The sequence below is a fragment of the Pteronotus mesoamericanus genome, unplaced genomic scaffold (assembly GCF_021234165.1).
Source record: "Pteronotus mesoamericanus isolate MK-2021 breed Mesoamerican mustached bat unplaced genomic scaffold, CSHL_Meso_final scaffold_533, whole genome shotgun sequence".
NCBI lineage: Eukaryota > Metazoa > Chordata > Mammalia > Chiroptera > Mormoopidae > Pteronotus > Pteronotus mesoamericanus.
Window position 1 is genome coordinate 8,817,552 of NW_026555320.1, and position 138,692 is coordinate 8,956,243.

The following is a 138,692-nucleotide window of genomic DNA, read 5'->3' on the forward strand; positions in this document are numbered from 1 at the left end:
CACCCTGACCTTGGCGCGGTGACCCCGCCGCAGCGGTGGCGTGGGTTAGGGCGCAGCGTCGCCCAGCTGCTCAGTCGCTGCCTTTCATGCCCGTCCGCGGGGGGCTGGGGACGCACACGTGGGTTGGGGCGCACGGGTGCTGGTGAACATTGGTAGAATGGACGAGCGTCTGATCGCTTATTCACATGAAATTCAGCTGCAGTCCTGTTAGCGCTTAGCAATGTTCTGTGGGGCTTAAAATTATTTCAGTGCGTACACTTAGAGATTATATTTTGCACGTTTCTGGGTGACAAACCGTTGATTGAAAACAGGCGACTACCTTGATAGCGTCTGAGAGGAGGCAGTTCCGTGACCGACCGGCGCGTTGCAGGGCCCCCAGCACGGAGGGCCTTGGTCTGGCCGCCTGCCTTCAGTGCGAGGGCGTGGCTCGGAATTCTCAAAATCCGTCACCGTGTTAGAGTGAAACCGCGGCCGGTGGGAAGTGCAACCAAAGGACTGAAAAACACAAATCAGAGCCCTTTCCTCAACTACAAAGAAAGACGGGCCGGGGGCCTCGCACAGTTGCCCGCTCACCCCGTGGGGCTTGTCCGAGGGCGCCGGGGACGCTCCTCCCCCCCCCCCGCCCCCGCTGCCCCCGCTTACGGTCTTTCTGGAAACGTCGGGCGGCCTGTTGAAATGACAGGCCTTCCTTCGCCCTTACAGGATTCGCTGAGTTATCTTGGGGGTCAGAGTTGGTAAGCTTACGTTTCACACTTTTTATTTTATTGGGTTGGCCAAAAAGCCTGTATTTTTTTCTGTAAAATAAAAGACACATTTTCATTTTCACCAATAACTTGACTGGCTTGGGTGTTTTGAGTGTGTTGGCTCTCTCCCGGGTGGTAGAACGCTGACGTTTCTCAGTTAATGTCTCGATTTGCTCGCTATCAGCCTCACCTGCTCTACCCGACCGTGGAGCATCGTCCAGCACGAAACTTCGCAAACCACTTCTGACACGTTCGGTCAGTCACGGCACCTTCTCCATACATGGCACAAATCCTTTTTTGAGTTTTGGTTGCATTTTTACTTCTCTTGAAATAAAGCATAATATGGTGAAAATGTGTATTTTATTCCCTCTTCAGTATTAAAATGGCTACACAAAGACTCACCTATTTTGATTTTTTTTATGCACGCTGATATGACAGCTGTCGCAATGCAATCTAACAAAATTGTTTTGAATGAAGTTGAAGACAACTAAGTGCTCCTAAGAGGCATCTTATGGAAAAAAAACGAACAAACCTTTTGGCCAACCCAATGATGTAGCAATAGAGAAAGTCACAAGACAGTACAGAGAGCCCTGGGTGCCCAGCACGCGCCCGACCCCAACCCGCGGCCACTCTGCCTGTGGTCACAGCGTCACTCGGACAGCAGACGTCATCTGTGGCCCTTTTTAACCTGACGTGTGTGTGGAGGTGGAGGCAGCTCATTGTCCCACGCAGAGCTCCATGGATCCTGGGTTTTACTTTGAAGAACAAACACCCAGAAAGCCCGGTGTCCCTGTCGGCACGCGCGGGCGCTGCGTTTAGGCAGGCGTCTTCGAGGTTTCAAAATCCCACCTCCGTAGACCTTTCTGCAAGCAAATATTTGTCTGGTGGTTCTTAAACAGCATGATCTGGCTCTCCTTGGAGATGCCTGCCCGTGGACGTTGCTATGGAAATGGGAGTGTTGGCATTTTATGAGCCAGGATGTGACATTTGGTGGCTCTCGGTGGCCATCGACTGGGGAGTTAGCGTGGGCTTCCTGTGCCGCCCTTTCCAGGGTCGGCAGGGGGTGTGTTTGTCTCCGACTCAGACTGAACAGGGTGTCTGAGCCGTTCGGGCACAGGCTCGGCCCAGCGCTTCCTCACGCTGTCCCGCTGACCTGCTCTCCGTTTCTGTTTCGTACACAGAAACAGACCTTTATAGTCACTGCACACATTGCCAGGGGGTGGTAGTGACGCTTTTCAGGTGGTTCAGAAACCACTGGAACAACTGACCTGCGACCTGGTCGGTGCTGCTTCTTGTGGGGCACGTGAAGCAGTGAAGCTGCTGTTGGCTGTCGCTGTGGCGAGTCTGTGAGCATCCGGCGGCTCTGGGACGCATGTGGGCACGTTCGCACCAAGGTGGGCGCGAACCACGGGGACGATGGTGCCTGACACCCACCCGTTTACTCTGCCAACAGAAGCGTTCACATCGGTGTTTATTAGACCACTTGCCGTTCTCCTGCTTTCTGTTTTGCTAAGTGAAGCCAACCAGGACCTATGGGTGTGGGCTGGACGGTTTTGAAACCTGAGTCTGTAGGTCGGAGGTTTCCTCTCCGTCGCTTTCCGTACAGTAAGTAAAAGTCTTTCTCCCACGCAATGGAGAACACGCTTACCTTTGGTGCCGCGGCTTCGGCCACTTCACGACTGCTGGACAGCAGCCAACCCCGTGGAGCGGGTCCTCGGGCGCCGGGTGGCATATTTGTTTCTCAGAGGGAGGGGTCTCCGTGTGCGGCTTTGCTACGTCGTGAGACCCACCGCACGTCTGGGAAGGTGCGGAAAGACGGCGGCGCGCTGCCACGTCACGAGCAGCCCGGACGCGACCTCCGCCCCCCCATCTGTGAGCGCCGTGACCGGCTGTGAAGGTTTTTGTGAGATGACTTGGAAACAAGACGATGTGTTTCAAAGTAGCTTTTGTCATTTTTATAAAGATTACTTCTGGGGTTTTTCTCCTGAGTCTTGATTTTTTAACGTTTTCTCTGTGATTGTTAATCCTCTCTTTGTCATTTAACCGCACCGTTCCCTCCTCCCCCACACACAAAATACCCGCAATGTAGGTCAGACTAGGGCACAGACTTAACCCGAATCTCAGAATTCCCAGGGGCAGGCACGCAGACGTGTTCCCGGCACAGGAACAGGAAGGGAGAGCGCAGGCGGGGGCGGGGGCGGGTTTCGGGTTGTCCTCAGGGCCCTGTGCGCGTGGCCTGTTTCTGTCCCTCATGCTCGCGGCCTCCTTTCCTTTTCCGAGGGGCCTTTTGAGCGGAGCTCCAGGGCCCTATTTTTGCACAGACTCTTCCATGCTGACCCCTAGTGGGCAAACGTTTTCAGCCGCCTCTGGTGGGAAAGACGGCCTGTCTTTGTTTGCAGGGTCATTTGGGGGCTCAAGAAGGGGACTGTAAAATGTGTCACATTTGGTCTCCAGAGAAGAACCTTGGAAGAAGCTACAGCACAGGCCAGCCCGGCGGGAGACAGTTTGCGAGGGAGGCTGGGACGTCCGTCTTCGGCTCTCTGCCCGGCGACCTGCCCTGCCCTTTAAAAAGCAGGGGCCGCGTCCGCTCGCCCTGGGTCCGGGCCGGTGGAGGGCTTGCGCCGGACCGTGGGGGGCCCGGGGACAGAGGGGTGTGACCTCGCTCCCTCCCTTCCTGGGGAGCTTCATGAGGAGGCCCCCAAGACAGAGCCGACCCGGCAGCTGGTCCCGGCGAGGCCACCAGAGCAGGGCTGTGATGTGAGCGACCGCCGGCCGCGCCCGCACGCACACCGCCCGGCGGAGCTCCGGGCGGATTCAGCACCAGCCGGATTCAGCACCAGCCGCAGACAAGCTCTGCTCATCAGTGAGTTTGGAGTTGTTCACGCAGCAATAACACATACAGACACATGTAATTTAAAAAACACTTAGAAGTGGAAATAAATACTTTAACACCGGGAGGTCCTCTCTCGTCTTGTTATTACACTCGTGTCAGCCTGCCTGTCCTTGGTAACGAGCAACCCCGAAATCTCGGGCCGCTGCGGACCCACGTGACCCCCGCACACCCGGGAGCTGAGGGTGGGCGGGGCCGCAGGCACCCCGTGCTCTGGATGGGACGCCTGCCTGGTCCCAGGCTTTCGTCCTGGCCCCGGGGGAGGTGTGGCCCGTGGCGACCCAGCCAGGCGCACCCTTCTGGCCGCACGCCTCACGTCTGCTGGGAGCGGCAGCTGGGAAGCCTCACGGGTCCGCGCGGGATCTTGCCCTGGGAGGAGAGAAGTCAGAGCTGAGGTTGCACCTGCTCAGGAGGTGGCCCAAGCGCGGGAGGGGCAGACCTGGTCCCTTGTCTCCATTTAGGACGACTCAGACGGGCCATCTGAGCCCCCGGAACCCTCGGGACCGACCGAGCCCGCGGGGCAGCTGCCGTGCGGGGGGCCTCTGCCTGCTGCGTCTTGCGCTCCCTGCAGCCTTCCCTCCCCGGAGCCTTCCTCCCCGACCGTCCCCGCCTCCGCTCTGGTTCCGGGGGAGCCCAGGGAAGAGGGGCCTGGCGAGGACACAGTCCCAGGACGGAGGGCGCATTCTGAGCTCTGGCCAGGACAGTGATGGCCTCGCATTTCACTGGCCAGAAGCCACGGCAGGGCCGCCGACGGCGGGCGAGAGGCAGGGGTCCTGGTGGCACTGCAGACACGCACCATCAGCAGACAGGCCCGTGGAGAGCGTGTCAGTCTCGCGCAGGCGGCTCACACGCCCGTCCGTGCCCCAGAGCCCCGCCCCAGCCGCCCCAGGAGCCCGGCCTGTCCTCCGTCGTAAGGCCCAGTTCTAGTCTCCACGTCTCAGGGAAGCAGCGAGTGCGGACGTCTGCCCAGCCCCCTCCCAGCCCGTCTTGGCTTCTGCTCGGCCCGGCCGGTGTCTCCGGCGCCGATCTGACCAGCTGGCGTGTCCCGAGACTGGGTGCCCCCTCACGTCACAGGAAGGTGCTGGGGTGCGAAGGAGCATTTGGGAGCAAGACTACGGTTGTCCTATCGGAATTCCCATGACGATTCTCGTTAGCGACCGGAAGGCCTAGAACAAGAGGCCTCCTTGCCGCTTGCCCTCACGGGGCTGCCAGCAGCCGTGCTGGCCTTGCTCACGCAGTCACGTGTCAGTGGGGCTCGGGGTGGCCGGCTGCCGCCGCAGGGCTGACCAGCAGGTGTCCTGCTGGTCTGGTGTCTGGACAGCCTCCTTGAGGGGTGCAGCTGGAGCAGGGAGCTCCTGACAGGAACTCCATGAACATCGTCGGGTGCAAAACAGGTGGAAACCACAGCACCCTGGCACGAAACTGGAATATCACTGCTTCTGCGGCGTCCTGTTGGCCGAAATGAGACACGCCCGAATTCAACGTGACGGGTGGGGACCAGCTGCCGCCCCTTGACGGAGAGACGGGAAGTCGCGTGGCTGAGGGCACAGATGCCGGAGGGTGACGCCTCGGGGCCATCCCGCAGTCTGCCTGCTACTAAACCGCACCCCCGTTAAGCATTAGAAACGCCTCCTACGCGCTAGTCGCCTTTCAAATTAGAAATGGGAAACGTGAGGCGTGACTTTGTTGCCCGTGGGTGAATTAGGACTCTCGTAGCTGCCGCAGTGACGGGGTCCAGGCTCAGGCCCCCGGGCTCAGAGAAGACTCAGGGCGCTGCCGGGACCAGGGCGTGTCCCGCAGCTGGTGCCGGTGCCGGGGACGCCGTCGCGAGGATGCTGTGTCATCCGGGCAAACACGGCAGCTCGGTGATTGGCGGCCTTGGCTCGCTCATCGACTCTCCCAAGGCCCAGTCTACTTTCATCTGTCAAGTTGGAACATTGGCTCCTCCTGGAGAGGTTTGTGGCAATAAATACACGAGAAAGGCCAGGCCTACAGGAACACCCAAGGAGAAGTCAGACTGCCGCTGTGTGCGGATGCTTGTGGCTGTGCTTGCTGCTCATAGGTAATGAGTGCGGTGCATTACAACACACACACGCACACACACACACCCACCCCACCCCCGTCGCCCGTAGTGCATCCTGACAGACGGGACTTGGGTGCAGTTAAAGCCACGGAGGAGGCCCTCGTGGACCTGGGGTCGCGCCGCGCCCTCCGGGTCCCAGGCTGCAAGGGGGCGCGGGATGTCTGGTTGATGGCGGCTGGCCTGGAAGGTGCTGGCTGTAGCGGAGTCCGTGGAGGGGGGTCCGTGGCATGTGGTGAGCTGCGATCGTGAAGACCTTGCTTTGGGCTGAGTTGGCCCCCGGGCAGGTCCCCGAGCGTGGACCTGGCTGAGCCACGGCCTGTGGTTCGTCGAGGGTTTGGCGTGGGGGTGGGTCTAGGCCCAAGGTCTGTGAGCTGCTTTTGACTTTCACTCCCAAGTTATCACAAAGCAGAGCATCCTCGAGTGTTTTCTACAGGGAGGCCAACAGCGTCCGTAGAGTCCTCAGCTTGGGCTGCAGGTGGAGGACCACGTTCCCGTGTCTGGAAACAAGCAGCTCTCGCTCCAGAGCAGCCTCCACGCCGGAGAACGGCTCACGTGCCTGCGGACCGAGCTCCGTGCAGGCCGCCGCAGGGCCTGTGGGGGCGCTGGGCTCAGACCCCAGCGGCCGCTCCATCTGCCCCGGGGCCTTGTCTCTGGGCTGCAGGCGAGTTCGCCTCAGTCCCTCCCTCCCCCGCGGGCGCTGCCTCCTCGGGCTTTTGGTCCTTCTCCCGTGCGTGGTTGTTCCACTTCCCCACCCCCTCCACATCGTTAGGAAGGGAACAGAGGCCAAAGCGCCTCCGCCTGACGGAGCTGCCCGCTGCCCCGCCCACGTCCGTGCCCGGGACCCCCGGGAGGCTCTCTTCGCTGCTGTTAGAACCAGGCCCGCCTTTTCTGAGGTCCAGCGAACGGCCTCTCCCCATCTCTCTGGCTGTGGTTGCTGAACCCAGAACGCCCACCTGGTTTCTGTAATTGTTCGCACTCTCACTGTTCAGGAACTGCTGAGTCAGTCGCCCTCCCCTGTGACTGCCGCTTGGCCAGGTGACTGGCTTTAGCACCTTCAGTCACACCTGCAGGGTTGCGGGGAGCCAGCGCCAGGTCCCGCGGGCCCTCCTCTGAGGCTGCAGTCGTGGGAGCCCGCGCTGGGGCCAGGCCGGGGGCCGGGCTCGAGCGACTGCATGAGCAGGGCCTGCGTGGGCCGGAGGTGGACGTCGGACGTGTGCGCGAGCCAGGCCTCACCGTCGCGGCCTGGAGGCCTGGGGCCTGCGGGCCGCTGTGTCGCGTGTGTGGGTGTGCCCCACGTCCTGGCTGGCGGCTTCTCTCTGTCCCTGCAGGCCGCCAGCCTGGTGTTTTCCCTTGACTCTTGCCTCTTTTTAAAGCCCCCGTGAAATCAGCCGGCGAGTCCTGCCTTTGCTGCGCCCGGAGTCACTGCCCTCAGCCCCACCTCCTGCCAAACCACGCCACCCTTCTGCGCAGTCCGCCCAGGAGCATCGGCCGGGCTGCTTCTGGCTCCGCCATCCGTTCCTGTCGGTTTTCAGTCCCTTGCAGCCTGGGCGTTTAGCTGAAACCCGTTTAAGTCCTGACCAAACCTGAGGGGACCTCACTTGACCTTAGGACGAGTCCAGGTGGCTCGCTGGGCTCGGGCCTCTGTGGTCTCGCCCCCCCACCCCGCCCCCCGGGCCTTCTCGTGGGGCTCCTCCCGGGTCTCTGCCTGCTGGCTGTCGCCGGCGTCTGGGGCCGACCTCTGCCGCACCGCGGCCCTGCTCCAGGCTGTGGGATGAGCGCCCACGTGCACCCGGCGCCCGCGGCAGCGCGTGTGCTGGCTCATCTCACCAGGCCCAGGTTAAACGGAGCTGCCTGAGCGAAGGACGCTTGTTGCTCTACCTCCCTGTCTCTCCTGGCCCTCCCTTACTGTCTGTCCCCCACATCGAGGAGCAGGATGGGAAACTTGCCTCCCAGCCCCGCCCGCAGCCCGGTGCCTGGCTGACGGTCGCCTCTCAAAACCACAGGCAACCGGCAAACCCCTCACGGCCCCTCCTCGCTTGAATTCTTGCACCTGCACGATCTAAGCTTTCAGCGGAATCCCCTGTGGATTAATTATGAGCTGCGAGCCCTGCCAACCGCTCCGTCTCACCCCCAACACAGCAGCCTCGGGCGGCCTTTCCGGCACACTGGCCGCGCACGTGGCTGCCGCTCGATTCAGGAAGCCTCCGCGTGCAGAGTCCCACGCTGAGCCATGGCCGTCCCCGCGGCTTGTCGGCGTCGCCTGGTACGAGCCTTTCACTCCTCCAGCTGTGGAGTCTCCGAGTGGCAGCCACTGCGTGGGGACAGCGCCCCCCCCGCCGCCCCCGTTGGAATATTGGCTCCCCCGTCGAGGTTTGTGGTGAAGGACCCACGAGGGAAGGCCAGGCTGTGAGGGGCCCAGGGGAGGGTCCGCCGCCGCCCTGTGTGGACGCCTGTGGCTGGGCCCGGGCCGGTGTGCTGGCTGCTGCTGTCTGGCGAATGTGATGTATCGTGATGCCGTGTGACGTCTTGTGACGTCACGAGATAGTGTTCTCTCCGCGCCCCACGAGTTGTGGACCCTCAGGAAGTACTTGCTCGCAGGTTCTTTCACAGAATGAGTGTGAGTTGTTTACTGTATGAGGGGAGGGAGGGTTGTGAGACCGTGGAGATCACAGTGGACCGAGTGATCTCCGCTCGTTCTGGGAGACAGGCCCGGAGGTCAGCCGTGCAAAACGCCCGCCTCCATGCCCACGGCTCTGTGTGGGCTGGGCGCAGGCCCGGGGCCGGCGGGGACCACAGGCCGCTGGGCTGGGCGGGGGGCGCGGGGGCACCGCGGTGCTTTCCCGCAGGCTCCGAGCCTCCTTGGGGCCTGCAGGGCGGACGGGCGCGGGGGGCAGCCTTGCTCACCGGCCGTCACGCAGTGGCCCCGGCCGCCCCCATTGCGTATCAGGGTGAACGTGGCAGCTCTCGGGCCTCGGCCAGGCCGGGCCTGCCGTGCCTCTTGGCGGGAGGGGCCGTACTGGGGACTGTGGTTGCCCACAGGGCTCTGCTGTAAGGGCACCCCCTACAGGCCTCTAACTCTTCTTCTAGAAGTTTCCAAGGTACCCAAAGTTGGTATGGGGCTCTGAAAGTCTAATCTGCGACATCCAATGTTTTGTGATTTGCTAACGGGTCATGGGATCGGTGAACCCGAAGTCTCTTCCGAAACGCCTCCGAGGTCCCACATCCTGTTCTCCTCAGCCCCGCCCGGCGATGGTTCGCGTTGCCACTCCTCTGCGTCCCACGATTAGAACACTATGCAGAATCAGCCCTGATGAGTGAATTAGGATCCGCAGTGTCACCTGACAAGATGACTTTGAACACTGTGGGCTCGTTTTGAATTTGGTGTGATGATACTCAGTTGCTTTTAAAATTTGACGTGCAATGTGCAAAGCCTGGCCCAGCACACGGCAGCGCTGGGTGGGTGGGGCCCCGCGCCCTGCTCACCATCTGCCCTTAAAAATGAATATGCTGATGGATGTCATGAATAATTGAGTGAAAACCGTTGTTGGGTTTGGGCTGTATTCTCCCTCGTAATTGTGCGTTCCATTTCATAAAGCCGCAGCTCACTGCCCGGGAGGAGCCAAGTCTGGGTTACTCTTTATTCATTAAAAAAAACCCTTCCCAATGACATACAGTGCTAGCAAGGCTTTTGCTTAGCATGTAGAGAGTGTTCATGTACGTATTAAATCATGTGGAGAGGTCTATCTAATGAAATCATTATTCCAAGAGCGGTGATAAACGCCTCCTGAACTGGTTCCAGGGGGCGGATTTCTGGTTCGGGACCAAGCCTGGAACCCATGTGGCTTAGGGGACCTTGTGCACAGTCAGCCCGCAGGCACAGAACACGGGTGTCACCTCTGACCTGGAGGGACATCCTCGGAGGCCTGAGAATCCCATGCAGATGGCATGGCGGATGCATGTAAACGGCCGCTGCCCCCGGGCAGTCAGGACAGTGGGGGGGGGGGGGATGTGAGCTCCAGGGGTCGGTCACGCTGCACTGAAGGGGTGGGACTAAGGCCAGGCCACGAGCCTGCGGGGGCCACTGCAGCAGCAGTGTCCTCTGATGACATGCCACCCCTGCCCAGCAGGAAGCACACAGCATCCCACACAGCGATGTGCTCAGAAAACGGCTCCCTGAGTTCAGCGTGGGCGCCCTGTGTGGGCTTCTGTTTCCGTGCACGTTGTTTCTTCCTTTCTGAAGTAGGAACTGCTGTTTGGACCTCTAACTGCTGGCCTGGGCGTTTTGTGTAGGTGGAGGACAGATGGAATTAGCCCTGACCGGCCGCCCCGGGGCCTGGCCTGCCCACGTGCCGTGCGTCAGGGCGGTTGGGACGCGCGCAGCCCACGGAGGGTCGCCCACACGCTCCCCAGCCCGCTCTGCGTCGCGGCGGGCGCGGGGCCAGGCGAGGAGGACCCACCCTCGGAGTGCTCTTCGTCCGTGCCCTGGAGTCTTCTCCCTGGTCTGCAGGGTTCCGGTCAAGGTGCCATCGCTGCTCCTCTGCCTCTGGAGAGGGGACGGTCCTCACTCCTGCGGCTGGCGGGTGGGAGGGGGCAGAGGGGCGGCACTTCCTTTCCCCGACTTCCTCTCCTCAGGTCAAACATGTTGCTGGGAAAAGTTACGTTGTTGCTGGTGCGCTGTTCACTCAGAGGTGCCTTGGCAGTCCGGACTCTTTTCTTGTGGTCATTCCCGAAACAGTGCAGGGTGACCGCCATGCACGTGGGCCCCCTTCCTCTAAGGTGCTGCAGGTGACCTAGAGACCGTGGGAGGTAGACGGTGGGGGCGGGGGGGGGTGGTATACGCAGGTGATATGCTAACACAAAGGACAGCGCCTCCGCGGGGGCCTGGTGCCAGTCCCCTGTGGGACTGGGGATGGCGTGCGCTTGTTACTTCTCTCCCATGGGGATTGTCACATGCGTGAGGTCTGTCTCCCTGTCATGCCAGGCTCCCTCTAAACAACGGTCAGGCGTTAGAAGCAGCGTCTCAGGCTCCGTTCTCAGAACAGCGCCAGCCCACAGACAGGCCGGGGCAGGCTCGGGCCAGCCTGACACACTCGCGAGTGTGCACGCGCGTTACCAGAGCTTCCGCGTCCTCCCCTGTGAAGCCCACGGATCTGCCGTGGGTCCTGTGAAACTGAACCGCATGCCGTTTCGGGCAGAGGCTCGGCCAGTGCCGGTCACACGTACGTTCTGCTCAATCAGGAGTTGTGTTTTCATGGCATCGACGAACGCCACCTCCCTTCCTGGCAGCACGTAGACTTGGCGACACCTTCAGGGCTGCCAGAGCGGCTGCCACATTGTTGGAAGGTCAAGTCGGGTGTAGCGGCTGCCTGAACTCCGCGCGTTCGTCCGGGTCCCTGTACGTTCGGCGGCTGCTCACCTCAGCTGCGCGGGTTGTGGTGGCGGCAGCAGCGGACACAGAGCGTCTGCCCTTTCGGCTGCTCGCCGGTGTTAAAATCATGGAGACGTTTGAGGTAAAACTCAAAGCCGATGCTGCCTGTGTGTCAGACCGCAGAAATCATTAGTTTGCCACGTGCATTCTAGAAATCCTGCCGTAATCGTGACAAAGTGAAACATGTGCCAAGCTCTAACCCTCAGCTGCTTTGTCGTCACATTTCCTGTGATGCCATCTTAAAAGAAGAGAAATGAAGACTCTGCCCCCAACGACGTGTGCGTGAACACGGACTCCGCCGCGACTCCGCCCGCACCTCTCACGCCTCTCGGGAAGCCCCCGGTTTTACTCTGAAGCTGTATCTGTGCCTCAAGTGGACGAGCCAGTCGACAGGCTGCTCGCTTTATGAAGTAACTAAAGGAAGCGATTGTCGACTTAGTAAATTGCACTCTTTATAGTTCTGAAATGTTGCAAAAAAAGAGATTTTCTGGAGAGAATCTTTAAGGAACAGTGAGACGCAGAAACCCAGAGTTTTGTCTAAGCTCTTTAAAAAATAAGCGCATTAAGGGCACAAGAGGCTTCGGCAGCCCGGGGGACCGGCAGCCATCGGCTGTGACGGACCATCTTACTGAGATGCGGCACCTCACGCTCCTTCAGGAAAAGTGCCCCGGAGCGTCAGCCACGTGGCTGAGCCGCATCGGATGGCCGCGTCCTGCAGGCTGAGGGCCCGGTATGGCTTTCTTCGGTTTCTTCCAGTGAGGGTGCCTGGGTGCAGTATTTCTATGTAATCAGTCTCTTTTTCATTGTTGCCAAGTGATGTTTTGGGGTGCATTTCCCACAGCCCCCAATTCCCCTGTGAGCTCCCCCCGTGCGCATCCTCTCATCTTTCCTGTTCTGCCTGTCAACGGGGACACGCGACCTGACACGCGACCTGCGCTCTCTCCGTTTCCCCCGTTTCCCTCTCGCCCACAGAGCCTCTGGAAGGTGCCGCATCACCCCCCGATTTCCTTCCCCTCTCCGTGTGGGTGTTTCTCCACCCTTTTGCTGATCCCCCCACAGCGCTGGCCTTCCGGACCCCAGACTGCTGTGCGGTGGCATCCCGGCCGGTCCCCCTTTCCAACGCTCGGTGCCGCCTGGCCTGCGCTGGCCTCACTGTCACTGTCCCCTGGGGACCCCCCCCCCCCCCCCCAGCTTCCTTCGCCAGTGTGATGGCCCCGCTCGCAGGCCGGCGCCGTCAGCTCTGAGCCTGCAGAAAAGAAGCCGCGACGTCTGCGGACAGACAGCCCTGCCCCGAACCCGGTTGCATTTCTGCTGTGTCACCGTCATCAGCCTGCGCTGCCACCACCCCAGTTCCCAACATGCCACGCTCATGTTTAATGCCTTTTCATTCCTCTCTGGAGCCGGCGGTCGATCTGCTACTCAGGTTCAGCCGTGGACCCTCTGAGGCCAGGTCCGGGCGGTGTCTGTGCGGGGATGGGGCAGAGACCGCGGCCGAGCAGCCCCCGGGGCAGCGCGGGGCTCAGTCCGAGTCGGTTCCTCATCTCCGTCGTTGAGGCGAGAAAGCCGAGGCTTGGAGGGTGTAGGGAACTCGGTGGAAAGTCACACAGATTTTGGGTCGAGAACCCGGGACAGGAGCCGGGACTGCTGGCGGGGACGGCAGTTGACAGCGTCTCGGACTCGCGTGAAGGGCGGACGTGGAAAGTGTACAGAACAGGTGGTTCTCCCCACACTCGGACCCCCGTCCCAGACACCTGGGTCCAGAGCCCCCGATCACTCAGACTAGCCCGTCCTCCCGGTGACAGCCGCACCTGGCCCTCTGCCGCCGGCCACGGCGCTGCTCCCGCGTGGCCCCCGCGCGGCGGCACGCACCCCCCGCCGCTCCGCCCCCACCCCAGGCTGGGGAGGCCAAGTGGAACCTTCCAGTGGCATCAACCCCTCCGTGGCGTCAACCCCTCCGTGGCGTCCCTCAGTCACCGCCGCCAGTTAAAGTCCAGGGGTACCCACGAGACTGTTGTCGATGCGGGGCGCGCGACCGCGCCTCGAGGCCCCGACGCACGCACGCGCACGCACCCCACCCCCGACGCACCCCCCGCCCGTCCACTCAGCGCCCCTCGCGGGAGGCCCGCCCCCCGCACCACCGCCACCAGCGCGCGCGGGCCCGCGGTGGAGGCCCCAGCCCCCCCCCCACCCCCCAGCGCAGGCGCTGGGCCTCTGCGGTGGAGGCCGCGGTGCCAGTGTCTCAGGGTCGCGCCTGCCGGGCTGCCCACGGCTGCACGTCCCGCAGAGTCTCGGGTCCCTGTCCCCACCTTCCCACCCAGGTTCCTCAGTCTTTTTTTGAAGTGGTTGTAGTGAATGGGAAAGGGTATCCGACTGCGGGCTTAATTTGCGTGACTAATGCTGTTAAGCATCTTTTCATACGCTAATTCATCACTTTTATGTCTCCTTCTGGGAAGTGTTTGTTCAAGTCTATTGCCCATTTTTATAGGGCTTTTTATCTTTTCATCGTTTTCTTATATATTCAGCCCACAAGTGTGTCCCGCTGATTTCGCCCTAGACTTAATTAATTTTCTTAATAATTTTCTTAATGATATCAATTTTTTTAATGATACTCCTTATGACAAGATAGTGTTCGTGGTGAAGAACCCCTGTTTATCGCCGCTTGAGCGCGCAGCCGCAGTCTCCCAGCTTCCTTCCGGACGCTCCCTGGGGCGCACGGTGGCCGGTGCGCTCCGTGCGTGGGGGCGGGGGCGGGGGCGACCTGGCGGGCGGCGCTTCCGGTCGGCGGCGGCCGCGGGCGTCCTGCCCGCCCTCCTCGCGGCCGGGGCGGCTGCCTTGCATCGTCGCTGCCTCGCTGAGGTGTCCTCATTGATGACTCTGCCCTGTGCCTTTCCTTCCTCCACTGAGAACGATGTTCTTCCTCTTCTCCTTTGTTAATGTGGCATATAACACGGGTTGGTATTTCAAATGCTCAGCCAAGCTTCTATTCTGGGACAAATCCCATTTCTCTCACGGCACTTTACCCTTTTTAAAAATATCAGTGTGCTTGACTTGCTAATATTTTTAGGGATTGTTGCATTTTGAGGACTTGGACGGATTTTTTTCCACGAGAGGGCAGTTGGTCTGTGATTTTACCGGAACAGTCATCAGGCGTTCGGTCTCCTGCTCCGCCGGCCCCGGAGGATGAGTGTGTCGTGCCCTCCTCCGCCCGTGTCCGAAACGCTCCGTGTGGCCGGGAGTCCCCGCCAGGAAGTCGGGATTCACCCCCCCCCCCACGCCGTCCGGCCCGAGGCCCCCGCGAAGGGGAGGGTTTTGAGTGCAGGCTCCGCTCACCCTTCGCGATGGGGCTGCTCTGATTGTCTTTGTCACCTTGAATCCCCTGCCCTACGTGGTGTTTCTGCGGGAGTTTGTCCTGTTTGTTAAATTTAGTGAACCTGTCGGCCTGCAGTTGTTGGCAGTGTCTCCCCGCCCGACGGCGCCGCCCCCCGCGGGACCGGTGGCCATGCCGCTCTGCCCCCGAGTTGCAGTCTGTCCTGATGTTCCCCGGGCAGCGCGGCTCGTGAGCGACCAGTCTCGTTACCGTTTTGGAAGGAACACTGGTTCCCTTGGGTTTCCTTGTTGTTTGCCATTTACGTTTTTAACGGATGCTCTGCGTTTTTATATTTTCTTTGTTACCATTTATTTTGCGCTTCATTGGCTTCTCAAAGTGAGATCGCGGACTGTTAATTTTTAAACCTTTCTTCTTTGCTATCAAGAGTTAAAACTAAATTTGTCAGAATTGCCTGTTCTGCAATGAGAATTTGATGTTGTTTTCATCGTTGCTCATTTAAAAGTGTTTTCTGTTTTATACTTCATTTCGCCTTTAATCCATGGGTTGTTTAGAAGTATGTAACTTTTAATCTCCATGGATGTATGAGTTTGTCCTTAGCTGTCAACGTCTCATCTGCTGTTTTATTTTTGGAGAACACGCCCTTTACTTCAGCTATTTGACGACTGTAAAACTTACTTTCGGGGTGCCCCCGGCAGGGTCTCCGCGGGCGGCGCCCGTTCGCTGAGCGGGGCGCGTCCCTGGAGGCGCTGGGTCAACGTTACCAAGCGCCGGTGGGTCCGGTCGCGGCGTCCGCTTTTCAGGTTTTCCGCGTCTCGCTGGTTTGGGGGCCAGGCTGCCCGCCTTGCTCCGTCCGTGGCTGCACGAGTGCTTTCGGAATCTCCCCCTTCCCCGTGGGGGTTCCCGTGCCTTCGCAGGTACCCGCGTGGGCTTCCTGTGGCCGAAGCTCTCACACTAACCAGGTGTCTGTGCGTGTAGGATTGTCACCTCTGTCTAATGACGCGGCCCTGGCATCGCCACGAAATGCCCTGTTGCTTTGCGTAGCATTCGTTGTCTTAAATTCCCCTGTGGCGTTGGTACCTGCACTGGCTTGCTGACACGGAGAGCTTGCGTAGTCAGTTTTTATAACTGTTCTCTTTGAACTGCCTGTCTGCCTGTGTTTAAAGTGTTTTCTGGGAGGCGGCGCCCGGCTGCTTCCCCTCTGCCCGCCCCGGAGCCTCTGCCCCTGCGGGGGGTGCGGGGTCTGCGTGCCCCTGGCGGGGCTCTCGTTCCCGGTGGGCGCGGGTGTCACGTACCCGGATACACGTGCTCTCTCTCGACCCCTGTTGAAGAAGCGGACGGATTCATGGGGTTTTAAATTTCCGTTTGTTTAGTTTTTCAGCTATACTGGGCTATGATCGACAAGGCATTTTTAATTGACAAAAATCAAAGAGCGCTAAAGCTTTTCATTCACGGGGTTTTAATTTTCATTTACTTAGATTTTTAGCTGTATTGCAATATGGTTGACAAAGCATGTTTAATTGACAAAAATTAAAGATTGTTAAAGCTTGTGATTCTTTTGCCACGAGGACAAAGGCGCTGTGGTTGGGCCGCATCCCTCCATCTCCTCCAGAGCTCGTGGGAAACGCCGCTGGAGCCGAGAGGCCCCGTGGTGGCTCCCGGGTTCCTCACGGGCGTCACCGAGGGCGCCGGGCCCGCAGAGCTGGGAAGCGTGGCCTGACCGTGGCCTTGGGTGAGCCCAGTCTGCCTGCTGTGTGCAGCTTTGTACAGCAACTTCTGACCGGGGGACCCTCGGGCGGGGTGCCTGGCCGGCCGTTGCTGGACTTTTTATTTGTTTCCTCGTTCCTGTGGGGATCTCACCGTTTTTACCTTTTCTCTTGCCGTCTGTAACCAGGGCTTGATGAAGGGGTTGCTTACTATCCCCCCTGCATTGATAACTTGCTGAACAAAAATGTGAGCTGTGAAGTATACACTCATTTAGGCTTTCTTTCATAGGGAGTTGGTAAACAGCATTAACTTTAGCTTTTGAGGAAGTTGATATTTTCAGTGTTTACCTTGCAGATGGTTAAGGATTTCTCATGAATTTACTGTCATGGAAATATGGAACATTTAGACTAAGTGTCTTTTCTTTACATTTAAAGTGAAATTTCCATAAATTAGACGCTTACTTGTTCAGTCAAAACCCGTGCCCGTGTGCCTGCGCTGTGCCAGCCTACACATGGCGCCTGCCAGCTGCATGCGTGTCGGGAACAGGACTAACATTACAACAGCTTGTCAGGGGTTTCTCTCAGTGACATCCTTCACCGGTGTCGGTGAAAATTAATGCTGGGGTGTGACCGAGTCTTTGGCTTTTGGCAGGAGTATAATGATTACTGTATTTCGCCATATATAATGCACACTCTTTTAGCCCAAATTTTTGAGGGAAAAATAAGGATGCATGTTACACATGGGTATAATGATTACATACCACGGGTATAATGATGGGCATAATAACCCCGTGTATAATGCGCACCAAACTTGGGTGCGCACTATACACAGCCAAGTGCGGTGCGTTTGGAGGCCACCTGCCCTCTTCCATTTAAAGAAACCTGGCTGGGCACCGTGAACGTGGGGGAGGGGCATCGTGAGCGCGGGGGAGGGACCCCGGGCCTGGCGTGGCCGTGAAGACGAAGCGCGTGCGGGTGGGAGGGGAGAGGGCGCGGCCCAGGGTCCAAGGTCACCTCAGGAACACACACGTCCTGTCATTCTTTCTCCCGTGCCCTTGGAAGCGGATGACAACGTCAGTCACGCTGCGACCGCTTGGGAAGGTGGGCCAGGTAGAAGTCACCGCTGCTGACAGAGGAACCGCTGACGTCGCTTGGCTCAACGAGCCCTTCTAGCGAAGCCTCTTTGGTTTTTGTGCGCGGAAGCGCTGATGCTCGGTGGCCATGGTTCACCTGGAACCTCCCTGGCTTTGGGTGTCAAAGCCATGACTTTGTCCCGGGGCGGTACATGGGCCCCATGGTAGGGGACAAAGGAGACCCGGGCGGTGTTTGTTCAGGGGACCGTCAGAAGCCTCCGCCCACTACTCCGTGGAGTCTTCCTCGCCTTAGCTGGTCAGGTGGTCACGGGACTCTACAGGAATCAGTCATTCATCTGAGAAAGAAAGTAAGCTTAAAACTGCATTTGAGCCCAGAAGAGAGACACTGTATGCTTCTAGTAGGGACGTAAGGTTTCAGGCTTCATTTGAATGTGGTTTTTTTTTTTTAAACCATATACTTAAAAAAAGCAGTGTATAGTCATAGTTTTTCTTTTCTAAATAGAAAAAAATAAGCATCAGGATATGTGCTCTCCTTTTTAGTATAAACTACATCACCACCAAAAGAAGAGCCTTCCAATTAACAAAGGGTACGGGGGACCCGAAAGATACTTCTCCAAAGAGGACATACAGGTAGCCCGTAGATACATGGAAAGATGCTCAACATCACAGATCCCCAGAGAAATGCAAGGTAAAACATCAATGAGATAGCACCTCACACCTGTCAGGATGGCCATCAATAAACCAACGAACAGCAAGCGCTGGCGGGGACGCGGAGAAAGGGGGCCCTCGTGCCCAGTCGGCGGGACTGCAGGTGGGGCAGCCGCTGTGGAAGGCAGTGCGGAGGGTCCTCAAAACCTTAAAAATGGAACTGCCCATGATCCAGAGGTTGCACCTCTGGGGATGTGCCTGAAGAAATCCAGACATTAATTCCAAGTGACAGTTGCGCCCCTGTTTTCATTGCAGCATTATTTAGCATCGAGATCTGGAAGCGGCCCCCGTGCCCCTCAGCAGATGAGTGAATAAAACAACTACAGGACGTCCACACAGTGGAACACTACTCAGCCGTCAAAAAGGGGGCGCCCTCCCTTTGCGGCAGCACGGACGGACCTGGAGCACCTTACGCTGAGTGCGATAGGCCAGGCAGGGAAAGACAAACACCCTGTGAGTCTCTCACATGTGGAGCCTCATGAAGAAGCCGAACAAACGAACAAAACAGAAGCAGGCTCATAGACACCGAGAACAGACTGACGCCTGCGGAGGGCAGGGTTTGGGGGGCCGCATGGAAGAGGGGACGGGGTTAAGCAAAAACGCACATGGAGCCGGACAGCAGCGCGGTGAGGGGCGCGGGAGGGGCGCCGTGGCGATGGGGACAGCGCCTTGGGGAGGCGCGCGCACGGCACCACACGCAGGCGGTGCGTCATGGGGCTGCACACCTGAAACCTGTATGATTTCATTGACCAAGGTCACCCCAGCAGATTCAGGAAAAGTTACAACGTGAGAAACACCAAATGCCATTTAAGGGCATTTTAAATAGAACAATATATGATGACTGATTTTTTTTTTTTTCATCTCAGCCATAAAAAGAACTTCTTTTCTGGCTTACGTATAAATGATTAATGTAATTTCCATTTTTATCGATTTATGAAATTGTTTCCCTTCTGCTTGTGGCTGGGTTCGGAATTATTTTTTCTACACTCAAGAAATGGCGTGGAGCCTGGCTTGGGGAACGAGTTTCTCTGGTCCTATTTTAAGTAGACGTCACGTGTTCTATCGATTTCTTCAATTTTTTAAATGGAAAGGAAGGGGCTCTGCAGACCAGCCGTCCGACTCGTGCTGGCTGCTGTGTCTCACAGAACGTGGCGGGGTCGCTGGAAACACTCGGACGAGAGACGCCCTGTGTCCTTGCGCATGTCGGGCTGGCGAGTCCCGAAGACGCAGGCCTGTGGGACCCCCGCTCTTCTCCTCTGCGCCTTCTCCCAAGAGACCTCGGACTCGGGCAGTGGGGGCGGGGGTGCGGAGCTGGGCGGGAGGAGGCCTCCGGGGCAGGGATTGGGGGGCAGGCTCGCTGGGGGCCCCACAATGCCCTGACCGAGGAGGAGGTCGCCCAGCCCGGCTTGGCTCCAAGAGCCGAGGCGCTGGACCCCCAGGAGTGGGAGGGGGTGTGGGCCTGTCCCCCGTCAGCGTGGGCAGAGAACCCCCGGGAAGCTCCCAGGGCGTCAGACAGCGCCCACAGCAAAGGAGACTGAGGGGCGGGCAGCTGTGGACGTGCCCGAATCAGCGCAGCATCGAGGGACAACGGACTCTCACAGTGGCCTGAGCTCTGCGTCTAAGGGGCAGGGGGTGCTGCCGGGGGCAGCAAGCGCGCGGCCCGTCCCTGCGAGCGCAGCGCCCGGGCTGCTGAGTGGCCGCTGGGAGGCCGCTGGCCTGCTCTCACCAGCCGCGTCCGTGGGGGGACGTGCGCCTCGGGCATCGGCCACGAGGGAGCTGGAGGCCGACCCACTTAGGGACCCAGCTGCCCGCGCGGCTGCTGCCGCTGGAAGGGTCCCCGCCTGTCCCTGTCCGTCCCTGTCCCGGCTGCTGGGCAGGTCCTGAGCTCAGCGGCAGACGCGGGACAGCCGGTCAGTGACGGGGCACCGTCACCCTCGGCCCGAGCACTTTGAGGGGCATGTTCCCCAGCGCCCCCGTGACTCAGTAGTTGTAATACACTAAGTCCCGAAATTTCCAAGTGACGCTTCTGCCCAGGAGGGCTCACTGGACAGTCGGAGCCTGTCGTCACCGTCTGCCTGTGCTCGATGCGCCCTTTCCCATCCGATCCCCGTCCCGGGGCCACGCGTGCAAGGAAACGGCTCACGAGACGCGCACGCGGGGCTTCGCTCTCCCGAGGAGGCCCCAGCCCCGTGCGCACTGACTCTGCGGCGTCCGCAGAGCCACTGCTCATGCACCGGGGCGGCCGCCCACGCCTGGCCTGCGGGGCAGCGACCGCTGGGCGGGGGCTGCGGACCCCGCGGTTGCCTGGCCTGAGGTGCTTTCGAGCCACAGCCGGTGGTCCCCGTGCCTCTCCCGTTCCGGCTGCAGGGACGCGCGTTCCGCAGAGCAGCCCGCCCCCCCCCCCCAGGACACCGGGGCCGCACACTCTTTGGGGCCGTCCTGTGTGTGAGTCTCCAGGGCCCCTGAGCGGGAAGGGGCCTTGCACTGTCCCTTCGCGCGCCGGCGCCGGCACCACGGGGCCCCCCCCCACCGAACAGCGCGGCGGTTGTCCCCGTGCCCACGTAGGGCCCATCCTTTGTCCTTGCTTGAAAGGGCACCTCGAAGCGCCAGCTTTGCTAAAGGAAACGGTTGCCCTCTGACCCTGCACACAACTGGGCTGGGGGAGGGGAGTGCGGGGAGACGGCGTGAACTGGCCTTTGGCGCGCGCGCTCCCGTTTCTTAGCGGTGAAACAGCCGCAGTCACTGGGCTTTCAAACGGGAGAATCGGTGATTATGTAACCGAAGGAAAAAGCGTTTTTCCCCACCCACCCAAATGCTTCACAAACGGCTGCTAATTACCCTGCACAAAGTCCGTTCAAGTCAGGATCGTACTGTGTTTACATCGGAGCCCTCCTGCACACGCGTGGGCGTTCAGGCTGGAGCCCCCCCCCAGCACCGACGGCACGTGGGACACACGTCCTGCGTGTGGGGCTCCGTTCAGGTGGTTTTCCGGTGGCGGACCCTCCCCCGCCCCCAGCTGGCTTGCCCTGGTCCCCAGAGTCTCCCTGGGGCTGAGGAGGAGCCGCGTCGGGAGGATGGTGTTGGGTCCTTGCCCTCCCAGGCCGTGTGGGGCCGCATGTCCCTTCGGGCCGGGCCGCCCCTCCTGCCTCCAGCGTCTTTGTGTCTTGGGGTCTTTCTGGGGACTCCAGGTGACCGGTGTCTCCCGTCCACCCATGGCTTTCGCAGCCGGGGATCCAGGCAGATGCCTCTTGCCTGTTGACGTGTCTCCCACTGAAAGGCATGCCGGCTCTTCTCAGTGGAAGCACCGTGTGCTTGTGGTAGCGGCTCTTTCAGGGACGATGCGAACTCTCCCTGTCCCCGCCACCTCCATATGAGGAGGAGCCGCCACGCTCGCAGATCCACCCTGTCCCAGGGGATGAAACAGCCCCGGAGCGAAGGCTGCGGCCCTGACCGCCCGGGGTTGCGCTGGAAGCTCCGCTGGTCCTGGGGGCATCGGTGTCCCTGCAGCGGCGCCGCTTCGGGAGGGTTACAGAACCTACGGCGGCGGTTCTGGGCCCCGTGCCCAGGAACGATGCCGTGGGGAGGCGGGGGGATCGGGGTTCCTGCTGGGCACCCCCGACAGTCAGCTGTGGGGCCCATTGCGCAGCCGTGGCCCTGAACCCGATGTTCACTCCTTGAGCAGGCGTTGCCTGGCCCGGCTCCGGGCTGGGCGGCGGGCGGTTGCGGGGTGCAGGGCGTGGGGCGGGCAGTGAGCGCAGCGGGCTCGTCGGTGTGTGCACAGGCCCCCAAAGACAGCGTCTGCCGTTGCTGCTGCTCTTTGTCTCTCTCCTGTCGCTGGGTGCGGAGAGACCCCGCCCTGCCGGCCCGCAGGCCACAGCTGGTCTCGTGGTGTTGGGCCAGCCCTGTGCGTAACAAAATCAGAAGGTGCTGCCGACGTGAAGAGCAGAAGCTGCGTGAGCACCTGTGGTCTCAGACCCGGAAGCAGCTGTCCCTGTTCTGGGGGTGCCGGCCGCCCAGTCCTCCCCGCCCGGCCCTGGTCAGGGTCCCTCGGTGTCTGCGGGTTCTCTGCCGTCCTCACGTCCTGGATGTGGTTAGGAAACTGGACATGTGCGCGGGGACGTCTGGCCACTGGTCACTGTGAAGCTGAAATGCGGAGGCCCCACAAAGGGCCTTGCATGCGTTCTCCAGCGAGAGGTGTGGTCGGAGCCCCCAGGCAGTGCTTTCCCCGGAGGGTCTGGTCTGGGGAGGAGGGGGAGGGGGGGGGGGGGGGGGCCGGACCCCAGGCCCACTGCATCGCAGAGTCCTTTCTGGAAGCACGATTATCATAAAACCACTCTCTCGGGCCAAGCCGGGGGCTCCGAGAAACAGCCCTGCGTCCGGGCGGCCCGACCCGGGCCCACAGGGGCTGGTGGGTGAGGCAGGCCGTCCCCCGAACCGGCCGACCTGCAGGAAGGGGAGGCCCGGCGGCCCCCCAGCTCTTTGCTGAGGGCTTAGCTTTTCCTGCCAGCGCTGAGGCCACGGCCCTGGTGCTTCCCCCGGCAGGCGTAGGGGGTGTAGTTGCCTCTGTGGCACTCGGGGCGGAGGGTGGGCGCCCTGTCTGGGGCCGCCCGTGGGCGGGGCCCAGTGAGTCCCCCGTCAGGGCTCGGCCTTTGGGACCCGCTGGGCGGGGGCGGCCCGCTGGGTTCTGGGACAGGAGCACGTCAGAGGGTGGGGGGCGCCGTCTCGAGGCTGAGCCTCCTCCAGTGTCGCAGGCTCCCTCCTTGCGAGGGTCGGGGTCCCGTTCCCCATCATCCGCCCCCTGCAGCCTCGCCCCCGGAGAAGACGGGGAACAGCCTCGAGGTGCTCCCAGTGCGGCATTGTGTGCCTGCTCCAGGGCCGCCGCGTGGCCCACGGTGTCCGGTTTTTGATGCAGGGAGGACCTGGTCGGTCAGCAGTTTCAGGACGGGCCGCATCTCGGTTGCCCACACATGGCGTCTGGGCCACAGGCTCACGTTTGAAAATGGGGTGCGCGCTCATAAAACTGCATGTCGGGGCTCTTCTGAAAAGTCCGAGTGTCTGGCGGTCCGGGGCTCCCGGCTCCGTGGGTCGACCCCCGGCCGAGTGAGACGGCGTAGCCTCTGGTCCTCACGCCTCCCTGTGGTTTGGGTTGTGCGCTTGTTCCAGATCATTCCACACAGGCAGGCAGTTTGAGCCCCCATCCCGTGGGGTTTAGAGGCTTCACCTGAAGCATTGCTTTTACCTGCATGGAAACGCAGGTGGGGGGCGTGGGGGCGCTGGGACTTTTCCTCTCTCTGCCTCCGCAGCTGAAATCCGTACCGTGGGTGTGAGTTCACAGTTTGCCTCAATTTAGATTCACGCTTCTGAGCTGATAAAGTGGATGTTTTGCACATGGAGGTGCAGCTCTGAATAGGTGTGAATTCCAGGCAGGTATCTATTCATAGCTACGATTAGCGGTTCCAAAAGTGTCAAAATCACTCCACTCATTGTGATAAAAAGCAACTTTTAAACACGCACTTATGCAGAATAAGTGTTAGGAGCAGCTGATGTCTCTTCAGAATGAGTTAGAGGCCGATGCTGAAGTCAGTACTCCTTGAAGTCTGACTGATCGCTGGTCAGGGCGCCGATCACGCTGAATTTCTGGCGGCCACGGTGGGAACTGCCGCGTCCTGCACACCAGGGGTGGCTCCGCGCGGAGTCACGGGCTCCTGCATCGAGCCAGCTTTGGGCACACGCACCCGCCCCGCGTTGCAGCTGGCGCGCTGAGGGCCGACAAGGTGTAAGTACCAAGGCCCTTCTCCAACGCCGGACAACCGTGTGTGTGTACACATCTGGGTTTATCCATTCCCCCCACACACACCATGTTTAGCGGCAACTGATGCTGCCTCTTGTGGTTTTCACACTGTTGGGACCACCACTCACAGAAAGAAACTCCGGCTACTTCAGCTCAGTACTTGTCCACGGCGGCTTCCCGTGGACAGCCAGGCCACCGTTGGCTTCAGCGGCCGTGGTCCTGGGCGCGGCCTGGGCGCCGCACGACATGCAGACACGGAAGGCTTCCGCCTCCCTGCGGCCCGTCCCCTGGGGGGATTCCTGTGCCATCTGTGTCTCTGCCTCTTTATCCACAACACGGGGGCGGGAGCAGAAGCCCCCGTGGGCTGGCGAGAGGGCGGGGGTCAGGCCGACGCGCGTAACCCGCCCCCCGTGCGAGCCGGCCGTCGGCCGTCCCTGTGCGGTTGGCCACCTCGTCGTTGGACACTGTCTCTGCAGGGAACTTTTAGGTCCTACGAGGCGATGAAGCTGTTTTAAAACTCCAGCGGGTCTGGCGCGCAGGGCCTGCCCTGGGGGAGGAGGGAGAAAGCCCCTCAGCCGTGCAGGGGCGGAAACCTGCCTTCCTCCTCATTGTTCCCTGTTTCCTCGGGGAAGTGCCAGGGAGAAGGACACGTCACCAAGCTGCATGTCACCGAGCTTGTTAGCTCGCGTCGCTCTGCGTGTTGTGGGAGTGGGGCTGGCTCTCCGGAGGGACTGAACCCGCGAGGCCCTGGGTCCCACAGGTTGCCGTCCAGAGGAGGGTGCCCGGTCTCCCGCCGAGGGAAGGTGCGGGGAGCGTGGCGGGTCACAGGCAGGGAGGTGACGTGCGGGCTGTGCTCAGCAGCGGCAGGTGAGGGACGGCACGGTCCCTCCATGCCTGTGCCATCGAGGACACAGAGCGGCGGGGAGGATGGTGGCCTCGCATGGGCTCCCCGCCCAGTCCCCGCTCCCTCCCTGCCCCTCACTTGTCACCTGTGGGGGACGCGTGTGGCATCATTTGGACTCTGGGAGCCCAGCGTTCAGTGACCCTCGTCCTGAGCCGGCTCGGTCCCAGCAGGGAGACACGGGGGTCGTGGGCAGGGTGGACGGGCAGCGTCTCCGGGAGAGGCGCCGCGGGACGAACGAGAGGGTCGTGAACGAAGACGGTGGGTGTGTCGTGCTCGGTTCGTGCTCCGCGGGGACGGCAGCTCACCGTCATCTGCGTGCTTCACGCCGGGGAGCTGGATACGCGCTAGAAGACGCGGGGGCACGCGGCGCCGGGCGTGAAGCTTCCACCCGTTCGCGCCCGACTCTTCCCCTGCGCCGGCAAGGGCCTCGGTGATGTGCCCGAGGGTGCGGGCTGCGGCTGTGCGGGGTGCGGGCGGGCTGTGGGTGGGGGCGACAATGTCTCTGCAGGGGTGGGGTCTGGGGCGGAGCCGTGTGGTAGGTCATCCTTCCGAGCAGAGCTGCCGCAGCCTTTGCCTCGCAGGGCAGAGGAGGACCCCCAGCAGACGCCCTGCCGCGGGCCCGGCGGCGGCCGAGCCGCACGGGCGGCGCTTCTCCGTCGGACTCGCCACAGGTGCCGGAGCTTCGCGCCCGAGCGCGGCCAGGGCTGCGTTCCGAGCTGTCCGCGCACGTGCAGGGTGAATGCGCAGCGGTATTTCACGACCTGGCATCTTTGGAGCAGTTTTGTAATGTACGTGACACAGGCCGCAAACCTGGACGTGTTTAGAGCCGCGGTGGTTTTGGGTCCAAGGTCTCGCGTTTCGTTTGTCGCTGCCGACGTTAAGAACAGGTGGCTCGGCCGCCAATCCGCACTCGACTTGCGAGCTGTTTGAAGGCGGCCAGGAGGAACGTGCCGGGAATGCACGAAGCTCTGGCCCCGATGCAGATGTGTGAGCAGAGAAGATTCCAAAGGGTATCCGCTTTTTCTTTGACTTAAAACGTTCCCCTGAAGAGTGAATGTCCGTTCTGAGCTGATGACATTTTGATCTGTATTTGTCTTGCTTCGGTGGCTTTGCCTGTAATTATCTCAGCCTGGCGGTTTCAGGAGTGGGACGAGCCTTCACCGGCCCCCGCTCTGTGGCAGTGCTCGGCGGCGCCGAGGAGCCAGGTCGCGACGGCATGGACTGCCTTCGTGACTTAGGGAGTCCGCGCCTCCTCAGCGCTGGTGAAACGTGAGCAGCGCGACTGGTAAACACTATATTCCTGAACGAGTTTTTTTAATCTGCAAACTTTACGCAGCTTCTCTGCCCGTCTGCGCATGTACGAGAACGTTAGAACGTGTGTGTTTTTCTCCTCTACCGGACAGGCTGCCTGTCGTTTCTCAGACTGTGATTCTGCGAGTGTCTGCTCGACTCTGAGTGCAGCAGCTGGGCCGGAAGCGCCTCCTCCCCTCACAGGAGCACTCGGTCATCGGGCCTCTGTGCCGGCGACACCGTTGCAAACAGCTTTCCAGCCTGTTTCACGGGCCTCGTGTGACGGACGCCACCAGCGCCCGCTCACAGGGCCGCGTGTGCGTCTCTTCACCGAAGGCAGCGCTGGGCCGTGACCGGCCCTGAGGGCAGCCTCCAGCCTGACGGTGACTAGAGGGCCGGCGTGTGGACACCCCAGCCCTTGCCCCGTGACAAGGAGACCTGTGGGCAGCTGAGGACAGGCCTGGGTGGCCCTGAGGCTGCAGGTGCAGAGTTGGGGGGGGAGCTCGAGTCCCCGCCGTTGGTGGCTGTGCGTCTTCCCTTAGCCACCGCCCGCCTTTCCCTCCCACCCCCCGGGCCCTGGCGGTCTTGTTGTGCTCCTGCCGGGTGCCGCGCTGGCACGGGAGGCTGTGGCGCGGCGTTGGCCGTAATGGGAGCCGAGTCACCCGCCGCCTGTCCTGGCGGCTCGGTGGTGAGGGGACTCGCAGGCCTGGTCCCAGGCTCCGGGGGGCGGGGGTCAGAGCTGCCAACCCCACGTCCGACCGCAGGGCCCCCCCGCGTGTGTGTGATCGCAGGTGAGCAAACAGCGTCACTATGGGAACAACTGGTGTGGGAGGGTACTTGAAGGACATCACGGGGGCCTTGCTCTATCTTCACTTCTGACGGGGTTATTTGGGACGCGCGGTTCCGACTGAATGCGCCCCATCGCAGGTCAGGCCTGTGTGTAGAATCCGCCGTCCTCGGGCAGCTGCTCGCTCTCCTTGCCTCTCCGCAGCCTGGTCGGCCCGTCCGCGGCGGCCGCCGAGCCCGCACGGGCCCTGCTGTTGTCGCCGTCGGAGCGGCCCGGGCGGGGTGCAGCGAGCCGGTCCGCGTGACCGCCAGCCACGCAGGGCGGCGGGGTGGCTGGCGGCTGGAAAGGACACAGCCTGCCCCCAGGATGCCCTCCCCTAGGCCGGCGCACGGAGACTGTGAAAACGGAAGGTAAAGCAAAGCAGTTTCCTTTGCGAGACCGTCGGACCGAACAGTTTCCGCCGCGAGCGCTCGGGTGGTTTCCGCGGCGCGTGGAGTCCGTGTGTTGGCCGTGAGCGTCGGACGTGACGTTTATAGCTCGCGGTCCCGGTCAGGGATGCGGCCGCAGGGAGCGGCGCTTCTGGACGTCCGCTCGTGGGACTCTCTGGGTTCTACCAAGGTGTCGTCATTAGAGAAGATGAGGTACGTTAGGGCTTCAGGGTTATAGTTCGTTTTCTGTAATTGTTGTCTAGCCTAAGTTTTAATATTTACTGTATTAATATTTACTATCTTAGCATTGTCGGACATTTCTGATGTTGTGAAGCCACTTCCATCTGCCTGCCAGCGACATAAAGTGTGTTCTGTGTATCTTCTCTTTTGCGTTAAAAAAAAAAGATTCATTTCATTGGAGGATTTTGAGTGGCTTACAGTTTTATGAAAAGAAGAAAATCTGTTTTTTAAGGCAACTCATTTTCAAGTCTGACTTCTGTGTACATATATTTTACAGATTAAGGGATTTTCCCGAAGACAAAGCATCCTGTTCATCGGAGACTGGACAAGAGTGGTCCTTGCTTTGGGCAGTTAAAGATGATGTTGTCATGGAAACAGCTGGTCCTACTCTCACTCATTGGCTGCCTAGGAGGTAAGAGTGAACTGTGTTCTAAGTCGAGGTTAGAACTGCATTCGAGTCATACAGTCAATAATTTTAATTGTTGAAGTAATACTCTACCAGTAGCAAAGAAAAACACATTTTTATTTTTTCAGAAAAAAAAAATTTCACCTTCTCTGCTCGGCCCATCAGATTCCTGTTTCAGCTTCTGATTTTGGCTGATCGTCTTGTTTCCACAGCGAATGTAATGGCCCCTCATACTCACGTCCTCTGCAGCGTTTAACACTTACTCGGAATTCGAGGGTGTTAACTGATAACTTTTTTTCCTAAGGGAGGTAAAACTTATCTCTAGCGTAAAGGGAGCTTGTAAGTTTTAATGAATGTCGATATTTTCATATCTAACCCAGAAAGCAGCACAGTTTTTCCTTTAAGCAAATAACTTATTTAAGGGAACAAAAATAAGCAGAGGCTTTTTACTTGTTAATTTGGTAATTTTGAAGTTTAGGATAAAATAGAAAGGAAAGGAATAATTTTCCAGGCGTCTCCCATAGAAAAGCGGCTCTTACTATTAAATCATTTGACGCGTTTCCTTTTTGTTCATTTTGTTTTGTGGAGGAGTGTATGAGAGAATTTTTTAAAAAGATAGTGGTTTTTGGTTTATTTTATGGTTTTTCTTTTTTAAATGTAAAAATCCTCCAGCATCTAAAAATCTGAAAGACTAGCGTAAGCAACACCTGAACACCCAGACAGCCACCGTTCAGACTGACCTACTGGGCCGTTCTACCGTATTTGTTCTGTTTGCATCGTTACGTGGGTGTATTGTTCCCATTGATTCACTGATTGGTGGATGAGTGAAATCTGTTTGAAAGTAAGACATAGAAGCCATCGCCTCTCCCCCTTACACATTTCAGCGCCCGCCGCGGCTGGCGGGGCTCAGTGGACCGGCGCCGGCCCGAGAACCGAAGGGTGGCCGGTGCGGTCCCCACTCAGGGCACAGGCCTGGGTGGCCGGCCGGGTCCCCCGTAGGGGGCGCCCAAGAGGCCACCGCACATGGATGTTTCTCTCCCTCCTTTCTCCTCTCTGAAAGCAAATAAGTATGATCTTTAAAAAAACTGGAAAGGCCAACTTGATTCTCTGGAGATGTTGGTAAAAAAGCCGTAAGGGTCGATCAGGGCGAGTTGGCTCGGCTGATGCCTGGCGGGCTGCCTGTGGGGGATCACTTGGTAAGCGGTGAACTCTGTGATTATGACGAGGAGGAGGATGTGGCTCTTACCAATTTTCTAGAGTATTGATTACATTCCGCTCTTCACATCCTGGACCTACTCGTCCTGCTGGGTCGGCAGCAGTTTCTGATTAAAAGGCTGGCTTGTTATTCCGAGGACCCCATGGGGCCCTTTTTTTATGTACTAAAGTTAAAACTCTGTTCACGATGTAGGGATGTTCTCATCATACATGGCAAGTGAAAGCACAGGGCCTGGCACAAACAGCACCCCCATTTTTATTACAAAGTCTTTTGACGGAACCGTAAGCGTGGGACTCTGTGACGTAACAGTGCCACGCTCGAGCCCAGCACTGGGCATGGCGGGTGAAATGCCCGCATCCCACCTGCGAATGTTTCCGCACCCGTCCCTGCCCTCCCAGCCGCGCCCCGGCGGCCCCGCATCTGCCGGGCCCGGACACGGCGTCTGTTCGCGCGTCTGTGAAGCAGTGTGTAGCCAGGGACGTGCACTCGGCCAGTGAAGCACGTGTTGGTCATTTGTGTTTCCTGCCTTCCTTGGGGGACGAAACCACCAGCGGTGGCAGTAAAGCCAGGAACAGGGACGGGGTGAAACCGGACGCCCCTCCGCTTGCCCCCGGGGCCGGGGGGCTCCGCTCGTCCCATCTGCCTTCCTCACGCCCGGCGAGGGAGGTATTTCTGTGCTGGAGACGAAACAGTCTATGAGTTTCCGGAGCTTTCTCGGTCTGTCGTCCCTCGGGACGTCTTTCTGTCTGGGAAATCCACGTGCAGCTCCCTGGCCACCGGTGTTGACTGCCCCAGCAGGTCCTTTCCCAGGCGTGACGTCGGGATAGGCCTGGGCTGGCGGCCATCACGGACCCGAGGCGGCCGTTGACCTCCTGCTCAGCAGCCTGCTGGTTACTGCTCAGCCGTGTCCGAGACTCGGCGCTCACGGCCCTGTGGGCAGCCGCCGGCCCCGGGCGGCCGCAGCGCCGGTCAGGCCTGAGCGGAGAGGTGCTGCCTGTGTGAAATGGATGCAGAACTTCAGGCTTCTTTCCAGAAATGTTAATAATAACTAAAGTATCTCAATTTGACATTGACTAAATGATAGTATCGTAGATATTCTTTGGTCAAATAAAAATAGTCAAGTAAATTTCACCTGTTCCTTGCAACCATTTCGAACGTGGCCCCTCGAACGTGTAGAGGGACCTGGGTGGGGCTTGGGCTGCGTTCCTCTCGGGCAGCTCTGACGTTCAGAGAACAGGGATTGGCCGCTTCGTGCAGGCTTTGCCGCGTCTGTGGGCCGCGCGCCCCCGAGGGCCGCGAGGCCACGGTGACCCTGGGTCCCGCCTGGGAAGCGGTGAGCGCGCCTGAGGCCGCGCCGCGGCAGGGCCCGGACGCTGGCGGGTGGGCTCGGGTTTGGGCAGGTGCGGCAGGTCCCCCGGCCGCCTACGCGGGGGTTCTGCGGGGTGCAGCGCGCGTGCGGTTCTGTTTTCAGCTCTAATTTTCTAATGGGCCTAGCCAGGTAAATGAAACTCTTTTCTAAAAGATGTATTTTATGGACCATGCTGTTACAGTGGTCTCAGTTTTTCCCGCCTCGTCCCCCTCCGCCTGGCACCCCCTGCCCTCCAGCAGAGCCCCCTCCTTAATCAGTTCGTGTCCGTGGGTCATGCATGTGTATTTTGGCTTCTCCGTTCCCTATGCTCTTCTTCACCTCCCCCGTCTGTTCTGCACCGACCAGTTACGCTGCTTCACCCCTGCGCCGCCCCCTCCCTGCTGATCACCCTCCGTGGGATCTCCATGTCTGCGATTCTGGTCCTGTTCTAGTTGTTCGCTTAGTTTATTCTTCAGATTCAGTTATTGATAGTTGTAAATTTATTGCCGCTTTAATGTTCACAGTTTTTGAATCTTTTTCTTTTTCTTAACTAAGTTCCTTTAACATTTCCTATAATAAGGCCTTGGTGATGATGGACTCCTTTAGCTTGACCTTGTCTGGGAAGCGCTTTCCTGCCCTTTGATTCTAAACGACGGCTTCGCTGGGTAGTGTGATCTTGGAGGTAGGTCCTTGCCTTTCATCACTTTGAACATTTCTTTCCAGCCCCTTCTAGTCTGCAAAGTTTCTTTTGAGAAATTAGCTGAAAGTCTTCTGGGAACTCCTTTGTAGGTTGCTCTCTGCTTTTCTCTTGCTGCTTTTAAAATTCTCTCTTTATCTTTAACCTTTGCATTTTTATTATGACGTGTCTTTCTATGGTCCTCTTTGGGTCCCACTTGTTTGGACCTCTTTATGCTTCCTGGACTTGTATGTCTCTTTCTTTCGCCAAATTAGGGAAATTTTCTTTCATTATTTTTTCGAATAAATTTTCAATTTCTTGCGCCTCCTCCTCTCCTTCCAGCACCCCTGTGATTCAGGGGTTGGCCCGTTTGGAGGTGTCCCTGAGGCGCCTTATAATTTCCTCGTTTTCTTGAATTCCTCTTTCCTCCTGCTGTCCTGATTGAATGCTTATTTCTTCCTTGTGTTCCAAATGGTTGACTTGATTCTCAGCTTCATCCACACACAGCAGTGTGTGCCCGGCTGGTGTTGCCTGGTTGGCTGGAGCATCGTCCTGTGACCAAAAGGTCACTGGCTCGATTCCGGGTCCGGGCACAGGCCTGGGCTGCAGGTTCGTCCCCGACGGGGGCAAATGTGGGAGGCAACCAGTCGATGATTCTCTCACACCGATGTCTCTCCTTCTCTCCCTTTCTCTCTCTCTCTGGAATCAATAAATATATATTTTTTAAAAAAAAAGCAAAAAAAAAAAAAAACACACACATCGACGTGCGAGAGAAACATCGATTGGTTGCTTCCACAACCCAGGCACGTGCTCCGGCCGAGAACTGCGCCGGCGGCCTTGCCCTTTTGGGACAGTGCCCACCCCACGGAGCTGCCCGGCCAGGGCTGACCACGGGAAGCTTCGGAGGATAACAGGCTTCCCACGCTCCCCCTGAACTAACTGCAGAGCACCTGCCCTTGGTCTCAGCACCGGCGTGACCCTTGCGTGGCGTCACCGAGGAAGTGCTGGCGGGGTTGGGTGTGGCCGAGCCTGTCAGCTGCCGACAGGCACTCCGGTGACCGCCGCCTCTCCTCTGCTGTCCGCATCCGCGTGGCCCCGTGGGACGGCGCGGACCTCTGCTCCCGAGTCCGGCACCCCCGTGCGCGTGCGAGAGCCGTCTCCTGCCGCGCCCGACACCGCGCGGGCGTCTCGCTCACCCCACGCGGACCTTCACGGCTGCTCCGAGCGTGCGCACGGAAACCTGGGGAAAACGGCGAGCGCGGTTGGAGTGTGTTGTCCCCGTGACTTGGATCGGTGATAACGCCACACGTTGGATTATTTTATGCTTGGTGGTGTCTAAAAAGGCATTTGGGGCACTTAAAAATAGTATGTATTGGAAATGCTATTAGAGCTCAACAAATACAGAAGGTTAAGTAAAACCCACAATTTTATTTAGCTTTTAAAATACTTATTGTCTCCAAAGTGCCTTTTGATTACTTCGCCGGCTCCTGCAAAGAAGGTGCTTATTCAAAGCGCTTTATTTGACGGCTGCCTGAGTACTGAGCCGCCTCAAAACGCTCACGTGGGAGGGTGTTACGTGCCCTCTGCGTGTGTGCGTGCGTGTCTCCGTGAATCGTAGGCGCCGGGCTGAACGGCTGGGCCCCGCTGTGCACGGGCGCTGACCACGGAGGATGGCGGGCGCAGCGTGTGAGACACGCACACGCGTGTGCACACACGCGTACAAGCCACAACAGCGGAACCTCCGTGGGTCGGTAGCACGTGCCCTACAGACGTGCCCGTGCAGGAAGCGCCCCCGAGCCTCGGATCCGCACCGTCGGCCCTGCCCCCCGCCCGGCCGCCTCTCCGGAGCGGCCGGCACCTCAGCCCCTCACCGGCCGCCCCGCCCCCGCGCCCGCCTCTCCTCTTCTCCCCGGCGCGTCCGCGCGGGGGGCAGGGCCGGGTTCCCGCGTCCCACCTGCGGGCCCGCCCTGACGTCCGCTCCGCGTGGCGCATCGGGGTGCGCGGCGCGGAGGGGACCGGGACGCATCGGGGCACTGTCGTCAGGAAGGAGAGAAGGCCCCTGGGAACAGTGAAGGGAGGAGAACCCTGAAACAGTGGCGTGGGGGTGCGGGGGCGGGGAGGCGTGACCCCCGGCGGGGCCTTAACGGAGGGCAGCTCCCCAGGGAGCCTGCGCCGCCTGCCGCCTGGGCACCCGGCTCCGCGCCCGGGGCCTGGCCGGGCCGTGTGTGCAGAACCTCAGGCCGCCTCTGAGCCCCGTAGGTCGTTGCCCCCGTTAGTTACTGCCTCTGACAGGAAATTCCCTGCAATTCATGTAGCTCGTAAGAGATTGAGCTGGAATTTAAAAAAATGTAATTACTCCACAGCTCGTGGACGGAAGCGTCATGCCAAAACTGGACGCGCCCTAGGAGCACGCGGCCGTGAGGTCCTTGGGTGGGGTGACTTACCTTCACGTACCGCTTTCCTAACTCCGGAGTCTGGGACCCCCCCCCCCACCGCCGGGTGCCGGCGGACCCCGTGCCTGGGGAGGCCCCTCGGCCCGGCGGCGTGGCCGTCTTCTCGCCGAGGCCCCCACCGCCGTGGTTTTACTGAAGCCTGAGCACAACCAAGGCCACGCCTCCTAAGAGTGTTACACCGTGGGCCAGGGCTTCACATAGGGGCTGCTGTGGGGGCCACCGGCACGCAGTCCGTGACAGGCAGGAGACTCATGTCATCGCAGAGAGAAGGGCAGCGTGGGGTTGACTCCCAGGTACGCGTGGGTGTGACCGGCCGGAGGCGGCTTCGATGGCACTGGCGCCCGGCCCACGTGGACACTGTCCCGTGCCAGCCCGGGCATAAGCCACCTGCGTGCTCGCTTAACGAAGGCTCCTGGCGAGTGTGTGGGGTGGGTCTCGTCAAGATCACTGCACAGGAGGCTGAGGCACAGCGAGATTGTCTCTGGACTCCCGGTCCCTTCGGAAGGGAGCACGTGTCTGCGGCGCCGCTGCCCCCCCGCCCGGCCCTCTCCCTGCCCCCCGCTGTTTGCAGGACCCGCGCGGCAGGCTGGGCAGCCGGGCGCCCCGGGGCGTTTGCCTGGGGTGCTCTGCGTGTGGCGTATGGGCGTTAGTGTTTGAAGCGGAGCTCCCGACATTTTTAGTCTCCGAGCAAGTGTTCCTTTATTCGCTGTTCCTTCCCAGGGTGTTGAGTTGTGTGCGTGCGTGTGAGCTCGCCGAGCGGAGTGGCAAACAGACACGCAGGGAGGCGGTCACGCAGGGCATCGTCGGGGCAGTTCCGAGGTCTCGGCCGGTGAGCGGGGCCGCTTGCGTTTCCCAGCGACCGCCCGCCTCGCGGTTGAGGGCCGCTCTTCTTCAGCGCGGACAGTCCAGAGCCCCGCGGCTCCCCTCGCCTGATGCGGGCGCGGTTCCGGCTGCCGGAGAACACGTCACGTGGATCGACTGCGGCTCTTTGTGTCTCGTGGGGTTTTGAAAGCTCCCGGCTGCTCGTTTCGCCAGGGTTTCCGTTGCTCCCGCCTTGGTGGTGAGTGGTCATCTGAGGGCAAAGTGGGCGGTGAGTGCTGGTTGGAGACCGGTCTCTCCGTGGGGACTGACCGGTGGCCTCGCCAGAGCCCCTGGTTTCCCCTTTGCAGGTGCACTCTGCACAGATTAACAAAGGCCTTTTGTCTTAGACGTTGTACGTAAAATCGCAGTTTCTTGCTCAAACGAGGGGACTGAACAGAGGTGCGCCGCCCTCCGCCACCACGACGGTCAGGACGGTTCTGTCCTGTGTTTCACGCCACGGAGACACGGGGCCCTGTGTCCCAAGTCACGGTTCCTCGGGGAGAGGTCATCGAAAGCTTGATGCAGGGGCTGAAAACCAGGCAACAACGAGGTCAAATACCGCTCACCACAGCGCCCTGCGCTGGAAGCACCGCTCACACTTCGACCGCACGCCCACGACGCAGACGCCGGGGCCGCGTGACGGGGGCGAGCGCAGAGTCCGCCGCCCCCCCCGCCCCGGCAAGGAGGGGGCGTGTTGTCAGCGGGGAGCCCCTCTGCCGCACCTGCGGGCGGACGGCTCCTTCCGGAAGCAGGGCCAGCCCACGTGTTCGGGACCCGCTCGTGTTGTGACGCTGGGGCTCTGCAGGCCCGTGGGCTCTGTGTGTGTTTCCGCCCCTGTTCTTACGGCGAATGTTTGCTTTCAATGGTGTCGCTCCTTGAAGTAGCCAAGACACAAGTCCCCAGACCCTGGGCCGTTTTGGTTGCCCCGTTCTCTGCCTCGCTGTGGACGGACCCGCTCTGCCTCTTGGTCTGCCTGTTCCTTCTCTGCCTCCGTGGGGCCCTCTCCAGGGTTCGGAACCTCTAAGACAGGAGAGTCCGGCACCTTCTCTTTTCTTCCCTGTGAACTTGTTTGTTCTCAGAAAAGCTCAGCCTGTGGCCACACAACCCCAGGGCCCACGCACACAGTGGGCGTGTTGCCTCGCTCCCATTCACATCCGTAGCACGGGGAGGGGGGCGTGCACACACGTGTGTGTGGGGGGGGGGGGTGAGAATTCTCCGGGGAGGGTGTTCAGCGGTCTCCCAGCCAAAGTAGAAACACTTTTAAAGGACGTGAGTTCAGTGCCGTGTCCGTCCATTCAGTTTTCTACTTATAAAATGGAAGGCCCATCAAGTAGTGAGAGTTTTAAGGTCCACACGGCAAACAACATAGTCAGCTTTCGGCCTTGCGTGCCAGGCAGATGGGGTGAGAAAGGCGTTCGGCTGGCCTGAGGCTGGCGTGCGGCTGGCGTGAGGCTGGCTTTGGATTTGCCGAGGGGCCCTGGCAGGCCCTTCTGTAGCAGGTCGCGCGCCGGGGACAATGCAGGGGGCCTCGCCCACGCCTTTGAGCAGCCTTATTGCTGTGGACGCAGTTCGGTGCCGCGTTTGCCGTCCTGCCTGTGGCCGGGTGGCTCACAGTCGGGGCCGCCCACACGCAGTGCGGCCCCCGGGAGGCGTCGGCCTCGGGGCAGCGGGCGTCTCTGTTTGCAGAGGACACAGTGGCCGCCGTCCCTCTCCAGCTGTGGCGCGCGGCCTTTCGCCGTCCTGGCCCTGACCGGCTGTGTCTGGCTGTTCCCCGCCTGCAGGTGCGGCGCCCTTCCAAGGCCCCGTGTTCGTCCGAGAGCCCAGCAGCCGCGTGGTCCCCGTGGGCTCCGAGGACAGAGGGGTCCTTCTGAGCTGCGAAGCCAGAGGCAGCCCCGCCCCGCGTTACAGGTATGTGCGGGCAGGGCGGGGGGCGGGTGGGCGTCGGCACCCCAGCGCGCCGGCCCTGCGGGAGGGGGCTGCGGGGGCTCTGGCCGCGCCCGGTGTCCGCAGGCCTGGTGCGTGAACGCCGGTCCTGGCCCCGCGGCGCCTTCACTCTGCGGAAGGTTCTGGGCGAAGAGAAGCCTGCACGGCGACCGGTGCTGAGTTGCACTGCGATGAGCGGAGACCCGGGGTTCCATGCGGGGGGCGGGGGGGGGTGGGGGGGGAACTAAATGTGTCTGGAGGGGTTTGGAAACCACAGTTGCAGAAAAACGGCCCGCAGCGCCTGACGTCCGTGTTCCAGGGGTGCGTTCGAAGGTTCGTTACGTACAGACTCAGCGACCCTCTCACTGAGGTCATTTTATTTATTCTTGAAGAGAAAAATGTTTATTAGCTTTTTTTCACGTGAAGGTCTGTATTTCGCAGATTACAGGGATACCGCTTGTTCCCTGAAAAGCTTCAGACATCACAGAAAGGCATAAGAAGAATGAAAACACCCGATCACCTTAAGATAAAAACACGGGAACATTTGGGGACAGGGCTGGCGTTTCTGATTAAACAAGACAGACCGACATCGGCTCCCCCCGGAGACCCTGGGGCCCCGCCGCCGCGAAGAAGCGAACTGCGCATGAGCGGCGCGCGCCGCTTCCTCGGAAGGGGCGCGCGGAGCCGCCGGGGGCTCTGTGGAAACGCGCTCTTTGAAGGCTGACAGCGCGTGTCTCCAAGAGGCTGTTGACAGAAGCCGTCTGCCTGGCAAACCTCATCCGAAGCCCGCGGTGCGGGCAGCCTGCAGCCCCCAACTGGTGGTCCTCCAGCCGTGCAGCGCAGCGCCGGTCACGGGCCACGGCTGTGGTGGGCGGCCGGCCTTCGTGTGTCGGCAGCGGGGGCTTGCCGGCTGGGGATGCCCACCAGCCTGCTCGGCGGGCACCTCTGTTGTCTGCACTGCCAGCCACACAGTCCCGGGTGACCGCCCAGAGGCACCGAGGTGACTGGCGTCCGTCCCTGTGCGTCTTCCTCTCCCCACAGAAACAGGAAGAGTGCGACAGACGGTTAAAGTGCAAGGTGCCGCCTCTTACGAGCTGGGGTAGGTACTCAGAGCCCAGAAAGAGTTCCCTCTCTGGGGGAAGATGGACACACCAACCTGTGAGCACTTCGTCCGGGAGCGGCGTTGCCAGCGTCCGTATGGGACGCCCTGACTGGTTTGCACGCGCCTCCACGGGTCTCCCCCGAGAGCGAAGGCCCTCCCAGGCCTGCGGGCGCCCCGACTCGGGCAGCGAGCGGCAGACTCGCGGGCACGCCCCTGTTGTCAGCCACGTTGTCAGCTTCGCAGCATCGATGCGTCTTCTCGGTGATCGGGTGGTGAACGTGTGCCGCTGAAAAATTGTCGAGGTACAAGATTTGGTCATACGGGGTGTCGCTAAATGAATAGGTTAGTTAGGTGTGCGAAGTGTGATCAAACAGCCAGAGGAATCGAGCTTAACGGTCCAGGCGTGGCCTCTTGTCAACGTTACTACTTTATTTCTCCACGTACCCAGTGTTTATGGGGCTGCCAGAACGCAAGTCTTTAAGTATATTGATGACATGCACACGTGTTATGAAGTGGTCCTGTCATTTGCAAAGCACTTCTTATATTTAATGTGCAGCCCAGGGTGTTATGTTGAAATTTAAACAAAACCTGTAACTGAGACCTGGAGATGCGTGACCTAAATCGGTTTATCAGTTTTGCGTCTTATAGCAAAGGAGTTTAACGTGCAGGTATTAAGTCCTTGCTCAGGAGCTGGAGAGAGCCAGCACTTTCATTAGAGCTGGAAAGGTTTTCTAAAGTTAAGACTTGTAACCAATATAAGATTTCACTTCAACCGAAGGTTTATAGTCACTCAGGCCTTAAGAAAAGCATGGGGAACCTCCTTATTTTGAGAGCATCAGCCTGTTTTATAACAGGCGACGCGGCCCATCACGTGTTCTCTGCACGGTCCCGCCGGCGGCGTGGGCAGGCGTGTGGAAGCACGCGGGCCGCCATCCTAATGACTCCCGCAACACCATCGCGGGCGGCCCGGCTGCTGCCCCACGGCTCTGACTTGAACAGCCTGCTGGGTGATATTTTACATTAGTCTTTAAATGTTCCAAAAGAAACATGCTTGCTTGTTCTTTTGTTTTCCCTAGCCTTATAAAACTGCAGAAAAATGCGAAAAATAGCTGGTAACATCGAGGGCATCAAAAAGGATATGGGGAATTTTCTCTAGGAAAATTCCTAGAGAAAGAGAAAGAATGTTTTTGTAAATATGTACAAATCTAAGCAGACAGGTAGGTAGGAGGTAGATCATAGATACGCACATACATACACGCACAGGTAGGTGCACAGGAAGGTGGGTGGAGAGATAGACAGATACACGGTAGCCGCGAGGAGGAACATTGGGGTCACATGAAACCCCCAGTAAATGGAATACAAACGCCTTCCCCAAGATCCAGAGGAAACTCGGACCGTCGCATAGCAGGCTGCCCGCCGCGCGCCCAGGCCGGCCCCTGGACCGCAGCCAACGTGTCTCAGGAGAGCTCTCCCTGTTGTTACGCCGTTTGGTGAAAAGAACTCTCGACTGGCCATGTTAGAAATCCGCAGGCTCGGACAGTCTCAGGAGACTTGCTTGTCTTAGGGTTTATCTGAGGGTTTTACTCTCCCTGTGGCCCGTCCCCCCGAGCCCGCACCCCCACAGTCAGAGGTCAGCGAGTGTTCGGTCCCATCGTACGTGGTGACCCTGCGCAGCCTCGATGGCTGTGTCAAATATGGAGGGTTTCCTCCGACTTTTCGGAGGGTGACAGATGCTCGTTGGAGGACCACGAAGAGCAGGACCTCTGGTCACTCGGGCGCGTGTCGGCCCCGACGGCGCCGCCAGCCTGGGCCGGCGTGCACAATGGGCGCCCGGGCCCCGAGGGACCGGGCAGGTGACAGCCTCGAGGCGCCGGCCCGCAGAGCACCCGCGGCACCTGCGCCGGGACCGGCCGTCCAGCAGCGGCCCCGGCGTCACGGGGTCACGGCAGCTCACGCGGCTTTTCAAGAGGTGTTTTAAGATGTTTTCTTGGGGACGTCCTCACTTCTGATGGTGACTCTGCTTTTCTTTTCCCACGTGACTCAGGCCAAAATAAACCACGTCTGGAGGCGGAGGCTGAGCACCCACGTGGGCGCCCACAGCGCGGCTTTCGCGGGGACCCGGGGACTGTGCCATCCGGCTCGCAGCGCGGGGGACCGGGGCGGGAGCAGGCCAGGCGTTTGGGGTCCCATCGGGCGTCAGGGTCGCGGGCCCGAAGCAGCCTGTGGCTTGCCCTCTGGGACGCCCCTGAGGTTGGGCCGCGCCCTCTGTCTGGCTGCCCGAAGCTCCGCACCGGCCGTGGCTGGAAGAGAGGACGTCACCCCGTTTGTGTCCTGGAGGGTCGGCTCCCCTCAGGAGAAGGCGAAATGCACACACAGCCGCAAGGTGCGCAGGCAGAGCCCGGGGGAGGGGCGGGTCCAGTCTCAGCTGTGACAGGTGGCAGATCGGACGCGATTCTTCCGATTCTTCGTGGCGGCTCCTCTCTTGATGCTTTCAAGTGAGGGGAGGGGCTGACACACTCGTCCCAGGCGTCCTTGGGCCGGAGGGGTGTCCTGAGGGCCCAGCCTGGGTCACGGGAGGTGTGTCCTCGTGGAAGGAGACCTGCTGCCCGGGAATCTAAGCTGGCGGCGGCAGGACCCCCGGGGGACGGCAAACCCCCGTCCCGCCCCCTCCTCCCCAGGACCGCGGAGGCAGCGTCGACCCGTTGGGCCGGGGCTGCAGCTACGGGAACTGAACTCTTGTTTTCAGTCCCCTTTTTTAAAAAAACTTTTTAATATATATGTTAAAATTTACCAGTGAATGACAAATGGGAATCCATGTCATAAAACACGCTCCAAAAACTCCATTTTAAAAAACACAGCATCGCGATGTAGCTCATTTATATCTTCAGCAAGTATTGCTGGAGTCTCACTAGCTATTTTTGGATAAAGTATTGAATATGCAAATTCAGGGGCTCGTTCTTTCAAGGGTTGCAATTATTCTCATCACTTGAGTAAGCATATTAACAAACATTGCATTTGAGCACAAATGCATTTGCTTATTAACTTGAAGCCACATTGAAAACCACAAATTGCTTCTGTGATTAAACTCCTGATTTTCCTGTCAAGAACCAAGCCGCTCCTCGCCTGTTGATGTACCACAGGCCTAGGTCTGGCCGCTTCCCTGTGCCCTGCCCAGCCCCCTAAAGATGCGAGCACACGCTCTCGTCCTCTGGGCCCATCCGATGTCGACGTCCAGGGCGGCTTTGTTTTCCTCTAGACGGCTGCTCTTGCTTCCGTTCCCCTGCGGGTGTGGTGCGATAGAGTGGACACCCTGCAGGGCACTGACTCCGCGCCCCCTGCTGCAGGTGGGCTCTGTCCTGGGACTGTTTTCAAACGCCCTGAAGTCCCTGGGTTTATTTTTAATTTTTCTAGCTTCCACCTCCCACGGCGACGTTCTCTGGGCTTGTCATTGAGTCCTAGGGGAGGACCAGGCTAGGGATGGGGTGCCTTAAGGGGCGCTGGCAGCGAGCTCTGTCGCTAGTGGTGACTGTGCCTTTGTTGGGGGGGGGGGTTGGGTAAGAGCTTGCTCTCCAGGATAACACCTAACGGGGCAAGCGAACAGTGACTAGTAAAGTGAACGAAAATAATGATGCATTGACCCCCTGCCTCGGAGACATTCCTTGACTCTGTGCATGGCCGCCGTTCAGGACCACGACCTGCGGGGCCGGTTCCCCCGGCTGGAAGCGTGGGGTCAAGTTGCTTCGTCAGTACACACCTGTGAGTGTGTGGCTCCGTCACCGCCTGCCCGGCGTCGGGCCGGAATCAGCAGTGATCCGGACAGTGGCCATGTCAGGCGGGGAACTCGTGACGACGCATATTCGAGTCTACACGCACGCTCACACCGGCGCGGTCGCCGTGTTGGAAGGCAGGGAGTGGCTTGCGTTCTCTGCCAGCGATGCTACGGGGTGGGGGGGCAAAAAGTCTTTGTTTTTTTCAGTACAATGGCTCTACGAGCGCTTAGTTGTCTTTAACTTAATTTGAAACAATTTTGTTAAATTGTATTGTGACAGCTGTCATATCCGTGTTCATGTAAAAAAACTGATCAAAATGGGAGGATTTTTTGTGTACTATCTAATATTGAAGATGGAAGAAAATGCGCAACATTTTTCAGTATGTTATGCTTTATTCAAGAGTGGTGGTAACGCAGCTGAAACCCAGACAAAGACGTGTGCAGTGTGTGGAGAAGGTGCTGGGACTGACGGAACGTGTCAGACGTGGTTTGCAAAGTTCTGCGCTGGAGGGTTCTTGCTGGACGATGCTCCACGGTCACGTAGATCGGTTGAAGTTGATAGCGATCACAGGGAGACGTTAACTGAGAACAGTCTCTGTCCTACCATGCGGGAGACAGCCGACATCCTCAAAATTCACTAATCAATGAAGTTATTGGTGAAAGTGAAAAAAGTGTCTTTTATTTCATGGAAAAAACCGTACGGACTCTCGGGCCTGCCCAGCTCGCTGTCTGCTGGACACGGCACGTGGTTTTGCTCTTCCAGGGGAGACGCCTGCCTGTCGAAATGTCTCCTGTGTCAGGCTCCTCACACTTGACACTCAGGATTGAAAACCTGTTGGTTCAAGAGCATGCTCCATGTTTTATGTGAACTGATCTCAGGTTGTGGGCGGCGGGGGGTTCCCCACGGACTGCGCCCTCCTGTGGGTGGGCTCCCTGTCCCCACTACTGCGCCTGCCCAGCCCCGGGCCAGTGAGCTCAGTACTTGAACATCTGGTTGTGCAGATGAGTAACTGATACTTAGAAGTGGGTCCATCAGACCCCTGCCGCCTCGCACGGGAGCGGCCGTCTCAGTCCGGCAGCCCAGCCGCCCCCCGGGCCGGCAGCCCAGAAACAAATCCATGCATCACCTCCACTCAGCGGCTCCAGGGCCTGGGGCTCGTTGACTGAGACGCAGTGGTTTGTGGATTGGGACTCACAAGCCAGTTCTCACCTGAGGGCCCTGCAAGTACATCTGCAAGTAGATCGTGCAGAACGAGCATCAGATGCCGAAGGCTGCGTGGGCGTCCGAGGTCGCGGCGGGACGGCCCGGCAGGGGCAGCCCCTTTGAAGGCTTCCGTCGCCGTGTGAAGCCTTTTGGAACGGAATGCTACTGGCGTGACGTTTTCTACAATTTCCGTATTTCTAAAAGATTGCATTCTAAGACAGCCGAGTTTCTTAGGAACTGCAAGACCGCTCTCTGCACGCAGGCTCCGGGAGCTCTGACCAAGGCCTGTGGAGGCGCAAAACTGAAAGAGTGTTTTCCCATGAAAGCTCCCCGGCCCACGTGCCGGACGTGCCCCTCGGTCACACATCACGGCTGTGTGCCGCGCTCAGTGGCCCTGAACGGCCGGTCGCGCCTCCCGCCACAGCTGAGCCCGATGAGCAGATTGATGGGGCAGAGACCTCGTGAAAGGAGAAGGGTGTGCCCATGCCTTCAGTTTCCAGAATATTCCTGATGCAGGTAAGAATGTCCGAACCATTTACAGATCAGGCTGAAATAGGAATATTTTGCATCAGTATTTTCTCAGGATAAAATCCAAGCCCAGAGATTTCTTATGTATTTCAGAGTTTGAACACTGATGACTGTTTTGAATTCGTATACTTCCAGCAAGAGGAGAAGAATCAATATTTAATAAGATACTGGGAAGTTTTATGTCACCCGGGGATGCGTTCCGTCGGTGAGGAGGCGTGTCAGGAAGGTGAGGAATCATTGTGAGCTGCATTAAAGGAAAAGGGACGTTCTTCAAGGAGCCTCAGGTGCACACGGTCCCCGAGGAGTTTGCCTCAAGAGACGCCCTCGTGCTTGGGTGTGGCGGGGACGGATTTAGGAGCGTGTCCCTCCTCCCTTTTCGTGGCGAGACGCCACGGGGCCATGTCCCCATGGTAACGACAGCCTGAAAGGAGTGAGAGAGCTTGATGCGGATGGAACCCATCTCGTCCTTTTTCTCTCAGTCAAAACTTCGGGGTGACAGCTTTTAGATCTGCGGCGACAGCACCTGAGAGGCGGCCTTCGCCCACACCCCTCCCCGCCTCCGCGTCTTCCCGGCGGCGGGAGAGGAAGGGGGCCGTGCTGCTCCCAGTGTGTCTTCCATTTCCCACACGGCCGCTGGGCCTCTCTCCTCCGGCGGCTAAACACACAAGCCCGGTTTTCCAGCGAAGCGGCCGGGCTCGCTGAGCCAGGCTGCAGACCTTCCGACTCCAGAGCTGACACGTTGTCCCCCAGCCACCTGAGCTTTGTAGGTGACAGAGACACAGGTGGCCACTGTCATGAGAATACTCCATCAAAACTGAAAGCGACTCCATCTTCCCTGACTTGGGGTGAGAGTGTTTTTCCAGCCGCAGGCATGAAGCTCCCCAGCGCCTGACAGCCGCCAGCAGGTTACGTTGCGGCCCGTCTGCCCGCGGTGGCCTGCGGGGTAGCTCTTGGAAGGTCAAGCCCAGCAGGAGTCTCGTCCCACGTCCGCTGGCTTCTCCAGCAGGTGCACGCGCAGGCAGACCATCCGTGGAGACGCGTACGCTCCACATGAGGGGGCCGGGGCTCCAGGGGCTGGGCTCGCGTAGAACCCACAGGCGCTCGGGGGGCAGAAGAGAGCTTGGCGCCTGTTGTCTGCACATGTTCACAGAGCACTTGGCTCTGCGTTCCCTGGTGGTGCACTGGGCTGTCCCCTGGCAGGACTGGGGCCCAGATGGAGGTCGGGGCAGGAACCAGGAAACGGGAAAAAATCCACCAGCGCGACGCTTCCTGAAGGCAGGGAGCCGTTCACCACGTCCTCAGAAACTAGAAACCGGGCATGCGGGTGCTGAGTGTTTTTCTTGAGAAAGGGAGGGCGGTTAAATTACAGTTGCTGAACGTGACTAGGTCAAGAGCGGGAGCTCTCGCTGCGCAATGTCCCCTGGAGGTTCCTGTGCTTGCTCCTTGGCGGGGAGGTTGACCAGGTCGTCTCCAGCTTAGCACAACATGAAGCCCTTGGTGCTCTTCTCAGGACGCCGGTTCCTCCCAGTGGACCTAGGACAGACCCCGAGGTCCTGTGTGTCCCGCGGACTCCCAGATGCTGGCGGTGGCGGTGGCGCTGCGCCGAGAACCCACTGCGCGGCGAGCAAACAGCATATTTGGGCAGAGTACGGACCGACAGTTCTCCTGTGTTTCATTTCCTTTTCACAGTCTCTAGTTCTAGGATTTAGGGAATAATAAGACGAGAGAGGTTTAACTCATGCTTATTATGGTTTGACACCAAAACTCTAAGGGCAGAATTAAAGTTAAAATGCAGAAAACCACCCAAAGTATTCATGCAAATACAGACTTGCCTTGGGAAGGATCCTGAGAGAGCTACTCTACACACGGAGCGAAACGAGACCAACGGCAGATTCTGCCACGGCCGAGAACGAGGTTACAGCTCTTCCGATGCTTTTTTTTTGTCATTTTCTTTTTAAATACAAAAGAAAAGAGTTGGGGCCTCCAGTTTTTTCACTTAATTTTAACCTGGTTTCTTGGGAGAAGTGTTGGTTTAGACCTGGGAGACTTGTATATGAATGAAGACAAATCAAGAAATTCTTGATTCTGAAAAGGAGCAAATGATAAAATACTTGTTGAGCACCAGAGACTAAACTTATGAATTTATTCATTTCCTATAGTCTCCATCATTAAAATTTCATTGCGCACAATTTCAGATGTAGAATAGGACACAGACGTACAGTCAAGTATAGCGGTGAACCCGCTTACAACCCAGAAGCTGAACCCCGCCAGCGTTTGCCCCCGGACACGCTGCCTTCTCTCCGTGAGAGCTTTACAGTACCTCAAATTGAGGTATATCATTTCTGCACATTAAAATGTATGTCTAGAATAGCCCTGATGGGACTTTATGTGTTTTTAAAGCTTTACATAAATGGTATTGAACTGCACATTTTATTTTGCAGTTTTATTAACCATAGTTGTCGAGACTTTTTCATGTTTATACATGTTCCCACGTTCCCACAGCTGTTTAATGTCACTTAACGTCTGCCTGTCCCCACGGGACACTGCTTACGTCCCGCCTGTGTGTCTTCATGACACATCGTATGTCCTCGGTACGTGAGAGTCCTGTGCCAACGAGCCACCTCCTGACGGCCCGCGCCGGGACTCGGGCTGGAGCTCAGGGGGCGCTGCTCCCGTCCGGCCAGCCACCCGCTGTGGGACGGCCGCCAGCCTGCCCGGCTGCTGTGCCGAGCGCCTCGTCCAGGAAATGGGCCTCGCGTCTCCCGTTTCCTCGAAATTACTACAAGGGGCAACGAAGATGGCCATCGTAATGTGCTAAATGGGCGGGCCAGGCAGCAGGGTGGCTTTACGATCAGCATTAGGTCTTCCTAGTTAGAACAGCGGAGCTGTTGGCCTAGGAGGTGGCGGGGTAGAGCGTGGGGCGCGGGGCGGAGCGTGGGGCGCGGGGCGGGCGCGGTGGGGCCCCGTGGGGAGTGGCGAGCTTCCGTGGTGAACGCGGCCCCGCGTGCCGTGCCGAGGAGCCTTGCTGTGGACAACTGCCGCTGGTCCTGTCGGAAAACCCTTGTTTGACACCAGCTGTTTTCTTTTCCCTTCCTTTTCGCTTTCCGCTGATGAAGGTGCCTCTGGGGTTCGTTCCTTGTCCGTTTCCGACGCTGCAGGTGGCATCGGGTCTTGGACTCGGTGTCCTGTTCAGCAGACTGCATGAGGCGAGGCTGCCCAGAAGCACGGAGCGGGCCTCTGGCCGGCGTTTGCCCAGACAAGTGGGCGGGGCTGGCTGAGCACCAACCCAGTTAGTGTACTAAACGAGCCCGTCCGCCTGGGCAAGGGGCTTCCCTGTTCCCGGCCAGCGCGACCCGCCTGCGGACAGGGAGGTGACCCCTCAGCTTTCTGCTTCTCTTTGCTGTGTGGCCGGGCCTGCCCCTCCCCGGCCAGCGGACTCAATCGCCCCCACCTCCTCAGCAAACCTGCGGAGTCCTTACCGCCAGCTGCCACACCGCGGTGGTTCCCAGTCCACGTCCGCCTTTGGCGGCTGATGACAGGGCGGGGGGGGGGTTGGGGGGGGGGGGTCGCGGCGGATCTTCAGTTAGGACACACTGGGATGACGCGCTCGTCACCGGAGGCTCCCGAGAGAGGCGATGGGGTGCAGGGTTTATATGCTGATTCAAAGAAACATATCCCAAGGGGACGTCCTCGGCTTCTTCCAGGTGGCAGCTGAACGGGAGTGACATCGACCCGCGCGGGGACCCCCGGTACAGGCTGAGCGGAGGGAGCCTGCTGCTCCTGCGCCCGCGCAGGGGCCGGGACGCTGGCAGCTACCAGTGCTTCGCGACCAACGCCCGGGGCACCATCGTCAGCAGGGAAGCCAGGCTGCAGTTCGCCTGTAAGTGCTGCCTCGCCCGCGCGAGCCCAGGGAGGGGCGGTGGGGACAGGGAGGGGCGCGTCTGCCGCGCAGCGTGGGGCTGGGCACCGACGCCTGTCGTCCGCCTGAGGGGGCCGCCTCCGCGGGTGCGGCAGCGGCGCGCGGCCCACGCCCGCCGGGGCCTCTGTCCGGGGGCAGCTGCCCAGCTGGGTCGGCAGGGAGAGGGGGTGGCGCGCGAAGTGTCTCGCGCAGAGAAGGCGGTTTTGGTAAGTTTTCCCGTGGCCCCCGGGGGCCCGCGTGGCCCCGCCGGAGCAGGGGCGCGGTGAGTCCAGACCGAGGGCAGGGTCCCGGGTTAGGTTTTTGCGGGAGCGTGGTTGACTCAGTCACGGGCCAGGTGGCTCCCGCAGATGGTTTGACCGAGGGGGTTGCGTGTGCGCAGACGTGCGAATGTGTGAGCGTGGACGCCCTCAGCTCCGTGTTTGGTTCAGTGTAGAAGTTCACCTTCACCACAGTTTCAGAACATTTTTATCGGCTCCAAAAGAAAGCCTCCCCATGAGCCCCCACTGCCACTCCCCAGGGCCCCCTGCCCGTCCAGGGGAACGAGGGGTCTGCTCGTGGGGGGACTTGCCGAAGCTCGACGCCGCGTAAGTGGGGGCCGCCGTGTGGGGTCTTCCGGTGGGCGGGTCAGGAGCTTCCTTTGTGTTTTTTAAGGCTCCCTTAGCATAGTGCAGACTCCCTTGTGCTCTAACACATGCCGGCGCCTCAGCCGTTGTTCTGGGTACAGAGCGCCCCCGTCTGCGCACGGGCCGCGTCGCTGCACGTGCGCGTCTCCGCCCGCGGTGGCCGAGGGTCCCCGCGGCGCCCGCCTCGGAGGATGCGCCCGGATTCTCTCTCTGATCGTAACCGCAGGCTCCTCGCCCCACGGACGGCGCTGCGTTCGGAACCGCATTGCTGATGAGACATGAGGGGGGTGTGGTACCCAGCAGCCTGGTGCGGGGCCGGACCTCGCCCGTCACTGCCGCCCCCGCCCGCCCTCCTCTCCCCGGGTTCCCTTTATGGCCCCCACGCGTCGGGGGGCGGGGGGTGTTTACTTTCGCCTGTCGTCCGAGTCCGAATCGCCGTGAGGTGGGTGCTGAGTTAACGGGCCGACCCAGAGAAAGCTCAGCACCTCGCCCGGGGGCGGGGGCGGCGCTCAGGCCCGCGGAGCCCTCGCGTGGGGCTGGAGGAGTCCGCTGCGGGGGCTCGGTCTCCATGGTTGCGTTCCGCCTGCAGAATCTAAAAAACATATTCTGGACGTTGCAGATTACTTATCTGACCAAATGTGAGCGTCCTTCAAAATTGTTAGACAAGTTGTAGTGAAATCTGTGGTCTGCATGTAAGTAAGTAGGACTTTCTAACAGTTCCTGGCTGTGTTAATACAGTTTCCCTCCTTTAAAGTTTTTAATTGCTTAGATTTTTCTCACTTGTGTGTTGTCATGTATTATCTGCCTTCTGAGCCACGCAAAGTATTTTCTTAAACCAGCCTTGGCATTAAAAGTACAATGGAGTTTGGGTACACTCAGGCTTTTGTAAATGCTAAATGCAAAAGATCTCTTATTTTTAATAGCAAGTGTGCATGTAGCGCACACACAAGGAAGCAACGTGAATATTTCTTCTTGGGCTTAATTATTTGAAAAGGGTAAAGGGATGGCCCGTGGCACTTCCCCGACGCTACAGTTGACATTTAAATCCAAGTGGCGGGCTTTTGGGGGGGGCGTTTCTCGGAGGGGCCCCCGGTTTGACTCGGGAGAGGCAGGGAGGGGCCGAGTTGGGGGCGGGGCAGGTGCCCGCGAAGTGTGAGCACAGGCCCTGCCGGTCCACCCGTGAATCCTGGGCTGTGACTCACAGGCATCTCTGACTTCAAGAATTGTGTCTCCTGGGAGGTTACTTTCTGAAAACCGTTAGCCGTGGGAGGGCACTGAGCTTGGCTGAGCAACCAAGACACGTCGACCTTCTTCCCTCCACACCGACGGCGGCTTCGGGTTTCCCCACCCGGGTCGCCTGTGTGATCCGATGTATCGTAGGTTTCTATAGAATGTCAGCTTTCAATAATAAAATAAGCCATCAACTCCGGCAATATTGACCACCTCTTAGAACTTTATTAAATGTGCTATTTTAATAGTAAAATAATATTAAAATAAACTCCACTAACAGAGTGTAGCATACCTGTGGAAAAAATTTTATAAGATTGGCATTTATTGGTCTTCAGAATTACTTTATTTGCTTTGTATTTGTCGTTTGTGGAAGTAGATTTCGTTTTCCTTTGAGGATCCCCTTAGAAATTTGCTATTTCAATGCAAAAGGAGCCTTTTAAAGTCTCAGCTCCATGAAATGGACATGCCACGTTCATCCACCAAAAAGGCTGTGGCCTAACTCACAGGGGGGAGGGGGAAAGTTTGTGTTTTTCATGGAAAATGCCCGTTGGCCGCCACGAAGCCTCCGGCCCGCCGCTGTCGCGCTCACGGGAGAAGTGCCGCGCGGCCGCACAGCCCCAGACCCGACGCCGCCCAGGGCAGGTGCTGTCGTGCGGGCAGGGCCCCCGGCGTGCGCGGCCCCCACGCTGCGCGCCCCGTGTCCGTGAGGCGACGCGAGGGCACGGGGTCAGCCCCGCGCGCGCTGCTCTGAGAGACACACCCCGTGTGCGTGTGTGTCTGCTGCCCCCCCAGCAGCCAGGGCCCTGGCTTTGCCGCCGCAGGGCCTTTGAAGGGGACGCTCCCCGGCGGGAAGGCGACGCCGGTTTGTGAATCAGGTTGAATGGTCTTTAATTGCTTTTTTGCAGCAGCAGCAGCAGCAGCAACAGCAGCTGGAACCTCATGTGGCACATGCTCTGTGCGCGTGGAGAGCGGGCCCCCTCCGCAGCCCAGGCCCGGAGTCCGGGCGCGAGGCCCCTGGGCCCCCGCAGTGGGGCCGGCGTGGTCCTGCCTGGCCCCGGGCGGCCCCCGCCCTGCTCGTGCAGCAAGCTGCTCCGCGTCGGGACGGGCGGCTCTGGCTTCCCCACGGCTGTGAAGCAGCCCACGGCACACAGGAGGCATCCGGAGCCTGTTCCTCAGACCAGGGCTGGCGGCCTCCGCTGGAACTTACCACACATGCGCGTTCCTGGCCCCACACCCACCTAGTGTGCCGGCCACCGGGCGGGGGTTCCCGGGAGCCAGCGTTTCCGTAGGACCCCCGGTGTCCCTTGCCTGGGGCGCCAGGGGCCCACGGTCTTCCCATCGGCTTCTGAAGGATCGTGCAGGCCTCGTTCTAGCCGTTCTGTGTCAGCAGTGCTCAGGGAAGACATTTGTCTCCAGATCTTTCGCAGGGATGGACAGAAACCTGTCACGTTGCTTTCCGAGGCTGTCCCACCCGTACCCGCCAGTAGCATGTGGGGTTTTCTCGGTATTTCTGAGCACGCTTTCTTCAGATTTCTTCCAAGGTCTGGTAACTAGGACATTCAGATATTTTTGTTAAACTGAATATCAAAACCTACACATGTTTAAAACATATTTCCAGTAGCTACAGAGTGGTGACAGGCAATGCGTGCCCTGCGCCACCACTTCCCGAAGGCCCACTGCGCGCAGATGCTGGCGCCATGCGGCTTTCGGGAGGCGAAAGGGTGGGCGCGGCACAGTCGGCCCCCTTGGTGTTACATCCTTCCGTGACGGCACGTGATGATACCACGTTCCTGTAAAAGTGAGAGGCGGCCTCGGACGTGCGCTTCAGAGACACAGGTGATTCACTCGCCTTATGAGGCCAGAGTTTCAGCCGCTGCTCCCGCTTGATGACTGTGTCCCAAGACCGCTCCCCAAAGGCCGGGGTCCCGGCAGTCATCCCCGGGGACTGGCTGGGTCAGGCCGCGGCCGGCTGTGCCCCTGGGAGTCGGGGGGAAGACAGCTGATGCCGAAGAGCTTTTGGTAAATGTCAGAACGGAAACGCATTTAGTCCCGTGTCAGCGAAGGACAAAGTGTGTTGGGGTGTTTCCTGCAAATGAGGCTGCCTGGGGGCAGAGATGCAGAGCGGCCGCGGCCTCAGCCCCCCCCCGCCGCCCCCCGCCCCCTGCCCAGTCAGGCTCCCAGGGTGGGGCTGGGGTAGAGTCTTCCCCGAAACGCTCCCTAGTGATCAGCACACACCAAGCGGTTTTATTCTTTTATTAAAAATGATGGCTGGTTTTCTTCTTAATTGAGCAAAGGTGATTAAAGAGATTAGTGCTCTCGAGAAGTACATCAATAATTCAGATGTGAAGTCTTCACTGCAACAGCGTGAATTACCGAAGCCTCGGAGCCTCGTCTAGACGTAATGAATGTGATTTTCGGTCCCCGTCGCCCACTTTGTGGCCGTGGAGGGGCCCAGGGCAGGCCCGGCCGGAAACCACGGAGCCTCTATTAGCGTCCTCGAGTGACGCGCGGATATTTACGGCCCATGCTCACGGCCGCCCCGGCGACCTGCCGCGGCGCGGGGAGGGGAGTCGGGATGGGGCAGGGCGGGCGCGGGTCGCGCAGGCGGGCCTGGAAGGAGGCCGCCCAGCAAGGCCAGGGCAGCTGGGAGGCTTGCAGGCCTCCCGTCTCGGACAGAGGGGGCTTGTCCAGCTGTCAGGCGGGGCTGGCTCCCCCGGGACCCCGGCAGCGGGGCGTGGGGTGGAGAGTGCGGGGCATCGTGTGCCCAGCCTTTGGGCGCCTCTGGGCCACTCTGGAAGAAGGAGCGTCGTCTTGGGCCACCCGTGAAATACACAAACACTGATGAAAACTGATGAGGAAGAAAGGGTTTTGAGTGAATTTAAAACCTTTTAAATTCCCATTGGCCGGACTCTCCTCCAGGCCCCCGGCCCCGCGGGCCTCCCCCGCCCCCGACGCCCCGTGCATGGCCGGGGCCTGGTGACCGTGTCCCGGGCGCGGGCGCAGGCCCCCGCGTCAGGCTCACGCGGGAGGGGGCCCGGCGTGCGCGCGCGTCACCGCCCCACGAGTGTCCGTTGCCTGCCGGCCCCTCGGGGTTTTCCCAGACCCCCGTCCCCCTCCCCGCTGTTGCCACCACGCCGTGGGGACCCGCCTCTGCTCTGCTCTGCTCTGCTCTGCTCTGCTGGAGACACCTGTCCCCTGGTGACGGGGCATCGAGCAGAGGACGACGTTAGTAGAACAGGAGCAGAGGGACCTGGGTGGTCATGGAACGGAGCCGCCCGCGTGCCCGCGGACGCCGAGCCCGCGTTGCCGGAGAGCAGAGGCGGGTGCCTAGCGCCCCACGCGGACTCGGGGCCTCCCCGCCCCCGCTGCGCGGTCGCCGGCACCGTCCGCGAGCAGCAGAGGCGCGGGGGGCAAGGACCCGCTGGGGGAGGGACCGCGCTTACTCTGCCGGCAGCGCCGACGCTGGTCCCCGCTTCGCTGTGCGTTCCTCGCGGCGTCGGCACCGGGGCCCTGGTTGCATCCTCATTGGTGCACGTTCTTGTGCCTTAGAATTTAAACCGAGAAACCTTTGTCGGGGGCTCGGGAAGCGCCGGCAGGCGGGGACGTCCTGGGCCTGCGGATCCACCTGTCCCCTGGCGTCACGTGGGCGGCACGTCTGGGGCAGGAAATCGCACCCTTCCTCCTTGCTCATTCTGGGTCCCAGGTGTGACTTACGGAGGAGGCGGTGGCGTGGGCTTGCGTGTGGGCTTAGCCAGAGGAACACGGGTGCATGCACATTCGGGGGGTTACTGACAGCGATGTCTCCATGGCAACAAGCAGGCGGTCGTAATATTTATAGCCACCTGTTACGGCGCTCCCGTTTATTTTAGGATATGGTGTTAACATGACACAGTAACGTTCACCTTTTTCTCCTTTAGTCACTTTATACGAGGCTCAATTCTTTCCCCTCAGCTCAATGTTTTTAAAGACATTATAAAAATTTACAAGAAGTCATTATTACAAGTGTGATTTTTTGTTATTCCCCATTAGTTGTAAATTGGGTGCTTTTGTTTATGAAACTTTTAAAATAAGTCTGCACGACACAGCTCAGGGGACCCAGCGCTCAAGTCAGGGCAGGACGCAGACGTTCCCGTAAACCGGTCGCGCTTTGTGGAGGGTTTTCCTCCTCCGCTGGCGTGGTGGGCGTCAGGTTGGTGACTGAAAGGCCCTCCAGCGGGACAGCGACCCCGGCTGGGCCAGGCCGTGGCCCTCCGGCCCGCGGGCGGGAGGTCCTTGTTTTGCATGGGGTCATGGGGGTGGCGGCGTGAGCTCTCCTAGCGAAAACATACGCCAACATCTGCTCGCACTCCGAACACGTGACTTACGTGCGCAGCGGTTAGGAAGGAAGCGGAGCTGGGTCTCCGTCTCGCGAACCTCCCTTTCTCGCCAGGATGCAGGCGCCGGGCACATTAACAGGTGACGCGGCGCGCGGTGCCGAGTGACGACTCTGAAGAGACCGAGATCCGTGTGCGTGAGGTTGTGGGGTGCAACGGCCCAGCGGGGTGGCCACGGCCGAATACGGCGGCGTCGGCTACGATCTGAAAGCGGCTAGACCAGCGGTCGCCTGTGACGCCGTGTCAAACCCGGGTTCCTGGGCGGGCCCGGCGCTCTGGGGAAGCGGCGGCCCCAGGGCCCCCGGCGAAGGGCGGGCGGGGGCGACCCTCAGAGGCTCAGACGCGCCCGCGGGCCCAGCCTTGAGCGACTGGCAGCGTGAACGCCAGCACCTTAAGTAGGAGCCGCAAACGCTGCCCGTTCCAGTTTTCTAAGGCAGAGCCTCCGAAGCCTGAAGAGGAGGCGCGAAGCTTCGAGGTCCGTTTGGATGTGGTGTCCCCTTTCCCTCTGAGGCAGAAATCGGGGGTGGGGCGGACTGCGCTCGGCTGCGACCCTGGATTGGCCGTGTGACTTGGGGTGCAGCTCCAGTGCCTGTGGCCTGGGCGTCCTCCTGCAAAACTTGGGGATAGTGAGAGTGTGCGTCACTTCCCAGATCTATGTGAAAACCATTAAAAGCTCTGTGTCTGCAGAGGCCCGTGCATGTGAAGTGTGTCCAACCCTTTAAAAAAAGTCCCCCGCACAGACTCACGGACGCGGAGAGCAGACTGACTGCTGTCGGCGGGGCGGGGTGAAGGGGTTAAACGGGAAGACGGGGGCTCGCGGCGCAGAGAGCGGGCCGCAGCGTGGCGTGTCCCGGAGGCGAGCGGGCAGGTGGGGGCAGACCAGGGCGGGGGTGAGCGGCGCCGGAGGGAGACGCGGCGGGGGTGGCGACGCGCCGCACGGTCGTCCCCCTGGAGCCTGTGTGACTTTATTCACCAAGGTCACCCCAATAAACTCAATAAAAAATGAAGCAATTCAAACATCTTCAGTGAACTGGAATCAGGTTTTTTCTTTCTTTTTTTTAAGCTAATTTGTAAGTAATCATGATGTCTTTCTCATTTTGATAAAAATTTTCGGTGTGAAGTGATCCCATAATTAATGAAAAAATAAAGCCAGTCGGCTCTTCCAGGCAACGAGGGTGCCCTTCGCATGCCAGCCCCGGGGTCCCCTCCCCAGCGGCCGTGCGGCCCGTTGGCAGATGGTGGGGTGGGGGGGACAGGCTGCAACCTAAACCGCCCCTTTGCAAGTCCGGGCGGGGCCCCCTGTTTGGTGGTGGTCCTGTCGCGCTGGGGCAGCCGTCGCTTGGCTCACGTGTTCTTACGCCGCGTGTCCCTGTGACGGGGGAGCGCGCGGCGCGGAAATCACCCGCACGCGGAAAGTGCCCGCGGCCCCCGCGACAGCTCCCGAGTGAGAGCCGGGGGGCGCCGAGCGGGGCCTTGAAACGCCTGCCGTGGGCCCCGGTCGGCCGATGCCCTGAGCACCCCCTCTGCCAACGGCAGGGTTGCCGACAGTGTGACCTGCCTGCCGAAGGCCTGGGCGAAACGTAGACCAACGGAGGCCCGCGGGGGGCGGGGGGCGGGGGGCAGCTCGAGGCCCGCGGGCAGCGGGGACCGAGGAGGGCGGGCTGCGGGCTCCCGCACGTGGCACTCCCTCCGCCTCCCGCGACCCTCTGCTCAGGCTGCGGGCACGGGCCGCAGAGCCTGCATCTTTGAGAATCCCGCGCAAACCCTGCCGCCCGCAGGAGCCGCGGACACCGCCGCTGCAGGCTGCCCGCTCCCACTTTGCGGACGACGCCACGGCGACGTTTTTCCATCGGGGCTGTGGAACGCTTGTCAGACGTGTCGGAGGGTGTGATGAGGGCCACTGCACCGCGCCTGGCTCCCGTGTGCAGAGCCCGGTCGCTTGGTGAGGCCGCTTCACTCCCGGGCCGGCGGGCCAGTCGGTCGGCGTGGGACACGCTCAAGTGCCTGTGGCGGAGCTGACCCTCGGGGGCCCCCCCCACCGCCCCGCGGTGAGCCTGGCACGTGGGCAGCTTCTGAAACGCAGCCCACCGTGTGGCACTGTTCTGGGGGGGAACACGGGCTTCTCCCGTGGCTCCGTTAAAATCAAATCGGCTTTGGAAATACGGTTTTCACGCAGGTGCGTGGAGTTATCCCAAACCGCTGGTCTACCTGGGGGTCTTTATTTCAGAGGGAAGGAAAGGGATTTGTAGTGTTGCCACACAGGTTTTTAAAAATGTCATTTTGATGATAAAACTGAAAAATGAAAAAATCCTCCGAGTGTAGAGGTTTAGTTTACTCCTCAGAAGGGGGGACCTGCCCGTGCTCTGGGCCCCAGCGTTACCGGCGGAACTCACATTCACAAGCGCGCGGGAGGAGGTGTTTTGGTTTTCTCTCCCCGCCCCAGACTGAACAGACTAACAGCAAAACTGTCTGTCATGGAAACAAGGAAGTATCCTTCGTTTTTGTTGTTGGATTTTTGAAATCCACCATTTACTTTTTTCCTAAATACGTAAGGGGCTTTCTTAGTTGACACAGGCAGGACCAGTGGTTGGACTGGTCATTGAAGAATTCCTTTAAAATAGGTGTGTATTTTAAAAAGCAGAAGTGTGTACTGACATTCCAGCTTCGCCTCAGCATGGAGCTGTGGGCCCTTCGCGCTGGCTCTTCCGCGCGGAGCCGCTGCCGCCCTCGGGGTCTGCGCCGGGGCCTCCTCCCTGGTGCCCGACAACGGTTCCCCTTCGGCCGTGAGTGGTGCTTCGATTCTGGGCAGCCTGGCTGCAGACGGCTGGCGGGTCCGGTGCTGCACGTCCAGGCTCCCGTGCGGACTCGCTCCCCCTCTTCCATCCCACTTGGGCATCGGTGTTGGGGACGGGGGTGAATTTCCTTCACTGAGTTTTTCAAAAGCCTCTACTTTTATTTTTACATAAACAGTAGCTCCCTTTCCTATTCGTATCTCATGAACTTTTTTTTTTCCCTGTTCCTTTAATTTTAACAAAAGAAACTGGCGTGACCCCTTGGGGGGACAAACCGCGCTGGCGGCTCGGGGTGGAGGGGGCTCTGTGGGGCCCGGGTGCCGGCCTGGCGGGCGCTGGGCGCTGAGGCGGGCGGGCTCCCTGCGGCGTCGCCTTTACGGGGCGGGATCCTCGGTCCCTGCGAGATGCAGGCGGCATTCGCTCGAAAAAGACGGGCGTGGCCAAGTTTCAGAAAGGCGTGTCTGCGTTTTGTCGGGGCCTGCGGATGCCAAAGGCGGGGGAGAGCCCACCGTGTCCTATGTCCAGATGCGGGAGACCTTCCAGGAGCTTCTGCAGGTGTCAGGAAACGCAAGAGGAGTCACGGGCATGCCCGCACCGGCGCCCGCGCTCTGGCGCGGGGCACGGCGCAGTGGCAGGTCCGCGCGCCGGGGGCTGCGGGGCGTGCACGTTGGGGCCGAGCCTTTGCCGGGCGTCTTCGCCCGTAAGGTCTGGACCGTGGAGCTGAGGCGGGGCCCTCGCCCACCTGCAGGCGTGACTCCCACGGCTCTTCAGGGGCGTGCGCTGAGTTTCGCCGTAGCTTTGGTAGGGAGGCCCACGACCTGCGTCCACCGGACGCTGTTGGGACCGTCGGAGGCAGCCTCCCCGTTCAAACGGGTCTGGTCACGACCTCAGTCGGGCGCTGCCGACCCCGGAGCGTTTCCTCGTCAGACATTAGAGACGCGTGTGGCGTCCCGCGGGTGGGGGCGGGGGGGGGGGGCGTGTGGCCTCGCCAACACCTGCGTTCCTTTCGCGGTTCGTTTAACTGTCCCCACGGGAGGTGTTCTGCGTTTCCCTGGAGCAGGCGGCACGCGCCCTGGTGGCCGTGGACGGGACCGTGGCCCCCAAGTGTGACAGTCACGGCCGTTCCCCGTGACGCCACTGTGTCGGCTCCCGCTCGGCCGGCGGTGCTGTGGTCAGCAGGTGCTCTGCGGCAGGGCTCTGAATCTTGACTGGAGGGCCAGTCAAGATTCCGTGTACGTTGCCGCTTTTATGTTCCACTTGAATCCTGTTCGGTGGAAAACGGCCTGTGTCCCCCTGCGTGCTCTACCTGCCGCCCGCTCTCTGTTTCTGCCGAGCCCAGCGGCACCCGTGCGGATGGGGCTTGATGGACGGCCTTGGCCAGCGTCTCCTGTGGAGGGTTCTCCACGGAATTCTCTGCTCGGGTGTCCTCGGGGTTGACACTGTGGCCTCCATACCCCTGTGCAGACTTTTTAAGCTTTTATTTATTTACGTTTAGAGAGAGTGGAAGGGAGAGAGAAAGAGGGGGAGGGACACATCCATGCGTGGAAGCCTCTTGCGCGCCCCCTGCTGGGGACCTGGCCCTCAACCCAGGCCTGTGCCCTGAGTGGGGATCGAACCGGCGACCCTTCGGTTCGCAGGCCGGCGCTCCGTCCACTGGGCCGCACCCGCCGGGGCTCCCCCGTGCAGGTCTTACGCCGAGTCCTCTGGCTCATTCTGCACCAAGGAGCTCGCTCCCTGCCATCCCGGAGCGTGGCCCTCGCGGACGCCTGGCCGCCCTGCTGCGGGGGGGCCGCCCGCCCCAGGCCCGTGTCTCCAGCTCTGACCAAATCCGGTTCATCCATCTTCCCTGCAGTGGTCCAGGCGCACGTGGACGTGTGATTTGGTCATCGGTTGCTTGTCGTTTTCAGCATTTAGACCCTTTGCCTGTTTTATTATTTTTAAACCTAAGGACTTCATTTTTTTAATGATTGCAAGGGATTTTGAGTTTTAAATTTCATCTCTTGCTAGTATTTGGAAATGGTGTCTTACGGCCTATGTAGCTCATTTGTCATCGGGGTTTTGAGGGGGTTCTGGTACAGCCCTTCTGACGTCCTGAAGGCCCTTCTAGTCCTTCCTTTTCCGACTGGGAGCCTTTTCTCCTTGCGCTGCTGCAGCCGTTAGAAGCGCTCGTGTGACGCTGAGGGTGAGAGCACACGCCGGCCGTGTCCCCGGCGTTGCCGGACGGCGCAGCCTCTCGCCCCGACGGCGGCCGCGGTTTGCGCAGACGGTGCCGGCCGCAGTGCAGGTGGCGTGGGAGTCCCTTGCCGTTTTTGGAATCTGGCTCTGCAGGCTCCAGGGTGACTTCGCAGTTTGTGAGAGTTGCCGAGGGGAACAAGACTCCGGAATTCCTTTGTATTTATTTTGACTCCCACACACAGCGCGTCCTCATGCAAGCCCAGCCCTGACCCGGACGTGGGCTACGCGCGCAGCCCTGGAGGAAACGTGTCCGTGATCGGAGGTTTGTTCGGCTTCCACCTCCTCTAGTCTAGTCCCCAGGGTCTCCCCAGTGGGGGGGGGGGGCGGTGTGTTCTTTTTCTTTGTTACTCCATCTGCGTGGGGAGAACGTGCCCCCGCCCCACCCGCTGTCCCCCGGCAGCCCTGCCCCTCTGAAGCACCTCGAGGATGCGTGTTCCCCCTCGAGCACCTGGCGCCCGGAGAGTGGGGGTCCCCGTCCCTCTCCAGTGTGTCTGGGACCCCGGGCTCCCCGTGAGCACGTGCAGCAAGTGACTGCCCCTCCACCTCACCCGCTGTGTAGGCGTTGACCAGACTCCTCCCGTCACAGGCCTGCCATGTGTTCCAGAAAGTTCTGAGGTCCTTCATCGGGGGCGGACTTCGCACGACCAAATGGGGAACCACGGAGCCCTGGGTGCACAGGAGCCTCGCCCAGCGAGCGCGTTAGAAACGCGGCTGCGGCTCCGGCTGTGGCTCCAGCTCCAGCTCGCTGGCCCCTGGTTCCTGCATCCGTGACGAGGACCCCCGCTGACGGTGCAGCGGGTGGCCTGGGTGGCGGCAGCGAGCATTCGGGGGAGTCTGCCTCACAGAGAGAAGCCGTCCCTCGCCCGGCGCCCGGCGGGGGGCACGCGGGGCTGCTGCAGGGTGCGCCCCCTGAGCGGGCCTCGCCCGCGGGCGACTGACTTCCCGCCCTCGCGGGCCGTGGGGGCGGCCCAGCGCGCGGGGTCCTCGTTTGGGGGAGGAGGCGGGATTCCGTGTTTAGACCGCTTGCCCTCCTGCCGGCCCTCGCTCCGCTCAGCGATGGCCCCTCCAGGGCGCGGAGTGAGGGAACAGCGGAGGCGGGGCGGGGCGGGGCAGCCGTGGGGGCGCCTGGTCGTTGGGGAGCGGCCGTCCGGCCGGCAGCCCCGGCTCTATGCGCTCTGGCTGCTCACACTCCGGGAGCCTTGATGTTTTGATAATACTGCCTTGTAGGCGCACGTTTAAGGTGGCACAATGCTATGTTATATCATTTTTGTAGGGTCCCCTCTGGTTAAAATAAGTCCATAAACGCAATTATTCTTCTTTTATGGGCACCTGTGTGCGGGCTTTACGGAACTGCTTCGCTCGCGCTGTGGCCAGCGAGGGGACACTGCTCGGCAGCGGTGAAATGAAGCGACGCTCCCCTTCCCCTCAGGTGCTGATTGAAGGTGCTCTGAACACCCCCCTGCCTACCGTTTGTAGGCCTATCAACTTGAAGGTATTATTTTGCCTTTTATATTTTTCAAGGCCAAGTTGAAATTTTCTGTGTGACTCTGAGACGCGGGCACTGCCGCCTCCGTCCGGCGGCCATACCGGCAGGTCCAGTCAACCCCTGGAGCCACAAAACGGGCGTCTTTCCCCGCGAACTGACAGCGTGGTTGTCTTGAACTGGTTAAAAACGCAGATCTAGCCCGGCTGGTGGGCTCAGTGGACTGAGCGCCGGCCTGTGAACCAGGGCTCCCGGGTTCGAGTCCCCGTCAGGGCACAGGCCTGGGTTGAGGGCCAGGTCCCCAGCAGGGGGCACGTGAGAGGCAACCACACGCTGATGTTTCTCTCCCTCCCTTCCCGTCTCCAAAAATAAATAAATACAATCTTAAAATAAAAAACCACACATATCTCATTCTAAGATCTTAAGTCGCTTTTTTAAAAATCAGACTTTAGAGAAACAGTAGGTTTTTTCTTCTTTTATCCCCATCAGCTTAAGCTTTGTTCAAAATAAAACCAGTAGACTTTTCTCCGCGCCTTCCTTTAAGCTGGAGAGTGTAAGTCGGATTTGCTCTCCTGGATTGGTTTTGCAGGAAATTAAATGTTTAAAACATAAGCTCTGGCGATCGACACAGTGTTTGCCCCGACGGCTTCGTGAACCACGTGAAGTTCTTCAGACGACCCCGGAGGCCGTGCCGCCTTTCAGTTTGGAGAAGGCTGTGCGGACGCCGTTGCCGTTGTCTTCTGAACCCTCCCGGCCCGGTTACTGCCAGCGGCTGCCTTGCGCGGGTCCCTCCAAGACGCGGGACCGGCGGGACCGGCGACCGGGTGCGGGGTGTCCCCAGCTCTGTTTGTGCAGAGCCGCACTCCTTGCGGGAGGAGGGGCGCGTCCGCGGGCCGCGGCGGGCCCGGCTGCAGCGGAGGGGGGCACGCGGAGCTGCTTTCCCCGCCAGGCGCAGCCGAGCGTCCTCGAGGTCGAGTGGTCACGGCCACAGCCGCGGGCTGCAGTTCGTGTGGCCGTCCTGTTGAAGACGCTTCGCCCCCCCTTTGGCTCGTACTTCCCAGCGGTTTAACTCCCATCAGACGTTGCTCCGCGGGGAGCCCGTGCCCTTCCTGACACTGTTACAGGGATGCAGGGTCAGCGGCCGTGGACCCTCAGTGCGTCGCCGAGTCCCTAGGAGACTTAATGAAGAAGTCGAAATCCTGCCTCTCGCTCTCTGAGCAGCACCCTCCTGAGAGCCCGCGGGAGGGGTTTCACACGTCCCCCTGCAGGAGAGAGCGGCGTCTCTGTGCAGGCGTTGTCCTCTCTGTTCTTTCTGAAATCCTGTTCTGTTGTGTCTCCCGATCAGATCTGGAGAGTTTTAAAACCCGGATGAGGAGCGCGGTGTTGGTGCGTGAAGGCCAGGGCGTCGTCCTGCTCTGCGGGCCCCCCCCGCACTCCGGAGGTAAGACGGCCCGTTCCCGCCCTCCTCTTCGTCGGCCGCGTTTCCGGGCACGACGCGCGGCCCGTGCGCTGCTGCCGCGTCGGCCGGGGGCCCCGGGCTGCCGGCCCCTGGCGGAGGCCCCCGCAGGCGGACGGGCCCCGGTCGGTTTCCGTGGCCGAGAGGCGCCGCGCAAAGCTCCGTCCTCACTGCTGCCGCCAGTTCCGGGGTCTCGGGCCCCGGCGTGTGTGGCGGTCTTTCTGCATGTGCACGCATGTGCACGCATGTGCACGCTCGCTCTCCCCCCGTGTGTGTGTGTCTCACACAGTCACACAAACTAACAGACGCCTTGCACATCTTCGTTGTTGTAGACTGTATATGAAAGTGGTACATGCGTGTACTCACAGCATTTGTATGGGGCATTGGAACTGCAGGTTTCGATCCTGCATTGGCACGAACTGAAACACTGCGAGAAATTCTAGTGCCGTAACCGGCCCATGCGGAACCTGTGTTGAAACCTCTGCTCTTGGTGAGGGCAATGTTCAACTTCGTTTATTTGGAATAACAATCGGGAATGTCCCCCCAGTGTCAGCGGCGGGGGGGCGGGTGTGCGGGGTGCTCCTGGGAGGGGCCGCAGGAGGCCCCAGGTGCGGGGACCACGAGCCGGTGGCCCTTGAGCCCCTCCCCTCGGTCGGCTGACCCTTCGCGGCGCCGACAGCGACCAGACTCCCTGGCCCAGAGCGGCCGCTGTGTGGTCGATGCCAAGGAAGGAAAACCGGCTCGCGGTTGGTGGCAGCTGGGGGTTTTCCCCGCATCCCCATCCCTGCTGAGCCCCAGGCGTTGCTGTCACGGGCGGTGCCTCCCGCCTCTCGCTCTTTCTGTGACGTTTCCTCCTGCCTCCGACCTTCCACGGCCGCTGCCCAGCGGCCAGCACGGCCCCAGGGCCGCAGGGATGCACTGCTCGCGGCCGTCGGTTGGAAACGAGGAGCCGACGAGACAGGAGCAGGGGCTGGGACGAGGGTGCCCTGTGGCTTCGTTATCGGTCTAGTTCCCGAGAGCGTGCGGAGCCGGGACCCATCAGCACCCGTAGAAATGCACGCGCAGGAGAAAAATTGTCCTTTGTAAACAAGGGCAGGCAGCCAGCGCTCGGGCCCCCCGATAAACGCCCGTTCGGCGCGAAGGAGTCGGTGATGCGTCAGACGGTGAGTATCAGGGAGGCGGGCTCACCGAGCCGCCCCGTGTGCGTGGTAGAAGGGGTCGTCTTGGTCGGCCGGTGGCCGGCAGAACCCGTCCCTCCCGGTGTCCACAAGCAGACCCCGCGGGCCTCCCTCCTGCGGGCTCGCCGTGCGCGTCCGGGAAACGCAGCCCTGCGCCATGGCACCGCCTCGGGGTGCCGGTCCCCCAGACTCGCACGTCACCCAGCGGACCACAGGCCCCCAGGCCCGCGGGTTACAGCCACCGAGAAAGCAGACCTTTGGGCTTTTTCAAGAAAGCTAGAAACTGCCTGTTGCCAAAATTTCCGGAAGCGGTGTAACAGCTGGGCCAGACGGCCCGCGGCGGGGGTCCCGCAGGCATCCTCCCTCAGGGCCCGTTGGCGCGAGCCGTGGAAGCCTCGTGTGCGCGGCAGTCGGAGGGCGCAAGCGAGAGACCGTTCAAGGTGGCGGTGCAGCCTCTAGACACGCACGGTGATTAGACTCAGAAGGGCATAAAATAATTCCAAACTAGACTAATTAAACCACTAATTAAGGGCTCCAGAGGCGGCAGCGTCAGGGGGCAGCTCTCGGCCCCTCTGGAAGTAGTTTTCCAGATCCAATTTATATGCTTTTCTGAAGCAATTAGGCATTCCCCTCATCGAGCCTAGTTCACGTCTTTACACTGTTCAACAAATTTCTCATGACCCCAAAGTCGGGATGAATCTGCCAGTTACACAGAGCAAAGTCACGGGGCTCTGCTGGGAGATCTCATAACAGGCGGGTGCAGACTCGGGCACCTTTCTTCAGGCCGAATTTGATTTTTGCTGGAAGTTGGTTTGGACGGCCAGCGATGTTCCCCGGACCCGGCTCCAGGAAGGCGGTCGTGTCTCGGGCGGGGGGCGGGGGGCGGGCGCTGACTCCCCCGTGTCCACCGGGGTCCTGGGTCCAGAAATCCAAGGACTTTTTTCCTGGTTTTCTCAGACAATCTTAAGCTTTTCATGACATAACTTATTTGGAAGGGTTGTGCATTTTGCAGCCCAGTCTTGTTTTTTTCTTTGAATCCTCACCTGAGAATGTTTATTGATTTTTTAGGGAAGGGGGGAGGGGAGAGAGAGAGAGACGTGGATGTGAGAGAGAAACATCGATCGGCCCCGTCCGGCGCGTGCCCCGGCTGGGGTCGAGCCCGCGGCCTTCTGGAGCTCGGGGCGACGCTCCGACGGCGGGGCTGCCGCCCAGAGCGGTCTCGTTCCCTTTCTGGGGTCCCGCCGGACGTCGGCCAACCTTCCCGCGCCCGTCCCAGGCGGGGCCGTCCTGCCGTGCCTGCCCCCGGGGCCCCGCCGTGGGGCGAGCCGAAGGGAGACTCCTGGGTCCCCACGTGGCTTTACGCTTCCGTCAGCGTGTGCCGTCCCCAGAGACCCCGTGTGGCACAGGGTGGCGTTCGTCGCTGCGGGCCCTTGTGCAGCCAAAACAGGCACCGTGCACAATGCGAGACGCTGAGCGGGAAACAGTGTTCAGCCTGTAGGGAAAGCGCAAGAGCGTCACTCGGTGACTTCCCGGGGCTCTGACCAGGTCGATGTGGGTCTCACGTTTTCCCCGAGAGGAGGGCTCCCGGCGACGTCGCCCACACCCACTCCCCACCCGCCGCCCGAGGGAGGGGCGCACCCGCGCGACGCCCCCGCCGCTCCCCCGGGAAGTTCTCGGTGTCCCCTGCCTGGCGCTGGGGGCGGGGGGTGGGGAAGTCCTCGGGGAAGTCCTCGGGGCGCCGGGTCCGCCTTTCCCTCCGTTGGACGGTGTTGCTCAGGGCAGCGTCCTTCGCAGACGGACTCTGTGCTGACAGAGGATGAAGGCGGCGGCCGCCGAGGGGCAACGCGTCTCGTTTCACTGGCGAGCGATGGGGCCGTGGCCAGAACGTGGCTCCTCCGTCGTGGCCGTGGGAGCCCTGACGGGGGGCGGTGTCCTCGTGGCGTCGTCAGGAGACGTCGGGGAGGAAGCGCAGGGCTTGGGGAAGCTCATAGGCTCCGAGCCTCTGGCGATGCCCGACGTCGGGCGCGGTCCCTTCGCGTCCGTCGCCGTGGCTGCAGCCGGCCGGGGCGTCCTCGTGGGGAACCGGCCCGTCGGTCACCCGTAGTCGCCGACCGCCAGGCCAGGGGCCCCCTCCGCGGGCTCTCGGCGACCCGGCACATTGCAGCCCGAACACGCCACGCTGCACACCTGGTCCGCAGGCCCTCATGCCAGGGAACGGCACCCGAGGTGGGACGTGTGTTGCCCACGCGGCTTTTGCGTTCTTGTCGCCTTGAAGTGCCGCCCGCGTCCCCCGGGACGGCTCGGCGTTTCTTCCTGCGTTACACATTTTGACAGCTCAGAGCGAGAAGCTGCGAACCTGACATCTGGTATAAACACAAGGTGCTAATTCTTGGCACCAAAACGTTACATTGCCAACCACGTGTAGACACGCGTGTGATGCCTTGTGTTTTTTCCGGGGCTGTAACACTGAGGCTGTGAGCTCTCGTGGCCCAGGGCTCGTAAACCTGAGGGTGTGCCCAGGTTTCCTTTGCTGTGGTTCTGGGTCTTGGTCCCGTTGCCGCGGCAGAGTGCGGTTCGGCGGCCTTGCACGCGCAGCGAGAGGTGCGTCCCCTCAGCCACAGGTGAGGTGCGCGGGGGTGTGGCATCCTCAGGCCCGGTCACACCCAGAGGGCAGGAGGAAGCGCCGCCTCGCCATCACCGGGTCCTTGTGATCCGAGTCAGAATGCCGTGTAGGCGGGGGAAGACCCCGACGCGGCAGCTGGACCGGCTGCCACTTTGCAGACGCGCCAGCAGGCCGAGCGCGGGCTCCTGGGCAGAGGAAGCAGGCGCCACACGGCCCGCGGGATGCGGCCGGAAGTGTTCTGGGCGGAAAGTTAGGGTCCAGGCTGTGAGGGTTCCGTCCCAGGACACAGCAGTCATCCCCAGGCACGGGGAGGGGTTTCCACGCCCCCCATGGGCACCCAAATCCATGGACACGCAGGTCCTTACAGGAGGTGGTGTGCCAGCTGCGTGTGAGCGCACACTCCCTCCCGCCTGCCCGGCCTCTGAGGCGGTTGCTGTGGTCGGCGCGTCACCTCGGGGCCTGGAAACGCTTGGCAGCGTTTCCATGCGGGTGAGTGGTTCTCACCCTTTGTGCCGTTTCGGCTCACGAGAGGCTTTGTGGGCACCTGTTCCTGGATAGCAGGGGAAGCCTGTGTATTTCTATGAACTTAGTCCACTTCCAGGTCTTACGCACGTGATCGGGGACAGATTCCTTGAACCTGCGTGACGGGAGTTCGGGCAGCTTGCGGCAGTGCTCCGAGGGCTGCGAGAAGACAGAGTGTGCGGCGCGCGCGGCCTCCCTGTGTGTACAGAGACTCGGACCATGTGCACCTTGGGAGGCACCTCCTCGGCCCCGCGCAGCCTCGTGGCAGAAGGACGCGAGAACCTTTGCCCGTGAAAATGGGAAAACAATGGAGCGGACCGTGTGGAGATGGTCACGCCCTGTCTCTGTCCTGTGGGGTCCCGGTCAGGCCCTGGGGACACCCTGCCAGCCGTCTCCTGGACCCCAGGGGAGCGTCACGCAGAGGCATGGGGGACGCGTTGGCGAACAGTCCTCTGGAATCAGGGGAGTGCGGACCCCCGGTGCTGGGAACTTGTCCCGAAGACAGAAATTCTGGCAGAGCTGCACCCAGGATCCCACGAGGACCTGCAGGGCAAGGGCGTCCCAGAGACCCCACCCGCCCCCGTCCCGAGTCGCTTGCAGCGGCTCAGCCCAAGCTCTGCGCAGCGCTGGGCAGGGGCTGCGTGTGCGAGAGCCTCCCTGGCATCTGCTCCGCGGGGACAGGCGTCGAGAGAGGTTCAGACCGCTTGCCAGCCTCCGGCCTCAGCCACGTGCACTCCAAGGACGGGCCTGCGTCCCAGCGCACGGGCGGCTGTGGGACCACACGCCGCACTTCCTCCTGGACGTGCCCTGTGCCCTGTGCCCTGTGCCTTCCTTTTGGGTCCCTGTGATGGCGCTCGGGACCGACGCTGTGTCTGTACGGGGGAGATAATCCCGGGACCAGATGTACACAGTGAGAACCTCTTGTTGAAGGCCCGCGCCGTGTGTTCTGGAAAGATTTGTTTTCCTTTTCTTAAATGCTACTTAGACCAGATTTTCAAAACCATGTCAGAAATATGCCTAGTTTTAAATCAGGGGAATTTATGTAACACAGTTGTGAGACCGGTGGGAAATTAATTTCCTCCGAAGCGCGTTGGCTGGCGGTTTGCCGCCTCCCACCGAGGAGCGAACGTGCCCAGCCTTGCCCGTGACCGCGGGGCCTCGTCCCCTGCTGTACGGCGGCAGCAGGGAGCCGGCAGTTCTCCGGGCCACTCGCTGAGGGGGAAATGCCGGGTCACAGGAAGGGTAACTGGAGATGCGTCTGCAGCTCCCAGGCACCAGCCGCCAAGGGGGAGCCCACTGTGCGCACCTGTGGTCTCAGGCGCGTCCCTGTGCAAACGGGGGGACGTGGCTCCTTCACGTGCCAACGAGGCGTTAACACCTGAGCACCCTGAGGTCCCTATGATTGGGCACAACGTCGCGTTATATCCTACCGTTAACATTTATGTCCCAGGATATTCCGAACTTCCTATTTTAAAAGATTTGGGGGCAGGGAACGCAAGAAATGTCCGGGTCTTCTGCAGCCAGGCCGGTCTGCTTTCTTATCGCTGTGCGTGCCCTGCAGCGGCGCTTTTAACGTCCTGGGCGGACATCTCTCTCTCGTTCACGACTCGTCTGCCCACCTCGGCTTCCATTCAGGGCCCCTTCCTCGCTGAGCCTGACAGCTGCTAGCTTTTGACTTAACGCGCGAGGTGTGTGCGTCTCCCTTTGATCCTGCAGTCAGAGCCGCTGTTGCCTGATGCCACTGCTGTCGAGTCCGAGGGAACAGGGAGGCCCCAGGACGAGCAGGGGGTGGGAGGGGCTGGCGGAGGAGCCGTCGGAACACGGCGCATCTGGCAGCGAAGGTCACCATCGCACGGGTATGTGTGGCGCCCCCAGCAGGGGCGCCGTCGAGCATCGCTGGTCACGGCGCCTGAACGGACATGAGGACAGGACGATGGAATGCTGAGCGAGGCACCGATGTGGCCCAGAGACAGGACGGGGCCAGAGCCAGTGGAGGAGCGCGCGGGACGGCGCCCGGGCGCGGGGCTGCCGCACACCTTCAGCCGAGAGAGCCCGGCGTCCGCGAGGCCCCGTCAGGCGGCGGCGCCCGCTCACGGTCTGCCCCGCCCCACCTGCTCCGCGCCGCGCACCCCAGGTCAGCGCTGAATCACACGTTCCGCTGGCCTCGACCGCGCTGCCCGCTGCCCGGCTCCGGGATGGCCGCGCCGCACGGAGCCCCTGCGCTCCTTTCATTTCCTGCTGTGCGCGATCCAGGGCGACAGACGAAATGGCATCGTTTGGGGCCGGGAGGGAACTAATGAATACGTGCTCCGCGCGGAGACTCACCTCCGTCTCTTCCCCCGTTGCTTTCTCTCTCCGGCCGGGACAAAATACTTACTGGCAAAGTGACGTCCTGTGGCCATTCTGCTTGAGCTGCTTGTTTTCTCGGCGCAGGCACCGGACACATGGGGTTTCTTCGCCTTTCGGCAAAACCATGGATTTGCCGCGGAAAGAGGCCGCCCACAGGAAGGAGATGGCGCGTGGACGGAGGGGCGTGTGCCCCACAGCTCACTATCCTGGAAAGGCGGCACCTATTCTAATGCCGCAGCCGTTAGTGACCTGTGGGGCAAGGTCCCCCCTCGTGCACCTTGTTTTGCCAAAAAAGAAAACAATATTGTCTTTCAAATACTTTCTCCCTAAAACACGTCAGAGTCGTCCCATTAAAAAGATAAGATTGTGACCGGAATCTCATTGTGATCTTATGATGTGATCTTATGATGTGACATCTGCATATTGTTTTGGGAAAACCGGCCGCTACGGTATTGAGACGTCACACTCACACATACGGCATGTTCTTCGGCGTTAAAGCCACAGTGTCCTTCAGTGAATTGCACGGCGTCTTCTGCGTAAATGGCTCCACACGTTGAGCCGATTATCACATCTGTTTTTCTGCAGAGCGTGGCCTGTAGGCAAGACGACGCCCAGCAGCCGTGTGAAGTGCTCTCTTGGGGCCGGCGAATTCCTGGGGGAGGCTCGTGTGTCCCCAGAGGACGCAGTAAGAGCCGTTTCAAGGCCCTCTGGATCCGTAAGGCCACCACTTCCGCGTATTCGGTAGAAACCCCATCAAGTAGAAGGAGGGGCCCTGTCCCTCCCCGTCTGGGGTCACCGTGTGCGCTCGCGCTGTGACGTGCACCGGAGAGTCCCCTCCCGTCTGCCGTCCGGGCCCCCGAGGAGGTTTCCCTGTTTCGTGTGTGTCTCCTTCAAGGGCACAGGGAGCGAGGGCAGAAACGCAGTTTCTCCCGCCGGACCGTGACCCGCTGCTGTCGGATCCGCCCTGTGCCATTCTCTCCTGCTCTGGACACGTCTCTGAGGACCAGCACCGCCCGTGGCTCAGGCGCAAGCCAGGCCGCTTTCCGCCTGCGTCGGGGCTTCGCCGTCACGGGCCGGGCACAGGACACGTTAGAAAAACCTAATGCACTTCCCTTATTCCTCAGACGAGGAAACTGAGACCTGGCAGGTCAGCCGATCGGAGCGAAACCGCACGACCGGTGACTAGGCCGCCTGCGCTCGGGCTTCCGTCCAGTCTGGCTTTGCATCACGGCCAGCAGCCGCCTGGATTATGTTTAGGGCACTCTGTCCTATAAGGAACAAAGAACAAAACACTTTTCTTAAAGTAACACAAACTCCAGTCTGCGTTGGGAGGAAAAGGGGGAGCTGCCCTGGGAGAGACAGGCGCGGAGATGGCTGGCCCTGCTCAGGGTCCCCGGCAGGTCGCCCCGGGCCGCGGGCGCCCGGAAGGCATAGCCACCCCCTTGCGTTTGTCCTGTGGGTGCAGCGCCCCCGGGTCAGCAAACGTGTGCCGTTCCCTCCGCCCGTACGGGTCCGCGAGCTCCTGGCCGCCGGCGTTGCCCGTGGGCTGGGACGGCCGTGCCGCAGACTCGCCGTCGGAACAGGCGTCGCGGAGGCTGTGTGTGAGTTCCCTCCACACCTGCTGTTCGTGAGGGCGGGGTCCGTTGAAATGACACGCAGTTGGAGATGGGCAAGAGGGAGGGTGAGACGTGGGTCCAAATGGGAGAAGAAGTGGCGAAGCCCGAAGGAGCCAGTGGATGAAAGCGGCGTGGGCGTGGCTGAGGGGAGACCCCAGGGAGGGTGGGGGTCCGCGGGGGCCTGGGGGCCAAGCACAGGGCTCCTTCAACTGCGACGGGACAGCAGAGGGGGCTGGGGGCCCCACCTGTGAGTGACTGGTGACAAGAGCGTCAGGGGCCGGGCGTTTCCGAGCGCCCAGGGCAGCGTCCGCTCCGGTTCCTCAGCGCCTCGCCCAGGAGCCCGCTTCCTGCCGCACGTGTGAGAGTCTCTGCTCCTGGAAACGGGGGGCTGGAGCTTTGGAGGCGGGTGCGGTGGCTGCGCCACGTGGAGATGCCGGTGCCGCGGGGTCGGACCTTCACCCTCTCCCGCGTCCTTCCCGCTGAAGAGCGTCAGCCCCGAGCCGACCGTGTCACAGCCTGAGGCCCGCGGGGGGCTCTCCAGATCCTGGCTTCTGTCCTGACGGGGGCCACCCAGGGCCCCGAGGCCTTGCCCAGGGGACCACGGTTGTCCTCCCAGCCCCGCCGGGGTGCCCCCAAGGGAGCGCCCTGTCTGATGCCCCATGGCCCCCGCGGCTGCCCCGCGTCCCTGTCCGCATGCACGTTGCTCACACCGCGGAGTGTGTGTCAGTCACCTGACGGCCCAGCTGAAACACTTTCCCTGCTGCTGCTTCCCACTGAGGAGGTTGGGTCCAAAGCCCTCGCCCCCCCCGCCCCTGGAGCCTGAGCTCCCGCCCAGGGCCCTCCCCCAGGCCCGCCCCTCGCCATCCGTCCACGGTTGCCCAGCACCCGGCTCTGATTCGGACACAGTGAGGACAGGCTGAGTCTTTTCCTGTGGTACGAACAGTTAGAAAATGGCGCCTGGAGAAGAACTCACCTTGCACCGCGATCGAGCGCCAGCAGTGAACTGAGTGCGTCCTCTGCTGCCAGCGGACCACATGCGAGGAGCCTTCACTGGATGTTTCCAGTAAAAATGGAGTTGGCTTCGCAGAAACCAGGACTGGCGCTTGCACTTTGGTGGTGCAAGGTCACAGGTTTGTCCCCACTGAGACTTTCTCCGCGCCCCTCCCCCTGCAAGCACACGTGGGCCTCTCGTGGGAGCTGTGAGCACGGTGCGCTGTCTTCCTTGGAAGTCCAAGGCACGGGGCATCCTTGCCGGCTTTGAGCTCCCAGCTGATGTTAAACGGATCCACACACTTAGGCCATACAGGTTCCTCGTAGCAGTCGCCCTTGGTGTGCAGAGCAGTCCTTAAAATGCCATGGTCACAGCGGGGACCTTGTCAGTGCTTCCCGAGAGCTGAAGCGCCCGCATGCACCTGTGTGACCGGGTTGCCACTGTGCAGCTTCATAACACTGAGGACACGGCGCCTCTGTTTCACCCTTCGCAGAGCTCGCCGGGCCAGGCAGGATGGTGACCTTGAACTTTAAGTAGCCTCTGATTCCTCAGGAGTAAACACAGGGGGCGGAGGGCACGCTGTGTTGCCATGGTTACAGGGAATTACCGAGCGCAGTTATACTTTGGAACTGAAAACGGTGCCATGATCACCGCAACGGCCTGCAGCTGCAGTTCCTTATCAAACTTTCCAAAATAAGTCTTTCTCACGTGGACATTCTCTGCCCTGGAGCTCGGCAGAGGACGGCCGTCTTGCTGTCCGCAGAAGCGTGCTAATGGCAAGTCAGCACGTTCTACCTGAGAGAAGAGCTTGTGGAGACGCCTCACTGCCCTCGCGCCCGCGGCTCGGCCCCGGCCGCTGGGAGCCTCCGCCCCTGTCTGCGCGGCCCGTGGGACCCGGCCTTCTGTGTGATGGTAAACACACGGGAACATTGGGCCTTTGAAGGAGGAAAGAAGAGGCTTGTGTTAATTTGGAGAATCTCTGCTTCACGTAAAATGTGCTGACAGTTTTCAATTAGAAATGTATTGTTCACGCAGGTGTGCGGCCCTCACACAGTGCGGCCCCTCGGTTTCTCCCCAACGGCCGAGCACAGCCGGCGAGTCACGGCCGCCTCAGGTCTGTCAGCGCCCCTCGTTCACGTGGCTCCCGGGCATCGCCCCTGTACCCACTCTGCGCCGGGGCTCCGAGGACGCGAAGGCGGGCTGGGTGCCGTCCTGCAGCTCGGAGTCCGGTGGGGGCCGTGCGGGAGGGAAGCTCGGGGGAGGAGCCCCCCAGGCCCCGGCTGCGGCCGACCCTGGCCTGTCCCTCTCATCGCGGCGTCGCAGCCCCAGTGCGGGCTCCGACTTGTCCTCTCCTTCCTTCTTCGCATCCCCCTTTCTCCTCCTCCTCACTTCTCCATTTCTCTTTCTGGCGCCTTCTTTGTCGTTCCAGGGCCGGCCTCTACTCCTCACAAGAGTAAAGTCGTTTCACGGTTCTCACTGAAGTTAAAATGCAGTGTCTCACTTAAGAATCTAAGCAGGAGAATGCGAGATAATAATGTAAATAAACCATCATAACCACTAACGGCCATCGAGCATCAGTTTACGGAGCAGCTCCACGAGCGGGAGGTGGTGGGGGACGGTCTGCAGGGCCGCGGCCCCCCGGCAGGCGCTCTCGGGCTCTGACAGGCGTGTGGTCGGCGTGGCGGCTGCTCGGTGCGCACAGCGCCCAGCGAGCCATCTGTGTCCCACACGGTCGGTTCACCACCCCCCGGGCAGCACGGGCCCAGAGTCAGCGCGAGTGAGGACCCAGGAAGAAAACGTCACTTTCCCTGTTCAGGCTTCAGGCCCCTCAGTATCGAGGTCATAGGGGATGAGCCAGGGATCGAGGCTGATCCAGGAGACCTGCTGTGTGTGGGGACATTGCCCCCAACACCCACCTAGAGAGCAGCTTCCGGAACACAACGCGCAGGTGGGTGTGTCAGGCGTCTCCCGCGCTGAGGTGTGATCTTCGAAATCCCAACCGTCAACCCTTCGCTCTTCACAGCCGAGCTCATCTTCAGTTCACTACGTTGCTTTAGGTCTTTTCACGCGTCCTGTGTCCTGCGTCCCCGACCGTTCCCCCCACCCCAGCCCGCGCGGCACCGCCTGCTGGCTTCACGGCAAAGTGCCCTCCCCGATTGTGTGTGAACCTGCAAGCGACCCGCAGGAGGGGCCCCCAAGAGCATTGGGCCCTTTAAGCACATCTTTCTCTGGGCTTGGTCTGTCTTCCCTGCGGACACCCCAGCAAAGGGCCCAAATTTATTTTATGATTTTGCCCAACTGCAGTTTCTTCTAGAAATTCTTCTAGAAAATGCCCGTACAGAGAATTACCCTCCCTCACAATAGGACTTTGTGATGACAGGGGACATGTCAGCGGTGCGCGTGTCTGTGCATCTCCAGGAGAGCAGCCGGGCGACGTATTTGCGGCGCGGTGGCCGGCCGTGGCGTGCGTGGCCGGGAGGAAGGGGGTGCGGGGAGCAGGGTGTTCATCGCTCGTGACTCTAGCAGCAGGGTTTTAGGAATTCGTTTTGTGAATTTATAGCTTTGATTGTTCAACCTCTTTGTTCTCTAGTAAAAAATGTTTCCGTCCCTAATAGTCATGCAGCGCCATTAACGGAAAGCCCAGTGACCAAGACTTTTGCCGTAACATAGGTATAATTTATGCAGGGAGTGGGGGGGCTTTGGAAAGCCAGCTTGATTGAGTACATGAAATTATCATTTTTATGGTGACTTCGTATTTATTATCATACATAACATTATGTTGAAAAATCCCCAAAAGGTACTGATGGGACGTGTGTTCTGTTCGGTGGTGCAACATGAGCGTTTATTGCACATGCAGGTTTCCGCAGGCCTGATAGGATGACTGCGGTCTGCTCTCCTTGGCCCAGAGTGCAGTAAATTGTGTAACTGTCTGTAACAGTTCCGGTCGGGCGCTGCCCCACGTGCCTGACCACCGTCCCACGGGCCCCAACGCCGCAGGGCGGGGCTTCTCTCCATGACCCACGTGCGTGTTGTCTGCCTCAGTGACGGGTCTGCGCAGAGAAGGGGCGGGGCCCCGTGACTGCGCCGGGTGCGTGAGGCAGGCTTGGCTTCCTCCTCTACGTCTGTAAGGGTCTGAATCTTCATACAAAACAATGACTAACTCATGTGCTTTCAGATCCTGACAGGAAAGATTGGGAAATAAACTTTCTTTTCTTTAAAGATTTTTTTTATTTTGAGACACGGAGGGAGAGAAGAAGAGAGGGAGAGGAACGTCCATGTGGTTGCCTCTTGTGCGCCCTCCACTGGGGACCTGGCCTGCAACCCAGGCCTGTGCCCTGACTGGGAATTGAACCGGTGACCCTTCAGTTTGCAGGCCGGTGCTCAGTCCGCAAAGCCACACCAGCCGGGGCCTTAAGTATAGTTTTGAACCTCGTGTTTGTGAGATGTGTTTTTGGCAACTGGATTTTGTCAGAGTTTCCTTAGGAAAAGCATTAGAATGATGATCCCTTGCCATGAGGGGAATGCGTGCATAGAGGGAAACGGGGCCCGACAAGCCAGCCACCGTCCTGCACCAAACCACCGCCGCGGTGCTGGAGCCATGCGCCCGGGGCTGGCAGAGGGACGTGGGCACCGCTCCTCATCACGGGGAGTGAGTTGGCCCTTCGGATCCCGAAGTCCAAGAAAATGCTCAGACTTGACTTGAGGGAGTTAGCAGCATAAATTTATTCTTAACTGACTCCGTGCGTGTTGACTGAGGGCTGTTCCGTGTTGGGCAATTCGTGTTGCTAATCGGCTGGAGTGGGGTGGGCAGGGTTCGGAAGGCATCGCCTGTTGTGGGCGGGGGAGGGCCGGCCAGCAAACAGAAGACATGCCGAGCGCGGTGGCTGATGGTGCAGGGCTGCCCAGCGGCCGTGCGAAGGCAGGCGCCCCCAACAGGCCCCGCCTCCAGTTGGAACCAAGCTTTGAAAGCCGTGTGTGTGTGTGTGTGTGTGTGTGTGTGTGTGTGAGAGAGAGAGAGAGAGAGAGAGAGAGAGAGAACAGGGGCTGTGTGCCAGGAGGGAGGGAGCAAAAGGGTGGGCAGAGGCAACAGGCGCTGGCGGCTCCAAGTGGCAGGCGCCCCCTCAGTGCAGGGGTTGGGGCTCCACAGGGGTAGGCCCTGAGCGGGGCTGTGTCACACCTGAGACCCCAGACCCCGTCCCTCTCTGTGACTCCTGAGACCCGTGTGGTCAGCGTTGTTCCCAAGGCTGCTGCAGAATGTGGGACGTGCCAGGTCAGGAAACAGTTACGGTGGGAGGTCATGAACGAGCAGCAGAGACGCGCCTAGTGCAGGGGGTCCATGCCGAAGGGGACGGCCCCACTGTGTGTGGGGTGGGGTCCAGGAGGGCAGGTAAGGTGATGGCGACAGTCCCCTCCTGTGGGAATGCTGCCAGTGGGCCTCCTTTACAGCACAAAACGGACACACCCATCCCATATGGCTCCCCTCGTGACCTGTGACAGTTGCTCAGCCTCACTTTGCCATAAAGGCGGGTTGGTGCGTTTTGAACATTCTGCGGGCAACTTTCCTTAATGGAATTTCCTTCTCTCCCAAAACTTTGTCAGAGCTGTCATATGCGTGGATCTTCAATGAGTATCCGACGTTCGTGCAAGAAGATGGCCGGAGGTTTGTCTCGCAGGAGACAGGCCACCTCTACATTGCCAAGGTGGAGCCGTCTGACGTAGGCAACTACACGTGTGTGGTGACCAGCACGGTGGCTGCCGGCAGAGTGCTGGGCGCGCCCACGCCACTGATGCTGCGAGCCGACGGTAAGGGGGCCCCAGGGGAAAGGGGCGAATGCAGGCAAAGACGTGGCAGGGGAGAGCAAACAGCATATCTTGAAGAGTTACCATTTCATTTGTTTCAGAACAGAGAATAATTACACGTGCAGGGTCTAAAATGACTCCCTGGGCCACAGGTCATGGTCACAGGCCTCCTGCAGGCACGGCGTCACCATGCACAGGGACCGGTGCAGCGTGGAAACCAGAGGCCCGTTACCCCGTTATTAAGCATTACCAGGCCGTGACCCATCACCCCAAGCCCAGGGCCCTGTGAGCCTGGCCCAAGGGGCTTCCCATGAAGTCGCCTGTCCTGACCTTCGCCAGCGTGAGGGACTTGGCCACAGGCTAAAAGGTCTTTTTGTAAAAAAAGAAAAAAGAAAAAACGTGAGCATTAGAGCCCCAGAACTTAATTCATCTTGTAACTGAAAGTGTGCGCCCTTTGATGAATGTGCCTCCATTTTCTCCACCACCAGAAGCACGGCGATCATAGTGCACAACGCTCTATCGTGTACTTGAAATTTGCTCAGGGAGCAGATATTCCGTGTTCTCACCACAAAAAAAAAAAAAAAAAAAAAAAAAGTTAAAAATTAATTTAAAATGTCCTGGCCAGTATGGTTGGTGTCATCCCACAAACCAAGACGTCGCTGGTTTGGTTCCCAGTCAGGGCACAGGCCTGGGTTGCAGGATCAATCCCCCGCTGGGGGCATGCAAGAGGCAGCGTTTCTCTCTCACATCACTGTTTCCCTCTCTCTGAAATAAAAATAAAATTTCAAAAAATTAAAAATTAGAAACGGTGTCTATGTGAGGGGCTCCCTGTGCCAACCAGGTTGAGAGAATCATTTCACACCAGGGACGTGTATCAAGTGACCACACTGGACAAGCTGAACACAGACAGTATCAGTCTGTCAGTCACCCCCCCACCTCGGGCGGCTCCCTCGGGTGGCTCCCTCGGCGACCCCGCGGGCCTCGGAGGAAGCAGGTCTGTGAGCCCGAGAACTGCCCGTTCACAGAGCCGCATCAGGCACGATGCAGGGCCAGGGCTGGTGCCCCGGGAGCACCTCCCGGTCGGCGGTAACTGGGTGGGACCTTCCCAGGCTCTGCGCTGCGGCTTCCTGTCTGCAGGGAGCCGTCTGCCAAGTCTGAGGTCAGTGTCCGCAGCACCAGGGTGCCACCCAGTAGATCCCAGCCATCCCTCCTCCTGAGGGCATTCTAAGAAGTCCGGGCGCATCGCGTGCTTCTGTGGGACAAACGTCCAAACTGGGTACCAGAGGCCAGAGGCACCCGTTTTATGTGGCATGCAGACTGTGCCGATTTTCTCAGATTTGCTCTGTAATCGGTGACGTAGGAATCTCAGGATCCGAGGACGGTTGTTAACGTGACGCTTTTGTCCCGAGGCCGCATGGCTTCTAAACGCACCCAGCGGGCGGGGGCGGGGAGACTGAGTACACCATCGGGGAGGCCCGTTCAAACCACTGCAAGAGTGGCATCGGTGGGGAAAAGGGGACGGTTCCGAAGGAAACGGTGCAGCTGTTCGCTTTGTGGGTTTGCAGGCGTCATGGGTGAATATGAACCGAAAATAGAAGTACAGTTTCCAGAAACTCTTCCATCTGCCAAAGGCTCCACCGTGAGACTGGAATGCTTCGCCCTGGGAAAGTGAGTTCCTCTGCGCCTGCCCGGCCTGCCAAGACGGGAGACCGGGGTCGTAGTTGGCAGACTCTTCTTTTCTGTGTTTCCTACTTTTTTTCCCCATTTAGAAGCAAAGGAAAAAGAAAATGTGGGGAAAATGTACATGTGTCATTGACTTCGAAACTTTAGATGCCCGCTTGCCTAGTTTTGTGAACTAAATCGGTGTTTTCCTTGTACATACAGTGAGCTGTGTTAGCGCTTTTACACTGAATCGGGGATGGAGGGGCGCAGCCTTGATCTTACTAGACCACCCACGAAGGGGCCCGCCCCGGGGCCGGGCTGTGCGGTGGGCCGCTGACGAGGCCCAGGGCCGCTTTCTCGACCCGAACCCGGGCTTCGCGTTGCTGAGCCGACCCGCGCCCGGCTCTCAGCAGCAGCACATGAGGCGACGCTTCTCTCCGCAGCCCGGTGCCCCGGATCTCCTGGCGGAGGGGCGACGGGCTGCCCTTTCCCGGGAAGGTCGCGCTGCGGAAGTCCAGCGGCCTGCTCGAGATCCCCAGCTTCCAGCAGGAGGACGCCGGCGCCTACGAGTGCATCGCCCAGAACGCCCGGGGCAGCAACGTGGCCAGGGGGCGCCTCACGTACTACGGTGGGTGTCCCCGGGGGCGTGGCGGCGCCACCGGCACGGCAGGCCCGATGTCCGGCCCGCCCCGCTTACGGTTAGGGTGAGCCTCCTGAGAGGGGTCGACAAGAACGAGAATTCTGTGGTGGGAGGCGTTGTTGTTCTTCTCTCATTTTAAAAGGGTTCCCATGGTAATGAAAGATTTCGCTGTTTCTCCCGACAGCAACCTTTTAGGCACTTAACCACATCAAAGGGAGGTGCCTTTTCTAGGAAGCGTGGTTCCATACTTTTATTGCCTGTGCTCAGCGGGCGGGAACTGCGGGGGGCAACCCCCACCGCTCCCCATGCCTGGGCCGGCTCCGCGGCGGCCCCGGCCCGTCCCTGCGACGCGGCTGCCCACGCCGCTGCCCGCGATCTGTCACCATGTTTATTTGACGAGCTATTCCTTCTGGAAGAGGAAAGGATAATGACGTTACCTCGGTTTAAAGTTCATTTGTAGGAAAATTAGATTTTCTTTCTATTCCAAACGTGTTTGCAAATACCTTTTATTAAAAATACCCTGGGTTTTTGATGGGAGCACACTGTAGAAAATACAAGTGGATGATTTTATAAAACATGCTGTGAAATCACGGGCCTGGAAGCCAGAGAATCTGTGGGCAGCGTGATCATTAGAAACATTATAAACGCATGGGAATTGGCCGCTTTGCAAAAGGAAAATTGCATCACAGTCTATTTATCCCTGAAGCTGGGAATTGAAGCAGGTTGCGGCGCCGTGTAGCACAGGTGGACCCTGCGGGGGGGAAGTTCGCAGAGGCGCACGTCACAGCGACACGGTTTATTCTGATCCCCCCGAGGAAGACGAGCCGTGTGCACGTGCCTCGGCGGCCACCCGGTCGACACTGCCGTGCCCTGTAAGACGCCCGGACCGTCAGGAACAGCGCGGAGGCTGCTGAGGGTGACCTTGCCTCTTCGCGCACGTGGGTTGGCAGGCGCAGGTGCCGGGTCCCCGTGCGGGCGGGACAGACGGAGTCGGCCGGGGGCGCCTCCCCGTGTAGCTCCAGCTCTCAGGCCACCCCAAAGCGAGCGCGCGCTCCTCCTAGGTTAGCTCTTCCTCCCAAGCAGCGGCGGCCGCTCCACGAGCTCCCAGGGTGGCCCCGCCGGCTCACTGTGTCCCGGGGAGGGCGTAGCTGCGCAGAACAACCCCCCACAAGTCAGCAGGAAACGTGACAGGACGAGAAACCCGAAGCCAAGCGGGCACCCGGCTGCCTTAGTTCAGCCCTGGCTCCTCATCTCTGTGACGTCTGCTGCTGTTTTCGTCTGTCTCTCCCCTTTCTCTGCATGTCAGTTCCCGGAGAGGCACGATGTGGCTGCCACCGGTGGCCGGCACAGCTGCCCTCGTGCACCCTTCCTTTCTCTAAGACGCCTCCAATGCCCCTCTCCCGCCCCGCTGGCCCCGGGCTGACCGCTGAAACCGTCACCTCCACGGGGACTGGCCTTAGACGGAGCAGGAATAAGGTCAGGCTTTCCTGGATTTTAGGGACGAAGAGAGGTGGTGGAAGAGAGGACGCGTCATGAAAAATCGGGTTATTTTGGGAGTAAACAAGGGGGAGGGGAGGCACCGCAGGTGACCCCGTATCCGCTATGCTGAGTCCGGGCGGCCCGCGCGCCCTGAGCCCGTTGTGTGACGGCCGCGCCCCGGGCGTCAGTGAGATACAGTTTCGCGGAAGTAACTGCAGTTACCTGCTCTCTGCCCTCGTATTCCATGTAGAAAAGATGGCCTGACAGAACGTTGGGGTCTCATCGGACGGAGTAAGGGGGCATCGCAGTTAACAGGCAGCTGGCGGCCGGGCAGGCTTGTCCGGCAAACAGCCCATCACGCGGGGAAGGAGGGGAGCGAGGCCACCTGCGGGGATCCTCCTGCAAGCCGGGGGTCGGTTGGGCGCGCGAGGCCTGGCTGCTGTCTCGGTCCCTCTAGGCCGGGGGGTTCTGAAAGAAGAAAACGTGTTTTAATGGAAAGAAGGGATTGGGGACTGCGTTATCCTTCAGAGTGGGCAGGTAGTTTATGTATTAAAAAAAGAAAAAATGAAATAAGCCAAAACTTAGGTTCAATTTCTCTAAAAAGCTGAACAGCTGTATTTCCATTTCAATCTCATTTTTTGAGAAAGCAATTTTATGAGCTAGAAATGGAAAGGCAGGTTTTCCCATGGTTGCAGTTAAGTGGAGTTGGATAAACTGCGTCTCCCCATGGGGTGCTGACGTGAGCCCCCCGGCCACCCGCACATGCACACGCGTGACCCGTGAGACATCCCACCCCCGGCGTGGGCCCTGAGACCCACTGGGCCTGCGACTGGGCCGAGCACGCTGCGTGCTGAGTGGCTTCCATTGGAGGTGGCGTGTGCTTTTATCTGTAAAGTAATTTTCCGAATAGCATCTTCTAAGTGAGAGTGATAAATCCACTTGCAGCCGATTTGCATACATAATTGGAGGTGCGTGGGTTCCACCTTTTTCATAAAACCTCGTGTGATTCAGAGACAAGCAGCGTATCCGCCGTCCCTGCTTGTGTTTTAATTAGCGCTGAGGACCGTGCGAGGCTCGCTGGTCTGTATTTAATGAAGAGTTATTTCTAACGGGAAGGAAATGCCTTTTCCTCAGCTACAGAAGTTCCTCTTCTGTGGACGAGAAATTCTAGTGTGTAAGTCGGACCAGCGTCTGCCGCCATTCAGGAGGGAGTTGTCCCCCGTGGCAACCTCGTGACTCAAACGGCGCGTGGAGGTGAAAATCTGTCCTGTGCACCTGTGTCGCCGTCTACGAACAGACACCAGAACGGCACAGGGACACAGAACCCGAAGGCAGACAGAGCAGGAAGGGCTGGGCTTGGGAAGTGCCAGGTCGCCACCTCCCTCCTCAGACCCAGAGACGCCTCTGAGGCCGCACCGGGAGCGACGTGCTCTCATCACCCCCGCCCGCGGCGGGAGGGCTGAGGCGTGTTCTCATTGCAGCGAAGCCACACTGGGCGCAGCTCATCCGGGACGTGGAGGCCTCCGTGCAGGACACACTGCGCTGGGAGTGCCGGGCCAGCGGGAAGCCCAGACCCTCCTACCGCTGGCTGAAGAACGGGGAGGCCCTGGCCCTGGAGGTGAGGCGCCGGCCGGCCCGCCCTTGGCCCCGTGCGGGGGGCGCCCCGAGCCTCCCTCCTGGGGGTGGACGCCCGGCCGCCGGGGTGGGGGCCCTAACCTCGCGTCCCCCGGAGGGGCAGCGTTGTGACTTCAGCCTGTGAAGCGGCAGACACACTTCCGGTTTGAAGGTTTGAAGTTCGAGGACGGCTTCCTTCAGGGAAGCGGAGGACGCGGCTCCCTTTTTCCGTGCGGCGCCGGGCGCGGCTTCTGGAGGTGAACGCGTGTCTCACCTCCTCGCCCGGAAGCTCGAGCGCGGGTTCTCCCAGTCACTCCCTTCTCGGGCCGTGCGGTCCTTGCAAAGGCACTACGGTCCCTTCACGTGTCCCTACGCAACGTTTCATACGACCTAGAAGCCCTTCATAAATGGGTGTTTCCCAGAACCTGTGTCGTGCGCAGAATTCCTAGCGTCTTCAATGGGCCTGATTGTAGAAGTGGGGAAAGCCTCCCCGGTCACCCAGCTGGAAGTGACGCGGCGTCAGCCCCGAGGGGGCGCGGGGGCTGCCTGGCTCCCCGACACGCCTCTGCGATGCAGGACGTTCGCAGCGTTTCCGCTGCGTGGCTGTTGGGCTGGCATCGGCCACGCCCGTTCGGGCGCGGAAGGGTTTGCATTCCGAGCTGGCCGTCGGACGGCGCGCGGAAACGGGGGGGGGGCGGGTGTCGTCGCCCACCGGTGGCTCTCGCTGTCCTGCCGAGGCGGCGCCGCCGTGTGTGTGCAGACGTTCTCCTCCCCGTCTAGGAGAGGATTCAGCTGGAAAACGGCGCCCTCACCATCACGAACCTCACCGTGGCGGATTCCGGAATGTTCCAGTGCATAGCGGAGAACAAGCACGGGCTCATCTACTCCAGCGCCGAGCTCAAGGTCGTGGGTAAGACTCGGCCTCTCCTGTCTTGTTATTTTCCTTAAGTGCTCCCTTTGGCTGGCAGCAGACACGTTCACTTTCACATGCCTGCATCCGATAAGGTTCCAGCAGGGTTGGTCGGGGTTCCTGGTCAAGCTGCCGTCGGTGACCTCTCAGGAGAGCGGGGGTCACGGCCGAGTGAGGCTGCAGCTGGGAGCCAGCGCGGACGGTGGCCTCCTGTCCCCAGGCCACCGTCACACGGAGCAGCCCCTGTCTGGGGGAGCGTGCAGCTCTGGGGCTCTCAGCTGGGGCCGCGGGAGGACAGCCCCAGTTCCAGGCGGCCGCTTACGGCCTGAAAGGAGCGGCCTCGCCTGCTGTCGCGCTGCCGGACGTGTCCAGCTAGGCCTGATGCGCTCAGTGGGCGAGGCGCCGACTGGGGAGCCTGGGCCCCGCTCCTTCCTGCCCTCGGGGTCTCGGGGAAGTGGGCTGTCGTCTTCGTGGAACTAATTTGCACAGGAGTCCTGTGATCGGTGTCGTTAACTTGAGTGCACTCAGGATGGAGCGAGTTTAAACTGTCGTTAAAATTTCCACGTAGGACAATTGTCTCAAGGGCTAGAACTGGGCAGAAAAGGCCGCAGTGGGAGTTGATGGGACGTGGACACAGGGCGTGTGGCGCTCCTGGAGCAGGTGAACCAGCCCGGCAGGTTCCGTGTGGCCAGACACGCCACAAGTGGCCACGCAGAGCCTGCCTGTGGAGGGCGCGGACGCTGAGCCCTCCTCCTCCCTCCCCGCCCTCCACCCTCCGCAGCTGCCGCCCCCGACTTCTCCAGCGCGCCCCTGAGGAAGCTGGCACGCGTGCAGGTGGGCAGCGAGGTGGCCCTGGACTGCCGGCCCCGCGCCTCGCCCCGGGCCCGGGCCTCCTGGAAGAGAGGCGAGGCAGCCGTGCGCGAGGACGGAAGGTACCCCCCCAGCCCCTGCCCCCCGGCCCCCACACAGGGACCCGTCGGCCGAGAACAGCCGGGGAGCCCGGCGCCGTACGTCGCTGTGTACAATGCACACCCACATTTTCGGCCCAAACTTCCAGGAAAAAAGTCTTTCATTTTAATTTTCTAATTCAGTTATTTATTTATCTATATTTAGAAAACTTGTTTTTTGTGATACAAAGAAATTTTAGTATTTATTTTTAAACACACAGATATTGTTATTACTTTCCAGAATTACAGTTTTAACACATGAGCATAAAGAGTTAAAAAAACATTTATACAGATACATAATTAGAACTACCCATTTATAACGTGCATCCTTATTTTTCCCTCAAAGCTTTGGACAAAAGCGTGCGCATTGTACGTGACAAAATACAGGATTTCAGTTACTTGGCCAGCAGCCGCGTTGGCTGGGAACAGCACCGGGGCGCACGCCCGGCACGTCGGGGGTGGGGCGCGGGGACCGAGGGCCCGGCCCCAGAGAAGCGGGAGCTGGGGGCGCTCGGGGGGAGTCGGGGGCCGGGGCCACCGCAGCATCGGCCGTTGTCACTTTGCTGCGCGAGGAGCTGCGCCCGGCCAGGTGCGGCCCGGGGACGGGCCACGGGCAGGACGAGGGCCGCGGTCTCACCGGGAAACCTGCGACTGCGCGGCAGCGCCCGACAGCAGGTCACGCGGGGGAAGGGCAGTGCCGGCGGCTGAGGGTTGCGCCTCGGTGGGGCGTTGTCCCGGCTGCCTGGGGGGCCCCAGCAGGCGCCTGAGCACCGAGAAGGGAACAGGAGAGCAGGCGGCGCTCGGAAGGTGTCCGGGCACCAGTGCGGGGCGGGGGGCTGGCGGAGCGAGGGTTAGTGGAGTCGGCGTGGGCTCGGCGTCTCGGGGTGCTGGGCCCTGTGACTGGGCGCCCGTGACTTGGTCTGCGGCCGAAACCACGCTGGGCACCCCTCCGCCTGGCAGGTCCGTTGGGGCTGCTCAGAAGCCCATTCTGGGGGCAAATGGACTCATTGACGGACTTGAAAATATAAGAGAAGGCAGAAGTTTTTGCCGGGGTGTTGATGGCAAGATTGAAAACCCATCAGTTTTGTAGGGTTTCTTTGTCCTGGTTGTTTTGGGGCATGAACGGGGCTTTTCCAGCGACTACAAAGCTCCTGGGGAACATAAACGCCTTCTCTGGCCGCGCAGGGGCTGCTGGTAGCAAATACGCTTTGGGTTAAGCCAATATGTGGATGTATGATACAGGCACATAGATAAATGTATCATATCTAGGTCACTCCATCTGTCTGTCAGTATCCGTCTGTCTACGGGCCTGTGGTTTTTTCTGTCTGTAGCATCATTCGAACCTTAGAGCAGAAAAAGACACCTGAGAACTGAACGTCCCCGTGAGGGCTGACGCCTGCGTCCCCCGTGTGAGTCAGACGGCACGTCGGCGTCACTGGTGTCCTCCTGGGGCGTGAGCCTTCATTCAGCACGGGGTCAGCTTGTAACGGGGCCCCAAGTCGCTGAGGCTCCTGAATGGCAGGACAGCGCTGGAGAAGCCAGCGCAGTTGCTTTCAAGGCGCGCGCGCCTTCCCAGCCGAGGGGACGAGGGATTAGCTCCGGACCAGGCCTCCGAAGTGCTGCTCTGGGCCAAGGAGGGCTCCGCGTGCACGGAGCGCCGCCTGCCCTCTCCGCACCAGCGCCCCCTGCCCTGTGGAAACACTGGGCGTGCCAGCCCCTCGCAGAGGTGCCCGTGCCGCTGCTCTCGGCTCCCCAGGGTCTGGGAAGGCGGCGCAGGCCGTCGTGTGAGGCTCAGCTGGGGATGTGCAGGGCCCTCAGCGGCTCCCCCCCACGGCCGCCTCCGGGCCAGGCGTGGCCAGCCCTCGGGCGAGACAGCCTCTCAGTGCGACAGAGGTGCCCAGGCTCCCAGAAAGGCAGGCCCGGCAGCGGGTGCTCCCTGCCCCACGTGGATGGGCTGTGGGAGGGGAGGGGCCGGCGCGGAGCTGGGTCACAGTGCAGGACCCGGCTGCCGAGTCCCCGGGCCTAGGCTTTGGCCCACAGCCACCGGCAGCGACAGAGTCGGTCGCAGTGGCAAAGTCAGATCAAACTTCTGTTCAAAAAACCCACAGTGGTGGCGGTGGGGTGCGGAGCCCCCGGCAAAGTGCGGCCTGGCCCACTCCAAAGGCGGTGGGAACAGAGGTGGGGGCAGGGGTTGAGTCAGCTGCTCGTTGGCGCCAATCAGCTGAAGATTTAAGCGACGCGAAGACAGATGGAGTCGGGGTGAGTCCTCAGTCTCTGGCGTGGGCTCCCGTAGGGTGCGCAGAGGGGCGACCTGCTCAGGAAGACGGGACTGGAGGGAGGGGGCGGGACACGGCGCCCGGTCACCTTCGGTCTGCAGGCGGCCGAGCTGGGGGCGCCCCTTGAAGACCCAGCCGGACGTGCCCGTGCACTGGGAGGCTGCGTGAATCGGGGACCGGGGAGCGAGGCCCAAGCGCAGGTGGACGGCGGCGGCCGCGGGCGGCGCGCGGGGTCGTCCTGGCTGGTGCCCGTCAGTGCGCGGTGCCCGGGCGGGGCCGCCGGGCCCTGGGCTGACGGCTCTGAGACGCGGGCGGGAGGGCCGTCCTCACAGCCCCGTCTGCGCGTCCAGTGGTTACGATTTATAAGCAGTGAGTTCCCTGTCGCCGTCCGTCGAAGGCCAGCATGACCCCCAGGTGGACAGGCAGACTGAACCCGACTCTGCCGGCGTCGGCGGGGGGCGGAGCGGTTTGGTTTGGCTTGGGGGTTGGCTGGTTTTGCTTTGTATTTTCTCTGCGTATTTTTCATGATCGAGAAGAAGTAGTTACGCCTCTGTCCCTGCTGGAAGCACACTTTCCAAACAACGGCAGGCCCTTTCCTGTGCATTTATGCGTTTCCTCAAATCCACGTTTTCAAGACTGGAATTAAAATGGGAGGTTTTTTCCTCCTTTCAGCAAAGTGAAATTGAAAAGGCCCCAGAGAATGTACACAGGCCTGGTTCGCAAGAAGGAATCAGCCATTGGCATGTGTTAAAGGCTGTTTAGCTTTCCTGTGTCACTTAGTGGTATTTAAAATGCATTCACCAATTACTTCTGAAAGTGGGGCTTTCACGTGGATGCGGTTGCCTGTGCTGGTAGGTGTTTCATCGCAGTGGCCTCAAGTTGTTTATGTTCCGTGCAGCATTTAACACTACGGAAATTTAAGTGCTTTTAAAAGGGGAAAATAGGAAAGATTTTTCCCCAAATATGAACAGCCATGATGCAGACCATGATTTAAAAGTGTAACCAATTCTCAACGCATTTTTTTGCATATAGTTAGAAGCTGGCTTTTAAAGTGCAACACATGTTGCAGGCTGTAGGATTCTGTTTCGGCGGTGTTCCTGAAAAAGGCGCCGCTTCGGGGACAGAAAAGAGCCCTCGCTGCTTGCCCGGGCGGGGGTGGGTGGGGTGACCGCCGGGGTCCTGGGGGTTTGGGGCAGGGGCTTGCCCTGGTTCTCGGCTGCGACCGGGTTTGCACGGCCTCGTTTGTTTGTTAAACTCGCAGAGCCGTGCGCCGGAAGGGGCCTTCGACTCCACGGAGACACCTTGATCTCCTTCCACAGAAGCGTCCTCGCAGCCCCGGCCCCTCCTTCCGACGTCCCATGTGGCCTCACGCGGTTTGGAAGCTCCCAGCGCCTCCCCTTGCCTTTCAGGAGGCGCTGAGCTGTCTGCTTGGGAGACCACTTGGGGGCAGAATCTGAACTTGCGCCTGGCAGCGGGTGACTGGGCCGGGGCGAGGCCCCCTGGCGAGGTGCCTGCCGCCGCTCCCGTGGGTGGAGCCCCCCGCCCCCCGCCCCCCTCGGGCTCTGGGACGGAGAGGGAGGGCCTGTGTGCGGAGCAGTTTCCCTGTGGCCCCCTCCCATTGACTCTCAGTTCTCGGCTCTCCTCTCTCCCTCTCTCTCCCCCCATCAGAATCTGCGGGTCCCCACACATTCAGGCGGCCTCTCCCTGTCTGCCCGCCGCCCCATCATCCCCTTAACCTCCTTGGGCCCAGGTGCGCCCCCCGCCATGGCGAGTCTGGGCGCGTCCAGCCTCAGGCACGGCCCGCGGCCCGGCGAGCCCTCCGCCCCTGCCCCCGGACCCGCGAGGGCGTCTCTCACCGCTGGCCTTTGCGGAGCAGAGGCATTGTGTGCAGTGCTGGTTGGGCAGAGATCCGTGTCCCACGTCCTGCCTGCAGGGAGGGCACCCACGCTGCCCGCTTGCCCACCCCGTGGGGACAGCGCCCAGTTCGGGCCATGCGCCCGTGAGTGAGAAACGGCGCGAGCCCCCGCAGCCCCGCCGCCTGCGTGGGACGTGGGAAGCCTGGCATCGGCTGCACGGGGGGACCCCGGGACTCTCCAGCCCGGGGCATCTGGGAAGAGAAAGGGGTGCCGTTAGCGGCAGCCTCCAGGACGGCTGGGACGGGCCCAGGAGACGGAACGCGGCCGCGTCTGCAGCGCAGGCGGCTGCCATGGAGGGGTCCACAGGCGCCGTGGGAGACGGAGGTCGGCTGCGTCTGGGCCCTGGGTGGTGGGGGAGCGGCTCCCCGGGGAAGAAGCGGCCTCGGAGCTGTGTCTCCACGTCCGTGCAGGCGAGCAAAGCGGGAGCGTAGAGAACACCGTGGAGCGAGCGACTGCGTGGCCCTGCGGGGAAGGCGGGCGTCTCTCCCAGACGTCAGGCTCACACACGGCCAGGAAGCCGCAAAAGCACCACCTGAGTCCTTCCCCAGACGGCAAGCTGGGAGTGGACGCCAGGCCTGGCAGACCCAGGCCCTCGTTCTGTGGGTCCCTCGCGTCACTCTGGGCCCCGCGGCGACCTCGCAGAGCAAGGCCGGCACGGCCCCTCCTGGAGTGCTCGCCGAAGGCACACACAGTTTGCAGCGAGGGCAGGAAGATACCTCGGTGCAGTTTCCCAGGACAGGCTTTCTCCAGGAAGTGACTTCGGGCGGAGAAGGGAGAGCCAAGAAGCCCAGGGCCAGGCCGAGAGCTGGAAGAGCCTCCTTCCAGGGAGGGATGTGGCAGGAACCAAGGCCGGGGCAGCGGCGGGGGGTGGACCTCCAGAACCAGGAGGGAGCCTGGAGTGTCCTCGACGCCCACGCAGAGCGGCAGGGAGAGGAGGAGAGGGCAAGCGGGGCCGAGTCCAGGCCGGGGACCCCGGGGTCCGTGGTAAAAATGTTGGCGCTGTTGGAAACAGGATAAGCAGGCGGCGGAAGGGCGAACGCCAGCTGTGCCAGGGCCTGGCGGGGCGGGTTCCGGCGGGGGTGTAGCTGAGAGCCAGTGAGGGGCAGCTTGGAGTCAGCGGCTTGCGGGGGCCAGGCGACGTGGAGGAATGAATGGGGGTGACGCGGCGGGTCTCGCGGTCCGCGCGGGGTGCATGTGCCCCTCGGGGACAGCTCCACGCCGGAGGCCGTGTCGGACGTTGGACAGTGGGCGTGGACCACGTGCGTCCCCGCTGGCCCCTCAACTGAAGTCCCCACAGGACCGGCTCCTTCTCACACATCCCACGTTTTCCAAAACACTCGACCTTGAAAGAGCTCACCAAATTGAGTTCATTTCATTCGTTCTTGGATATTTTCCCACGTACCTATCGTTTTCTTAATTTATTGCAACTATTTCTTAGAATTGCATAAAATTGATTTTTTTACTAGATTTCTACTTGAGACTTCGTATCAAAAATAGGGAAAGCGCTGTTCCCGGATGTCCTCCCCCGCCCCCCACAGCTCCTGGCCAGCCTGGGGGTGGCCGCGCAGACGACGGGTGGGTGGAGGAGGGGCTGGATGATGCCCGCGTCCTCCGCAGTTCACGCCCGTTCCGTCCGCTGGACTGAGCTGTGCGCCGAGTTGAACTCGCCCAGAATTTCCTCACAAGAGCACAACCAGGATGCCGGTGGGAGAGAGGAGCGGGCTGTTGAGGGAACACGCGTGTATATACCCGTGTATAAAAACACAGAAGACATAGCTGGTATAGTTTTGATACATAGACTCGGACGAATCACATTTCTGACGCCCATAAAAATCTGGCCACGAGTGGACAACGCTCAGAGGCTGAGTTGCGAGCCTCCGCGCTGGTCCCGCGTGCTCAGCGTCCTCGCCCATCCCATGCCACGCGGCCCACAGGCGGGAGGCGGCCCTGGGCCCTGCTCGGCATCGTCCAGACGCTGGGCTGCAACGTCCTGTGGAAGATCACCGCCAGCCCTCCGGGGAAAAATGACATTCGTGTATCACACCTGTGAACCGTGAGAGGAAAAGGGCCTGCCAGGCACCAAGTGCGTGGCATCAGTGGTCCTGACGTCAGGAACTAAAAGACGGGGAAATAACGAGGATCGCAAAGAGGCGCAGCAAAGATTCTGGGTGGGGCTGCGGGCGGGCGGGCAGGCCCTCCTCGTTCGTTCTCGGCTCCCGTGACGCCTGCTCGGCGAGGCTCCCCGCGGCTCCCCGCGGCCCCCACTCCCCGTCGTTCCCCCTCGCCGTGTCCTGAGAGCATGTTACGCAGGCAGGAACTCACCTGTTCCCCGTGGCCCCGGGCAAGTGGCCTCCTGCCTGGCTCACAGCGCCCAGCGTGTAGAAGGTGCCGGCTGGCGTTTCCCACCAACCACTCAGGGGCCCGAGCTGGGAGGGTCCGGAGCTCACGGTGACAATGCTGATTCTCTTCCGTGAAATCTGGGTTCTCCCGGCTCACACGGCCTCTCCCAGGTTCCTAATAAAAGGCCAGTGGGTTTGCTGTTTCTCATACACTGTTTCAGATTGAGGAGAAATAGCCTCCTATCTACTTGTAATTTCCCCCAAACTGTCACACCGTGTGTTTTTGGAAAGTATTTCACACTCATTTGATGAAGAAATCTCCCAGATGAGGTGTGGTGCCCAGTAGCGCTGAGCGAGGTCGGGGGGCGGGGGGGCGGGTGTCGGTTGTAGCATCTTCCCCCTCAGCAGGTGTGTGTGCTGAAACTTTGTTTCATTTTCTTAATTTCCTTTCCAAAGAAGGGAACAGCTGGTTTACTGGCCTTAAAAGTACCCGCTTAAGGCAACACTTCTGTTTAAAGACTTGATATTTATTTGGGGGGAAATGTGACTGCCATATGTTTATTAACTAACCTGTATGTCCTTTAGAATTTCTCTCTTAAAAGACGGAGGCCTCAAAATAGCCAATGTGACAAAAGCCGATGCCGGGACGTACACCTGCTTCGCAGAGAACCAGTTCGGCAGAGCCAACGCGTCCACACGCCTGGTTGTCACAGGTGGGCGAATGTCACACAGGTGCGCCGCGTGCGCGTCGCGGTCCGGGAGGAGAAGGACTGCACGGCAGGCCGTGCCCTCCCAGGTGGGGGGGCGGCAGAGGCCGGCGCGTGGCGGGGAGAGAAGGGGAGGCCGAGGGCAGAAGCCGCCGAGCTGTAGACACGCAGCATGGACAGAGTCAGGGCCAGCGGAGGTCGGGCCGCGGGCAGGGGGTGTGGGGGAGGGGACGGGCACAGGGCGCCAACGCTGCCTCCAGGTCCATGCGGGGGACTCTGGGGGCCTTGACGGGGGCAGGTGGGCCGTCGCAGGGCTGCTAGAACGGAGTAAGGGGGAATCGAGTAGAGGAGGCGCAGTCAGCGTACTTGAGTGACTGTCAAAGGCCTTTGCTGCAACACAGGACCAACGAAATGGGGAAGGTGCGGCCAAAGGGTTCGACCCACACAGGCCACGGTGGGGGCGCCGTGTCCACGAGGACGTCGGCGAGGGGGCAGGTTGACGCGCCGGCCTCGTCTCCCACTCTGTGCCTGCTCGGAGCGCCCTGTGCCGCTCTCCGCCGGGTGGGTTTGACAGAGCCCTCCCCCTCCAGGCCGAGCAGGGGACGCGGCGGCTCGCTTTGCCGCTGCGCCTCGCGGGGCCATGAGTCTCCCTCGAGCCCGACTGGGTGGGAGCTTCGTGCCTGTTGTTTACAGGGGGCTCCCATTTTTAAACACGTGTGTCCTGTGAATTCAGATATTCCTCTAATGAGAATTTGCGGATCCAAGGAAAGGCCCTGTAGATACACATAAGAGTGTCCGCTGAACCTTGAAAGTGTCAATTATGAAGACAGGTGCGCCCCCCTCCGTGCGCACCCGGGCGTTGCCGCCCGCGTTAGATGGGCCCCCCGCCTGGGCGCGCCGCTGCCGTCACGTGACAGCCGGGGGCGGGGCTTGCCTGAAACCGCACCGTTGCCCCCAGAGCCCACGCGGATGACGGTGGCGCCGTCCGGCCTGGACGTGGTCGTGGGTGAGAGTGTCCTGCTGCCCTGCCAGGTGCGGCACGACCCCCTGCTGCGCGTGGCCTTCACCTGGTACGTCAACGGCGCCCTCGCCGACTTCGCGAAGGACGCGTCCCACCTGGAGAAGGTCGGCGGGGTAAGTCCTTCCGCCGCCCCCGTGGACGCGCGCGTGGGCGGCTCCGGGAATGCCTGTCCCCTGCGTGATGGGCGCCCGGGTCGGCTGACGCCGAACGGAGCTCCTGGGGTCACTGGAAAGGGAGCCCCCCTGCTCCAACTAGGAAAGGCCGTTCTCGTTAAAACCGGGCCCAGACCTCGCCGTCTCTGACAGTTCCGCGTTAGCGGCGCACGGAAGGGACAGGGCCGCGCAGTTTGTTGCGAACGTGACGAGCTGATAAGGAAGCTGAACGCGTCCCCTCCGCCAGCGGCTCCTTGCTGTCCAGCCAGCGGCCGCATCGCGGCCAGTCCCCCGCGGGCGCCGAGCGTGAATGGCAACATTGCCGTTTGCAGGGACACAGGGGTTCGAGGAGCGTGTCAACCCGCCAGCGTCACGGGGCGTGGAAGCGCTGCCGCCCAGACTCAGGCGGAACACAGATACCACCCGGCATTCCGCTGTCTCCTCCTCCGTGACGGTCCCACCCGCCCGGGCACCGATCGGGACGTCTAACGCGTCAGGGTGTCAGCCACACGCGCCAGGGCCGAGGGTTCGATCCCCGGTCAGGGCACGTGGAAGAACCAACCGCAAATGCGTCAGGGAGCGGAACAACACATCAGTGTTTCTCTCTCTCTCGCCCTCTCTCTCAATCAATCAATCAGTAAGTTTAAGCTAAGAGACTTCAGATTTCGAGGAGGCATGGAGACCTCGTGCGGACCGTGAGGCTGCGCCTGGCACCGGAGACGCCCTGCTTGCTGGTGGCTTCGTCCTTCTTGCTGAGACTCAGCGTTGCACAGGGGGTCTGGGTGTTGTCCTTTGGCCAGGACAGCGTGGCGGCCGGCTCAGCAGGACGCATTTGACCGGGATCTCTTAGGAAGCGCGAGTCTCTCTATCCACGGGCACACACTGCCTGTTAGGGTCACAGGCAGCTGAAAGGGATGCTGTTTTCCCTGGTCCCCTGAGCCACTCCAGCAAACCACGGAACCCAGGGCTGAGCGCCATTGATCCCCGACTGACAGCCGTCAGTCAGAAGCACCGGTGACATGGTGACTCGCGGTCGGTGTCTCGGCGGGGCCGCCATGTGGCGCTGAGCCGCTCACTGACCTGTGGGCATGACGCCCACTCCACACAGGTGGTGTCAGAACCGAAGTGAAGCACAGACGCTCCGCTGGGCCGGGAGGGAGGGGCGCTCACGCCTGGCTGGCAGCGTGCTGTTGTGTGTTCTCGGCGTGGGCACGCTGTGCCCCGCAGCTGGGACCCGCGCGCGGACGCACACACGAGCTCTGGGTTCCGCTGCTTCCGAGGCGGCACCGATGGGTCCTCACGGGACCGCCTGTTCCGCCTTTTCTTGGGTCTTTCACACAGTTTCTAGAATTTTCTGTGTTCCTCCCACCATGCAGTTTTGCAGACCTGGTCTCTTTCCAGAGAACTCTCTGCTCCTGGAGAGGGCGTTTGTCAAAAGTGCGGGGTGGCTCCAGCAACTCCAGGGAGGGGCCGAGTGCGTGAGGCCGCGGGGGGAGGAACGTGGCCCTGCCGTTCCCGTGCCATTTGCCCCTCGCCCCAGCGCCGGGGTCGGGACGGTTGCCTCGAGCAGTCGTTGGCGGGACACACAGTGCAGCCACTTGAAGTGTGCGGTCGAGGGGTCTGGGGTCTATTCACTGGATTTTTCACCGTTCGCCAGCATCAGTGGTAGAATATCTTCCTTCGTTCAAGAAGAGGCCTCACGCCCTTGCCAGGCTCCGCCCCGCCCCCGCCCCAGCGGCCTGCGCCCCCGGTCCTGTCTCCGTGTTCGCCTTCCGGGCGCTTCCTGTCGACAGGGTCCTCTGTGCGTGCAGGGTGGGGAGGCAGCGGGTGCGCCGGGGACCGCACCGCTGTGACGGAAGGCGCCTGTGCTCACCGAGCTCAGTGACGGGGTCGGGGAGCCCACCGTCCTGAGGCCGGAGGTCCGCTCGGCCGCCGCCTCCCCAGGTTTGCGGGCCGGGGCTCGTCCGTGGTGCCGCTTCTCTGCCGCGTCCAAGGAGAGCTGCGGGTTTCCCTCTGTCGGCTCCCGCGTCCCGGGGGGATGGATCCCTGAGGCTCGGCTGCCTCTGTGCTGGCCGGGTGGGCCGGGCTGCGCCACGCTGCTCCCTCGCCGTTGTGGAGCCGAAGCTGTTACGCTGGCTGAGATCTTTACGCTCCGGTTTCAGAAAGAAATTCATTCACTTTTGAAGACGCAACGTTTTCTTATGCCATTGAATGGCTGTGAACATGAGTCAGAAAGTGAAGAATAAACAGTTCATTTGGGGCAATTTAAAACAGGACAAAGTCAGGACATTTTTTATTACAGTAAATACCGTGCTCTTTAAACTGTTTTTTATACTGTCTTTAAAATTCTAGATCATGCTTTTCACCAGAAAAAATCGTCTAATGAGTGTCATCGTTAACAGGAAACCTAGTTCTTCTTCCCTTGGCTAAAACCAGGAATGAGACGCGCGCCCCGGGAGGCCCCGGGGGCTGGGCCACATGGCCGACGGGCGTGCGAGGGGCCGGGGGCCGTGCAGGCCCGGCCTGGGGTTTTTCAGCTCTTGATCCAGTTGCTCAAGACAGCCCCGCAGGCAAGAGCGTAGGTGAGCGAACACCCCACGTGCATGGCTGGCCTGCAGGGAGCAGCCGAGGGAAAGCCGGGGTGAGGGGTCTCCTCACCTCCTCACGCATGGCCTGACCCCCGACGGGGCAGGAGGGTCGCGGGGGGCACCGGGGTGGGGGTGCACGCCGAGGTTTGCAGCAGGGACGTCAGCGACTTCCCTCCCACACGTTTGCCCAAGGACAGGCGTGTGCCTGTGCAGGGGACACTCTCAGGAAGGGATTTGCGGGGTCGGAATCATGCAAATGTCCCGCCTTCTAAGGTACCTAAACGGCTTCCTGGGGCGGCTGCCCCACCCACAAGTGCACGCCTGCCGCCTCCCCCTGCCCCGCGAGTAACAGGCCCAGTCGCCCCACATTCACAACAAGACTTCCGTTGCGCCTGTCGCTCTGGGGTCACCTGCACAGGGCAGGTGCTGTGTGACCTTATGTATTCTTACGCTAAACTTTCTGGATTTGTGAAAATAACTTGTCAGCACGTACATATCTGTCCCCTGAAGCGGGTTCACGTCCGGAAGCAGCGATCGTGCGCTGGAAGCTGCTTGAGTGGCCCGAGCGCGGCTGCGCTGCTCTGAGTCGTGTGCGGCACCCGCCGAGGACAGCGCGAGGCAGGGAGGCCGCGGGGAAGAGGACAGCACAGCACGGGAAGACTTGCCTGAGAGGCCGAAGCTGCGGCGCGTGTCTGGCCTAGATTTTGCTAAGTTTTTCGTTTATGGATTCATCCATCCAACGTCACGTCGGTGCTTGAAAAAGAACCAGGGTTCCCGCAGTCCCCACGTCTCAGTTCAGTGCTCCCCTGCCCCGCTGCACAGCGTGAAGAGGTGATCGCGGCCCCCAGCCCGGACGCCGCCCCGCACCGCAGGGCCTCGGGACGGTGGTCGGCTGGAGCGCAGGCCGGCGACCGCGCTTCTCCTGCCGCCGGGCAGGCCACCAAAGTGATGAAGTGGCACCGCGTGCCCGGGCGGCGCCCACCTGGGTCCAGGGACGCACAGAAAGCCCTGTCCATCCTCCGGTTCCCAGATGCCGGCGGAGAGCTGAGTAAACCTAGAGAAGAAGAGGAGCACTTGGCAACGCCGCCTCGGCAGAATCAGACACGGGAGGGGGGTTTCTGTGGAAACCGCGCGAGCGCGCAAGCTCCTGCGGCGCGAAGGTGCCCTCAGCGGCAGCCGGGAGGTCTGGCTGGAGGGGAGTTTCTGAATGACGCTGAGGAGGAGACAGAGAGGGGGAGAGAGACACGGTTCAACCTGGTGAGAAGGAAATGTGCAAAGGGAACAGTCCCTGGATTATCATTTAATTGCTACCATCAATCACCCCGCACCTGCCTTCCGCGGGGACGCGGGGGACCCGGCCTGCAGACGGGGCGCGGCTGCCGAGGGCGGAGGCGGTGGTAACTGAGCGCCCGCCGGGAGCGCAGGGAATTGCCGAAAGCAGGGCGGGGGAGCCCGTCTGTCGACCAGCCCCAGAAAAACTGAGCGTCAACTCACCTGTTAATAAACCAGATAAACGCTGTCGCCCCATCTTCCGCGCCGCCGGCTTAGAGATTTCCAGAAAGCGGGCACTTTCAAAGGGCTCTGCTTTCTGAGCTGTTTTATATCAATCCGGGTTTTTACTAACGCATGAACCTGGCCTGCAGTTAGTCATTTTATGAATGTGAATTTACCTTCTTTTAAAACGAGGACCATTTGACGCTGAGCTTTGTAACGACATGGGCTCTATTAGTCGGTGCTGAGGGGCCAGCAGACTTGTGATGGACGCTGATTGCTTTAGGGTTTAACCCGATCTAATTTCTCCTGATCGAGGGGCTCGTAGTGACGGCGCCCACATTCTGCAGGGAGGGTGGATCCAGTGGCCCTCGGCGAGTAGCCCCGCGTGGTCTCCCTGCAGCTGACTCTCCTCCCCCCCCCGCCCCCCCGAGACCAACAGCCTGTTCTCGGGGCGTGCGCAGAGCTGGGATGTGAAGAAGAGGGCGCGGGCGCTGAGCGAGGATACGCAGGGAAGTGTCGCCTGGCGGAAGGAAGGAAGTAGGACCCGAGGCCGCAAGCCCTGCCCTCGTTTATCCTTGGAGAGGGTGACACCCGGGGGCGTTGCTGGCCGTTTGGCCTGGACAGTCCGGCCCGGGCGCCACCAGTTCCTGCTCCCCCACGCTCTGCCGGTCCGTCTGCGCCCGCCTCCCCCACGCAGCCTCCTTGTGGGGCACAGGCGCCCCCTGCCAGGGGGGCGCTGCCCGCAGCTGCCACGACCTCTCCGCTGGCGGAGCGCACGCTCAGTACGTGTTGTCCCGGCAGAGCTCGTCGGGCGACCTGCTGATCAGGAACATCCAGCTGAAGCACAGCGGGCGGTACGTCTGCGTGGCGCAGAGCGGCGTGGACAGCGTCTCCTCGGCCGCCGACCTCGTCGTGAGAGGTAGCCCCCTGCGTGCCCCGCGCCCAGCGCCGCGCCTCACCTGAGCCCCTGCTGGTGCGGGGAGCACCGGGGCTCGCGGGCTCTGGTACCGCCCTGCCCCTGCCCCCCAAGAACGTGGCGGGAGCGATGGGGGAGGATTCAGGGAAAGCAGCACCTCGCCTGGCCTTGCACAGCCTCGCGGCAGCAGGTGCCCCACGGCGGCCGCCTGGCCGGCGGGAGCGTCCTTCACCCAGCGATCGTGTTTACCAGGGAAGGGAACCATGACTGTGCGTGTGGGTGCGTGTGGGTGTGTGTGCATGCACGCGTGTCGGTGTGAGAGAGAAACTCCAGGAGAGCCAGGGTCGCCTGGAATGTGCCGGGCGATCTCGGCTGCTGTCCAAGGTACCGGTTTGCCCCTGGGCCGGAAAGGGACCCCCAAGCCCCAGAGGGTAAAGCAGCCCAGGCGGGCGGGCAGAGGGGACGGCGTCACAGCCACATTGAAGGACACGGCCCGTGGAGAGGCAGGGGACCCCGAGCCGAGGCCGCAGAGAGCTGGCGCCGGTGCCGTGTGGGGTGCTCAGATTTCGGAAGCACCGCCTCACGTTCTCACTGAAGCTCTAACCCCAGAGATTGGGGGGGCGGGAGGGCGGCTTCGTTGCAGGTGGGTGGCCTTTTCCCGGTGCTTCGGAGGCTGGGAGCCATGGGGGGTACGGCCTGGCCCGGCGACGCATCCTCCCCTGGGCGGAGGGGGCGGCGTGAGCGGAGCTGCTCCCCACCGTGGGCTTCCCGCCCTGCGCAGGGTCCCCCGGGCCACCCGAGAACGTGAAGGTGGAGGAGATCACAGACACCACCGCCCAGCTCTCGTGGGAGGAAGGCGCCGACAACCACAGCCCCGTCACGTCCTACTCCGTCCAGGCGAGGACCCCCTTCTCCGTGGGCTGGCAGGCCGCCACGACCGGTACGGGGGCGGGGAGCCGCGGGCCTGCAGCCCACCCCACTCAGCGCCTAGCCCGCCAGCGCCCCAGCCCCCCGGCCCTCAGCCGCCCAGCCTCCGGCCCCCAGCCTCCCGGCCCCCGGCCCCCAGCCGCCGGCCCTCAGCGCCCGGCCCCCAGCCTCCCAGCCCCCCGGCCCTCAGCCCCCCGGCCTCCGGCCCTCAGCGCCCCAGCGCCCCGGCCCCCCGCCCTCAGCGCCCCGCCCGCCCCCTGCAGTGCCCGAGCTCATCGACGGGAAGACCCTCACAGCGACAGTGGTCGGGCTGAACCCGTGGGTGGAGTACGAATTCCGGGTGGTAGCCAGCAACAAAATCGGAGGTGGAGAGCCCAGTTTACCCTCAGAAAAAGTAAGGACTGAAGAGGCAGGTCAGTGTTTCGTTTCCTGAGTAACGGGTTGCCAGGTCCCAGGGTGGGTCCCCAGGCGGCAGGCGCCGCCTCACAGTCCATGGCGGCAGTGACCGCCCCCGGCAGGACTGCGGACGGGCCACGTGGCGGCGGCCCAAAGGCCCGCGGGGACGCGGTTCGGGCACAGCGTGACGAGTCCCAAGCCCGGGGGTCGCGGCGCCCGCGGGCGCTCACGGAGCGAACGCGGCTTTGTCACTGTGGTGGCAGTTGCTCGGCCCCCCCGCTGCTGGGGAGGGGAAGCGCTGGCGTCCTGTGCAAGGAGCGCTGAGGGGTGCGGCGCCAGCAGGGGGGGCCACGGAGGGGCGTGTCGGGGCCCCTCGGGTGTGAAGTTGGGGGAGAACCGTCGCTCGGGGTCCCCAGTGGGGAAGCCGCTGGGGGTAAATGAAAGACAGTCTTCATTCTGAAGGTGCCTGAACGTCACCGCTGTGCCCGATGTCACGTCACGGGGGCATCTGGGAGGACGGGGAGGCTTCCCCCTCAGCGTCGGAGATAGTGCGCGATATTCGGTAAAGTGACGTTTCAAATATGCCGTCACGTCAGTGCGGGGACCGAGCCCCGTGGGAACCGTGGCCTGGGTCTCATTGATTGGAACGTTGCCGTTTTACTCAGAATGACACAGGTCACACTGATGTGTTGGGGACGTAGGGGACCGTGTCTGCGAGGTGCTGTGGCCGCGGACCCACGTGACCCATGGAGGGCGTGTCTGCCGGGGGCCCTGCACTTTCTCGACACGGTGCCCGCAGCTGGGAGCTGACAGCCGGCGCGTCTGGTGCCTTCACAGTGCTGGGCTCCCCAGCACAAGGCCTGCGAACCGTGAGCGAGCGGGTGTCAGTGTGAGGCCCGGGGACAGCCACTCGTCACAGGACGTGCTGGCACTTGCATGTAAAGCCGCTGTTGATGGAGAATTACAGCAGCCTCATATGTCACCCCCAGTGAAATCGCTGTCCGGGTGTTATGGGCCTTCAGGCTGAGCCATTTTTCTTACTGTTTGAATGTTTGGTACCATCAGGCAAATGGAAACGATGTAACGATTTCCCTCCAGACACATACAGCGACCCTTGAGCAAGTGGGGCCCCGTCCCCGCCCGGCGCACGGTCCCCGTGTAACTTCCAAGTCTCCAAAACCTTAAGTTGCAGCTCAGGACCCCCCGGGGACAGTTCAGGGCCTGGTGGCCACCGAGCTCGGGGGACGCGCCAGGCTCTGGGGAAATGTGGCAGATCGATGCGCCCGTGGACTCCAGCCGTGGGCGGGGACCGCGCAGGCGCTCGCGAGGGAAAGCCCGTGTCCGCGCGCCACTGCCCGAGTTGCTCCAGGGTCGCTGTGTGCACACGCAGGCGCGCGTGTCGCCTGCAGACGCACACGTGCGTGTAAGACGTGCCGACGATCGAGTGGCTTCAGAGACCGGAACAGAGCCAGCATCCCGCGGGGCCTCACCTCCTCTCTCACCTCTCAGCTCCTGAAGCGCCCCCTGCCGAGGTCAGCGGAGGAGGCGGAAGCCGGTCCGAGCTGGTGATCACGTGGGACGTGAGTGCCTGGGCGGCCTCGGCCCCCCCGCCCCCCCTTTCCCCGCAGCCTCCGGGCCTCCCGCCCCCCCGCCCACCCCCGCCCACCCCCGAGGCCGGGGCGGGACCGGGGCCCCGCTGGCAGCTGGGCTCTGGCGGAGCCCCCTGTGCTGCTGAGCACTGTTCTGACCAGTTTGCATGGTTTGAAGTCGCACCCTTGCAGCGTTTTACAGACAAAACGCTGAGGCGCAGAGCCGTTGAGTGACTCGCCCGCGGCCACTGGGCTGGCAGACCAAGGGGGAGAGTCAGGTCGTGGTCGTTGACCGTCCAGCTGGTCTTGCGGGTGCCTGCAGCCACGGCGCCGGCCTCCCTGCCGTTCTCTCGGCCGCTGTGTGGCCTCACAATGGGCAGTGATTTTAATGAACACGTTTCAAGCCGGAAGGCACCAGCCTTGTCTGTTACTGGGAGATGCTGTGGAAAAAAGTAGGGGTCTCTGTCCAAAGTTTTCATGTGACCCAAATGCAGCGAGGAGTTTCATACGCTGTTCTCACTTCCTTTTTCTCTAGTTTTACTTTTTGGGGCTTAATTATCACATCAGCGTGGGGACCGGATGGTTCTTACTTGGCGTAAGAGACGAGGCTCCCGGCTCGTTGTTGCCGCCCTCGTTCAGAACTCGGGCTGGGACTTCGGGAGGTCGCACAGTCCGCGCCCCGAGAGCCGGGCTGGGACGGCCGTGCCGTGCGTCCGCACCCAGGCGGTTTCCCCGCGGCTCGCAGGCCGCCTCGCGCTGCAGCCCCTCCCCAGCCCCCCGCCCCCCCGCCCCCGAGGAGCGCGGCGGCCGGCCGGCCCGCTGACGGGCCCTGTCTCCCCTCCAGCCGGTCCCCGAGGAGCTGCAGAACGGGGACGGCTTCGGGTACGTCGTCGCCTTCCGCCCCCTGGGAGTCACCAACTGGATCCAGACCGTGGTCACGTCCCCGGACGCCCCCAGATACGTCTTCCGGAACGAGAGCATCGCACCGTTCTCCCCTTACGAAGTGAAAGTGGGCGTGTACAACAACCGGGGGGAGGGGCCCTTCAGCCCCGTGGCGACCGTGTTCTCCGCCGAGGAAGGTACGAGGTGCGAGCTGGGCCGCGGTTCCTCGTGGCATCAGGCCTGTCCCCTCGGGGTCCCTCAGGTTCCCAGGGACATGCATGCGGGACTCAGGGCCCCTGGACTGGAGACGCTGCGGGCGGTGGGCGCGTCACCGTCGGTGACCGTGGGTTCAGGGAACGCGCTGAGGCCCGGCTGGCAGAGCATCGCCTCCGGGCCGGGAGGAGGCGGTTCCCCGGGGAGCAGCCTGGTCTCGCGCGTCCCAGTGACGTGACCGTGACGAGCCAGGAGCGGAGCGGGGGCCTGGCGGGGGCTCTTCGCCGCCCTCGGCCTTCATTTCCCCGCCCCCGCCCGGCAGCGCCTGGGGCGACTTCGCTGCTGTCAGCCGCCCCCGGGGGTCACAGCCTGTGCCTGGCGAGCGCCACAGCGGTGCCTGGGGGTCGGCGCCGGCCGCGGCCCCACGTGACCTCGTCGGGCCCTCCCGGGGGGCCTGCAGGGGGCGCGGGCGTTCTCGTTTGCACGTGGGACTATGGGAGCTTGCGCGAGACGTCGATGAACGTGCCCGGACCCGCCGCCTCGCTGGGCCCGCACCGTGACCCAGGCCTCCGCGCGGAGCCACGCTGGGCTCGAGTGTCCCTGCGTCCCCTGTCTCCTCCGCTGCCCGCGGCCGCCACCCCAAGGACAGCGAGCGCCTCCGTGGAGCTTCGCGCCCCTCGCCCAGTGTCCCCTTTCTTGGCCGAGTAGAAAAACAAACGTGTATCACGAGCGGCTCTGACAGAAGAGCTTTTCTCGTTGCGTGCAGGCCCGGTCCACGCAGGCTGGGACTTCCGGGGCCAGCGCACGGCGGGGCCCAGGAGGGGCTCCCGTTAAGCAGGGGCTTCGCGGCACCCTGGCCCAGAGGGTGTTGGGGGCGCAGCCACGGCCTGGCCGCCCGCCGCCCCCACACGTCCCTCCTCTGTCCCCATCCCTGCCGCCCCTGAGGGCTCGGTGAGGCCTGTGTCAGACACGGGTGGCCCTCGTCCGTGGGAACAGTGAGGGATTCACTGGAAACGTCTGGGGCCGCTCACCGAATCAGGGGAACAGGTCCTCAGGAAGCCTCGCCAGGAGCCTCCGTCAGAGGGGCCCGCGACGGCCGTCCCCAGCGCACCCCTTGCCTTCCCAAACCAGGCTGCGTGTTCCCGGGAGGAACCCCTGGGCGGCCCGGCCCGGCCCGGGGCGCTGCCTCGGCGTCAGTCGGCCGCGGCGCCGAGCAGGGCCAGCTACGAACGCGGCCGGGTCGCGGGAGCGCGTCTCTGCTCAGGGCTGCGCGGAGCGGGGGGGCCTGCTGCCAGGGGGCCTCCGACCACATGTGTCCTCGCTTTGGAAGATGCCCCCTCCCAGGTCAGGGTGCGGGGGACCTGGGCCCGAGAAGCACCTCGCGAGATGCTGAGAGGAAAGATGGAGTCTGTAGCCCTTGGCCGTTGCTAAGAAGCGATACCCAGTAGCATTTGTGGCCACGCGGTGCCCAGGCGGGAGCTGGGGGGAGCGGCGCTGGACAGAGAGAATGGAGGGAAGGGGGTGGAGGGGCTCACAGGCCAGCCCGGGGTGGGGCGCCCAGGCCGCGGTGGCCTGACCAGGCCGACCGGTGGCCCTGATGCCGTCGGGCCATGAGCGACGGAAACCGGCCGGCATCTCCGTGTGTGACGTGGTTCACGTTTTCACGTGTTTTAAGCGACTGTTCCATAAACTTCCCAGTACATTAAAATGTTTTCCAAAAGCCGGAACGTCAGTGGATTTTTTAAACACACTACCAAATTAAAATTGCGTTTCCCCTTGTGTCCCCTGCCAGAGCCCGCGGCCGCGCCCGCGCAGGTCTCTGCGGAGAGCCTGTCTGCCTCAGAAATCGAGGTGTCGTGGGGCGCCGTCCCTTGGAAGCTCAGCAGCGGCCGGTTGCTCGGCTACGAGGTGAGTTCTCGGAAAGCGCGTCCGCTCCCGTCCGGGCGGCGCCATGTCCCCGGGAGCCTCTTCCACGGCGGCGTCGCGGCGAGGGCCTGGCTTGTGGCGAAGCCCCCGCAGCACATGGGCGCGTGGGGGCGTCCGCGGGTGTCGCGTTGAACGCAGCGAGTTGAGTGCGGGCGCCTCTAGTTGGGTGAGAAAGAAGAGGTGCCCACAGGAAGGAAAGGGGCCTTAGGCAGGGCCCGGTGCCGGGGACGGGGGGCCCAGGAGCAGGCGGCGGCCGCGACCCGGGGGGCGCGGAGTGGGGCCTGGGAGGGAGGGCGTCCGTGGGGCGGACGCGGGCCTGGCCCACGGGGTGCGGGGGGCCCGCAGACGACGGTGCCCGTGGCCGGTGGCCTCAGAGAGGACCGCGCCCCGGCCACGGCAGCCCGCTGACCAGGCCCGTGTCCAGCGGGAGCCGGGAGCGGAGCAGGACGAAAACCGAAGCCTTGAGACGCCTGCCCTCGGCGGTGACGCTGGAGCTCGCGGTTGCAACTTCGTCCCAGGCGCAGCCGCCTGCCCTCGCGCCTGTGTGTCCTGGGTCGGTGGCACGTGGCAGGCACGTCTGCAGCCCGGACAAGCAGAGCCTCAGACGCCTGCCCCCGGGGGCCCTTGGCCGAAGGCAGCGACTCAGGGATAGCGAAGCTGAGCCGACTGGACGCTGGGCTGACGAGAGCGATGCAGACACCGCAGTCGCCGGTGGACCTCGGGGACGGGTCAGGTCACGGCTTCCCGAGCTCGGGTCACGAGCGAGCAGGGCAAGGCGGACGGATGGACGGACGCCTGAGCAGCCTGCGGGAGGGAGGGGCCCGCCGTGTCCCTCTCAGTGAACCTGAGGGACTTCCTGTGCCTTCTGCCCGCGTGAGTATGAGCGATGGAACGGAGCGAGGCCGGGCCGGCGACGTGACATACAGGCGTGTCCGAGGGCCACAGCCGTCAGGTTTGGCCATGCTTTTAGCTGAAGACGAGCTCCCAGAACCGTCCTGGACCCGCCACCCCCGAACACCTGGGGACGGGCCTCGTGCGTGGGCCCCACAGCACGCACCTGTGGGGCGCCCTCCCGCGCAGCGAGCACAGGGCATGGCCCCGAGCTGTCTGGAGCCCAGGAGCACGGAGCTGGGGGAGGAAGGGCCGCAGATCACACGGCGGAGCCGCCGCGTCAGCGCGCCCAGGGCCCGGAGCCGAGCGTGGGAGTTCCCTCCGCCCGTGGCTGTGAGCGTGGGCCCCAAGGTGGCGGCTGCCGCAGCGGCTCCGCCCGCACTAGGAGCCGCTTTGCCAGGACACGTGCAGGGAACCAAGGAGCACCCGTGACAGAGTGGCCCTGAGGTCACACCTGGGCCACCCCCGATTCGCCACTCACGGCTGTGCTGGGGCGTCACGTCAACTCTGAGCGTCCCTCCTGTCCCCCGCAGAATGGGGACCGCAGGCCCGAGCTCACGGGAACGGGCGGGGCTCGATGAGAAGACAGGATGCGGGCCTCCCGCGCTCTGGCCGAGCCACGGGGTCAGCAGCAGGAGCTGCTCTGGGGCAGTTTCCGCGATACCCGCTGACAGGCTCCTCCCGGTGAACGTTCTCAAGTCTTGGGCACCAAGCTGCTGGCCTCTGGGGAACCTGGGGACAGTCGTCACCGCGGTTCCAGCAGGGTCCCCCCCGTCCGAACTTGGTGTCCCAAGCGCAGGCCGTGGCGGATTTGTTAACTGTGCTCTGGAGAGCAACGGGAGGAAACGTCATCGAGGAAGGTGCGCAGGAGAGACTCCGGGTGACCCTGGAGGGGACACAGCAGGGAGGTGACGCGGTCCCTGCCCACCCCTGCCGAGCTGGACGCCCAGGCCGGCGGCGGGACCACAGGGCATGGCCCCGGCTGTGGGACTGATGGCCAGGCCCTGCCGCTGCAGGTCAGCCGCCTGGGCAGGGCTCCGGGAACGGCGACCCCGCTGTGACCGCGGGGGAATTTCTGGTTCTCTGAGCAGGACGTGGGACCCAGAGGCAAATAAATTTATGTAAATGAACGTGGTTCCTGCTCCGACACACACCGAGGTGCACGCCCCCTGTTGGTGGCTCAGCCCTTTATGAACCACCGGGCTGGGCGGCCGTTTCTGACCCTGCCGCAGCTCGGGACCCAGTTCAGAGGAGGACACAGAGGGGCGGGCTCCGTGGGCGGCCGCGCGCCGCGGGGACGTCCGCAGCCCCCGGAGGGGACCGCGTGAGGGCAAGCCGCAGGTCCAAGTCTGTTGTTGGACGTACAAATGGAAGCTGATAAGGAGGGTGTTCTCCAAGGGGGCAGCCTTTGCCGCTGTCGCCGCGTCGGGAAAGGCGTCCACGGGACGGGAGAACCGACCGACGCACACAGGGACGCGTCCACACCGCGTTGGGGCTGCAGGCCGGCGCGGGTCCTCCAGGACGGGGGTCGGCTCCCGGGGAGTGGGGCCCTTCTGTCCGCCCGCCCGTCCATCCATCTGTCCATCCATCCACGGGCGTTGGCCACGGACCGGGAGCCGTCGGGGGAGCCGGCACGGCTCGTGTCAGGCGAGGGGTTGCTTCCACGCGGCCGTGCGGCCTCGCGCCTGGGACTGGCGCCCGCCCTCCAGAGCCGTCGCAATGGAGATGGCGGTCGTAAACAGCTGAACTCACAGCCGTTGTCAGGCGGCCGGAAGAGACTCGGGCGACCTCCCCGTTTCTGTTCTGAATCTGGGGCCGCGGGGTCGATTCCCGGGGCACCCGGTGAAATGAGGCGGAAACGGCAGGACCCGCGTGTGTGACTCGGGCCAGGTCTCCGCTGCATTGCGCTTTTTCTGTTGGGGGAGGGGCAGGGTGCGGCCCCGGGGGAGGGGGCCCTGGGGGCCCCTCACAGCTGCCGCCTGCATCCGAGCAGCAGGCCGGCCACCGCAGGGGCCGACCGCCATCCCCACAGGGTGACAGCGTCCCTCCCCGGGGCTCGTGACGCTGCGAAGAGACCAGAGACGGGCTCAGACGAAGATGGCCTGACTGGGGACAGCTGCAGAAGAGACGGGCGTAATTGTACCAAGGAGAAAACAGATGTTTTCACCGCGGGCGTGACGACTGAGACGCCAACCCGGGAGCCTGAACGGCCCCGCAGCGCACGCAGTTCCCAGTGGAGGGCGGGCTGCCGGGGGCCACCCCCCACCACCGCGGCCCTGGCCCTGTCCGGCGGCCCCGCGAGGGCTGCGGGCACCTTCCGGGCTGGTCGTCCCTGTGCCGCGGGACGGAAGGAAGGGAGCCCGTGACAAAGAGAAGGCAGAGCTTTGAGCTCACGTTCGGGGGGCGGGGGACGCCAGGGGCCCGCGCTGTTGGGAGGCCGCGTCCTGCAGCGCGTCTGCGTCTGGGGGGGGCAGAGCTCGGGAGTCTGACCTTGGTCAGCGACTGAAGCAGGAGCCGCGCCGGCGGAGCGTCCAGCGCCGCTCGGTTTGCAGAGCCTGGGAGAGGTTTTAAGCGTCCGGCAGGGAACATCCCTAAAACCGCGTGCAGGTTTTCAGACGGAAACCTCGCGGCCGCCTGCGCCCAGCTCCCGTCCCAGCAGCTGTGCGGAATGTGTTTGCTTCCTAACATTTTAATTGGAGTGGGAAAAAGGTGTCAAATAGTGGAGGAGGTTTCTGAGAACATGAAAATCCCACCGGGAAGAAGAGACACCGATGTCGAGTCTAGTTCTCGGTTCCCAGGCAGAGGGCCAGCGTCACTCTGGAGCAGACGGAGACGAGAGAGGCCTGCAGACGGGTTTGCACAAACGGGCGGCAGAAGGAAGCCCCGGGCGGGTTTGTTCTGCCACCGACGGCGGCGGCCACACGTGAGCTGGGCGGCCCCAGCGGAGCCGCGTGCCTGCCGGGCAGAGGCTGTTCCTGCCAGACCCCAGTGCGGCTCCGAGGGACTCCCCCCGTTCCCACCTCCTGCCTCCATTCCCAGCCCCGAGAGAGGTCAGAGGGCGAGGGCCTCCTGGGACTGAGGCCCCGGTGAAGAAGGAGAAGAAAACGTAGATGCGGTTTCTCGTCTAAAACTCCGTCGGACACATTTTGCCGGCCCGATGTTTATTTGGATGTGTTTGGTCTCGCAGCGGAATTGAAGCACTTGTCTCTGCGAACCTGTAAGCGCAGACGGAGCTATTTCAGTCTGTGAAAATAGCGTGTGAGACTTAATATCTGAACTTCAATGGCAAGAAAAGGTGCTGTTTTTCAGTGCGTTATTTTCATAAGCTGCACTTCATTTCAGGTTGAAATCACTTTTACAAAGCGCGTGTCGTCGTAAGTTTACATTAAGTGCGGTCTCGGGAGCAGCGGCACACGGGGCTCCTTCCGGGGCTGCTGGCTTTCGGAACGACCAGGCCTGTGCGGAAGCAGAGCTCGCGGTTGGGATCCCTGCGTCCTCGGCCTGTGCCTGTTCACTCACCCACGTGCGCCCCCTGCTGGGGACCTGGCCCGCAGCCCAGGCCTGTGCCCTGACTGGGAATAGAACTGGCGACCCTTTAGTTCGCAGGCCGGCGCTCAGTCCACGAAGCTGCACCAGCTGGGGCAGATTTGTGCAGTTTTTAAAGTCAAACCATTTGAGATGATAGAATCAATTTTAACTAATATCATGTTCAGTCTGGCACCATTTTCTCCCCGTTTAAACCTGTCTACGTGATCGTGACCATGGAGATCTAAAATCACGTCTGGTTCTGCTGCGCGATCGGCCACCAGACCCTCCGGCCCCTTCTGGGGACGGACGACGTGTCGAAGGGCTTCCGAGGGCCCGGGGGCCGGTGTTCCGCTCCAGCCCGTTCCCTACGGAGCAGGGCTTGGGGCTTCTGACGAGGGAATTTCACACAGAAACGGGGTGACCATGGATCAGAGCCGGGCCGGCGACCCTGGCTGCCTCGCGTCACCCTCAAAGCTGCCCCCCAGTGTCCCTGTCCCTGAGTGTCCCCCACGGTCACTCGATTGTTACTCAACAAACGACTGAACTTTCTGGGAAAGCCCAGCAGGACCTTGCGGCAGAAATTGCAGGTAGTTAAGGAGCGTGTGTTTTTACCGTGTTTTTTCCTGCCCTTTTTTCTTTTAAATCAAGGATTCTCATTAACGGATTCTTACCTGTCGAACTCCATGTGCATCCATTTTTATGCGCAGTCTGGGCCGCCCTGCACAGCGTGTCCTCTGTCCCCTCGCTAGGCTCGCCCCCGTGGCACCCGGCGCACCCTACGAGTCCCCCGGTTTTCCCCGCGCACTTGCTTATCACCTGTCTCCTCGAGACCCTGTCCGGGAGCCTCAGGGCCCAGCGCCCGAGGCGGCAGAGTGTGCTCGCGAGGACAGGCACGTGCCAGGGCGCCGCGTCGGTCGGGGTCCTGGGCGCGAGGTGGCTTCTGTCCCTCTCTGCCCGCAGGTGCGGTACTGGAGCAGCGGAGAGGAGGGCTCGCCACGCAGAGTCACGGTGGCGGCCGGCGAGACATCAGCCCGGCTCCGCGGCCTGGGGAGCCACCGCGCCTACCACGCCGCCGTCCGGGCGTTCAACAGCGCGGGCACCGGGCCCTTCAGCCCCACGGTGAACGCCACCACCAAGAAGACGCGTGCGTAGCTTCTGTGCCAGGCAGGGGCGGGGCTGTGGGTCTGGGGGGACAGGCCACGTCGGGCGGCCCCGCGCGATCTGGCACCCTGGGCCCTCGGGCCACCTTCTGGCAAGCTCCCTGTGCGGCTTCGCTCAAGTCCATCCGCTGACCCACTCGATCGCTTTCTTTCCCTGCATTTTCTGTTCCCTGTCCCTTGAGGGTTTCTAGTAAGTGTGAAAAGCTTCAGGTTCATGTCAGCGATCGGGAGTGGTGTCTCCTTGTCTCCTGCTCTGGGGCAGCAGTGGGGGGCGGGGGCGTCGGAGGCGGCCCCGCGGGCACCTCAGCGCTTGCAGTAAAACCCGGCCGGACACCAGCGCGGCCTGGACGCCGCGTCTCCGTGAGCCGCGCGCACGGGCCCCACAGCCCCTCACGCGCGTCAGCGGCCGTCCGCGGTCCCGCGCCGTCGTCAGGGCCGAGCACACACGCGTGTGTGTGATCTCCACACCGCGTCGCCCCGTCTCACCGCACGGCTGTTGGAAGGGCCACTGTCATCATTGCCGCCGCCGCCAGCCCTTGAGAACGGCCCACGTGCCTCACGCCTGGGCCGCGTTCCAGCCTCAACGCGGCCGCCGGGGGCCCTGTTCTGTGCCCGGGCGAGGGCTGGGCAGGAGGCGGCTCTCACAACCGTTTGTTCCTCGTGCCTGCAGAAAACTCTTCGCATTTTCAAAACGTATTAACTCAGTAAAAACGTGTGCGTGACTGGCTTTCGGTGGGAAAGACCCGGACTTTTTGCTTGACTGCCGCCCGTGAGCGACTGCTGTGTCCGTCCGTGAGTCCCCAGTTTGAAGGAGAACGTGCATTTGTTGGCTGAAACCGCTGAGGACTCCGATCGTGCAAAACGGACCGTCGTGGCTTCGGTCGCAGACAGCCCAAAGTGTATAGAAAGCGCCGTTTTAGTACTTCGGGTTTTGATTAAGTTAATTTGTCCAGGAAGTTCAGATGTTTATCTTCGCGTTTTCTATAGAAAGAGTTGGGCTGCCCCCTCGCTAGGTAATGAGGTTGTGGGGCGAAAGTTTGCCAACAAACCATTTTTGCCCCTTGAACAGTGTACGTTTGTGAACGACCGGCTAATGTGGTCATTAAGTTTGTCCTTTGCCAGTGACTCGGGAAAGTGGGACCCACTCTCCCATTCCCAGCCCAGGGGTGGGGTCAGGCCCGGAAACGTCCCCGCTGCACGGGTGGCGTCCCCAACATCGATTCCGAGTGAGTGAGACTTAAATACACGTCGCTGTGCGTTCAGAGCACAGCACCCGTCAAAAGGTCTGATTGCAAAAGCAGGCGCCCCCAGGTTTACCTGGCTCTTCCCCGAGCAGTGGGAATGAGCACCTTTGAGGAGGAACCTGTCACCCTTTCCCGGTGCCACCCGCGTTCCGCACGTCACCGTGGCACCTCGCTCCTGCACCCCCCGCGCCGCCGAGGCGGCCGCTCTGCTCCCGGGTGGTGCCCCCACGCTCAGCCCTGTGCTGACCTCCCCCTTCCTCCCCCAGCGCCCAGCCAGCCGCCCGGCAACGTGGTCTGGAACGCGACAGGCGCGAAGGTCCTGCTGAGCTGGGAGCAGGTCCGCGCCGCGGAGAACGAGTCGGAGGTGACCGGCTACAAGGTGAGCGAGCGGCTCGCGGGCTGCGGCCCCTTCCCCGCCCCGGGCGGCCTGGCAGATTCCCTCCCCTCCGTGCGGGCGACCCGGCCCCTCCTGCCCCCTAACGCTGGCATGCCCACGTCCCGTCTTTCAGTAAAAGGGCACTTTTCCAAACCATCGGGTTCCTTAAGTGCAATTCAAGAGAAGTAATTCTCCTCCTCGCAGAGGCCAAGATGTTTGTGAGTTGCTTATGCTGGTTTCCTGCACCCAGTCCTGTCCGTGCGGGACATTGAAAGCAGCGCTGGCTCTGACCCCAGTCTGGTGACCCCCCTCCGGGCGCGGGGCTGCCCCCCAGACGCCCGGCCGGCCCAGCCCCCCGCCACGGAGCCCTTCCCTCTGCCCAGCTCGGGGCCTGCGGGCGAGGTGGTGACGTCCCGGCCGAGCTGACAGCGTGAACGAGGTCCGAGCGGCGTGTCCCGGGAAGCCGTGGAGCGGGCCCGTGACGCCCGCCTGTCCCGCATTCCAGGTTTTCTACCAGACGAGCGGCCGGGATGACGTGCGGGTGCTGAACACAAACAGGACGTCGGCCGAGCTGCTGCTTCCCGTCCAGGGCGCCTACATCGTCCACGTCCGGGCGACGACCGACGGAGGGGACGGGGCCAGCAGCGAGCCCGTCAGGATCCCCTGGACGACCAGTAAGGGCCTGGCCGGCGCGGCCTCGGCGCAGCCTCCGTGCCCGACCCGGGACCCCGCGGCGCCGGGCATCTGTCCGCCCCTTTCCCGCCGCGTGCCCGTGAGGAGGAGGGGCCTGGGGCCTTGTACAGGTCGTGCAAAATTAGAGCTCTGCGACCCGAAAGACAGGAAAGTTAGCAAGGATTCAGCACAACTGTGAATTTGAATGTTTTCCTCATTTTGAGCTTGACTCTGCCTTTGGGTCGAATATAAAAGCCGAATTCTTTAAGGGCGATCCTGAACCCACAGACTCTTAAGATTTTTTAATATTCAAATTGTTTGCTCTCTAGAAATCATAGCTAAAACTTACCAATTCTTTAAAAAAGTAGGAAAAAGATAACATTATTAAGATCATAAACCACTTGAGCAAACCGAAAACACCTTCTTAAAAAAAATTTTTAGTTTCTGTTTTCAAAAGAGGTTCACGTTCCCTTTCCCTTTAAAAATTCAGATGTGACCTGTTTTATTGTGGCAATAAACTTTCGGAGGGAAACAGACTTGGTTTGTATTATATCAGTGACCACGGTGGAAGAAACATTTCCTTCTAAATCGCGAGTCTGGCGTTCTCAGGCCTCACGCTGAGCGCGGCTGACCCTTGACCTGTGCAGGCGGGACCTGCCGGGGTTCACGCTCCTGCAGACTTGAGCCCGGCCCGGTTCCGGCCGCGCAGGGCGGCCCCTCAGCCCCCGTCTTGCCCAGGCCACGGTGCCACTGGAGCCTCGTGGCTGCTCTGCCGGTGTCAGCGGCATGATCGGCGGGGTCCCTGCCTTTCACCGAGCCCGGCTGGCCCAGGCCCCGGTGTCCGCACTCAAGGTTGAAGCCCCCCCACAGCCTGGGAGGACTCGGCACAGCATCGCTGGCTGATGGGGAGCGAGGGAGGGGGTGCGGAGACGGGGGGAACCTCGTCGTCCTGTGAATCTTGAAGACTGTGATGCTGAGGTTCCAGGAATAACTGAGCCGCCCTCAGAAAATGAGAAGTTCTTATCTCAGAACAGGGCTCTGCAGCGTAAAACCTGTGGAAACCACGTGAGGCAGCAGATCTTCCCGAAAGGGCACATCAGAGCAAGGCCAGGAGTTCGCCAACGGGGGCGACGAAGGTGGTTTTCAGGGGCGCCGGCAGGCCGCCTAGCTCCTAGAGCGTCGCGGGGGCAGGGCGGGCAGGGCGGGGCGGCCCCGGCCGGGACGGGGCCGCGCCATCCGCCATCTGGCGAGCCGCTCAGACGGCGCGGACAGGCCGCCTCCGACGCTCACCGTTTCCCATACGGGAAGGGCGATGCTTTATATTACGCATAACCGTGTATCTAAAAGTGTGTAAATGGAAACAGACACAGATCTTTCAAATTCTCATCCCGTCTAGTTTTCTTTAATTAAACTCTTGAATCAAAATCATCGTTTTTTCAGCTTACAGTGAAATAATACTAAATGAACAAAGCCTAAAACCGTGTAAGAAACTTAACTACATCCGTGTTTTCATGGAGTCTCGGCGACGGGCAGGCGCCCGCCGGCAGGGCAGGCCCGGGCGTGGGAGGGGCTCGGCTTCGCCCCCGCTGCGCCCGCGGCCCTTGCTAACGGCCCTTTCTTGTCCCGGCAGGTCCGCCCGCGCGGGGGTCCGCGGCCGCCCTGAGGAGCGCCCGTCCGCTGTGCGGCCTCACGCCGGCCGCCCTGGCCCTCGCTCTGCGCGCCCTGTGGTGACCGCCACTCTTCCTCCTACTGACCGGACGGTTACTTGGTTACAGAAGAAACGTGCTCTCCTGAAATGCAGTGATTATGCATGTTTTTTCCCAACTCCGTATTTTTAACTTTTACATAGGTACAATACGAATATAACTTAAAAACAGTGCATCCTTCCAGGAGACTCTGAAATGCCTTAATACTTGATAAACCAAAGGACTTTACGTGTTACGCCCTTCAGACTTTTGGTACAGACGATCCTGAGCGATGATTTTAAGCGCTACCCGTGGAGAAAGGCGCCCACGCGACACCCGCGCTGTTGTTTCTTATTAACGCGGAGATGCTCATTTAGCCCAGAGGTGGCTTTCCTGCCGTGGCAGCATCGCGGGGGAGGCTGGCCCAGCGTCACGTGGAAGGGGTCGCAAGTGCAGTTCGCCTGCCCCGTCGGGAAGAGCGCGGGTGGGACTCCAGGCCAGGGCACCGTCCGTCCCGGCCGCCCGCTGCCACCCCGCAGCGCCCCTGCCGACGGGGGGCCCCGCCCGCTCACCGGCCTCTGCCGAGACCCGCAGCCGCGAGGCTGGGCGCGGGGGCTGCCCCTCGCAGGGATTCACGTCAGGCCTGAGCCCGGCCGCTGTTGTGAAGCTCGCGGTCCGTCCCGGGTACTGCTTTTTGAATTCTTTCATTCAACAACGTGAAAGGGAAACAGTCTCACCTTATCCTTCCTCAAAAATAAAAAAGATGATAAACAGGAATCATTTCCTTCACACATATGAACAGCTTCAGGTTTCATGCAAACATGGAGGAAGGAAGGAAGGAAGGACCAGAATCCCAGCCCCAACATTCCACAAAATTCACACATCTCTCACTTCCCATTTCTGGCTCCACCAGGAGACCCTCTCTCTTGTGCATGACAGAGACAGATTTTGAGTGGGACCCCACCGCCCACCGAGGGAGCGAGCCTGGCGGGCGTCGGTGTTTCCGAGTCGCGCAGGTGGCCGAGCGGGCGGTGCTGCCGGCTTCGGTGTGAGCAGCTCGCCCCGCCCATCCCTGTGCGGCTGCGAAGGTCCCCGCGACGTGACCTCATGGCGATGCGTAGCGAACCCACAGGCGCGGCAGGTCCTGGCAGACGGCCACATCAATTTTTTACCTCTTTTTTAACCAATAGCGCATTTTGCAGGAACTTTTGTTCTCTGCAAAACTGTCAGCATTTGCCGCCGACAGTTTCTATGAGAAAACAAAGAGAGCGTTGCTTCACATTTAGAGATTACGTTTAAGACGAAGTTGCTATGTGCCGGGGGAACATAACTTTCTGTGCAAGGCTGTATATACTGTACATATCTAGGGAAACCTGACCGTCGCTGCTTCCAGTCAAAGCAAGAAGAGGCGTTCCCGGCAGCCCGGACCCCGCGCTCCGCGCCGTGATGGATGGGACCACGCCTCTGTTACTGACCGGCCCCCCCACCCCCCGTTCGTGCGGCTCCCGTCCGACGCGACCGCCGCGTCGCGGCGCTTCCAGCCCTGTATCTCCATGAGATCCGCACTTTGTTTCATATTGAAAAGTATAGACAGTATCTTCCGATCTCTGTGTGTGTATCCTATGGTTATCTGTATGTATTATTTTCTATTATTCTAATAAAATTTATAGCAGTTGACTGCCCGTGCCTGGTCAATTGTGGTGCGGTCAAAAAAGAACGTTTAAAGGAGGACACAGGAGGAATAACCACATTTCTCAGCCAACGTTGAGTCTTTCCACATTGAACAGGATATTTTTGTAATTGGGGCTCTGGCCGGGGGTGGGGGGGCTCCGTTGGGTGGGGCGTCGTCCAGACGCCAGGGTTGTGGGTAGGATCCCCGGTCAGGGCACAAGCAAGTGGAACAATGAATCGGTGTTTCTTTCTCTAGAAACCAGTGAACAAAATGTTTTAGAAAAGCATTTATAGATGCTACTGACTGAGTAAAGTCGGTGTTTGAGGCTGCAGCCCCTGTTCCCAGGTGCGGGGCGGGCGGTGGGCGGCGGTAGGCGCTCCCCTCACAGGGCCGCGGCGTCCGGCTCACCCTCACCTGCTATGGCGGCGGCGGCGGCTGCGCCCACCTGTCCGACAGCGTTTTCTTAAGTTAACATCCATCCGCCAAGTCCTCCGGAGACGTTCTCGCTGGCATCCGGACGAGAGCCTCGTCGGGAAACACTCCTCCTGGTGTAATGGGTTCTAGGTGTTTGAGGAAATACACGAATTTATTACTAGGTTCGCGTCTACTAGTGGAGAGTTTTCAATGTTGGTGTGGATGTCAGGAAAATGAGAGCTAAAATGGCAATTCGGCCATTTTCTTCAGAGTTCAAAGACATTTAGAAGCAAGAGAATCAAGTGGCAAAAGTATGTAGCGCTGCGCACGTGTGCATGTGTGCACAGATGTGTGCGCAATTTAAACTCCGGCGCAGCCGTACACGTACGTTCGAACTTCGCAAACCTCTCTGGACACATTTGGTCAGTCTGCACCTTCGCTGCACACTGCACAGATTCTTTCTCTGTGTTTCGGTTGTGCTTTTACGTTTCTTGAAGTGATTAAGCATAATATGCTGAAAGTGTTCCTTATTTTCTCCATCTTCAATATTAAAATAACTACACAAAAATTCACCAATTTCCATGGTTTTTTAAATGCACACTGATAGGACAGCTGTCACCCTACAGTCTAACAACATTGTTCCCAACGAAGTTAAAGATAACTAGGCACTACTAGAGCCATCGTAAGGAAAGAAACGTAACGGGCTTTTTGACCGACACAGCACCTCGATCATCCGTCCCGCGGGGAAGCGAATGCCTTAGGTCCTGAGTTAAGGGACGTTACCTGGGAAAACTCGGGGAAACATGGGAGGAGTGGCCAGTGAGCAGGTTGCTTCTGTTACCAGGCAGTCGAATGGGACAGGCACACAGCGCCCGCGGACGCGTCCCCGGGCCGGCTTACGAGCCCTCGGGGCGTCCTCGGCCTCCCCAAAGCGTCCCCCCGGGGGCGGCCCCCCGCGGCCGCGGGTCACGGTCCCGCGCGGGCATGCGCCCTGGGACCCGGCTCCGGCCCGGGGAGCACCCTCGGCCTGCACGGCGCTTATTCGTCGAGTCAGCGGATCTTGACCGTTTTGTCGTGCCCTCCTGCGTTGATTGTGCCGTAGACAGTGAGGCGTGACGATAGGAAAAGAAGAGGGACTGTGAAGTTTTACCTGAAATACTGGTAGGCAGAGGGCCCCCCGAACGGGGAACGTGGGCCAAGGGGGAGGAAGGCCGTGCAGGCTGCTGGCACGGGCGGCCGCCCCAGCCTTCGGTCGGGACGGAATCCCAGCCACATCCCGGAATGGCTGTGTGACCCCGGGCCGGCAGGTCGCTCGGCTAAGGCACAACGCTTGCCTCCAAAATGCCACCCGGGGGGACCTCGGGGGAGGACAGTCATGGTGATAACAGGAGCCACTCACACAAACGTTGGGTCAGAGTCTGGCCCAGGGACACTCACCAACAGTCTAATAGGTTAATAATGTTCCCGTGACGGTGACTGGGTTTGAAACGCTGACTCGTCCCTCAAAGGTCACTCCTCAAATACGCGCAACAACAGGCGCTGCACAGGGCAGCCTGTCGGTCCCCGCACCGTCAACGCCGGCCGCCCAGGGCGCTGGCGGGAGGCAGCGAAGCGGGGCCGGGGCGCCCCCGGGCGGCCTGTGAGCACGGGGCAGCCTCTGCAGGGCCTCAGGCGCAGCCCGGGGCGCGGGGACGGCTGTCTCACTGCGTGACCCGGCTCCCTCAGCTCAGGGCGCGCCTGGCAACCAGCGCGACGCGGCCCCATGTCAAGGCCGGACGTCATTCGGGGACGATGCTCAGAAAGACGTTAAGTCACAGGCTGCCCGCTCTCCTGCTGCTGCCGGACGTGAGGAACGCCTGTTCGTGACCGCGCGCGCCCCTCGTGACCTGCGGTCGCTGAGAGCAGAGTCACGGAGCCGGCGCCGGTGGGTCCAGGCGGCAGAGGAGGTTCTGGGTGCTGCTCAGGGGAGGCTGAGGGGCAGAGGAATGCGCTGAGCAAGGGGGCTCCTGGGGACGGCGCCCAGCGCCCTCGTGGGGGCGGCACGTTTCTGCGCCCTCTCCTGGGGCGGGTCACGCCGCCCCCCGGGGCCGCCTCCCACAGCGACGGGCAGTCCAGGGGGACCGGAGGGGCCGGGGAGATGTCTCGCCCCTGTTGGCACCTGAGGGACAGGCTGTCCCTTCCGAAAGCCAGCACGTCTGTGCCCCGGCCCCCTGGCCGAGCCCTTTCTTGGGGAGGAAAGCCGCTCTTGCCGGGCCCCCACTCTGTGAAGTCTCGCGCCGGCGCACGTTGTCACGGCAGATCCTCACGGAGAGAAGGGCGGACGTAGGTCGGACCGAACCCGGCGCTGGGCCGTCCCCCGCGGGGTGAAATCAAAGGCCCAGAACCGTGTCTTCATGACCCCTCTTCACGGGCGAGCCCAGTGATCGCCTCAAAGAGCGTTTTCCCTAAACCCGCAGGTCCCGACGCTCCGGGCAGAGGCAATGGGTTGGGGGGCGGGGGCGGTGTTCTGGGGAAGCCCTCTGCCGAGGATGCAGCTGGTGGGCCTGGGCGCGGGAGGGAACAGCCCCCCGACCCCAGCCAGGACAGGGGGGGGGACCCAGCGAGCTCGGGAGGGCCTGGCCCGGGGCGTCCCCGGAGCTGGGAGCCGAGCGGTCAGCCTGGTGAGTCCGCCTGCATCAAGTTCTCGGAGAAGGACAGAGCGAGTGTGGGCGTGGCCAGTGTTCAGGGGTTCAAGCCCACGGCCCACAAGGCCCAATGCCCAGAGCAAAACCCTCGGGCCCCGAGGTCCCCGCCCACACCTGTGGGATGCAGCGAGCCCACCAGCCCTACTGCGCGCCGCTCCCGCGGAGCGACCCGTGCAACCTGGGCGTGCACGAAGGGACGGCCGTGCTACTCCGCCCAGAGCCTGGACCAGAGGTCAGCGCGCGGCGCGTCCTACGCCCTGGCTGCTGTCGCTGCCGTGGGCCCCTCGCGGGTCCTGCCTGCGGCTCGAGGTGGCCGCTGACGACCAGAGCCGCCCGGAGAAGCCCCCCCCATCGCGCCGCCTTGCTGCCTGGCTCCCAGGGGTCAGACGGCCGTGGCCTCTGCCCTCCGCAGGCCCAGACAACAGCCGCGGCGTCTCAGGGCCGAGCTCTGAGGGCGCCTGGCCCCTGCGTTCAGGTTTAGTTATTCTTCCCTGAGGCCGACTGGTGTTTTGAAGGAGAAAGTAGCTCAGGGAAGGTCATTCGCGCGACCTCCGTCTTCTCAGGCCGCAGGTTCCGACCCAGGGTTTCAGCCGTTTGAAAGCTTCTCTTTCCAGAAAAAGGCGCTTGGCCCTGGGAGGCCCCCCATCCACGCGCCCGCAACACGCGCTGCACGGACTCTCCTGGGGCCACCTGTGCCGAGGGCCGGGGGCGGGGCCTTTGGGAGTCCAGTCAGGTTCACCTGACCACAACCAACTTTGGCCTTGACGTTGTGATTTTAAGAAACATTTCTTAATGAAACGTATTGACCTGGACTTTTTCCACAGGCGCGTTCAGATCACTTGTCTCTTCCTAAAAGGTGAACCGCCTCCCCGCAGGCGGAAACGCCCCAGAGGCTTCCCGGCCGCGAGGGTGAGCCTCCCCCGCTGGCCCTTCCCTCGGTGGCTTCCTGGGCCCCGGGCGACGCTGCGCGCGGCGCATGGTGATGTGCGCACGACCTGCCCGCACAGGAGGGTGGGGGCCGTTCACCCGTCCCCCTCGCGCGGCCTCGGCTGGAGGCCGTCGTCCGGCACGGCGGCCGCGGGGCAGGCCGGGCACATGGAGGACCTGCCCGGACGACCATCTTTGGGCGCCGCCGCTCGGACGAGGAGGGCTCGGCCTGGAGACCCTTCTCCACTGGACAGGCAGGGTTTCCCAAGCCCCCTGCCTGCCTGGGGTCAGCCTCGTGGGCAGAGGCACCCGCAGGTTTGTCTGAAGGTGCGGTGGCCACGGCCCAGACCAAGGAGGGAGCGAAGGCATGGACGTGAGGCCGGGCGGAGCCTGCCGTTGGACGAACCGCGTGTGAGGAGAGAGGAGACGTGGCGATCGAGGCTCTGGCGGAATGAGTCCCCGTGAAACTCGGCCCTCGAGACGTGAGCACCTCGGAGCTGCAGGACACCCACAAAGCGCTTTCGGGGAAGAGAGAAGGGTGTGCTCCCCATCATGGCAGCGAGACGGGAAACGCAGAGAACCGCCCTGAGGGTTAGGACCCACGTCCGCGCAGACAGCGGCTGCCCAGTGACCCACGCCTCACTCGGGGCGCCTGGCAGGACGGTGCGCCCCTCCCCCGGGAAACACCCGCGTGCCCTCGGGCTACGGGGACACGGGCGCCGGCCCCCCCACCCCGTGCTCAGTAAGGGGGAGGCAAGCGTCCCTTCCCAAGTCGGGGCGCCCGTGGTCGGAAGGAAAGGCCTGGTTCTGTATTTCTCACCTAAACCTGTGTGCGCTGGGCATGGCGGGCGGGAGGTGAGCCGTAGACTGGTTTTGCCCGCTGAGGTTTTCTTCCTGCAATCTTTTTTAAAATTATGTTTTATTGCTTATGCCATTATACCCCTTGGCCCCCTCCCCCCGCCACACCCCCACACCCCCACTCCCTCCGGCCGTCCCCCACCGTGGCTCACGCCCCGGGCCACGCGCGTAAGTTCTCCGGCTGCTCCGTTTCCTGTGCTGGACTTTACATCCCCGTGGCTGTTCTGTGGCGACCTACCTGCTTGTACTCCCTTTTCTAAATTGCTGTTCTAGCGCAGTTGTTTCCTGGGTCTTGCTGTCTCCGTGGCGTGAGGCTCCACGCGCTGAGATGCAGAACTCAGTCCGTAGGCTTCATCTCCGGCCTGCGGTTCGGGCTCTGTGGCCATCGATTGCCTTCTCAGCGAGCCGGCCTCCTGCGCTGCTACAGGGATGGGCACGGCCAGGACAGGGGCCTCACAGCGGAGTCTGCCCCCCCAAGCCTGGTCCGGGGCCACCGATTCACAGAGAGGGAGGCTCCAAGGGCAGGCGGCACGTTTGCCTTCTCTAAGCTTCAATCGCTCTTGGATCCACATAAAATAGGGCGAGGATGGAATTGGAATAAATGCAAGGCAGCCACGCCGACAGGCCGCAGGGACCCTCTGTGAGGGTGGGAACCGATCGGAAGTGGTCGGAGGGGTGCCTGACGTGCGTGCGGGCCAGGGAGGGGCCCCGAGGGCCGGACACAGCTCCGAGACGGAGCCCGGGGCTGGGTGTCTGTCTGCGTTTAATCTACCGCCTTTTCTCGAAGGCGTGTGTACATGGACCTTCTTTATGTGGCCTCTGAAAACCTGGAGGAACATAGAACAGACGCCCCGGAAAGCTGAATGCCGAGGTCAGGCAAGGGCAGGCGCGGAAAGGTCGGCCCCGCGACGGTGTCGATGGAGCGCGGTCTCTGAATAAACGGCGATGATGGAAATAGAATCCACTGTAAAAGCATTAAGGAGAAATACATTTCAGGAGTGGAACCGCGTTCGCCAAGCGCTTGTGTCTGCAACTGGGACATGACGTTCCCAGCAACGTGACATTACAAAGGCGCCTTCCACTGAGCTGTCAGCATAGAAATGTCACTTGGTTTGCAAGGTGTTCGACTGTCCGACGTGCTGCGTAGCTTTGCCGGGTGTCGGCAGCAACCCCGCCTGGACCTAACTCTGCCCAGAAGGGTTGTCGGAAATCAAACGCGGGCCGTTTGCCTGCACAGGGCGACGCCGCCTCCGTGTTGCAAGCCGTCCCTCAGGCGGCTGCTCTTGGGCCGAACCTAACACCCCCTGCGGCCTCGCAGGACGACGCGCATTTGTCTGACAGCTTCGCGTCCGCGGGGAGAGCCGTGCGTGGGGCGCGGGCGCGGGGCGGGCAGCACAGGTTTGTAAACAGCCAGCCGCTGAGAACAGGTTTTCTTGTTTCACGGTAAAATGGATTTTTCTATTTTCCCCTGACAAGTTTTTCCTCCTATCTCCCTCCCTGTTATCTCCCTGCTGAGGTGATTTATAGAATTGCGCTTTCACCATTTCCGCAGCCGCGTGACGGCGTCGACGGCGGCGCGGTCTGCACGGCCCTGTTGGCTGCGGGGCGGGGTGCGTGGCGGCGCCCGGAGAAAGTGCCCCCTGAGCCTCGCGCGGCGTCGAAGTCATCAAGCACGTTCGTGTTGTGGGCCTATCGTCTCATCTTCTCCAGGGACAGGGGCTGGGTCTGGGCCTGGAGACCTTTTTTAAAGATTTTGTTTGTTTATTTTTAGAGCGAGGGGAAGGGGGGAGGCAGAGAGGGAAACATCCCTGTGGGGCTGCCTCGTGCGCCCCCTGCTGGGGGCCTGGCCCGCACCCCAGGCCGGGCCCCGACCGGGAGTGGAACCGGCCACCCTCTGGTTCGCAGGCCGGCGCTCAGTCCCCTCAGCCACGCCCGCCGGGGCTGGGCCTGGAGACACCTTATGTGCCTCCGTGCCTCTGACATCCAGCAGCCCGCTCTGTGGGCAGTCAATACATAAGAAGAATTAACGATATGAATGAAGGGGAGTTCTGGACCGTTCCGTCCCACCCCCTTGTCTTCTCTTCTCTACGGCTCCCTGTACCAGCTCCCAGGGACGCACGTGCCGCCTGACACGGGAATCTTCTCTTCAATGGGAGAACGTAGCTCCGCCCCCTTTCGGAAACAAGAGGCAGAGTCCCCCGGAGCCTCCTGAGTGAGCCTGCGCAGCAGGGTCGTGGGCTCCCGTACACCCAGCAGGCGATCGGCTGAAACATCCCTGGGCCCGCGCCTGTGGGCACCCCACGTCCCCGGACCCCTGGCCTGCGGCCGGAGGTGGCGGCTCAGCGAGGGTACGGGGAGGGTGCGGGGAGGGCGGGCCCGGAGCCCCGGGGAGCACAGGGCAGCTGCCGCGGGCTTGGCCTGGCGGGAAGGAGACACTTCGGACAGGGCCCCGTCGACTTCGAGGACAGGCAGTCGGTTCCAAAACAAAGCCTTCTGTCCCTGAGCTTCCGTGCGCTTTCTCGGTACAAACAGAAGTTTTTATTTAATCTTCCCCGTGGCGACGCCAGCCCTGCCGGGTCCCTGTGGACCCTCCTGTTGTCTCTGTGGTATTTCTAAGAAGCGCCGCACCAGGACGAGGCGTCAGTTACAGGCCCCTGTATGTTGCTGGCGTTGGATTCTCAGAGCCGCGAGGCTGCCTTCCTTCCTTGCGTCTGATTATTCCTTGGCATCCGACTCGGCTCCGGGAGGGTCCCGGAAGCCTGGACAGAGCCGCCGGCACAGTGTCCTCGTGGGGCTCCTGTCCTGGGAGGGGTGACAGGCAGCGGGCAGCGAGCTCGTGGACGGGGGTGGGGCTCACAGAGTGGGAGGCTGGGGGAGGAAGGGGACACAGCCGCAGCCCGAGGTCACGCTTTCTAAGAGCCCGAGGAGCCGGGGCCTGGCGCTGCCGGCGGAAACCGTCCTGTCAAAGACTCGGTGGCCAGAGGTGACTCTGGATGACACAGGACGCGTCGGAGAAGGAGACGCAGCCGCCGCGCCCGAGGGCGGGGTGAGGGAGTTGGGTTTTCTGCTCCTTAAATTGGGCGCCGTTCAATGTTTACACAGGAGAGTGTGTGAGTTCAACACTTAAAAAGCCACCGTGGCCGCTATGCCCCGTGGGTCAACGGGGGGAGGCGGGTGGGATGCCCGGGGCGTCTCGGGGCGTCTCAGGGCATCTCGGGGCACAGAGGAGGCCTTGGGCGGAGACAGGTGGGGGGCCTGGGGGGCCCGGGGGCATTGCAGGCGGGATGGCGCACCCCCCGGGAGCCGATGCCGTGTCGCCGGCGTTCGAGGAAGCCTCCACCCGAGGTCGGCCAGACAGGGCACAGGAGACCCACATGCCCCGGAGCCTCCGCCCTGGGGCCGGGCCCCGCTCGCAGCAGCAGGCGGGGGCCGAGCTGTGTGCGCCCTGCAGAGCTGCACTATTCCAGTGCCCCGGGGGCTCAGGGTGCCGGCGCTGGCTCGTCACGCGTCCCGTGTCTGAATTTGGGGACACGGAGCTTGTGGCTGGCGGGCACTTCAGCCTCACTCGGTGAACGGGCTGTCATGAGGGCAGAGGCTCGCCGTCCGTGCAGCCTGGGGCTCCGGTCTGGGGAGCGTGCGGCTGTTGGGAGCCCTGTGAGCTCCCCGCTTCCGTTCACGGCCGAGGGAGGCGACCGATGCCCCTTACTCGGGGCTGGTGGGCGGTCTGTCTGCCCGGCCGGGCTCTGCGTGGGGAGGTGGGGAGAGACCGAGGGAGAGGAAGCGGCCCCTCTGCGCTGGTCCTGGTTTTCAGGGTCACCCGACAGGAAGCTCGCGCCGGCTCATCAAGGTCGTTTAGAAACCCCCCTGCGAGCCCAGGAAGCCCTTCACGTCCTCGCGCGCCGGGTCTTCCCGTTACATCGCACGTTACAAACGCCGTCTTCTCCGCGGGTAGGGTGTACGCCGTTGCCAACAAAACTCCGGGGAGCCCATCCCCCCTGAATTCAAGGTACTGTTTTTGGCCTCAAGTTCATTTTTATCTTATGAAAATAACACCTGCAAAGCTTAGGTTTCCAACTTGAGTTTATTTTAAAGGGTGGTGTTGAATTGTTTTCCAAGTGGAGCAGCTTCGGGAAGTCAGAACAGGACCCACATGCCTGGCGCGCTTCCTGGGGGAGGATTTTTTCCAGCGCAGCAATGTCTCCTTAGTGATTGAAAAAGGCGCGGCCCCCCACAAGCCGCGGGCCCTCCGCACCCCTCGCAGTGGCACCGGTGGGCTTTCTGTCCTAGAGAGAGAAGGGCAAGTGCATCCCCATGTTTCTAATTACAGGAGAACGGTGCCGCTCTTGGCCGTGTGGAGATGCCTGCGATCACAGACTGAGTAAGACAGGGAGATGCTTTTCGCATCTAAGATCGTCTGCAAGTCCTGACATCTGTACGGGCGAACTGCTGAACCGCCGTTACCGTAGCTGCTGTGGTCGGTCGGGGCATCTTCAAACACAGCCTGCGTAGGAAATACGTCCGGGCGCTGCTATTTGGTCAGACAGTTTTATCTGCTGGCGTCTGCAAGAGGGGAGGCTGAGATCATCAGGAGGTGTTGTCCCGTGTCAACCGCACTGACACCACGTGTGCCGTGGCCTGCGTCATGGACACGTGTGGCGCCCTTCCACGGCCCCGCACCCGCGCCACTGCGGCGGCTGCTCCCAGCGCGTGACTCCACGCGACCTCGGACGCTGTCGAGCCTGTGTTTGCAGCATCGCCCGCGGTTCCGTGCCTGCCAATGGCACGGGGCCCCGTCGTTCTCAGATGCCTCCTGAGGCAAAAGGTCATCGATAGATAAAATGCAACCGAAATGGTTCTTCCTGCTGCCAGGGCTCACCTGTTTCTCTTTTCGCTCAGTCTCCACAAGCTGCCGGTACATCCTGAGCGGCTTCTGTCTCTCATTTAATGAAGAGGAACCGACGTGCCACGCCCGCCCCCCCCGCCCCCCCGCTGGGAATCTGTCCCCGGACCCGTGTGCGCAGGATGTGTTCCGTTTGCCCCACGGCGGGGGGACCGCTCGCCCTTGGCAGCTGTGCGCCTCTGAAAATCGCTGCTCCCCGATCGGAAGAAGACCCAGGCTGTCCCGGAAGCTGTGCGATCCCAGGAGCAGGGCCTGGCTGGCATTGCCCAGACCGTCAAATCCGAGACGTCTGTCACATAACGTAAGGAGTGCGGATGGTACAGCGCAAAGCAAAACATGAACTGTTGTCTTCTTTTAAAATGCTTTGGGTCGGCCAAAAAGCCCCTGATGTGTTTGCTGTAAGATGGATCTGGTAGCGCTCAGTTGTCTTTAACTTTATTCAAAGCCATTTCGTGAGAGTATTGTGACAGCTGTCTTATCAGGGTGCAGCTGGAAAAACAACATCATAATCGTTGAATTTCCATGTAGCTCTTTTAATATCGAAGTCGGAAGATAGCAGCAATTTCAGCGTGTTATGTTTTATTATTTTAAGAAAGGTCAGAACGCAACTGAAACGCAAAATAAATCTGTGCCGTGACTGATGGGACGTGTCAGCGTGGTTTGCGAAGTCTCTAGGCGCCGTTGACATTTCGGCCAAATGACTCCTTGCTGGGGGGCTGCCTTCTGCCCGGAAGGTGCTGAGCAGCTCCCCGGGCCTCTCCCCACCAGAAGCCGGTAGCGGGAGGCAGCCGACGCTCAGAACACCCAAATCAATAAAGTTATTGGTAAAAATGACAAACGTGTCTTTTATTTTACAGAAAAAAAAAAAACACGTGGACAAAGGCCAGCCTGACAGGGAGCCCGTGGCTGTACATGCCTCAGAAAATACCCGGACGCAGCGGGTGTACTGGGGCGGAGGGCGACCTTTCGCGCCGTAGACCATCACGATTCTCGCCCGTCTCGGCAGCGGTTCGTGCGCTTCCTCCTTTACCTTGACTGGCGGCCACCGGCCACCGGCCCCTCCCCATCCCAGAGGCCGTCGACCTGCGGCCATTGTCCTGTTCGGTGTGCACTTCGGGGGGGACCTCGGATTCCTGGCAGCCACCGCGATTAAGGCCTGTCGCTTCCCAGCCGTGTGGCGCGCGCGCGGGCCTGCTGTGGCCAGACCAGGGCTGGGGCGTGTAAGCCCGTGTGCAGACGTGACGGTGGGGAGGCCACCGCACGTCCGGCGTCAGGGTGACGGCTGGGCCCTCGGGGGAGGGGCGGGGGCCGCGACCCCTACTCCGCAGAAAGGCACAGAGGGAAGCAGCGTGTGAGGGGCTAAGTGTCAGCGCCCAGACCGGAGGCTGCACGCGCGGCGGCCGCCACCGGGGCCGGGCCCGCCCGTGGCGTTGCGGGGCCTCCCACGAGGCTGAGTGGGCTCATTCAGGGTAGAAACAGCTGGTCAAGAACGTCCCAGCTGCCGTGCCGGGCGCCGCGTTTGAAGGGTCTGTCGCGCTGCATTGTAGGGTGCTCCCCCCGCTCCCCAGCCCCGTGCTAGAGGCTGGGGCGAACATTTTCACAGAAGCCCTCAAAACCGCCCCTTCTCTGCATCACCCTGAAACACGAGGAAGGCGAGCCATGGGCCCCTTCTCCTCCCGATTACGAGCAAGTCTTTCTAAGCGCCCTGCCCAGTGTGGGCGTGTCCGTAGGCTCGGGTTCCAGACACGAGAGACACACGGCAGGGTCGGGGGAGGACATAGCTGACGCTGGCAGGCGTCACCAAGCGACCCTCCACAATCCACACGAGACCGGGGCAAAGCAGCGCCGCTGGCGGAGGTCCCAGAGGCCGGCCTCCCCGCCGCCTGCAGGCCGGCCAGGCACCGGCCGCCGTTCGCGGGACTGCGCACCGGCCGCCGGCTTCCATGAACTGACGTAGCTCGATTTTTCCCAGTGGCCTGGCGGAATTGGAATGCAACGGGCATCGCCGACTTCAGAGCAGGCCTTTGGAGACCAGATGACATCGGAATCACAAGTAGGGTCCACAGTGAAATTTGGCACTGATTTAAAATCAACACACTCAGCGATCTTGTGGTTACAAATGAGATTTTAGTCCCAGAACAGCATCTGCGCGGCTTAATCTTACATCCACATGTTGCTCTTGTCCGTGATGAAGTGCTTATTAGAAACGCAAAGGTTTCCTTGTGAAATGACTCACTGCTTGTAACTGCAGCCCAGAGAGCTTAGAGCGACACAGGCTTTTTTAGTGTTAAGACTGGTCCAGAGTGTGTGTCTCCTTGGGAGCCTGCCAGTAAGTCATTGTCCCGTAAAGGGTTGAAAGAAACTTACAGATCTTTTCTTACAGAAAAGAAAACTAAGGGGGGAAGATTAAAATACGTTCAATTTCTGATTTAAAGTCATAAAATAAGCCAGGGCAACTGTACTCATTCTTCTCTCAAATGCATTTTAGCAAGTCTGCCCTGGGCCCCCTCCTGCCAAACCAAGAGAAGCAGGGCCTGGCAACGTCTAGCATTTATTTTGCTTGGCGTTGTTTTCCAAAGGTACGTATTTCGCGCTCTCGCTCGTCGGGAGCGTTTTCCCGGAAGAGCCCGCGTGCTGGACTCTCCTCCGGGGCCGGGCGGCGGGAGGGCGGCCCTTCCGCTCTGGGGCGGAGCTGACCCCGCCCGCCAGCCTCTCTTTGTTGTGTCTATTCTTTCGTAATAAAGGGCACCCCAGACAGACCCGCACGGTACAATCGCGCGCCTTAACGAGCGATTCCGCGGCGAGCCGGTGTCACTGCCCCGGCGTGAGGCCGGACCCCGCCCCCACCCCCGGCCCCGCGAGGCCACCGTCCTGACTTCTCAGGAAACTTCATCACGGTTTTGTCACCCAGACACGCGTCCTTAGACGCCCCAGTCTTGCCCCTCCGTTTAAATCTGATGGGTCGTCTGAGTGTCTCGTAATCCGCGGGCTCGCGCTCCATCCTTTATTTCCAACTCGCGGTCCCTCGGCACCTCGCTGCCGTCACTGGGGCGCCGACGGGCTCCGCCTGGGACGAACCTCGGCTACGAACGTGGGACGTCGGTCTCCGGTCCAAGGCCTTGAGTCACCCGGAAACCACAGCAAATCACTCTCCAAGTCAGGCCCCCACGGTGGCTATTCCTCAGTCTTTGCGTGTCTTAATGGGGCGTGCGGGGCAGACACTGGAGACAAAGCCTAAAGTGTATTTAAGAAGTGAAGTCCACTGACTAGGTACAGCGGGGCCACGCGGTGGCTCCCGGGAGCAGGGGGCAGAGGCCCAGAGGCGAGCAAAGGACAAAGGGCTTCTGGTGACCGTGACCGGGGGTGTGGCCAGGGTCGGCAGCTCCGGCTGCATGGGCTGTCCATCCTTCTCTCTGTCCGTCCGTGGTGGGGGGCTCTGGGGCGACGCACCCCCAAGTGACGTGCGTTCCAGGAGCATCCGGGCTCCGACGCGGCGGGTCTCGGGCAGGGCCGGGCGTGCGCCCCGAGCACGTGGCAGGCGGAGCCCACGCCGCTGGCCCCCCGGCAGCTCCGAGCACCGAGCGGCCCCCACCTGCGGTGGCCGGCCAGGCGGGGTCAGGCTCCTTGCTACGCACGCGCCCCCTGGGTTCACGGTCAGATTTTGGGAACCGAGCGTGCCCGCCAGCCGCTGGCTCCCGAGGCGGCGGTGCCCCTGCCAGGCTGTTTGTGTCGAGACCAGGGAAACGGGCACCGGGCTCGGAGAGGCTGCCGTCGACGCCACCGGCCAAGCCCTGCCGACCCCCCCGATGCTGTCCCTCACCCGGCGCCCTTCTCCAGGGGGAAGCCAGGGTGGCGGCCAGACTCGGCCCCGGGGGGCCCGTGCGGCGCTGCTGCCAGTTCCCTCGCGGGTAGCGTGGTCGGTCCTTAAACGTGCGCAGGAGCGGAAGGCGAAACACGGAGCCATGCCGGTGCCGGGGTTTATTTCTTAATCGTGCGGGGTCTCCCGGCGAAGCGAGGGTGGCTACCTGCAGCGGCACAGGCCCCGAAATCGCCGGGCGGGCACCCAGAGGCGCCTGCAGGCAGGAGCGCGCCCTCGGGCGCGCCCGGCGAGCGCTTGGCACGATTTCTCCTTCCGTAGTTGCTGGCGACGCACCCTGCAGTGCTGTCCCTACCAACTTTCAGGAAAAGCGAGTGTTCCCAGGGGAGAGATGCTACAAACGTGCGTTCTTTCTCTTAACCCTCACCCAAGGGTAGGACATACTTACTGATTTTAGAGACAGGGAGGGAGGGAGACACCTATGGGAGGGAGAGGCAGCATCGGTGGCCCTCCCCCCCCCCCCCCCCGCGCGCCCCGACGGGGACGGGACCCGCCCCGCCCCCAGGCACATGCCCGGGGGGACCCTGCCCCCCGAGCCAGCCCAGCCCCCCAAGCCAGAGCCCGGGGCGCGTTCTTCTAAACACGCAAATAACACATCCCTTTAAAGTAAGACGGCTCGTGATCGAGGCTTAATGTTGATTTGTAAGGGGTCACGTAAACTCGGAAATACGTCTGTGCGACTTCTGGGTGCCGCAGAGCGGGACGTCACACAGTAAGAGGGTGAGTGTCAACGGCTGTCACTCTGCGTCCGGAAGCCGCTCAGCGATCAGGACGAGGGGCCGCCCCCAGCACCCCCGCCCGCCCCGCCGTCCCCCGTGCTGGGCGGAGACCCAGCCAGAACTCCACCCCCACGAGCACACGGATTCCTTTTTCTTTATTTTTTGCATCTGAGCAGAGACGTAACTGACCTACAGCCTTGTGCGGGTTGAAGGTGTGGCGTGTGGCGTGCGGCGCTTTGATGGGCGGACACGCTGCGCAGCGAAGCCCCGAGCGAACGCCTCCGTCTCGCCGCCACAGGACGGCGTTCGGGGTGGTGGCCACGGGCCAGGTCTCCGCGGCACGCGGCCGTCAGGAGGGCTGTGCCGTGCCGGCCGCGACGCCCCCACGCTGCCCGCTCCCCCCGGGCCGGCTCGTGGGTGCAGCTCCTCCTCGGGCCACGCCTCCCCGTCTGCCTCGCTGCCCAGCCGCTGGGGGCCCGTCCCCGTGTCTGCGGGTGGGGTGACTTTAGGTCCCCTCAGTGGGGCCGGCAGGGCTCGCCTCCCTGCCCGATGTGCCCCCCGCACACCCCTCTTTGTGGTGGCAAACGGCAGGGCTTCCTTCCTTCTCACGGCCGAGCGACCTCGGTTATACCCGCGAGTGCACGTATGCGCGTGGGTGTCCTCTCGCCTCACCCACTCCCCTGTGGCCGGTCCTGCGCCCCGCGCTGCCCGCGTGTGCCGGCCTCTGTGGCGAGCGTGGGGTCCGGGACTCCCCTTCTTAACGGGTGGGGGGGGTGATATGTCGCCCCGTTCTCAGAAGACGGCCTCTCCTCAGGGAGACACTAATTGGAAGCTTGCGTCGATTAACTCAATCAGTCCAACCCATCCGTTTAAACACATTTGAATGAGCTCTTTTCCTGAGGTTGAGGGGAGAGGCGACCGTGGAGAAAGACTCGGAAGCGCGGCTGCCACTCGGGCAGGTTTAAAGCGCGGAGCTCGTCGGGGGCGGCCGCTGCGTGCGCGGGGAGGCGGCGGGGGCGGGGGGGGGGGGGCCGTGCCCCCGGAGTACGGGCGACGGCTCCGGTTCCCCTCCTGTGGCTCCAGGGACAATCTGGTGACAGCGAGCTCAGACGTTGTCACGCCTGCGAACCTCGGCCGCCCGTGACGCCGTCGAGGACCTCGGTGTCCCGTCCCCAGTCCTCTGACGAGCCCGTGAGTCTAACCGTAAGCTCTGCGCGGGGGCGTGGACGGCCTCCACGGGAAGAGCCGGAGCGGCCACGCGTCGGTTTGCCCCAGACGCGGGCGAAGTTCGTGAGTCTGGGGGGAGCCGCCGCCACGCAGGGCAGAGAGGGCGACCCTCGGCTCCCCCAGCAGAGGGCGCCGCCCCAGCGCCCGCAGCCCCCCCCCCCCCGCCCGCGTCCCCCGGCGGGAAGGGGCCCCCACCCTCCTCCGTCTCCGGGAACAGGGTTTCCAAAACCGCGTTCAACAAACCATCGCACCGTTGATCCCTGTTTTGAACAGCTTTTAATGTGATGGTTGCAACTCCAGTGAGTTGAATCAACTTGCACAGAATTATATAAGGACCATGTCTGAGCACTTGCCAAGCCAATTCTGCAGCTCATGGCTTATAGTCATCATCCAAAGGAATAACAAAAACAGCACATGTTTAAGGTGACTCATAGGGGACGTGTATGAAAAGGGACAGATTATATAAGTAATGAAAATAAAAGTACTGGGAAAATGTACTGTATTATATCTATACATTTAAGTTTTTGGTTGGTTCTTTTCCCAACTCATGAAATAAAGTGCTTTAATAAACGCCTAATCATTTAATAAATGGACGGGCAAACTGGAAATAGTGGAAGTTCCAAAACGGGTGGGGTTTTCAGGACGGCCAAGAACTTCCAGGTCCTCTTCAGGAAGCTTGACGGTCCTCCCAGGCACATCCGGCGAAGGGTGCGCCCCATCGGCCTGTAGCTCAGCGGGACCGGCCCCCGGCCCGGTCACGACCTCCCAGAGGCAAAAACACCTGACCTCTCACACCGCAGATGAGCCTCCTTCGTGTTTGGGACTCTGCAGAAACCAGACTGTGTGTTACGTATCCCTGTGTGTCTGGCTTTCGGGGTTCGGTGTTGTTTGCTCGCCCCTCTCCGCCCGGGGAGACACAGGGAGTGCGGCGAGCGGGGCTCGCCCAGCTGCTGTCAGGGCATCGGCGCTGTATTGGTTTGCTGGCTGGTCCGAGTGAACTTTCTCACAGGCCTCTATCGAAGAGCAGAGGCGCTTGCTGCGGGGAGGCCTCCGGCCGGGCCACTGGGTGGAAGGGAAGCCGCCCACGCCGCCCGTGGAGGCTCCCGGTCCCGCCCACAGTCCCAACAACCCGGCATCGCGCGCGCACCCGTTCTGCGCCCTCGTCCACACGCGGCGCCGCCGGGGTTCGCGGCGGCCCCCGCCTTGTGTCTGGGGCCCATCGCCCGGCGGCCGCGACGCGGGGGCCCGTGGCGGGGGCAGGCAGGCTCTGCTCGGATTCGCTGTGTGAGGCGCCTGTCCCAGCCCTGCAGGGCGATGGGCGTTCGCGTCACGCACGCCAACCGAACCGCGGTTTGCTGCCATCTTGCTCCCCGTTCCTGGACGCACTGGGGGGCGGCGCTGGGGTTCGTCGGGGACGGGACCGTCACGGGCTGGCGCCCTTGCCCCGGGCTGCCCTTCCTGGTCACCGTCCCAACCCGCCTGTCGTCCGCGGCCCCTCACGCTCCCCGGGCTCCAGCCGCCCCGGGCGCCCGGCCAGGCTCTGCAGACCGATGGCCCCCCAGCGCCCCGCTGGGTCTGCCGCGGCCCCTCCTGCTCCACCTTGGGGTCTGTCCCTCCCCCGTGTCCCCTCGTCAAAGGCCCCTGGTGCACGGTCTCGCTTCTGCTCAGGCCCCCACTCCTTGTTCTTCTTCAGGGTCCGTGGCTCTGGTTTCACTCTTGTCCCAAACCGACGCCAAAAGGCCAAGGCCGCGGAGCGGCCGCAGGACGTGCGCGGAGCCCTCGGGGCCCCCTGGCTGGACGGCTCGGCCCCTCGCGACGCGGGTCCTCCGCCGGCCCGCCTGCGGCCCCAGACGCGGAGCTTTGATCGGCTGCGCCGACGCTTTCCTTCCCTGCCGGCCGGTCCTGTTCCGACGTCGAAAACCGCCTGCGACACGTGTAAGCCCTGACAGCAGGTTCTGATTTAATCCCATGTCAAAAAGTATTATTCAGATGACACGATCCCAAATTTTCCCTAATAAAGAGAAAGGGTCTCTCTTTGAACTTCCGAAACCATTTCAAACGCTCACTTAAACATGCGTTCATTAGAACATCAACAAAACACCGCCCCGAGTGAAAAGTGCCTATTGTTTGGAGCTAGTTTTGCCCTATATTTTCAGTTCCACGGCCTTTGCAGTGTGTGGCCATTTCTCCTGAAAATCAATGATCAGATGCCTGTTCAGCTTATTTTGTAATAATAATTAAACAAGCACTTTCGCCCCGAAACGCAAATCTGACTCTTTTTTTTTTTTTTTTTTTGCTTTTTGCTTACGGTTTCCCTGAAACCCCCCTTCCGCAGCGGCGGCAGCTGCCTGGAAAAAGCAGCCCCATCGGTCCAGCCCTGAAATCTCACGGCGATTCCCTCACGGCCAGGCTGCTCTCCGTGGGCAGAGAGCACCAGTTCAATTATGAGGCTGGTTGAGAAATCGAAAGGCTTTTTAACTTGCGGGTGGAGAAGGTACAGCACAGATTAAAACAGAGCAGAATCGTGTATCTGGGCTAACAGATGCTAATACGGTCCTTTGTTACCCTCTAATTTATGTGATTCATGTTAAGTCGCCAGCCAGCGAAACTTGTACTAAATTTCACATGCATTAAAAACTAGCAAAGCAGTGAATTGTGAGGTTATTAACATCCCTGTCTGCTTGAGTTATTAAGCCGTGCACACCAGATCCGGTCGCACAACAGCGTTCCATCAGAACTGCTAGAGGTCACGGAGCACCCTGTGGCGCCCGCCCACGCGTGGCGGCGGCGGCGCCCTGAGACCACATCCGACAGCCGGTCCGTGGGCCTCCCGCTGACGAATGGACTTGCCAGTCGCACGCTGCAGCCCAGGCTGGTTCCTGTCCCACGTGGCATGTGCTGCGCCTTAAATCAATTCCAGGTGAGCAGGGCGCGGAGCGAGAAGCAACACGGCATCGGTCCGGCGCGCTCCCAGCCCAGCAGGGGCCACGGGGCGTCCGCAGCTCGGGAGCCACGCAGCCCGTCGTCCGACCTGCGACGGCGTGTTATGGCGGCCGGACGAGCGTCCGCATTTTCAGACTGAAAAGCTGCCAATGGCGAGCCCTCTGGATGCCTGACGTGGACATTCGAGGGCCCGCATGTGTCCCGCTGGTTGTGAGGTCTGGCGAGGACGGGCACCACGTCGATGTGCCCGGCACGGCAGGCTCGGCAGGCTCAGCGCACCGGCGTGGATCCGACGTTTAACATTCGGAGATTCAGCAGAAGCTTCCACGGCGGCCGACGTCTGTGTGGTTGTAGAGACTGACAGGGGAACCCCACACGATCTCAGGCCGTGACTGGGGGTCCGTGCCGGGCCCGTGGTTCTCTGTGGCGTTCCATCGCCGCCGGCTCTGAGTTGGACGCCCTGGCCCAAGGAAGCAGCTCACGCTTTTATGGATTCGGACCTGGCATCGTCTTGCTCTGGGTCCCCAGAGCCTCCGGCGCCACCAGCCCGATTGGGGAACGGGCCCCCGGATTCTCTCCCAGGCTTTCGTTCCCTGCCCGGTGTCCTGCTGGCCGCGGGCTCCCGTCCGGGAAGCCCTGTCCTGCGCCGCTGAGAGGACCGCTCGGTTCGTGGGCACTTTCTACCCTCTGGCCCGATCCAAACCGGAAACGTGGGATCCTCAGATCGTTTTAGTTACAGGTTATAAAACGTCCACTTATAGAGTATGAGGCTGGCTATCCAAACAGTGTTTTTGATGAAACAAGACATGTTCTGTTGTTAGTATTCCCTCTGGTCAGTACAGGCTTGTTGAATACTTGCTCTGCTCAGTGGTCAACACATCAAATCATTTGATTTAAAATAATTATCCAAATGTACACACAGGAAAATGTACATATCGTAAATGAAGAACAATGAGTCACCTCAAAGTAGGCGTATCCGTGTGACCAGCACCCACGGTTTTTAAAGGAACTCTCAGTGTCCCCGAAGCCCCTCGTCCTCCGCCCCAGCTGCGCCGCCGGCCAAGGGCGCCGCTGTCTGGCCGTGCGCTGCTTCGTGTGTGTGGATTCACATTGTTCCACCTCTGCGGCCCTGAGACACTTTGCCGAACATCGTTTGGGAGATTCTTCTCCCGTTTAAAATCGTATTATTCTGGCGCTAAGCAGACAGAGTTCTTTCAACAATTTCTGAAATGCCTGGTATGATAGAGGCACTGTCTGGGTGCTTGGAAAACAGGCAAGATATTATTGTCTGTGAAATAAAAGAAGATAAAACAAGGTTCCTGGGTGCAAAGATTTTTCATACTCAGCAATGGTCTAAATTTCATAAAAACGCAAACTTCTGCCCCCATACACAAGAATATCTACTGCTGGCCACAATGCAACAGCCCATCCCCCCGGAAACCGAAGGGCAGAGCAGGTGAATAACAGCAGCGATAGCGTAGGTCGGATTTCCGTCTGTACACACTGTATTGTAAATAGGCTTAAAAGAAACGGCGCGTGTAGAACCCTGAGTTCCGTGTTGGTAGGGCCAGCGCCGCTGGGAGGGGCAGTTTTAAGTCGGTGCCCGAGGTGAAAAGGATGCCAAATCGTGTCTGGTCGAATTTTCCCTTGAAAACTTCTCCTGTTCCCCACGAATTAGGGGATTGCTGGGGCCCTGCTTTCCTGAGGCTGAGCAAGGGGAGGCCGCTGGCCGGGTGGGCTGCAGCGCAGGCGGCTGTCCTCCCGCGGTTCCAGGGCGAGGGGGCCCCGGGCTGGGCGCTGCGGGCCGGGCTGGTTCCCCGGTCCCGGGGCACGGCCTCTCCCTGCCTGCCCCCCGCCCCCCCCCCGCCTGCATGGCCTCCTCTTCCCCAACGCACCTGCAAAGGCCCTACTGCCAAGGAAGGTCCCGTCTGGGGCTCCCGGTGGGCGTGGCCTTGGGGGACTCTCCTCAGCCCTGGGCACCCGGTGCCACGCGTGCAGCTCTGTGGGGGGGGGGGAGTCTGCAGAGCCGGGGGCACCCCGGGGGCCGAGCCTGCTCCCAGGGTCCAGCCCGCCTCCCCCACGCCAGGCCGGGCGGAGCTGCTGCCGACCCCGCAGCCCCCCGCTCCCCCGCCCACGCGGCGACACAGGCCGGCCCCGGTTTTCTCTCTTTTCGGTGCCTCGCTGATTCCATTTCGTTAAAACAACATTTGATGTGTTTTCCTCAAGAAAAATGATGAATTACTGTAATTATTTTACCTTTTTGTGATTTTTCCTATGTATCTAAATGCTGCTGTTAAAATGAGTACGACCGTTTCAGATCAGAACGTGCCAACCTTTCCTTCGCACTCCCTGCTGCCATTGTTGCAGAGCGAACCTCCTTTCTGAATATGAAGTGTTATCATCGTAAAAATCTGTGTCTTGTCAACTCCATCCCGGTAAAATAAAAATCTGATGACATTCATAGACATGGCCATTTTTTATTTGATTAAATACATTAACATCTACGTCAAGTGATAAGAAAAACATTAACTAAGGTGCTCAGGAAAGCCAGATGCTGAGAGCAATTTAAAAAATTAACCAGATACAAAAATGGAGAAGCCCACGTGGAAAGCACAGGAAGGAACGCCCCCCCCCGCCACAGCCGCTCCTCCCTCAGGGCAACAAGGACACAGGCGAAAACAGTAAAATCCAACTCTTCAGAACACGGAAAATTAATCAAAGTCTTGCAACAAGAAGAGAAGCTTTTTTTAAAAAAGACTTTATTTTTAGACAGAGGGGAAGGGAGGGAGAGAGGGACAGAATCCTCCATGTGTGGTTGCCTCTCGCGTGTCCCCTGCTGGGGACCTGGCCCGCAACCCAGGCCTGTGCCCTGACGGGGAATCAAACCGGGGACCCTTTGGTTTGCAGGCCAGTGCTCAGCCCTGAGCCACACCAGTCGGGGCAAGAAGAGAAGGCTTTGTTCAAGAAGAATGGCTGACTCGGGGCAGGAGCAGCAAGCACCGTGTCCTGCCCCGCTGGCTGAAGCCAGCGCCTGGCACGCCCCGCAGGGCCGCGAGGGGCAGGGTGCGCGGGGGCTCCGCTGCCAGCCGTGCCCCGACCACCCTCACTGCCCGGCCTTCGGACAGGTCCCCAGAAAAGCTCCGTGTTCAGAGTTTGCCTTTCTGTGACTGACTGAGTCAGGAAAGCCTTTTCCTCTGGTGCTTGTGGAGGACAATCAGGTGCAGCTGCTTCAATCTTCCAGGTGCTGGCACAGGTTCTGAGAAGAGCCACGCCACAGCCTGGGCGCCGGAGGGCTGGGGCCCGCGCAGGGCCGTGCACGAGCCCAGGAGCGGCCCGGGAGGCCCTGACCTCCCGCCTCCCGCCTCCCGCCTCCCGCGTCCGACCTCGGACTCTGCGCCAGGACAGTGGGCGTGGAGGCAGAGCCGGGCCCCGCCAGGTGCGAAGGTCTCTCCCAGCACCGCGTCCTGCAGGAGAGGATGAGAGGCCGAGTCACTGAATGCAGACACGAGAACCTCTGTCCGGTGACAAGTGGCCACGCAGCCACCTGGGCTGGGAGCTCAGCGGCACACAATAAAGCACACAGGCTTCATGCAAACGGTGTGGGAAAGTCCTTAAACGAGACAGAGCAAAGCCAGAAGCTGCTGCATAAAGGACAAGGCAGGTCAAGGGCAAGATCATTTCCATCGTTGTCCCTTAAAAGCATTGAATGTGTCCACTGTTTAACAAAAATCACCAGACATCCGGTGAACAGGAAAGTATGCCCACAGGGAGGAGAAAGCAGGCCCCAGGAAATGTCCCCACGGGGGCACAGACCCGGGACCGGCTGGTCAAAATCGTTCACCGGCTGGAATAGATACGTCCAAGGCCTGGAGCGATGTCTAAGGAACTGCTAAGCAGTGTGATGTCTCAGCAAATAGCAGGGAAAGTTATAAAGACAAGTAGGAAGCCTGGGACTGATAAATGCAATAGCTGGAATAAAAACGTTCGCAGCAAGGGGTTCAGCATCAGCGGACCTGCGTTCTGAACCCGTGAACGCAAGACGGTTGCCCTGAGACAATGCAGCCTGGGAATAAAGCAAGAAAAGTGAAGGCAAATGGACAGTCACAGCCCCGGGGACGCCACCGCGCGGCCGGGCACACGCGTAACGGGGTTCCCGCAGGAGACGCACGAGGAAGGGGCGGGAGAAAATTGAGAAGATCACGGACAGAATTGTCCTAAATTCGATGATCACAGAAATCGACTCATCCGGGAAGCTCCACGAGTTCCAAAGAGCAGGAACTCAGAGGTCCGGCCCTAGCACCTCACAGTCGAACGGTCCACGTCAGAGGCGAGGGAAGCCCCCGCGACGGCCAGCCTCACTGTCAACGGCCGCAGTGTGGACGGACGCAGGCCGGCCGCCCCCGCAGGCGAGTGGGTGGGTGCGCAGGCCGCGCCCAGACAGAGCGCCCAGGAGATGTGAGCTGCCGAGCCATAAAGACGAGGCGCAACCTGAAGTGCGAAGAAGCCCTTGGAGAAGGCCCCACCCGGTACGGTTCCAGCTCTGTGACGGTCTCCGTTTTTCGTTTTGCACACACTGGGCTCAGCCACGCTCTCCTTTCGGACGCAACCAGGCATCTCTCTGAAGCCCTTTTGTAAATTCTGACCTGGGTCTCGCACGGGCCGCCCTGCGCATGGGCCGTGGGGGGCGGGGGTCCCTGTCCCACTCCTTCCTGTGACCCCGCGGCGTCTCGCGCCCCGTCGTCCTGCCTTCTCTCGCGGCTCTTCCCCCGCCGCCGCGCGTGACTCGGCACCTCGTCCGCCCAGATGCTGAGGCGAGCGACCGGGAGCGGGACAGGCCGCGGCGCGGGCCCGGCTGCCTGCTGCTCAGAATCCCGCTGCGGCCGCCACGGGTCCGAGGGAACGCGTGGCTGTGCTCTGCGCGGAGGGAACATCTCACCGTTCTGGGGGACTTGGCTGCTGCTTCCGGAGCTGTCGTTTCTCGTCTTTCCTGTACGTGGTGGAGCTGACTTCCAGTAAGCACTTCGCTTCCTCATCTGTAAATGGAATCGAAGGAGTCCTTTCCTCTGCGGCTATTAAATGGGCTGAATAATTGAGCGTGGGGAACGCGCCTGTCACATGAATCCATTCGTTCTGCAGAAGCAAGCGAGGGCCCGCAGCTAGAGACACGTCGGCACGAGGCGGCGGAAGCCCCCTCCTGCGGCCTGAGCAGCCTGCTAACGCCCAGCCACAGGACCCCGGGCGCTCGCGGGCACGTGCCGCTTGGCCCGAGAAAGCCCAAACGAGCGCGCGGGGTTGGCCCACGAGCTCTTAGAAAAGGTGTGGGGGCCGCTTAAAGGGATTGGAGATTCAGTAAAACATCTCACCGGGGACTGGACGCAGCCCCATTCTATTTCTGAGGCCAGAAACTATAAACATGACAGACGTGCGGCCGGCCCCGGAGCCTAAATATCCTGTCTGTGCTGTCACGGGAGCGGCGTGTGGATTCGGGCGCCGTGTGTGGGGAGCCTTCAGGGTTTAATTGACCACAGATCAATAAGAGGAAATAGTATGATATGATCCCATAAAAAGCAATTTCCTCTGAATCGGAAGGCTGTTGTCGCAGTATCTATTCCAGCGCGAGGGGGGGAAGCTCCGGCTCCATTTCGGGCTAAATATAGTCTGACTCTCCCCACGTGGAACCGGCTTGAATAAATCAGGACGCTTCTAGAGAGGAACAATCAATACACGAATGTGTGAAAAATAATATTCATGGGGAAAGGGATTCTTAAAGAAAGTCCAGGTCTCAGCTGCAGGGAGGAGCACCCGGGGCGCGGCCCCCGTGGAGGGGAGGCCGGGCCGGATTGCAGACCCTCGGGGGCGCGGGCCGGGAGGGGGGCGGGTTCCGGCTGGAGGGCACGCAGCCCGCGCACGTGTGACGAGCTGGCCCCGCGTCCACGCGGGCAGCTCTGGGGCCCCCCCGCCGGAGGTCTTCTCAGAGGGTGGCCCCTTGGACTTCTGTCCCATTGTGAAGGCCTGCGAGCTAATTTCCGACCAGGGATCACGTGATTTGGGGAATGCGCGTGTAGAACAAGTGGAAACTGCCGAGGGCACTCCGCAGTGGGGCGGGTTCAGATGTCACCGCTGCGACTGTGACGCGTCCTCTGGGGACCTACCAGGCGAGCGCGCCTCACCGGTCGGCAAGCCTCGAAATTCCCCTTTCCCTGAGAAAGCAACGCCGGCCCGGGTCTTGGTGAAGGAGCCTCGCAGCCTCTGCGAATCATGGAGCTGATGAGGGTGGGGTCCCGCGAGCCAGGGAGCCCTGAGGAGGCCCCACCCTCGCGCGCGCGGCGTGGACAGGCGCCACGCAGGCAGGACGCCGCTCCTCCACCGGCCACCGGCGGCTCGTGGCTGGAGACAAGGCCCCCACGTCCGTGCGGGGGAGGGCTGCCGGGCCGAGCCCGCGGTCGCGGCACACGGGCACCGAAGGCCTGGCCGCACGGCTGAAAGTCAGACCGCCGGACGCCGGTGCAGAAGAGAGTCCTCGCTGCCAGGCTACCAAGTGTGCGGTGCTGTCACAGGGCCCAGACGCCGGCCTTTCTGCCGGGAGCCGTCCCGTCTGGGAAGAGCCTCTTCAAATCTCTCTGTGAGGGATCCCCCGGAAAGAACGGACGGGGCACGGCCCCGTGTTGGCTGCGGCTCCGGGGCAAAGTGGGGCCTAAGTCGCATTCGCATTGTTATATGTTTGCCGAGGAAGGTCACGCTTTTAAAAGCGGCAGAGTCACTTACCGGGCCAGTGGAAACTTGCTGCGCACCTCCTGGAACCTGGGGGCAAACTTGTCAATCAGGCCGCGGGGCTCCTGCCTGCGTGGGGCTTGGACTCGGGGGAGGGGGTGCCGCTGGGACAGACCAAGACGAAGACACGCTTCTTTTCAGCACATCCTTCCCTTCCTTCCTTTTCTTCCTCCGAGGAAGAGAGCGTGCCCACCAGCCAAAGGACCGCGCGTGAGGACCGCACCCCTCCCAGAGCAGTTCGCTAATATTTAGTGCGTAGCTTTTCTGTTTCCACAGGAAGAATCAATGACACAGTTAAGGGGAGCGTATATGATCTTAAAATTCAGGGAGGAGGAAGGCAGTTGTCCCGCGAGCCTTGTCCGGGGCAGCAGGCCGGCGCCGGAAGCGCAGAGGCACGTTTCCCCAGCCACGTTTCCGCGGGGCTCCACCGCCGCCGCCTGCAGGGGCGGGCGACAAG

The 138,692-nt window shown here is 61.4% G+C and overlaps 1 protein-coding gene across 1 annotated transcript; it reads left to right on the forward strand.

Moving 5' to 3' along the window:
• The first annotated feature begins 27,774 nt into the window (after positions 1-27,774).
• LOC129087678 (contactin-3-like) lies at positions 27,775-110,461 on the forward strand. The gene is made up of 22 exons (XM_054594619.1): positions 27,775-27,829; positions 36,159-36,285; positions 46,608-46,783; positions 60,904-60,999; positions 74,893-75,096; positions 76,659-76,761; positions 77,199-77,383; positions 80,356-80,492; positions 81,269-81,398; positions 82,180-82,330; positions 89,462-89,589; positions 90,542-90,717; positions 95,640-95,757; positions 96,536-96,694; positions 96,945-97,094; positions 98,587-98,657; positions 99,511-99,745; positions 101,554-101,669; positions 107,067-107,250; positions 108,777-108,889; positions 109,392-109,658; positions 110,297-110,461. Exons 1-22 carry the CDS (start codon positions 27,775-27,777, stop codon positions 110,459-110,461), a joined length of 3,246 nt encoding a protein of 1,081 aa, XP_054450594.1.
• Positions 110,462-138,692: the final 28,231 nt, after the last annotated feature.

What these genes read in the sequence shown, in the direction of transcription:
- LOC129087678 (XM_054594619.1), top strand. Translation starts at nt 27,775, where the DNA reads ATGATGTTGTCATGGAAACAGCTGGTCCTACTCTCACTCATTGGCTGC. An exon ending in CGCCGAGCTCAAGGTCGTGG is followed by an intron (nt 81,399 to 82,179) that starts GTAAGACTCGGC and finishes CACCCTCCGCAG; the next exon opens with CTGCCGCCCCCGACTTCTCC. An exon ending in CTGGCAGGCCGCCACGACCG is followed by an intron (nt 96,695 to 96,944) that starts GTACGGGGGCGG and finishes CGCCCCCTGCAG; the next exon opens with TGCCCGAGCTCATCGACGGG.